The sequence below is a fragment of the Hibiscus syriacus genome, unplaced genomic scaffold, assembly GCF_006381635.1.
Source record: "Hibiscus syriacus cultivar Baekdansim isolate YM2019G1 unplaced genomic scaffold, ASM638163v2 tig00110299_pilon, whole genome shotgun sequence".
NCBI classification, from domain to species: domain Eukaryota; kingdom Viridiplantae; phylum Streptophyta; class Magnoliopsida; order Malvales; family Malvaceae; genus Hibiscus; species Hibiscus syriacus.
The window spans coordinates 1,530,655-1,674,833 of record NW_024062668.1 but is presented as its reverse complement, the minus strand read 5'-3'; the positions used below and the strand labels follow the sequence as shown (position 1 = coordinate 1,674,833).

Below are 144,179 nucleotides of genomic sequence, written 5' to 3'. Positions count from 1 at the left end.
ATGAAATGTCCTGGTTCCCCACATCGGAAACAAGATCCAGATTTAACTCTATACGTCCTACCGTGATATCTTCCATAAGTCTGACAATGTCTCTGCTGTGCTCTTCCATCACCAGACCCTGCTGATTGGGTCTTTCTAGTTCTTGTCTGATTTGATTCTCTAACAGAGGATACCACCGATCCAGTCCTTGCCTGAGACTGAAAACCAGAATCTCTACCTCTCTTGGGTGGTGCAGAACTCGATGAAGCCCCTGTTCTTTTAGAGGATTAGATTTTTTGATCCCCAAACCTTTCATTCTAAGCTCTCTCTAGAGCTTTAGCACGATTTACTATTTCTTGAAATGAAGAAAAGTTCAACACTATTAATATTTCTTTCAACCTCGGGCGTAAACCCTCTACAAACCACTCACACGTATCCTTCTCTGTTGGGACCAACTCAGCCGCAAAATGACTTAACTTATTAAACTCGTACTCATACACTATGCGATTCATCTGTTCAAATTCAAGAATTCTTGCTTCATTTTCTGAATAAACTGGTCTCCTATATACTTGTGCTTAAATTCTTCTAAGAATAAAGACCAGGTCACTTGATCACTTGTCAGTCTCAGAGTAACATTCGTCCACCAAATTCTAGCTTGCCCACGAAGCAAGGAGACCACTCCATCTAATTTCTCCACATTAGAACAATGAAGTCCTTCTAACATAACCTTTACATCATTAAGCCAAAGGTCTGCGGTAACCGGACCTTCTTCGGCTTCACCCCTAAACTCTGGAGCTCCAAAACCCTTAAACTCCTTTGCAACATTCATTCTTGGAGTTGAAGTAGCAGGAGGTTAGAAACGCGTCAATACTGTATCTAATGTTCTAAAGAACACATCTTGATCAGCTATAGGTACTCCAGAAGGTGCCTGTTCTTCACCTTGCCGGGCCAAGGCAGGTGAATTACTACTTTCAGCGGGTCGATCATCTCTCGCTTGACTTCGAGAATTATCATATCCAGACATCTATAAAACCATACCCATATTATTCTATCAGCAAAACAACACACTTACTATTATATCAGATCAGAAGTTTTCACTATTTTGTTGGCATGTATACTTTATAAGACACTCTAGACTTTGGTTTAAGCCGAGAATCGACTAAACCGTAGGTCTAATACCATTAAATGTAACACCCTCAACCTGTATCCGACTCGGATACAAGTCTCAGGTGTCATATTAACTTTTCAAACTTTAACTTTTAACGAAAACCGAGGAAATTTAAAACTTTATTAAAATAACATTGTTACTGTACACGAGTTAACCAAAACAAGACAAAACTGATCAGAGCATTTGTAACTAACACTGTTCTTACATACCAACACACTATACACCATCAAAATACATACTTTAACAGTTACTTCTGATATGATCTTCTAGCAGTGCTGCTGTTCTTGCCGCTCCTATTTATGTTCTTCCCGATTCTTGGTACCAACGTGTAAATCACTTACACGCTAAGTCACAGACTTAGTGAGGCAATAAACATATAATGTAACTTTAACTAGTAATCATACATAAATAATTACTACCGTCATTTCACACAACTCACATTCTTTTACATATAACAAGTACATACCTACATATATGTCATTATCATTCATATCTCTTATCTCATATTCCTATGATCTTTTATATCCATATCATATATCTTATAGATTGGTTATTATATCATTATGTCAATCAATTATACTCATTCCTATATACCTTAACATGTACTCACGTATACCATATAACATATATATATCATGCCATGTAAAACATATATCCTATCGTAAATCAAATACACACAAGCAACTATATCATCATCTTCATTCTTATCACTATTATTGATTCCTTTTATCATATAATCTTATAATTATTATTTGTACCATCATATATCACACATAACATTTCATAAGGAAACAAACATATCATCATATCCAGTTTATTAATATTGTCTCTTTATTAGCCCATGGTACACATGCGAGAACTGTAGATACGTGAGTCTATTGAGGTTGTGCACCACTATGCTGTCACCACAGCTCGTATAAATGTCCCGAAAGACCTATCCAGAGGTCATAAAGATCCTCGGTAACTATCCAGAGGTCATAAAGATCCTCGGTAACTGTCTATAGGTCCCGAAGAACCTAGGTAAACTGTCCATATGTTCCTTAGAACATAGGTAAACCCTCGACTCTTGGCATGCTAACTATACCTCTAGCTCTCAATACACATAACATGGGCATTTTCACTTATACACTTTCATTGCTCGTATGATCACATATTACTTTTCTTCTGTCACATATCACATGTGTATATAGTCACATAGTTTACTTTTATGTAATTCATGTCACTTTTCATATAAACATATGATTCACTTTCACGTATCACGTATACTTTCTCTTTCATATAACTAATGTCTTGTGATCATGTAAACACATATCACACAAAATAATGTCAAATCTATCACACCACTGATATAATATTCTCATATATTCATGTAGTTCAGTATCACATATCATATGAATCATATAAATCATGTCACATAGACTCATGCATACATAGAATTCATAAATCAAATAACATTTTACGAGTTACTTATTACCATAGTAACTCTGTCACTGGCTCATCGCAAGCCAATGCTTATTCTATAACATAAGTACAATGAAATTGCACTCACCTTAGCCTTGCTTGATTTGATTTGATTCTAATTCTTCAATTGTTTCGGAACAAGCTTTCATTCTATATCTATATAATAATAACACATTGATACATATCAATATACTAATTGATATATTCTAAGCTATCACTTCATAGGCCAGAAGAAAGCCATTTTCATCTTTTAATGAAGGCATGCATCGATGCACTACACCATGTATTGATGCATCCTGTAGATGCTCGTTTTTGTCCAGGGCTAGATCGGAGCAGACCCGAAGCAATGGCAGGCCTAAAGAAGAACTTAACCTGTTGAAGGCCCACCTCAAGCCCAATGACCCAATAGTATCATCCTCCAAGCCTCCAGTCCACATGAAATCCTAAAAAACTAAAAAAGTGGTTATTGGGAGTTAACCAAAGCAAAGTGGAGGTGAGGGTCGGTTTTTATGGATTAACCACTGAAAACTTCAAAAAAAAAAAAGAGGAAAGGGAGAACACAGACAGAAAAGAGAGGACACGAAGAAGAGGAGGATATCAGAACCAAAAAAAAAAGATTGAGAAAAGAGAGCAGAGGCAAAAATACATTCCCCATCAAATCCTTTTATAGAAAATAGCAAAGTGCAAGGAGAAATTCAATTCATACAAGGTTTTTTCTTCATTGTTACTTACATTAGTTTTTTTTTCTTTTTTTTTTCCTCTTCATTTGTTTCATTAATTTTCACTCTAAGTGCAAATCCAAGATATGAAATTAGAAATAGGTGCAATCGGGAATAACTTTGTCATTTGAAGTAAATTAATTATAGGCTTTAGAGTTCTTTTGCCGAGGTATCAACGTCTTTAGAGTTGGGTAAAGTTGTGGTGAGTTACTTGAATCTTTGCACATCATTTATTTAGGTTAGCTCTCATCTATTAGGTTTTAAATATGTATAAAAAAACAGAAATAGAAGAGTTAGTTCGTTACCTTGCTAGGTCGGGTTCTCGTTGGAGTAATGAAGTCTTGGTCGTGCGTAAGACGAGTGGGAGTTGAATATAGCGTCGTCGGGGGGGGGCTTGAGCAATAGAGGGCCACGATGGCTGGTCCGGTGGTTTTGGGTTAGGCTACAGTGGCTGTTTTCTTGAGAGATGAGTAGCCGAGCAAGGAAGAAGAGTGAGAGGGGGTGAGTGGAGAGAAGTGAGAGGCGACAAGTTTGTTTAATTGGGATTAGGTTTAGGCTTATTTTAGTTAATTAGATTCTATGTTAAAATTTTTGGGATAATTAATTTTTGGCCATCAAATTTGTTTAGTAAAATCAGAATTCCAATCCCTCAGAAGTTTCATGTTTTCACGTTTAAATCATGGAGCTGTGCCTTTTTTTATGTTATTTGAACATTAGTTCGTAAGTATTATATATGTTTATATTAAATATGTTTTAATTATTATGTGATGCATGTTTTTATTTGAACAATAGTTCGTAAGTATTATATACATATTTATATTGAATATGCTTTAGCTATTATATTGTACGATGTCTCTATGTATCCTATATTACATGTGTTTAACTTATACATTATATTATTAATAGGTGTATGTAATTTTTGTATGAATATGTTACTTTTGCATGATAGCTCTTTGTGTGTTCCTTAATTTATATGTGATCATATGACATTTTTTACATGAATTGCATGGTAACCTCATTTGCATAACTCGACATATTACATACGATTTTAAATTAAAAGTGTATCCCGAAAGTGAAACAAAAAAATTGATTCGTCACCTAAAATTTGGGAACGAGAGAAAAGGAAATGTTCGTTTATTTAAATTTATCGAGAAAAGGTTGTTATAGTTTTAAGATCTGGTCTCGATATTTATAAATAATCGAACATTCTTTATCTTTCTAAAACGACATGGTAATTTTAATTTAATTTATTTGATTTCTTTTGAATGTTTTTAAATTTACATCTTTGTTTTATGGGATCAAAAATCAAATTAAATTTGAATTTGTAAAGTTCATTGCAAAGACATTAATTAATCGACTAGGTACCGTTTTAGGGCGTTGTGGGGGTGCTAATCCTTCCCTGCACGTAACCGACTCCCGAACTCGGATTTTGGTAACGCAGACCTTAATTGTTTTTTAATTAAAATTAATTTTTATTTAAAATAAAAAATATTTTTGGGTGCCCAATCACACCCTAATCAAAGATTGGTGGCGACTCTTTGAACCGTATTTTTCGATCGTAAAGGAAATCCAAATTTTTTTCGAAACGAGAGGTCTTTTAAATCACATTTGTTTTTAAATTAAAAAGAGATAATTAAGAACTAATGTGGCTTTTAAAATCTCACCTTTAAGAAAAAAAAATCGTTTCGACACATCCCTTGACAGGTGCATCGATGCACTATCCATGCATCGGTGCATAAATCCTATTCGATGTTTGTATTTTAAGCAGGTGCATCGATGCACTCCTTATGCATCGATGCACTAATTGCATTCGATGTTCATTTATTTGAGAGTGCATCGATGCACATTGAAGATGCATCGATGCACACAACCCATAAATGGTACTTTGAGCACGAACATCCATTCTTTATTCTCTCAACTCTTTATATTTCATAACCTTTTCTATTCTTAACTCTTATACACCTATTTAAACTAATCTATACTCATTTATTTCATCTTAAACCCCAAAATCCTATCCTCCTTATGAGATTCAAGAATTATACCAACTTTGCAACATGATTTAATTCCACTTCTAACACTTCATATGTCTTAACTAGATTGATGACAAGTCAAATTCAACTTACAATTCTAATTATCAACTCTATATCAAAATTTCATTCAAGAACTCCAAATCTTTAATCTTCCCTAACTCTTTTCTCTTTTGATTTTAAGATAACTTAAGCTTTCCTTAAGCTTAGTTATCATCTAACGATCAAAACCCAAACTTTAAATTAACAAATAATCAACAAATCAGAAAGCTTACCTTTGCTTGGCTCTCTTTCACGTATGAAAAAGAAGAAGAAGAAGAAGAAGAAAGAAGAAAGCTCTGGAGAAATCTCTTCTTTCCCACGTGTATATATCCTTACCATATCCTATTTTTAATTCATTTCTTGGTCAAATGACCCTTTTGCCCTTAATACCTTTTATAATTACTAGCATCTTTAAGGTAATATTTCCAAATAAATCATTAAACTTTTCAACTATTCCATTTTAAATGACCAAATCCTAAAATATTACAATTTGTTCACTAACCCGGTATTGAGGATGTTACACTAATGCCTCTGCAATATTCATAGATTTGATGTATTTGTGATTGTATGTATTGATGATATTTTGAGATTATTCTAAGACTAAAGAGGAACACGACACTTATCTTCGCATTATACTTCAGACAATGTGAAATGAAAAGTTATATGCCAAGTTGTCAATATGTGAATTCTGGTTGCTATGAATTGTTATCTTGGCCATGTGATTACAACAGAAAGTATCAGAGTAGATTTCAAGAAAGTACAAATTATAATAGAATGAAAATTCTGAAGAATGTTATGAAGTTCAAAATTTCTTGGGATTCATTGGCTTTTATCGGCGATTCGTGAAGAATTTTTTGATAATTGCTTCTCCGCTTACGAGGATGTTTAGAAAAGATGTGCCATTTGTTTGGACAAAAAAGTACCAAGAAAGTTTCGATATACTTACAAAGATTCTGACAGAAACACTGGTTTTAATGGAATCAGAATCAAGTAAAGATTATGTAATTTCAGTGATGCATCTTATAATGGATTGGGATGCATATTAATATAAGAAGAAGAAAAAAATGTATGACGAAAATATCTAGTCCATAATTTGGAGTTAGAAACTGTAGTATTTGCTTTAAAAGAATGGCGCCACTACTTATGATAAGCGATATTATATTTATACAAGTTTTAAAAGTTTGAAGTATCTGCTAACTCAGAAGGAATTGAATATAAGGAAAAGGAGATGAAATGAGTTTTTAAAAGATTTTGATGTGATTATTTATTATCATCTTAGAAAGGTTAATATGGTAGTTGACGCACTTATTTGAAAGATCTTCTCTGTTTTGAAAGCTTTAGATGATTGATTTTCAATGAAGAATGATGGTGCACTTGTTACAAAGTTAAAGTTGAGACTTGTTTTGACATGTTAGATTAAATATCTTCAAAGCAAAGATAAAAAATATTAAAAAAGGATCGAATAACATGGAGGTTATAAAGTATTTCTCAAAGTTTCATCTTAGAAAAGATTATGAGATTCAAGCATAAAGTAAAGTTAAATCTTAGATTCATTGGTCGTATGAAATTATAAAGAGAGTGAATCGGTAGCTTACCAGTTAGCATTGTCTCCAGAGATAGACAAAATTCATAATGTATTTCACGTATCGATGCTTTGAAAGTATCGATCAGATTCTTCACATGTGATTACACCAAAGGAAATTGAGATCCAACCAGATTTTTCATATGAATAAGAACCAGTAAAGATATTAGTGTATGGAGTTAAAAAAATTGAGGAATAAGGTAATTTCACTGATAAAAGTTCTTTGATGAATTTATAAAATGGAAGAAACGATTTGGGAATAAGAAGATGATATGAAAAAGCAGTTTCCTCATCTGTTTGCTTCAGATATGTAAATACATATGGAAAATTCAAGGACACATTTTCTTTAAGGGGAAGAGAATTTTAATATCCCAAATTTTGACTAGTGACCAAAATGTAAGTATTGAAAGTTTAGTGGCCAAAGTATAAATTTTGAAAAGTTTAGGGGACTAAAAAGGTAATTTTAAAAATTATATATTTTGGCTTGTAAATGAATAGTTTGTCTTGAAATAATAACTTTTGTGGTAATAAGAATTTTGATTCGGCATTTGTATTAAAAGTTATTAAGCAGTAAAATTTGGTAACAAATTGGATATTTGGATCAAACCAGAATTTTACGGAAATTGAAAGGATGTTAGATGTTATTTATATATTTTATAAAAATGAATTTTAGCATGGAACAATTGAATTAAAGTTAATTTTCACTATTTAGCTGAAATAGACAAAAATTAAGTGACTAAATTTCAATTTTTGAAAATTTCATGGCTAAAATAGAAAGTCAACTTCAAGTTGGGTTATCTTTGACTATGAGATATTTTAAAGGAAGATATTTCAATGGAAATTGGTAATTACCATGATTCATTAATGGAAAAGTTGGAATTTCTCATTAATTGAATTTTAAATTCAATTATATTAGTTTTGTGCAAAGTGTTTTAAGCCATAATTATTGAGCAAAAAAAAAAAAAGGAAAATCAACTTTTCTTCTTCAATTCTGGAGTGAACCTCCATGGCTAAAGGGGTAAGATTTTGAAATTGATTTTTAAGCTTATTGGATTAATTTTTGGGTTAAGTTATTAGCTAGAGAATTAATCCTCTTGAAATTCACTGTCATTTGGTATAAAATTTACATGGAAATCATGCTTAGAGTTGATATTCATGAATTGGGTGGTTGAAGAACATGTGTGATTTTGAAGATTTGATGAAGGATTTTTATGTTACTAAGGTTGTAGATTAATTTCCAAACATGAGTGATGATTAAAATCATCTAAAAGTGCATGTATAAGTTATAGCCATAGCCAGGGTTATGTAGATTGGTTTAATTTTGATTGAATTTGATGTTATGAAGATTAGAATAACATGAATTAAATCACAAGAGCTTGAATTCATGCTTGAAATTGGATGAAAAGTTTACCCTAGCTACTTTATGCTTTTTAGTAATGATAAAGAATGGGAAAAATGTTGAAAGTTTCCTATGATCTAGGATTAATATTATATGTGTTTTATAAGCTTTGGAGATCAATTTAGATCCATTTGGAACCTTGAAATGGAAAAAGGGTTAGTTTGGCAGTTTTGAGAATTGTGGGACATTAACGCTTAAATGTGCAATTTGAGGTACTCAATGTTAGTTTATAGTGATTACATGGTGGAATTTTAAGTTAAAGAGTTGATTGTAACTAAGTTGCAAATTTTGTAAATTTTAATGGTGGAATTTGAAAAGTCTAAGGAAATAGAGGATGAAATTACATGTTTTTGGATGTTAAGGTGTTGAATTGAGTATGTTATGAAAGTGTTGAAAATTTTGGTAATTAATGTGAAATGATAATAATGGTGAAAGACTATTATGAATTAAATGGAAAAGTTGATATGAATTCTAAAATAGATTTCATAATTAGTGGTTTAATTGTGAAATTAACAAAACAGGAAGGGTGGATGATGAAAATAAATATTTATGGAATCGAATGAGTATTATAAGAAAGTTGAAATTGTTATGGATTTATGATTTAGTTTTATATAGATTAAGTATCGATTTTATTTTTATAAACTTTGTAGACACTGTTTTTCGCCTGGGCGGGGTAAGACCGATACCGACTCGGGGTTTTTTCTTTTGAAAAGAATTTTGAAATGTGAAGAGTTGACACCAATCATTTAAGGTGCGATTGGGACACCATAAAAACTGGGAGATTTTAATAAAACATTTTATTTTTATCAAAATACCAAGTTTTAAGGTCTGCGAAAATCCAGAAATAAGGTTTGGGAGTCGGTTACACGTGGGGAAGGATTAGCACCCCCTCAAGAACCAATAAATTGGTACCTAGTTGATTACCCTATATTTAGAATCAGAAATATTGAGTTCGAACTTTATTTCAATTAAAAATCATTAGGGATGCAAAGTTGAAAAGGATATTCGTTTATTAAGGCCGATAACATTCACCCCGAGCATAAATGCGGGAGATCAACTATTGTGTCTAATAAACAGACATTGCCTTAATTTAGAAATCATGATGCGGTTTGAAAAGGATGTCGACCTATTTCAGGAATCATCAGTAGTCACCCCCTGAGCATACTTGCGAGAGATATACTATTAATAAAAAATAAAATGCACTCAAATAAATTTTTATTCAACCTAATTTAGCTAAGGGTAAATTAAGGCTTTTTCTAGCTTAAAGTGTCTAATTATGAAAATTAAAGAACCTAAAGGCATAAACCTAGAATTTTAGGTTCTAATATTAACCCTATTTGATTTTTAGACTAATTATTGAATCGAATAACCGAGATGGTCCCTTGAGCATTTAGGCAAGGGCTGACTCGTATTATTCCCTAAATTAAAAGACTAGTTTGAAATCTAACCTAAAATGAAGGCTCTAATATTAATTTAAATTAATTTTAATCAATATCGCAATTCGAATAATGAAATTGGAACCTCAAGCAAAAGCGAGGATCAAATTAAGAATTCTCTTAATTTAATGACTAAATTTGAATTGAATAATTAAAAGCCTATGGACTAAATCTAAAAAAAGTGATCCATCAAGGACTAAAAGGATACAAATATTAAAGACAAATAAAATGTATAAAAGTACTAAAATTAAAGTACAAAAAATAAAGGTTAAAAATAAAATAAAATAAAAATAAATTAAAAGACTAAATTGCATAAACATTAAATTACCAAGCTAAAAAAATACATTAGACATATAATACGAGGCTAAATTAAATTGATTGAAAATTTAATGGCTAAATCTAAACAAAATAAAAAATAGATTAGTGACAAAATGCAAAAACACGCGGAAACTATGAGGACTAAAAGATAATTTTACCAAAATATGTATAACATGCAAAGAAAAGGAAAAATAATAGTTTTGGTCCTTACACGTGACCAAAATGTAAAAACACGCTAAAGTTAGAGGGACTAAACACTGAATATGCCAAAATTTATAAAGCATACATGGAAATGGGTAAATTATAGAAATGACTCTTCCAGGTGACCATTTTGTAAAAACACGCTAAAAGTGGGGGGACCTCAGCGTGATTTCCCCCCAAATATTTTCTATAAATAACACATTTTTCCTTTTTTTCATTTGAAAAAAATGGAGAGCTCTCCCCTCTCTCACCGGTCGATCTATTGTCGGCCACCCGAACCCACTCTGGCCGCCGTACACGGTGATCGAAAAACTCAAAATAACGTAAAAAGCCCAAAAAACGTAAATCTTCTAGCCTAGGTCCTTTTTAGGGGCTAAAACCCCCGAAAAACTCTTTTAAAACCTTTGAAAATCCCCTTAAACCTTTCAATTTCCCTAGATTCCGGCAGCCTCCAACGAAGTCTCCCCGACTCAGGTAAACATCGAATATATTGTCCATTTTAATTTTTTAGTTTTTTACTCCGAAAAAGCCTAGGTTAGTTCTATTATTTCGAAACTAAAATAGATGTTTATTTTTTATTTTTTATTGTGTTACTCGAAAAACAAAAGGTATTTTTACTCTTGCTGTTTTTTTTAGAAACTAAAAATGTTTTTTGTTGTTGTTTATTTCAAAAATAAAATATTTTCCTTTATTCTTTTTGATATCTGAAACTAAAAGGAAAGCCTTTTGTTGTTGTTGCTATTCAAACGCAAGAAAAAAAGGTTTTCTGTTTCTAATACATGGCACTGGAAAAGTAGGAAATAAAATAAAAAAAATACCCAGAACTGCTCTGCCTTGTATTGCATAAAACCCAAAAAAAGGATCCTATTATATGGTTTATTTTGGGGTTTTATAGCCATTAAAGAGAAAATCAAATCATCATCATTTTTGTTATCCTCTTTCCTGTTTTCTGTAGCTTGCGTGGAGTGTGGAGTCTAGTGGTGTGCTGGAGCGTCTTTGTTGGAATTGGGGCAGAGATGGGCGGCCTTTGGTTGGGGGGACTAGGCGGTTATCCTAGGGGTTAGGATTAGACTTGGGTCGAGTCTGGCTTGGTTTGAGTCAGGTCTGGTTTGGGGCTGCCTGGGTTTTGGTTTTTATTTTGTAAAGGGTTTGGGTTTCATTTTTGGGGGTTTAGTTTGGGATTAAGGCCCGGTTGGTTTTAGATTTAGGCCTTGTGTCATGTTTGTAAATGGGTAATAAAAATGGAGATTACAGCTGCCCCTCTTTGCTCATTATTGTGAAACGAGAATGAAGCAAAGATAATAACGCACCATTTTAGCTCAATATATGTTCTTTAAGCTACGGGTTCTTCTCATCATGATATATCTACTAGAAACGTTGGTCCCTCGAGTGAGGCATTGCCGATTAGAAATGTCTTGAATGGAGCAAAGGTTGAACAAGTTCTTCATTACGAACTTCTTATCTATTGGAAACGTTGATTGGTTTATCTTCTCTTTGAGGAGTTTTAAACTGAAATCATCTTCTTCTTCATGTAGCCTTGAAATGAAATATTCGCTAAATTTTTGAATTCTTGTCAAATATTCAACATTTGTGAGGAAAATAAATGAATGAAAAGAGATTTGTTTGAAGAGGAACTATCTTAGGTGAGATAAAATTTGTTTCGAGGGAAAACTGTCTCAAGTAAGACAAAGTTTGTTTTAAGAAAAACAATCTCAAGTGAGATAAACTTCTTGTTTCAAGTGAAACAATTTCAAATTTTATATTTCAAGGGAAACTTTCTCAAGCGAGATGAAATTTGTTTTAAGAAAAACAATCTCGAGTGAAATAAAATTTCTTGTTTCGAGTAAAAACTTTCTCAAGCGAGACAAAGTTTGTTTTAAGAAAAACAATCTCAAGTGAGATAAAATTTATGTTTCGAGTGAAAACTGTCTCAAGCGAGATGAAGTTTGTTTTAAGAAAAACAATTTCAAGTGAGATAAACCTCTTGTTTCAAGTGAAAACTGTCTCAAGCGAGAGGAAGTTTGTTTTAAGAAAAACAATCTCAAGTGAGATAAAATTTATGTTTCGAGTGAAAACTGTCTCAAGAAAGATGAAGTTTGTTTTAAGCAAAACAATCACAAGTGAGATAAAATTTATGTTTTGAGTGAAAACTATCTCAAGCGAGATGGAATTTGTTTTAAGAAAAATAATATCAAGTGAGATAAACTTTTGTTTCAAGTAAAAACTGTCTCAAGCGAGAATAAGTTTGTTTTAAGAAAAACTATCTCGAGTGAGATAAAACTTATGTTTCGAGTGAAAACTGCCTCAAGCGAGATGAAGTTTGTTTTAAGAAAATTAATCTCAAGTGAGATAAAATTTTTGTTTCGAGTGGAAACTGTCTCATGCGAGACAGAGTTTGTTTTAAGAAAAACAATCTTAAGTGAGATAAAATTTCTATTTTGAGTGAAAATTGTCTCAAGCGAGACGAAGTTTTTTTTAAGAAAAACAATCTCAAGTGAGACAAAATTTCTTTTTCGAGTGAAAACTGTCTCAAGGGAGACGAAGTTTGATTTAAGAAAAAGAATCCCAAGTGAGATAAAATTTATGTTTCGAGTGAAAACTGTCTTAAGTGAGACAAAGTTTGTTTTAAGAAAAACTATCTAGAGTGAGATAAAATTTCTGATATTTTCTTGAAAATGTTAAATCTGAAGATGATTGCTCCTTCTCGCTAAAGAATTCTAGTTGTCTTTAATTGCATTATTTCCTGAATGAAATGTAAAAAATATGTATATAAATACAACTATCTTGAATGTCCTAATGAGATGAGAAAATGTCCTTGAGAAAGACATGATTTCAAGAGAAATTTTAATGGTACCCTCGTGAGAGGGGAAAAACAAAGTTTTTATGGCATAAGATGATGGACATTTGATGCAATGATGCAAAATAATGTATTTTATGCCGATGCATGTTTTCTTGACTAATGACAGTGAAGAGGTGGTCAAACAATCTTGGTTCTATTCTTGATCTGCTCGCCTTCATTCTCCTCCCACACCAAGGTGTAACATTGCATTTCTTTGCAAAAATATGCTTTTCTTGCTCCCCAATTTCTGATTTTGAATTTTTGAATCTGAGTGACCTTTTTCAATTTCCAAGATACACTCTCTAGAGAGATTGTCTTGTTTGATTTTGTTTTCAAAAATATGAAAAATCTGTTGAAGAGAAGAAACCATGCCTTATTTTAGGCTCACTTTTGAAGCAAGTCATGAGTTCACTAAATATCAAAAGAATCAATATCTCTTTTAATCTTTCCAAAGTTATAGCTCTTTGACAAGTTTCACAATTGATGGGTTGGTTTCAGGTTAGCTTCTTAAAGTTTCTAAGGTTTCAGTAATCAAATATGTTCTTTTTTTTCGGTCCTTGTGAACCTTATGATATGCCCCTCTTTTTTGGCTTGGCATTTTAATCAGATGCAGACAAAATGACGCAACTAGCATAATCAATTACTAGACTTCTAGAACACTTCTATTTCGGTTCTCTAAAATCTTTCATTTGTTCAAGCTTCATAGACTTCCTTTAGCAGAGGTACTGTAGGGACATCAGTCTAAATATAAAATTCCTGAGTGCTTGTGTGAAGTCAACTATAACAGGTGTTTCTCAACTCCCTTAGTCTATTTTCATCGGAACTCATTATCAGATCAAGCATATGCAATAGAGCCTTTATTTATTGGACTTTATTTAGTTTGTCTTTATTCAGGCATAGTTGAAGGGTTCATCTCATCACAAAGTCTTCGACTTGACAATCGAGTGGAGCAAACATCGAAGTGCCATGTATCTGATCAATGTCATGGTTTGAATGCCATCTATTCACAAAGCCAATGATTTTGAGTTGTCTCTATAATCAATTGCTTTAGTTGAATAGCTCAACTTTATTGTATAATCTATAACAATAATAATTTATTAACCTTTTGAGTATTCAGATTTAGGATTTCTTAAGCTCATCGAGAAGAACCTGTTATAGTCTAGGTATATTTGATGGTCAGGAAATCCCACATTTAGAATTCTGTTCCCAAACAACTGACCTAAACTAAATTCATCTACTCCTCCATTCTATTTGTGAAGATTAGTATCATTATTGAATGCTTCAACAAATGTGTAGTCTAGGCAGTTTTGCAATGTCATACACAAGAGATGCCCCATATTATCCGCTCCTACTCATACCTGAATACCAAGCTTCTTGATCATTTTCTCATGAGAGGAGAAGGCTATTTTGGTCCCTGTAATAGAAGGGTATGGTGTTCGAATGCATCATCTGGGGTAAGGTCAAGGGTTCTTATTTTATCAGTTTTTGATCTTGTCACTTTGTCAAAGATCTATAACTCTGATTTTTTGAAAGATCTTTTAATCCAATTGATACTTAAATAATTTCAAGATTGAAATTTACTCATTATCATAACCTTAGAAGGTAGTATTTTATTTAAGATGTTCGATTGTCAAGTAACTTACAAACCTTTTAATGAAAGGAGAAAGAAAAGAAATTCAAACAAGACAATATGCGAGTATATCAAAAGTTCCTTGTGGCTACAATGATTTTTCTTGGTTTGCATCAGAATGCCCCATCATTCATCGAATATATATGCCCCTGAATTAATTAAATTCTGATCCTTGTGCTTCAATGCTCCATAATTCTCAATAGTATGCCCAAAGCTTCCCATGTGGTAGCTACAAACTGCATTAGCATCATACCCTTTAAGAAATAGGGTTTTTTCAGTTTAGATTGAATTGGAGTCACGAGATTCTTCTCAACTAGTAATGGGAGCAGTTCTTCATATGTCATTGGAATTTCACCAATACGAGTATTCTCTCGGGTCATTCTATAAGGTTTGGTCACATGAGTAGTTGAATAAGACCTCATTGTATTGACCTCAGCTCTTTTCTCGACGTCAGTACTATCGGAGCCTCTTATCCTGCCATTCTTAATAGTTGTTTCAATCATTTTTCCACTCATGACGATGTTAGAGAAATTATTAGTGGTAGCCCCTATAATGTGATCAATATAGGGAGATTTAATGTATGGATGAACAAAGTAGCGAACTCCCTTTCAGTCACTGGTGGATGCGCTTGAGAAGCAACGTCACTCTATCCTTGCAAATATTGTCGAAAGTTCTCATTTCACTTCATCTCCATGTTCTGCAACATTGTTCGATCAGGGGACATATCAGTCATGGGCTTGTATTGACCCAAAAAAGATTGATCTAATTCTTTCCAAGAACGGATTTAAGTACATTTTAGCTAGTTATACCATTTGGAAGCAGGTCCAGATAAACTGTCTTGAAAACAGTGGATCAACAACTTCTCGTTCTCCACATGGCCAGCTCTCCGACGACAATACATTGTGATGTGGGATGAAGGACATGTGGTCCCATTGTACTTATCAAAATCTAGAACTTTGAACTTTGGTGGGAGAACCAGATCAGGGTTCAAACTTAGCTCTTTGGTGTCATACCCATATAATAACTTAACCCTCTCCCTAGATATTATCACCTCTTTTATATCTTTTAGTCTTTGGGTAAACTTTTCTTTTTCAAATAATGTATTCAGGTCAGGGACCTCATTATCAATACATAGTTCACCTGGCTTCAACCCAGAAGATGAAAGATGGTCGGTAGGGGAACGAAGCTCCAGCCTGATGATTGAGTTTCTTGATGCGCAGAGGTGTGCTCAGGAATGCGAACAAGTGTAAAACCTGGAGGATATGCAGGGTCTTCCACAAGAGTGTTTCCAGCGGTCAAATATCTCCTAAACATTTCTTACACATTGTTCAATAGATCAAGCTGAGAGTTTGCGATATTAGCCTTAATTTGTGACAACTTGCTCCTCACTTCTTCTTGTATCTCTTTCTACTCTCTCTCATTGTTGGCTCTCCTATCATCTGTTTCATTAGGCATTTCTTGTGTCTTACGGATGCTGAGCGTTCTTGCTACTAGTATGAACCATGATCATTGCGATCAGAAAACTTATCTTTATTTTAATGAATGAATATTTTAATGCATAATTTGGAAATGTATTAAGCAATACAAAGTCATGCAGAATGAATGTATGCAAAAGATATTGATCCCAAAAATAAAACATAACAAAGCACACAATAAGACATGAGGAAATCAAGTTAGTGAAATAATGATCAAATAAAAGTAATGTATGTTAAAAAATATGAAATGATTAAATTCAATAGGTATATAAACCATGAATATAATGAATAAAGCTTACAAATAAAATTGGAATATTAACCACATGCATTCTAATTATCTTAGGCTATCCACATGGCTTTAGCGGGTAGGTATACTAAATTCTCTACATGAAGTTGGGTTCTAGAAAAGGGTTCTCAAGCCATCTTTACAACCTTCTAAGGTTAACTCCGATTCTAGCCCATTACAGACTTGCAAATTGGATTCAGCCCAAAGGATCACACCGCTAAAAGCGTGTCTCAGAACTGATATCCAGACAGGGAACTTAGGTTGCTTTCCAGAGATACTTTATCAGACCCACAAAAGTAATCCCAATGCTCCTTATAAGGTGTGACGTTTCTCCGTACTTAGGTAAACCGAGATTAAGCTCGAGTTTAAATCTATGATATGAAATAATCCTAAATAATTTCTTAGAAGTATAAGCATTGACCAGAGAGAAAATCTCCTTTTTTTTCTTTTGAAATAACAAAATGAATCATAAATTAATATAAGATCAAACTCTTAATTTTTGGAACCTAAATATAGGGTAACAAACTCGTGGCTCGACTCTCAAGTTGTTTTAAAAAAACAAAAGTCCCTAGTGGAGTCGCCAAGCTGTCGACACCATTTATCAACCTGGCGGGGTAATACTGAACCGACTTGGAGGTTTTTCTTTTGAAAAGAATTTTGAAATATGAGGATTTTCCACCAATCATTTAATGTGCGACTAGGACACCATAAAAACCAGGTGATTTTAATAAAACATTTTGTTTTTATCAAAATACCAAGTTTTATGGTTTGCAAAAATCCAGAAATCAGTTTCAGGAGTCGATTACACGTGAGGAAGGATTAGCACCCCCACAAGAGCCCAAAACTTGGTACCTAGTTGATTACCCTTTATTTAGAATCAAAAATATTAAGTTCAAACTTTATTTAAATTAAAAATCATTACAGATGCAAATTTGAAAAGGGTATTCGTTTATGAAGGCCGATAACATTCGCCCCTAACATAAATGAGGGAGATCAGCTATTGCGCCTAATAACCAGACATTGCCTTAATTTTAGAGATCATGATGCAGTTTTAAAAAGGATGTTGACCTATTTTAGGAATCACAAGTAGTCACCCCATGAGCATACTTATAGGAGATATACTATTAATTCCCCAATAAATGAACATTGCCTTAGATTTAAAAAAATAAAAAACAATCAAACAATTTTTATTCATCCTAATTTAACTAAGGGTAAATTAAGGTTTTTTCTAGCTTAAAGTGTCGAATTATGAAAATTAAAGAACCTAAAGGCATAAACCTAAAAGTTTAGGTTTTAATATTAACCATATTTGATTTTTAAACCAATTGTTGAATCAAATAACCGAGATGATCCCTTGAGCATTTGGTGAGGGTCGACTCATATTATTCCCTAAATTAAAAGACTAGTTTGAAATCTAACCTAAAATGAAGGCTCTAATATTAATTTAAATTAATTTTAATCAATATTTCAATTCGAATAATTAAGTTGGAACCTCAAGCGAAAGCAAGGACCAAATTAAAAATTCTCTTAATTTAATGACTAAATATGAATCGAATAATTAAAAGACTATGGACTAAATCTAAAAAAAGTGATCCATCAAGGACTAAAAGGATACAAATATTAAAGACGAATAAAATGTATAAAAGTACTAAAATTAAAGTAAAAAAATGAAGGGTAAAATAAAATAAAATAAAATAAAATAAAAATAAATTAAAGGACTAAATTGCATAAACATTAAATTATCAAGCTAAAAAATCATTAGACATATAATAGGGGCTAAATTGAATAGATTGAAAATTTAATGGCTAAATTGAAACAAAATAAAAAAAACATATTAGGGACTAAAATACAAAAAATATGTGAAAACTATGGGGACTAAAAGATAATTTTACAAAAATATGTATAACATGCAAAGAAAAGGAAAATTAACAGTTTTGGTCCCAATACGTGACCAAAATGTAAAACACACTAAAGTTAGAGGGACTAAACAATGAATATACTAAAATTTAAAAAGCATATATGGAAATGGGTAAATTACATAAATGGCCCCTCCAGGTGACCATTTTGTAAAAGCACGCTAAAAGTGGGGGACCTCAGCGTGATTTCCCCTAAATTGTTTCTATAAATAACAAAGTTTTCTTTTTTTAATTTCATTTGAAACCAAAATAGAAAACAATGGAGAGCTCTCCACTCATTTACCGGTCGACCCACTGTTGGCCACCCAAACTCTCTCCGACCGTCGTTTCGACCATTGCACATTGTGGTCGAAAAACCCAAAATGACCAAAAAAGCCTAAAAATGTAGATCTTCTAGCCTAGGTCCTTTTTAGGGGCTAAAAACCCTGAAAAACACTTTTAAAACCTTCAAAAATCCTCCTAAACCTTTCGGTTTCCCCGAATTTCAGCGACCTCCGACGAAGCCTCCCCGACTTGGGTAAACATCAGATCTACTGTCCTTTTTATTTTTTTTTAGTTTTTTACTCTGAAAAAGACTAGGTTATTGCTATTATTTTGAAACTAAAAAGATGGTTTTTGGTGTTGTTTATTGTGTTACTCGAAAAAGAAAAGGTTTTTTACACTTGCTGCTTACTTTTTTAAAAACTAAAAACTTTTTTTTTGGTTTTTTATTTCGAAACTAAAATATTTTCCTTTATTCTTTTTGATATCTGAAACTAAAAGGAAAGCCTTTTGTTGGTGTTGGTATTTGAAAACAAGAAAAAAAGGTTTTTTGTTTCTAATATACCGTATTGGAAAATACAGAAAAAAAGAAAAAGAAATACCTAGAACTGTTCTTCCTTGTATTGCTTAAAAAAAGGATCCTATTATATGGTTTATTTCGGGGTTTTATACCCTTTACAGAGAAAATCAAATAATCACCATTTTTGTTGTCTTCTTTGCTGTTTTCTGCAGCTTGCGTGGAGTGTGGAGTCTGATGGTGTACTGGAGCGACTTTGCTGGCATTGGGGCAGAGAAGGGTGGCTTTTGTTTGGGGATTGGGTGGCTATCTTAGGGGTTAGGGTTAGACTCGAGTCGGGTCTGGCTTGGACCAGGTTGGGTTCGGTTTGGGGCTGCCTGGGTTTTGGTTTTTATTTTGCAAAGGGTTTGTGTTTTATTTTTGGGGGTTTGGTTTGGGCTTGAGGCCCGGGTTTAGATTTAGGCATTGGGGCCTGTTTTTAAATGGGTAATAAAAATGACGATTACAGACTTTTATATTAATAATTATAGATTATGTTAGTACGATACTACTAGATTGTGTTAGTACGATACTAACTTATAGTTTGAATATTTTATGTTGCTATATGACTTCGTCAGGCCACGATAAATCTAGTGAGCCAAGTAACTGGAAAGGGAAGTAAAAAGTGTGGGATTGAGAAGATTATCATAGAGAATGTTTGATAATGAGGCAAAGATGAGTGCATATTTATTTCGTGATTATGCTATTGTGCAAACACTGGCTTGCGATGAGCCAGTGACCGAGTTGCTATGATAAGAAGCAAATCCTAATGTGTTGTGACTTTGTGATTTATGCATGTAAGTGCATTTGGGGAACTAATAAAATTAGTGAATAAGCTGAAAATGAAAATTGGTGAAATCTGCCTAGAATTTATTTTCTGAACAGTAAGTTTAGAAAATCAGCAGAAATTATACATAAATGATTAGGGGACGAATCTTATACCCTTGGATTTATGTATCAGTCTAGTTTTGTTTAAAACAAACGTACATTGATTCTGATAATTATAAAAAAAGAATCGAAAATATTGAGTTCGAACTTTATTTAAATTAAAAATCATTACGGATGCAAAGTTGAAAAGGGTATTCGTTTATTAAGGCCGAGAACATTAGCCCCTAGCATAAATGTGGGAGATCAACTATTTTGCCTAATAACCAGACATTGCCTTAATTTTAGAAATCATGATGCAATTTTGAAAAGGATGTCGACCTATTTCAAGTATCACCAGTAGTCACCCCTTGAGCATACTTGCGGGAGATATACAAATAATTCCCCAATAAATGAATATTGTCTTAGATTTAAAAAATAAAATGCAATCAAACAATTTTTTATTCATCATAATTTAGCTATGGGTAAATTAAGGCTTTTTCTAGCTTAAAGTGTTGAATTATGAAAATTAAAGAACCTAAAGGCATAAACCTATAAGTTTAGGTTTTAATATTAACCATATTTGTTTTTTAAACCAATTGTTGAATCAAAATAATCGAGATGATCCCTTGAGCATTTGGTGAGGGTCGACTCATATTATTCCCTAAATTAAAAGACTAGTTTGAAATCTAACCTAAAATGAAGGCTCTAATATTAATTTAAATTAATTTTAATCAATATTACAATTCGAATAATTAAGTTGGAACCTCAAGCAAAAGCGAGGACAAAATTAAAAATTCTCTTAATTTAATGACTAAATATGAATCGAATAATTAAAAGACTATGTACTAAATCTAAAAAAAGTGATCCATCAAGGACTAAAATGATACAAATATTAAAGACGAATAAAATGTATAAAAGTACTAAAATTAAAATAAAAAAATGAAGGGTAAAAATAAAATAAAATAAAATAAAATAAAAATAAATTAAAGGACTAAATTGCATAAACATTAAATTATCAAGCTAAAAAAGTCATTAGACATATAATAAGGGGCTAAATTGAATAGATTGAAAATTTAATGGCTAAATAAAAACAAAATAAAAAAACATATTAGGGACTAAAATACAAAAACCATGTGAAAACTACGGGGGCTAAAAGACAATTTTACTAAAATATGTATAACATGAAAAGAAAAGGAAAATTAACAGTTTTGGTCCCAATACGTGACCGAAATGTGAAACACACTAAAGTTAGACGGACTAAACAATGAATATACCAAAATTTAAAAAGCATACATGGAAATGGGTAAATTACAGAAATGGCCCCTCCATGTGACCATTTTGTAAAAGCACGCTAAATGTGGGGGACCTCAACGTGATTTCCCCTAAATTATTTCTATAAATAATAAATTTTTCTTTTTTTAATTTCATTTGAAACTAAAATCAGAAAAAAATGGAGAGCTCTCCCATCATTTACCGCCGACCCACTGCCGGCCACCCGAACCCTCTCCGACCGTCGTTTCGACCATTGCACATGGCGGTCGAAAAACCCAAAATGACCAAAAAATCCTAAAAAATGTAGATCTTCTAACCTAGGTCTTTTTTAGGGGCTAAAAACCCTGAAAAACACTTTTAAAACCTTCAAAAATCCTCCTAAACCTCTCGGCTTCCTCGGATTTCAGCGACCTCCGACGAAGCCTCCTCGACTTGGGTAAACATAAGATCTACTGTCCTTTTTAGTTTTTTTTAGTTTTTTACTCTGAAAAAGCCTAGGTTATTGCTATTATTTTGAAACTAAAAAAGATGGTTTTTGTTGTTGTTTATTGTGTTACTCGAAAAAGAAAAGGTTTTTTACTCTTGCTGCTTACCTTTTTTAGAAACTAAAAATGTTTTTTTTGTTTTTTATTTCGAAACTAAAATATTTTCCTTTATTCTTTTTGATATCCGAAACTAAAAGGAAAACCTTTTGTTGTTGTTACTATTTGAAAACAAGAAAAAAAGGTTTTATGTTTCTAATATACCATATTGGAAAAAACAGAAAAAAATAAAAAGAAATACCCAGAACTGTTCTTCCTTGTATTGCTTAAAACCGTAAAAAAGATCTTATTACATGGTTTATTTCGGGGTTTTATACCCTTTACAGAGAAAATCAAATAATCACCATTTTTGTTGTCTTCTTTGCTGTTTTCTACAGCTTGCGTGGAGTGTGGAGTCTGATGGTGTACTGGAGCGACTTTGTTGGCATTGGGGCAGAGAAGGGTGGCCTTTGGTTGGGGATTGGGTGGCTATCCTAGGGGTTAGGGTTAGACTCGAGTCGGGTCTAGTTTGGGGCTGCCTGGGTTTTGGTTTTTATTTTGCAAAGGGTTTGGGTTTAATTTTTGGGGTTTAGTTTGGGCTTGAGCCCCAGTTGGGTTTAGATTTAGGCATTGGGGTCTGTTTGTAAATGGGTAATAAAAATGACGATTACAGACTTTTATATTAATAATTATAGATTATGTTAGTACGATACTACTAGATTATGTTAGTACGATACTAACTTATATTTTTAATATTTTATGTTGTTATATGACTTCGTCAGGCCACGATAAATCTAGTGAGCCAAGTAACTCGAAAGGGAAGTAAAAAGTGCGGGATTAAGAAGATTATCATAGAGAATGTTTGATAATGAGGCAAAGATGAGTGCATATTTATTTCGTAATTATGCAATTGTGCAAACACTGGCTTGCGATGAGCCAGTGACGGAGTTGCTATGATAAGAAGCAACTCCTAATGTGTTGTGAATTTGTGATTTATGCATGTAAGTGCATTTGGGGAACTAATAAAATTAGTGAATAAGCTGAAAATGCAAATTGGTGAAATCTGCCTAGAATTTATTTTCTGAACAATAAGTTTAGAAAATCAGCAGAAATTATACAAAAATGATTAGGGGACGAATCTTATACCCTTGGATTTATGTATCAATCTAGTTTTGTTTAAAACAAACGTACACTGATTCTGATAATTATAAAAAAATCAAAAATATTGAGTTCGAACTTTATTTAAATTAAAAATCATTACGGATGCAAAGTTGAAAAGGGTATTTGTTTATTAAGGCCGAGAACATTAGCCCCTAGCATAAATGCGAGAGATCAACTATTGTGCCTAATAACCAGACATTGCCTTAATTTTAGAAATCATGATGCAATTTTGAAAAAGATGTCGACCTATTTCAAGTATCATCAGTAGTCACCCCCTGAGCATACTTGCGGGAGATATACAAATAATTCTCCAATAAATGAACATTGCCTTAGATTTAAAAAATAAAATGCAATCAAACAATTTTTTATTCATCCTAAATTAGCTAAGGGTAAATTATGGCTTTTTCTAACTTAAAGTGTTTAATTATGAAAATTAAAGAACCTAAAGAGGTAAACCTAGAAGTTTAGGTTCTAATATTAACCCTATTTGATTTTTAAACCAATTATTAAATCAAATAACCGAGATGGTCCCTTGAGCATTTAGGCACCCGACTCATATTATTCCCTAAATTAAAAGACTAGTTTGAAATCTAACCTAAAATTAAGGCTCTAATATTAATTTAAATTAATTTTAATCAATATTGCAATCTGAATAATTAAATTGGAACCTCGAGCAAAAGCGAGGATCAAATTAAGTATTCTCTTAATTTAATGACTAAATATGAATCGAATAATTAAAAGACTATGGACTAAATCTAAAAAAGTGATCCATCAAGGACTAAAAGGATTCAAATATTAAAGACAAATAAAATGTATAAAAGTACTAAAATTAGAGTACAAAAAATGAAGGGTAAAAATAAAATAAAATAAAATAAAAATTTATTAAAGGACTAAATTGTATAAACGTTAAATTATCAAGCTAAAAAAATACATTAGACATATAATAGGGGCTAAATCGAATATATTGAAAATTTAATGGCTAAATCTATACAAAATAAAAATCATATTAGGGACTAAAATGAAAAAATACGCGAAAACTCTGGGGACTAAAAGATAATTTTACCAAAATATGTTTAACATGCAAGAAAAGGAAAATTAACAGTTTTGGTCCTAATACGTGACTAAAATGTAAAAACACGGTAAAGTTAGAGGGATTAAACAGTGAATATACCAAAATTTATAAAACAAACATAGAAATGGGTAAATTACAAAAACGACCCATCTAGGTGACCATTTTTTAAAAACATGCTAAAAGTGGGGGACCTCAGCGTGATTTCCCCCAAGCTGTTTATATAAATAACACATTTTTCTTTTTCTTTTTCATTTTATACAAAAATCAGAAAAAATGGAGAGCTCTCCCCTTTTTCACCGGTCGACGCACTGCCGATCATCCGAACCCACTCAGACCATCGTTCCGACCACTGTACATGGCGATCGAAAAACCCTTAATGACCCAAAAAGCCCTAAAAACATAAATCTAATAAACTAGGTCCTTTTTAGGGGATAAAAATACCAAATAACACTTTTAAAACCTTCAAAAATCCCCCTAAACATTTCGGTTTCCCCGGATTTCGGTGACCTACGACGAAGCCTCCCTGACTAAGTTAAACATCAAATCTTCTGTCTTTTTTAGTTTTCTTAGTTTTTACTCTGAAAAAGCATAGGTTGTTGCTATTATTTCAAAACTAAAAAAGACACTTTTTGTTGTTTATTGTGTTATTCGAAAAAGAAAAGGTTTTTTACTCTTGTTGCTTGCTTTTTTTAGAAACTAAAACTGTTTTTTGTTGTTTATTTTGAAACAAAAAGATTTTCCTTTATTCTTTTAGATATCTGAAACTAAAAGGAAAGCAATTTGTTGTTGTTGTTATTCAAAAGCAAGAAAAAATGTTTTTTGTTTCTAATATATGGTACTAGAAAAAATAGGAAAGAAAAGAAAAAGAAATACCCATAACTGTTCTTCCTTGTATTACTTAAAATCGAAAAAAGGATCATGTTACATGGTTTATTTCGGGGTTTTATTGCCATTAAAGAGAAAATCAAATCATCACCATTTTTGGTGTCTTCTTTGCTTTTTTTCTGCAGCTTGCGTGGAGTGTGAAGTCTGGTGGTGTGCTGGAGCAGCTTTGTTGGCATTGGGGCAGAGAAGGGTGGCCTTTGGTTGGGGGGACCGGGAGGCTAACCTAAGGTTAGGGTTAGACCTGGGTAGAGTCTGGCTTGGTCCAGGTTGGGTCTGGTTTGGGGCTGCCTGGGTTTTGGTTTTTATTTGTAAAGGGTTTGGGTGTTATTTTTGGGGGTTTGGTTTGGGCTTGAGGCCTAGTTGGGTTTAGATTTAGGAATTGGGGCTTGTTTGTAAATGGGTAATAAAAATGACGATTACAGACTTTTATATTAATAAGTCTAGATTATGTTAGTACGAGTTTAATTTATAGTTTGAATATTTTATGTTGTTATATAACTTCGTCTGACCACGATAGATCTAGTGGTCCAAGTAACTCGAAAGGGAAGGAAAAAGTACGGGATTGCGAAGATTATCATAGAGAATGTTCAATAATGAGGCAAAGGTGAGTGGATATTTATTTTATAATTACGCTATTGTGCAGAAATTGGCTTGCGATGAGCCATTAACGGAGTTGTTATGGTAAGAAGTCACTCCTAATGTGTTGTGACTTTGTGATTCATACATGTTAGTGCATTTAGGGAACTAATAAAATTAGTGAATAAGCTGAAAATGCAAATTGGTGAAATCTGCCTAGAATTTATGTTCTGAACAGTAAGTTTAGAAAATCAGTAGAAATTATACATAAATGATTAGGGGATGAATCTTATACTGTTAAATTTATATATCATTCTAGTTTTGTTTAAAATAAAAGTATATTGGTTCTGATAAGTATAAAAAAGAATCGAAAATATTGAGTTCGAACTTTATTTAAATTAAAAATCATTACGGATGCAAAGTTGAAAAGTGTATTCGTTTATTAAGGCCGATAACATTCGCCCCTAGCATAAATGCGAGAGATCAGCTATTGTGCCTAATAATCGAACATTGCCTTAATTTTAGAAATCATGATGCAGTTTTGAAAGGATGTCGACCTATTTCAGAAATCACTAGTAGTCACCCCTGAGCATACTTGCGGGAGATATTTTATTAATTACCCAATAAATGAACATTGCCTTAGATTAAAAAATAAAATGCAATCAAACAAATTTTTATTTATCCTAATTTAGCTAAGGATAAATTTAGGCTTTTTCTAGCTTAAAATGTCGAATTATGAAAATTAAAGAACCTAAAGGCATAAACTTAGAAGTGTAGGTTCGAATATTAACCCTATTTGATTTTCAGCCCAATTATTGAATCAAATAACTGAGATGGTCCCTTGAGCATTTAGGCGAGGGCCGACTCGTATTATTCCCTAAATTGAAAGACTAGTTTGAAATCTAACCTAAAATGAAGGCTTTAAATAATTAATTTAATTTTAATCAATATTGCAATTAGAATAATTAAATTGGAACATCCAGTAAAAGCGAGGACCAAATTAAGAATTCTCTTAATTTAATGACAAATATGAATCGAATAATTAAAAGACTATGGACTAAATCTAAAAAAGTGATCCATCAAGGACTAAAAGGATACAAATATTAAAGACAAATAAAATGTATAAAATTAGTAAAATTAAAGCACAAAAAATGAAGGGTAAAAAAAATAAAAAAATAAATTAAAGGACTAAATTGCATAATATTAAATTATCAAGCTAAAAAATACATTAGACATATAATAGGGGGCTAAATTGAGCAGGTTAAAAATTTAATGGCTAAATCTAATTAGGGACTAAAATGTAAAAACATGTGGAAACTATGGGGACTAAGCGATAATTTTACCAAAATATGTATAACATGCAAAGAATAGGAAAAATAACAGTTTTGGTCCCAATACGTGATCGAAATGTAAAAACATGCTAAAGTTAGAGGGACTAAACAATGAATATACCAAAATTTATAAAGCATACATAGAAATGGGTAAATTATAGAAATGACCCCTCTAGGTGACCATTTCTTAAAAACACGCTAAAAGTGGGTGGCTATCCTAGGGGTTAGTGTTAGACCCTGGTCGGGTCTGGCTTGGTCCGGGTCGGGTCTTGTTTGGTGCTGCATGGGTTTTAGTTTTTATTTTTTAAAGGGTTTGGGTTTTATTTTTGGGGGTTTGGTTTGTGCTTGAGGCTCGGTTGGGTTTAGATTTAGGCCTTGGAGCCTGTTTGTAAATGGGTAATAAAAATGACGATTACAGAATTTTATATTAATAAGTCTAGATTATGTTAGTATGATACTAACGTATAGTTTGAATATTTTATGTTGTTATATGACTTCGCCAGTCCACGATAAATCTAATGATCCAAGTAGCTCGAAAGGGAAGGAAAAAGTGCGGGATTGAGAAGATTATCATAGAGAAGGTTTGATAATGAGGCAAAGGTGAGTGCATATTTATTTTGTAATTATGTTATTATGCAAACACTGGCTTGCGATGAGCCAGAGATGGAGTTGCTATGGTAAGAAGTGACTCCTAATGTGTTGTGATTTTTTGATTCTTGCATGTATGTGCATTTGAGGAACTAATAAAATTAGTGAATAAGCTTAAAATGCAAATTTGTGAAATCTGCCTAGAATTTATGTTCTAAATAGTAAGTTTAGAAAATTACCAGAAATTATACAGAAATGATTTGGGGATGAATCTTATACTGTTGGATTCATATATCAGTCTATTTGTGTGTAAAATAAACGTATACGGATTCTGAGAATTATACAAAATATATGAAATTTTAATCGATGATAGGTCAGAAAATAGGGTAACAGATTCTGCTCAAAACAACTTTTGCATGTCAACTTTGAAAATTCACTAAAATTGTACAAGTTGAAATAGAAGAAGTACCTTATATGGTTATATTTTTATTCGAGTCTAATTTCTAGTGGTATGAACGAAATAATTGTTATGTGTGTATATTAGTACATATTATTATTTCTTTGAATGTAGTGCAAAATGTCAGAATATGAAATTGCGATAAATTCATGAAGAAGCGAATCAAAAGCAAAGAATAAAGCTTAAAGCTTAGTGAAACTTATGTTTTGGTTTGTATATAAAGTATTAATGTGAGTGCATATTATTTATTTAATTATTCTGATTGAGAAAGACTTGTGATAAGTCAACCTCATATATTTTATTTTAAAATGTATGATTTAATTCTGAATATTTCCATAATGCTTTACAAATATTTTATGAATGATTTGTTTGTGTGTGAATTACCCAAGATTTATAAATATGATATTTTCTGAAAGTTATTTGAAAGAATTTTTTAGAGTGATTTTTGGGCATGAATTGCCTAAAGTATTTTATATAATCGATAATTGTTGGGTATGAACCGCCCAAGATAAATTTTACTAATGATGATTTGAGAATGGTTATGAATTGGAATGTTGATCTATAAATGAATATGATATGATCTGAAAGCCCATTGTTTGTTGCATTGAGAGTTATAGGTACAATTGGCATGACATGAGGTGGAGTGATTATGATTTTATGATTCTGATATGGTATATTCGTGTACATTATGACTGGCACCATTGGTGCAAATGATATGACTGCACTTAGAGTGCATATTCTAATTTTGATGATAGCATTGAAGTGCTTATTGCACACACTCGTCTGACTCACGTAGCTTGCATTCTCTTACATATACATTGGGCTAAAATATGAAAGATAAAAGCTTTGAAAGGTATTTAAATGAAAATGAAATCTGGAAGTGAAAGTTCTGAAATGTGTCTGAATGTAAAAGTTTCTGAAATGTGTCTGAGGAACAAGAATTTGAACTATTGATTATGATTAATGTTGATTACTATGATTCTCATAAAAATTTGAGATTATGCTTTTCAGGTTTTTGACGAGGAAAAGCGGTTTAAATAAGTCGGTTTGAAATTTCAACGATTTCATTGAATTTAATATTAATGTTTTGAATTATTATTATGATATTTTAATTTGGCTCACCTTAAGTAGTTATATTGCCTCACTAAGTTTTGCTTAACGTGTGGTGGTTTTCACGCATAGGTTTAGATAAAAGAAAGAACGTGAAGTGAGGATCCCTCTGATGCATGTCTGTGGTAATCAACCTACCTACAATATCAGTAAGACATTTCAAGTATTAATTTGATTTTTAGTGGCATGTATAAGTTATATGTTTGGTAGCTTTGATCGATTTCTATTTAAAATGGTCTGTAATATAAAGTAAGCATGCTTTATTTTATTTAACATAATTATATATGATAATATGATCGAATATTACTATTTCATAAAATGTTTTAAAGAGGAAAAACCCAATGATTTTAAAGTTAGCAACATTTAGACAGTTTCGTAAGTGTTGCGAAACAACACTACACTGCCTAATTATTTTTTAGAATCGATTTTGATTTGAATGACAGGTTATCATTTTACAACATTACTCGACTATCAAGATGGATATAATTTATTAAACTGAGCTTTTAAAATGGATCAAAATTTTAAGGGTTTCAGTTCAAAGAAAGTATGAATATTTGATGTGACATCTATAACTTGTATTTCGAGACGTATACAGGTTATTGGTGTTACAAAACTAGCAATTTAAGATCACATAAGGACCATACAAGTAATGACTAAAATCTAACCAAGAAAATCGAACAAAGATATATACAAACAAATCTGATTGCACTGGAAAACGAACCATAAAAGGGGATCAAGCTATTGAAAGACCATCGAAAAACCCATATCAAACTTGAGCAATGTGAAAAGCTATCCAAAAACACAAAATGAGTATCCACATCCAATTCGAGGGTCCAAAGCAGGAAAGATCAACAAGATATTAGATAAACACCATCATGATCAGTCGTGGCGATGTCAAATAAACCCTTAGAAAAAGATAAATGAAAAAACTATCGAATAACTGTGAAACATTACAAAAAGCATAAGAAAACGTGCCATAAAGGCAGAGAAAAATGTGTCATAAAAGAAAAGGAAAACGTGCCAAACCAGAAGGATTATTGAAAATAAAAAACAAAAGAAAATAGAGATACAATATAAAGAAAAAAAGAAAACAATAAAGAATACAGACAGTTACCAACCAATATTAAAATTGGTGCCGCCGCCGATTAACAGAAACCAAAAAGAAAAGAGATAAGTGGCACACATCTCTCAATTGTAATTAATTTCCCTATTTTCAATCCAAGTGCATCAAATTTAGTTATATATAAAGCATCCAGCTTAGTTAATATCAATGGTCGTGCCATACTATAGCCTACTTAAGTTAATTTCTCTTTAATACATTTTCAGAATAAAAAACTTACAATAGTTATCAGTATTTATATTAAAAATACATAAAAATATGCCTGTTTATAATAAGAAATAATCATTTAAAAAATAATTAAACCATTTATACGATGGATACACAAAGTTCTTGTTATAACTAAAGAGAATGATTCAACTAGACAAATTCAAAATCAGATTGATTTGTGCTAAAAATGGTAAGGTAATAAACAAAAAAGGTCACACTGTACGGATGCGAAAAAAATTAATGAACGGTGGAAAATGATAATGAAATTAGTGATTTTTATATAAAAAACAGTCTTAGATGCAATCTAAACTAATTGAAGCAACATCTTCCTTTAGGAGGGGATAAAGAGTTGTATGTTAAATAAATTACCTAGGATACGTTCTATTAAGAGATGACTTGGTTGATACTAATATTGATCCTATTATGTTTTTGGCCTAAATTGATGTTTATCGTTGAAGGTGGAGATCCTTATATTTTTTTCGAATGACAGGTCACTTATGTCACTATTTCTTTTCTAGGGGGTTCCCGTGAAAGGTATTCTTATTAATAATAAATTTCCGGATCCAAATATAAACTCTACCACCAACAACAACGTCGTGGTGAATGTGTTTAACAACCTTGACAAGTCATTCCTTATAACATGGTAACTTATGATTTGCGAGCAAATGATAGTTTTCCATTTGATAACTGTAATGAATGATTGAGGTAGCTATTTTCGGGAACGGGAATTACTGCAGGGACGGTATCCAGCATAGGAAGAATTCATGGCAAGATAGTGTGTTGGGAACTAACTTTCCAATCCCCCAGGGACGAATTACACTTATCACTTCTAGGTGAAGGATTAGATTGGAAGTTACATGTACTAACCTGTCACTTTTATGCATAAGGCCGTCGGTGGTTTTGGTGGCCTTTACATTACTAGTCGTACAATGATTCCCATCCCATATGACCCACTAGCTGATGACTATACCTTAATGATTGGATATTGGTTTAACAAAGGACACACCAATCTCAAGAAAATACTTGACATCAACCGCAACCTCGGTAGAGCTGACGATGACCACATTAATCGGAAAATGGCCAAAGGTGATGGAAAAGGTGAACCTCTCTTCACCATGGAAGCTGACAAAACCTATAGATATAGGATTTGTAATGCTGGATTAAAGACATCTTTCAACTTCAGGTTCTAAGGCCACAACATGAAGCTAGTTGAGATGGAAGGTTCTCATACAGTTCAGAATGACTATGAGTTGCTTGATGTGCATGTGGAACAGTGCTACACTATTCTTGTCACGACCGACAAGGAACCAAGGGATTACTATGTTGTTGCCTTGTTTCGTTTTACGAAACGAGAGTCTACAACAATGGGCATCATCCGGTACTTAAATGGTAAGGGAGGGCCCTCATATGAGATTCCTAAGCCACCAGTTGGATGGGCTTGGTCACTCAATCAATTCTGTACGTTCCAGTGGAACCTTACTGCAAGTGCTGCAAGGCCTAACCCTCAGGGATCTTACAAATATGGTGGCATTAACATTACCCGTACCATCACGCTGGCTAACACCGCTGAGAAGGTAGATGGAAAGCTTCGATATGCAATTAATGGAGTCTCCTTTGTGGAGCCAACCACTCCGTTGAAACTTGCGGAACACTATAGAGTTGCAGATAAGGTTTTCAAGTATAATATATTCCAGATGAGCCACCAGTTGAGATGTCCAAAGTAGCTCTAGAACCTATTGTCCTCAACATGACATACAAAAGCTTTGTGGAAATTATATTTGATAATTGTGAAACAACCATTCAATATTGGCACGTTGATGGCTATGCATTCTTCGCTGTGGCGTAAGTACCGTTGGACTGGAAACACCAATTATTCTAAGACTATGCCTTTTAACATGATCATTTGGTATGAATAATGACTTGCAATGATTGTGTGCAGCGTAGAGATAGGGAAATGGAGTCCAGAAAAGTGGATGAACTACAATCTTCTAGATGCGGTGAGAAGGCACACCATTCAGGTATTCGCCCATTCACGGGCTGATGTTCTTATATCTCTGGACAAATGTGGCATGTATAACATAAGATCCAAGACATGGGACAAGCAATACGTTGGAAAACAACTTTACATTAGTCTTCATTCCCCTAACCGTTCCGTGAGGGACGAGTACAACTTACCTGAGGACGTTATGACTTGCGGCGTCGTGGAAGGCATGTCAAGGCCTCCACCATTTAGTAGTTAAATTAATTTAATTCATGTGTGTTAAATTTCGGTTCAAATACATATAGGAGAGTGAGAAAGTATTCAAAGTTTTGTTCCCAACAACGTTTGTAATTCTTAATGCTGTTGTTTATATGAATTTTATGCTCAATAATTTTTGTTTAAATGAATTGAAATAAAATTTTAAATTGATGAAAATATCAAGCTTCATCGTATTATTAAATTTGCATAAAAAATACTACGATAGAATATGTATTCATTTTAAATTATAGTTATTATTTTAATTTGATTATCAATTTATTTAATATAATAATTATAAATTAATTAAAGTTGACACGGTAAACAAATACAGTGTCAACCAATTGATCATTTTAAATCAAATAACATCTAAAAGATTAATTTTTACTATCATTTGACATATTTTTCCCCCATAATAAAAAATATTAGATTTTTAAAGTGCTTTTGATTGTCTTTCAACTTTCAACTATTCACATTGTTTTTTTTTTCGGTTAATATTTTCTTCAACTATTATTGAGTAACGTAGGTAAATAATATTTAATTTCAAAAGAAAAATCAAGTATAAATGTACGAACCGAGTGACCTCAGTGATAAATGATTTATTGTTATTTCTTGAGGTCTCATGTTCAAGTACCAGGAATACCATAAATGTGAGCCTTCAATGTCAAATAGCTGAGAGTATTAAGAAGTATCATACCAGTTGAAGCTCATCGATTGAATTGACTTTATCAAATATCATGTTGATCGCATGGAAATGTATATGCTAAGGCAAGCAATTATGTGCAAGTATAAACAGTCGAATCAAGTAATAAAGGGTAAGTGAGTTATCGTCTTCTCAGGGATTGGTCGGCTCTTTTAAGTTTCACCACAACCAGAACTAGTTGTCACAAGTTAATTCCTGAAGTCTTGTCAAACTAGAAAACTATTACTAACAAAATAAAGTAAGAAAAAATTATAAAGTATGGATGTAGACAAGTTTGGTCGAGGCAAAATAAATATGCAAACTATCAAATTAAAATAAACAAGGCAAAGACAAACGTTGTTTCAAATATATTCAAAAGAACCTCACATATTCAGACTTTTCACATAGCACTCCTGCTAATCTTTTGTTATGACAAGCAATTATTCTAAGTCTAGAATGATTTGTTATGATATTCTTAAGCTTCCCAGCAGGATTATTGAGTATTCTTAGACGGTTGTTATGGCAATACTAGTCAACGTTAACTACAACCCTTGGGTTGTCAGACTGTTGTTGTAGCAATACCTCTCAGTGTGAAATATAATCATTGTCTATCCTACTCTAGCATCTATCCCTTTTAGTCGATTGAAACCCTCTCCTTATCTCTAAGGTAGACAGGTTAGAACATCACCATCCTGGATCCATTCCATTGTTCACGTATCTATCTTAGTTCTCTCGAATCTAAGAATCAATATCTAGACAAACAACAATCTCTCAAAGCTCTTACATTGTCAAGACATGTTTCACCTAGACCCCAGGCAATTTCTCGAAGCTCTTACAATGTCAAGGCAAAATATTTAAACAATGAACAAAACATACATGAGCAAAATCTTAATTCATCATTCATAAAATAGAAAATAATTGTTTCAGAAAAACAAAGATAACACCAAGTAAAGCAGTTCATGGTGTTGTCAAAAAGTCAACCAAAGTATCATCGTTTTAATACAACCCCAAGCAAAGTAAAGAAATTAAGAACAAAGGAAGAACGAATCCCAAAACTGGGGGCTCTGTCATGACGTCTCTGATCAACTCTGAGCCTGTCCTGGCGGGTAGACTCTCTCGAGGCCTAACCGCCGCTCTGCTATAGCCAGGCTATTGAGGACACCAAGGACGGTCGGGTTGGAAAACAGTGGGGAAGCAATGCAGTTGCTCACTCACGCTTCAGTTAAAGCTCTTCTTACTTCATTGTCTTCTCTTTTTGGCGGCTGTGATTGGGTATTTATAAAGGGAGATTTCCTAGGGTTTTGCGTAAGTAAAGATTCCCTAAATACCTGTTATTTCTTGTCCGAACTAAAAAAGGAAAGGCGGCTAACTGTTGTCAGAATATTAAGGGCTTGCTTGCACGTGAGGGTAGTTGTACAGCTGGCATGTGACATAGGCAATTTGTCATATCCGCTTTAGACTTGTAAGATAAACCTTGCCTTGGCGAGATAAATCTGCTCCTCACTGTCTTTTTCTTCTCTATTCTATTGGCCCTTGTAAAATACTCCATTGTGACTTAAATGTTCTTCGTTACTTAATTTCCTGTAAATATACAATCCACACAAGCCCTTTCTCCTCATCCACCACATACAAATATAACCTAAATGCAACTAAATGAAATTAATATGTTGTGAATGCTTTGTTTAGACGAGCAATAACTTAAGTAAAAAGACTAGAAATAGAGTATATTTATGGAGTTATCACACCTCCAAACGTAAGCTATTACTTTTCCTCAAGCAATGTACAATAGCTAGAAAAAAATTAAGATTGTCATGGCAAAGCTGTATTTTCTTAAATCATGTGGTTTGAAATTTCAGCCCTCAGCAAAAGTTTGGCCTCAACATGTTTGACTGCCATATCAGTCAAGTGCCTTCCCTAGTCAGGATTCCTTTCTAGCGTGTGTGCGTGATTCTAATCAGTCTATGCATTAATGTAATTAGAAAACTTCAAGTAAGTGTTTCAGTTTTGTCCGTCAAATTATTTGTCAGGCGCAATTTCCACTCATATTTGTTTATCAACTTTTATTTGGGAGTCAGCTCATCACACCTACCCTCCCACACTCTAGGTGAAAGGGATCATACCTTTCACGCCCAAGCTAGTCAGGTAGAGTCATCATTTGACTACTTTCATTCACTCAAATGCCTTGGCAACCCTTAATTTTTATGGAGTTTTATGGTTATGCCATTACATAGAGGAGTGTTCCTTTTATTCTTCAGGTTTTAAACACTAAGGAGTTTGACCTTAACCTTAAAATTCTTTGATGTCTTGGCAAGCAGAGAGTTCTTTCCTAAAACTTTACTAATCACCTTAAGCAGAGAGAGCCTACAATCGTATTTATAATTTTTTAAAGAATCAAGTCTAAGGTTGGTTCTCTTCTTTCGACAGTCTTAAAGATAATTCTGGCTTAGGCAATTAGATTTTGTTTTCATCATCGGGCATCCCTAATCCATTCCAAGCAATAGAATTAACATACTTATATCATGTCAGCCAAAATTTTTAACCAATTATCATCAATTGCTTTTTAACAAAGTGTGATTCAATACCTCCCCGAAACTTGAGGGATGCATTATCCTTAATGCATGAAAAATTAAACTACATGTAACTAAATGTAAATGCAAATGCAGAGAGAAAAATAAAAATAAAAATGTGATCTTACTATGGTGAGGTAACTTGACTGGACGCATGCGTTCTGCATTGTTTTGGAGGAGGGGGACTCTCTGATCGCATGTTTTCTGCTACAATCAGCGATGGATATGGTTGAAGAACACGACCCACCGTTTGTTTAATGCGTCGCCTAGTGCTCAAGGCTCATGATGGTGTTTGTTGTTCTTCAGCTTGAGTGGGTTGTGCATGAATTACTGGTGTCTAGCTTTGATCTGGTTCATGAACTGGCGTTACGTGATGGACGGGGGATTGTTCTGGTGCTTGCTCAGGTACAGGTTGAGTAGGGACTAAAGTGAAATCTTCATCGACAAAGAATTCGGGTTGAATCTCCTGAGTGCTTTCGAAAGTAAAGAATGAGGAGTTGAGGAATTCATCTGTGTCATCGTGGCCTTCTTCCGGTATGGGCGAAACATGAGTGGCCAATGGAGGAACGTCTGCTGGGAATTCTGGTGGAGCATTTTATATCGAGACATTGAATGTACTACCGCCAGCAGTGTGTTTTAGGATAACATCGGTGAAGGGTAGTAAGTCTTCATTGGTGATTGGGAGTAGCTCCTTGAAAAAGGCGTTGAGTTGAGCATCCCTTACCTTGACATAGCCAAAGAATATCTCCATGTGATTTTCTAGACGCTCGATCTTCTCACAGGTTTCTCGTGTATATGTGATCACTGTTGCCATTCTGGCCGCGACAACATATTTGGCTCCTCTTTCCAGACCCTCATACGGGGAATTGTTATTGAATCTCATGAGCTCTGCACTTTCTTCTTAGTTATTACCTCGTTTGACTTGATGAAGTCCTCAAATGGTTCTTCGAGGACTTTCTTCTTCCTGCACAGAGCAGTTATCAGGTTAGGAAATAAAATATTACCTTGGTTTCTTTTTGCGTAGTCATGGATTTGCTCGAAGACAATTTCTCCAACATTGATCACTCGCCCATAAATTACGAATATAACAACATCAATCTTTTCACTAGAACGGTCGTGTTGTGGGAGGTCGACATTAGCTTAACCTTTAAGAAGTGATTACATAACTTCACCATCGGTTTAAGGGCTCGACGATCTACCCACTTTCTTGTCAGCGCGTTTCCCTTGAATTTGGCCCATTCGAAACAGAGGTCTTCAAGTACTCCACTATAAGTTTCTTGTTCCGCCTCAGCCACGAACTTATTGTGTTAATCCTCCATTTTTCCCAACTTAAAATATCGGTTCAGTGCTGATGGGGAAAATCGATTGATTTTCCCTCTCATATAGACGGTATGTTGGGATGGGTCTTCGAGATGGGCGTAAAATTCCCAAACCATTCTCGGCGTTACACCTTTAGGATGCCGAGAAAATTTCTCTTAGTCCATCACTTCTGGTTCGAATTGTTCTTCGTTTTCTGATGGAAAAACGAAACCATCCTCCAAGTATACTTACCATTTTTGGAGGTTCTTGAACCGTGCCTCGGCTTCAGCCGTCTGGAAATGCTCAAATCCTGCTGCTGGGAGTGGATTTTTCTTTGATCTTGCCATGATGCTTGCTGTTACAGGGTTTTTTGTGGCTGTGAGGAAGGAGAAATATTGGAGGATAATTGTTTTAAAGAAAGAAACTGTGGGAATGATGGGGAAGATGAAGTGTAAGTTGGTTTTTCTGGAAAGATAATGAGTGGTTTAATCTGGGCAAATTGGTCAAAACACGAGGGAAAAAGATATGACATTAATACCTCAATATTTGATTTGACATAAAGTAGGGAAAAATATAAGTTTCCCTCTTTACAATTGTCGCCAAAACCTTCTTGTTTGAGGGTTTCTCTTCCTCTCATATGTAAGTTCTCACCCCATGCTGCCACGTGTACCTTACATGCCAACAATAAACAAAAAGAACAAAAATAAAGTGAAACAAATAACTAGTGCATAAAAAAACTTAATTTATTTATATACAGAATTCAGATTTTTGTTGCCGAGGCAACAAAAATTACTCAAGTAGGTAAAGCAAACTCTTGGGCATCGTTTGATGTTGATGTCGGTTTATCGCATATGACTGGTGCTCATTTGTATTCCTTTAGTCTCTAACCATTCACCTTAAAAATGGATCCGTCATCTCGGTTATTGATTTCTATTGCTCTATTACTATGGACTTGGTGTACGATGAACGGTCCTGACCATCTTGATTTTAGCTTGCCTGAAAATAATTTGAGTCATTAATTATAGAGCAACACTTGTTGTCCAGAATAAAATTGGCTTGGCAAAATTTTTCTATCATGCCATCGTTTTGTTTTTTCTTTGTACAGGCGGGGCGTGAGCTCTGAATTCATCCATTTCATTCAGTTCAAAGAGTCTTCTTTCTCCAGCAAGCTAAACATCCATGTTCAATTTCTTGATGGCCAAATAAGCTTTATGTTCAAGTTCCACAGGTAGGTGGTACTCCTTATCGTAGACAAGTTTGAATGGGGATATTCCAGCGGTGTCTTAAATGTTGTGCTATAGGCCCATAGTGCTTCATCTAGATTTGGCGACCAGTCTTTTCGGCTTGGGTTGACCGCTTTCTCAAGGATCTATTTGATTTCCCGATTAGAAACTTTGGCCTACCCATTGGTCTTGGGGTGATATGCAATGGCTATCCCATGTCGTACTCCATATCTTTTCAGCGCCTTGGCAATTAATTTGATGTCAAAGTGTGTGGCTTCATCACTGATGATAGCTTGTGGTGTTCCAAAACGTGTGAATATGTTCTTGTGTAATAATTTCAGCACGGTCTTTGAATCATTTTTAGGTGTTGCGATGGCTTCCACCTATTTGGACACATAGTTTACTGCCAAGAGAATGTATAGATCACCAAAAGATGTGGGAAAGGGTGCCATGGAATCTATCACCCATACATCGAAAAGTTCAACCTCCAGAATATTTTTCCATGGCATCTCATGTCTCTTTGATATGTTTCCTATTCGCTGGCACTTATCACACGACTTGTAGAATTCGTTCGTATTTTTGAGCAAGGTTGGTCAATAGAAACCAGATTGAAGAACATTTGCTGTTGTTATCATTCCACCGAAATGTCCTCCATACGATGATGAGTGGCAATGAAGTTGAATTTCTTTGTTTTCTTCTTCTGGGACACATCTTCTGATTATTTGGTAACCATATTGCTTGAAAAGGAACGATTCATCCCAGTAATAGTGTCGCACATCATGTTTGAACTTTTTTCGGCCTTAGATATATAAATCTGGAGGTACAATACCGTTAACAAAAAAGTTGACTATGTCAGCATACCACGACACAACTATGACAAATAAAATTTTCTCATCAGGGAAATTCTCCTGGATGTCTTTCATGTCATGAAAACTAATTTTGTTTTCTAGTCTAGACAAGTGATCTGCTACTTGGTTTTTCATACCCTTTCTATTCTTTACCTCTAAATAGAAATCATGTAGTAATAATATCCATCTGATTAGCCTAGGCTTTGCAGATTTCTTATTGATCAAATATTTAATGGCAGAGTGATCCGTATGCACAATTACTTTAGTTCCTATGAGATATGACCTAAACTTATCGAATACAAATACTACTGCAAGAAGTTCTTTTTCAGTTGTGGTGTAGTTTAATTGTGCATCATTAAGAGTACGACTAGCAAAGTAGATAACATGAAAGATTTTACTTTTTCGTTGCACTTTCATTGCCCCAACTGCATAATCACTAGCATCGCACATGAGCTCGAAATGTTCATTTCAGTCTGGTAAAACCACGATTGGTGCTGATGAAAGTTTTTTTCTTTAAATCTGTAAAAGCATTTAAACAATCATTATTAAATACAAATGGTTGATTTTGTTTAAGCAAAAGAAACAACGGTTTTGAGATTTGAGAAAAATCTTTTATGAACCGCCTGTAGAAGCTTGCATGCCCAAGGAAACTGTGTATGCCTTTCATATTGGTGGGTGGAGGTAGGTTTTCAATTACTTCCAACTTGATTTTATTGACTTCAATACATTGACAAAAAAATTTGTGTTCCAACATTATTCCCTCGGTTACCATAAAATGGCATTTTTCCTAATTCAGTACTAGGTTGGCTTCTTCACATCATTTCAACACTTTAGATAAGTTGTCGAGGCATCTGTTAAAATCTTCGCCTGAGATGGAGAAATCATCCATAAATATTTTCATGCAATCTTCTACCATATTTGGAAAAATGGCCATCATACATCTCTGAAAGGTTGCTGGAGCGTTACATAGCCTAAACGACATTCGTCTAAATTCATAGGTACCATATAAACATGTGAAAGTAGTCTTCTCTTGATCCTCTAGTGCTATGGCTATTTGATTGTATCCCGAATATCCATAAAGGAAGCAGTAAAATGCTTTTCCTGCTAACTATCAAGCAATTGGTCAATAAAAGGAAGGGGGAAGTGGTATTTCTTTGTGGCTTTATTGAGCTTCTTATTGTCCATACATATTGACATTCCTGTGACTATTCTACTAGTTAAAAGCTCATCATTTTCGTTTTTAACCACAGTCACACCACCTTTCTTTGGCACGCACTGCACCAGACTGACCCATGAGCTATCGGATATTGGATAAATTACTCCCACATCCAACCATTTTATGATTTCCTTCATGACTACCTTCTTCATGATCGGGATGAGTCTTCTTTGTGGTTTCACTGAATTGCTATGATTGTCTTCTACGTTGATCTTGTGCATGCATATGGTAGGGTTGATTCCCTTCAAATCTGCCATGGTCCACCCGAAAGCTTTTTTGTGTTGTGACAAAACATTTAACAAACTGTTCTCTTGTTCGGAGGTTAGACTGACAAAATTTATCACGGGTAAAGTCTCATTACTACATAGATAGGCGCATTTCAAATGCGATGGCAAAGTTTTAAGTTCCAATGTGGGTGCATGTTGTAATAATGATGATTTTGGGGGGCTAACTTCATTAAAATCTAAGGGTTCGAATTTAATATCTAGTCTAGCATGAAGGAAACTATATTGTTCCTATGATTCTCCTTCATAATCTGCTTTGGTTTCATTGGCAAGGAATTCATTTAGTGTTTTATTCAAACAACTGTTGCCAAGGCAATGATTATCAAAATCCTCTTCTGAAAGTTTTTCGCATGGGCCATGATTTTCGTGTTCAATCGTCATAGACATCAAGTTGTGGTACAAAATGTTGTATTCATCGATTTGTTAAAATTCATCTTGGTCGGGATTTGCCGTCTCTTCTTCCTCTATTGATTCCATACCTCTAATGCATTAGCATTCTTATGAATCATCCACATATCTCATGGAGTTGAAGACATTGATTGTGACGCTTTGCTCTCCTACTCGCATCGTGAACTCTCCCTTCTCGCAATATATTAAGATTCGTTCAGTGGCCAAAAAGGGTCATCCAAGGATGATGGGTGCATTTTCATCGGCTTCGCAGTCTAATATTAGGAAATCAATTGGAAATACGAATTTGTCCACCTTTATAATGATGTCTTATATTTAGCCCTTAGGATGCACATAAGACCGATCATCTAATTGTAGGATAACTGTAGTTGGGTAGGCATTATACCTTTCTAGTTTTTAAAATATGGACTTTGGTATCAAATTTACGCTAGACCCTAGGTTAACAAGAGCTCGTCTACAAAGTTGTTACCAAATTGAGCATGGTATCACAAAACTGCCAGTGTCTTTTTTCTTTGGTGGGAGTTTTCTTACTATAGAGCATATTTATGTTGCCGCGACAACATTTTCTACCTTCTTCTTTTTTGTGACAATGTCTTTTAGAAACTTAGCATAGGAAGGCATCTGCTCGATGGCTTCAAGTAAAGGTACATTGATATACAATTGATCCAGAACATCAACAAATTTATTGAACTAGATATCGTCATTGTGTTTCTTCAATCATTGAGGAAAGGGTGGTGGAGGTCTCACGTCATTTGTTGTCGGTGATGAGGAAACTCTGGCTTGGCTATAAATTTCCCATCATCTGTTTGACTGTCTTCTGAACCTTCATCATTTTCATTCTTTTCGGACAATCCTTCTTGTTCAACAATTTCAGTTCAATCCTCTGGTTGTGTAATGCCTTGGTTAGAATCTTCCAGCTATTTCCCCCCAAACATGTCATTTTGGTTAATTTGTGCCCCACTCCTTAGTGTAAGTGCACTGCATTTCTCATTTTCATGATGTTTAGTGATTTCATTATCACTAGGGAGACTTACTTACGGGCGAGAATGTAATGCATGGTGATTTGACCCACTTGGTTCTCCAATGCTCTTAGGGATGAACTATGGCTTTACAAAAGAGAAACTTGACTTTGCAACAAACTTCCTTGGTTTTTTATTGTTGATGAGTGCTCGTGCATCAGAGTCTTTGTTGAAGCCATGAAATCTTTTGTCGAGTCCATGAATTCTTATGGTGAAGCTTCCAAGAAGTTAAAATTAGAGTTGGTACTAGAGGAAGAAGGTGTACCTTTAGTGTTTTGCCAGGGCATCTGATGGTGCTGATTCTGAAAATGTTGATGTTCCTAGTTACTCTGCTGTGGCTTATTATAATTTGTTGCCTGATTGTTTTTGTTGGTCCCTTGATTACCCCATAAAAAGTTCTGATGTTGTCACCATCCAAGATTGTATGTATTCGAGTAGGGGTATTGTTGCTTCAGTTGTAGTTACCCATAAAATTGATAGACTCTTGGTTTGTTGGATATTCACTCTCATGATGGTTGTAGTGAAAAAATATGCATGAATTACTGGTTGCTTTGACTTCTCTCACATCTTTAGAACGCTGCAAATATTTCAATATATTAGTTATGGCAGAAAGTTGAGCAGCTACTGAATCCTTACCCTCAATTTCAAATGCTCCAGATACTTTTCTACTGGTTCCCAGTCTTGTAGTCGAGAATTGATAGTCATTATGTTATCCTGTCGAGAATATCGAAGGCTTCCTCAGGTGATTTGTCAAGTAAAGTACCATTTACTGAGGCATCTAACCTCTTTCGAGTAGGTGCATTAACTCCATTGCAAAACATCACGACTTGAGTCCAGTCATGAAATCCATGGTTCACACATTTGTGAAGTAGACTTTTATACCTATCCCAACACTCGTACATTGACTCATCATCGCCTTGGCGAAAACTTGCAATGTCATTGCGTAGCTGTGTATTCATATTGGGTGGATTGTATCAAAGTAGGAAACTCTTGCATAAATCCGCCCAAGATTCTATTGAGCCTAAAGGAACTACACTGAGCCAAGCTCTCGCACTATCACGTAGAGAATAAGGGAAACGTTTAAGCTTAAGAACATCCTCATGCACTCCTTGTTATCAGAATGAATCGCATACTTCAAGAAAGGCACATATATGCTGTCTAGTATCCTCATTAGATGAGCCACCAAATTGACCGGTGGAGTTTAGCATGTTAACATCATCAATTTAAGCTCAAATGGGTTGCTTGTATTTTAGGTTCCACGATGCCTGGATTAAGATCGTCAAGAATTCAAGTGATCTCGTATTGTTCATGGTCTTACAACTTCTCTCTAAAAATTATTTGTTGCTACATCAGGTTCTGCCTGATCTCCCATATTGTTATTGCCTTGAAATTGTAGTTGGTTTATATACTCTCTAGCTCGTTGGTTACGTCGTCTTTGTCTGAACGACTGTTCAATTTCAAGGTCGAATGGCTCTAGTGGTTTACCAGCAGATCTCAGGGTCATGCAATGATAAAACCTTTAAAAGAAAATAATAATTAAACGAGTTAAACTTGCTAAGTAAAAGGTGACAAAAATTTGTTATGGCAAAAAAAAAATTTCGTCAGTTGCTAATCCCCTACAACGGTGCCAAAAACTTGATCACTTGTAAATGTATATGTTGTAACACCCATCTCCGTATATCTTTTCGTATACGAGATATGAATGTCACATCACTTTTAAAACATTTTGTCTTTTGAAAACCCTTAAAAATTAGTTTTAAAAATTTAAATTAAAACATTTTAGTACAATCATAAAACAATCATCGAATTATACTACCAAAATTCCACTTTATATACATTCAAGAGCATTTTTCTTTAATTTCGATTACATGCCAGTAAATGTTCAAAATAAACATGATTGTCCTACTGTTACTGATGATTGTCAACCTTAACTGATGATATTTGTTGCTACTGATGCACTCCTTATTTGATTTGTTTCTTCTTTACCTATGCGTGGAAGCAATACATTAAGTATTTACTTAGTGAGAAATAAAATTGTATATATACATAATTACATCATATTATTTAGTTCATACTAAATATATTCTTTAAGGATCTTATAATCCTCCTCAGTTAAACCGTATTCCATTCACAATTATCTTAATTTTTTTTAGTATGCCTAGCATACCTATCTTTCTTCATATTTCTTTTTCACTTTTATCTCTTCATTATTCTATATTTTCATTGAGAGAATCCATTCATACTTAAATGCACCATTATGCATTAATTATGGCATCCCTTCATGCGCTTTTGTACGCTATTATACATTTCATTATGACATCCTTTCATGCCTTTTATACAATATATATTTCATTATGGCTCCTTTCATGCCTTTTATACACTATTATATAGTGTTATACATCTAGTCTTTTACTCAAAGGCATATAACCTTTCATCTAACTGGCATTATTGGCACATTTCTGTCAAAAGCACAACTAGCTATTAATCTTTTACTCAAAGGTATTTAACTTTTCATCTAACTGGCATAATTAACACCTTTCTGTCAAAAGCACGGCTAGCTATTAATCTTTTACTGAAAGGTATTTAACTTTCTCTAACTAGCATAATTGACATATTTCTGTCAAATGCACAACTAGGTCATTAATATTTTATTTTGGAATTAATTTATACTCTAACACTTATATATAATATCAATTAACTCTTTTTAATTTATTATAACCCTTATACATTTGCACCCTTAGTGCTAACATGGTAATTTACCAACTTCCTATTCATGTTCAATTATTAAAATGCCACATAGTGCCTATACGATAGTTCTTCAACTCATGATGAATTCTGAGTTGCATACATCGTACCTTTACGATTATTCATCTAATGATGAATTTCGTGGATTTGCACACATAGTGCCTGTACGGGTATTCATCAACTCATGATGAATTCCGTGGATTTACACATAGTGCTGTACGGTTATTCATCAACTCATGATGAATTCCATGGTTTTGCATAGTGTCGTACGGTATTCATCAACTCATGATGAATTCGTGGATTTTCACATATGTTTGTACGATTATTCATCAACTCATGACGAATTCCGTGGATTTGCATACATAGTGCCTGTACGGGTATTCATCAACTCATGATGAATTTCGTGGTTTGCACATAGTGCCTGTATGGGTATTCATCAACTCATGATGAATTATGTGGATTTACACACATAGTGCTTGTACTTATTCATCAACTCATGATGAATTCCGTGGATTTGCACAGATAGTGCCTGTACGGATATTCAATAAGGTGGTGTTGTTTCACTATCCACTTCAAACCACTTATGTCTGCGTCGCGCAGACCACGTGCAGATTAGGCTTCGCAAACTGTTTGTTTTTAGAAGACAGAAGCTCTTCAAACGTCTGCGCTAGGTCTTCTTGGTGCAGACTTGGTTTTATGTCTTCAAAGGTCTTCAAACCTCTTCAAGCAATTATAAAATATAGTTATTTATTAAAATAATTTTAAATAATTTAATAAGGTTTTTATTTAAAATAATTTTTTAAAATAATTTATTTTAAATAATTTATTTAAAATAATTATTTTAAAATAATTATTAAAAAATTATTTTAAAATATTTTTTAAATAATTTATTATAATATTTATTTTAAAATATGGATTGATTTATTTAAATATTTTTAGTATATTGATTTATTTTAAAATGGATTGATTTATTTTAAATAATTTAGTATGTATTGATTTATTTTAAATAATTTATTTGTATGGATTGATTTATTTTAAATATGGATTGATTTATTATTGTAGTTGTATGGATTGATTTATTTAAATAATTTATTAGTATGGATTGATTTATTTTAAAATATTGATTGATTATTTTAAATAATATTATTATGTTCATTTTTTTAATAATTTATTTGTTGATTTATTTTAAAATATGGATTGATTTTATTGTAGTTGTATGGATTGATTTATTTTAAATAATTTATTAGTGAATTGATTTATTTTAAAATGGATTGATTTATTTAAATAATTTATTAGTATGGATTGATTATTTTAAATAATTATTAGTATGGATTGATTTATTTTAAATAATTTTTATTGGATTGATTTTTTTAAAATATGGATTGATTTATTTTGTAGTTGTATGGATTATTTATTTCATTTTTAATTATTTATTTTTAAACTTTTAGTAGTTATTTTATTTGTTCATTTTAGCAGTCTGCAGACGTTAAAAACAAACAGTCTTCTTCTTGCAGACTGCAGACTTTGGTCCACCTCTTCTGCTGCAGATGTGGTCCGCAGACTGCAGACCTTTACCTCTGCAAAAAAAACACCACCTAACTCATGATGATTTCCGTGGATTTACATAGTGTCGAAACGGTTATTCATCCACATAGGATGAATTCCGTGAAATGCACACTTAGTGCCGAAATGGTTATTCATCCACATAGGATGAATTCCGTGAAATGCACATTTAATGCCTATTTGGTAATCACCACATACATGTTTAAACGGTTATATATATATGATTAGTACATCATAATTACATAATTAAATGTACTCACATGGCTTGCTCGCTATTATATTCAAAACACAATTCTGACTACTTAGCAACTTTATCTTTGTTCCTAACAATTATACTTAAACATTACTCAATAGAACATATCATTAACTTCTATACCAATATAAGCATTTTTTATATTTCTGGTTATAGTATCGATACTACACCATGTACCGATACTTAAATACAATGGTACGATACTCCCTTCCGGTATCAATACCAATTTTAGGTTCGATGTTGCCTGGTATCGTACCCTTACCATGGTATCGATACTACCATACTATGGTACCGATACCCCCTTCAGTATCCATACCGATTTTAGATTCGACATTGCTTGGTATCGATACATTTACCATGGTATCGATACTACCTCATCGGTATCGTTACTGATTGAATCAAATTGATACTACTTAACTAATTTATCCCATTTTAGCCTATAGTATCGGTACTGTTCTATCAGTACCGATACCTTGCCCAGAATTTCCAGTTTCAACCTGATTTTCACCCAATGAGGTTAAATTCGTTATATTAACACCCTACAATACTATGAAACTCTTATTTAACTATCCATACTAACTTTCCTTCATTTGTTTATTAAAACATCTAACATATTCCAAAATATTAAATTCTAAGAATCACACCAGTTTTCCTAATGTGTTTTTAATCTAATCCAATGCATCTAATCTCTCATTTACCTCTATGACAAGTCAAATCTACCATAAAACATATAAACTCTCCTATTTCAATATCACTCAAAAACCCATTTGTTCAATCTCTATTATCTCATTTAACATAGTTTTAAGCTCATTTAATCATTCCTTAAGCTTCTAGCTTACTCAAAGCTTCAATAACCAACCAAAAACGAAAGAATAAACTAGCCATTTGAAATCTCACCTTTGAGCTATGGGGAGAGCTTTTTCCACGGCAAGAAGAAGAAGATAGAGATATAACTTTGTATCTCATTTTCCCCTTTTCCTTATTTAATACCTTTAAAATAATTATTAAATATTTCCCCTTTAAAGGACTAAAATGCCCTCTCTATTCATCTACGGTTGTAATCTAGTCTAAAACACTATTCCAATCATTTACCCATCTTTATCATAATCACTTAAATCCTCACATTTTAAATTTTTAATAAATCACTTACATGATATTTGGGATATTACATATGCTAAGGCAACCAATTTGTGCAAGTATACACAGTCGAATCAAGTAATAAAGGTAAGTGAGTTATCGTCTCAGGGATTCGTTGACTCTTTTAAGTTTCACCACAACCAGAACTAGTTGTCACAGGCTAATTCCCGAAGTCTTGTCAAACTATAAATTATTAGTAACAAATAAAGTAAGAAAAAATATAAAGTATGGGTGTAGACAAGTTTGCTCGAGGCAAAATAAATATGCAACTATCAAATTAAAATAAACAAGGCAAAGACAAACGTTGCTTCAAATATATTCAAACAACCCACATATTCAGACTATTCACAGAGCACTCATGCTAATCTATTGTTATGACAAGCAATTATTCTAAGTCTAGAATGATTTGTTATGATATTCTTAAGCTTCCCGAAAGGATTACTGAGTATTGTTTGACAGTTGTTATGGCAATACTACTCAGTGTTAACTACAACCTTGGTTTGCACTGTTGTTGTAGCAGTACCTCTCAGCATGACTATTGTTGTCTATCCTCTCTAGGTCTATCCCTTTTAGTCGATTGAAACCTCTCTTATCTCTAAGGTAGACATGTTAGAATATCACCATCCCAATCCATTCCATTGTTCAAGTAGATATATCTTAGTTCTCTCGAATCTAAGAATCATATCTAGACAAACAAATATATCGAAGCTTATTGTCAAGACGTTTAACCTAGACCCAGGCAATCTCTCAAAGCTCTTACAGTGTCAAGGTAAAATGCTTAAACAATGAAAAAAACAGACATGAGCAAAATCATAATTCATCATTCATAAAACAGAAAATAATTGTTTCGGAAAAACAAAGACTAACACCAAGTAAATCAGTTCACGGTGTTATAAAAAAGTCAACTAAAGTATCATTGTTTTAATACAATCCCAAGCAAAGTAAAGAAATTAAGAACAAAGGAAGAACGACTCCCAAAACCGGGGGCTGTCGGACGTCTCTGATCAACATTGTGTTGCTGGCGGCCAACCTCTCTCGAGCGTGACGCTGCTCGGCTATAGCCTGGCTATGGAGGACCAAGCACAGTCGGATTAGAAAACGGTGGGGAAGCACTGCAGTTGCTCACTCACGCTTCAGTTAAAGCTCTTCTTACTTCTTGCCTTCTCTTTTTGGTGGTTGTGGCTGGGTGTTTTGAGGGAGATCTTTCAGGGTTTCATGCAAGTGAAGATTCCCTAAATACCCGTTATTTTTGTCTAGACTAAAGGAAAGGTGGCTGGCTGTTGTCAGAATCTTAAGGGCTTGCTTGCACTTGAGGGTTTGTAAGCTTGTGACATAGGCAATTCGTCATATTCGCTTTAGACTTGCAAGATAAACCTTTCCTTGGCGAGATAAATCAGCTCCTCAATGTTTATCTTCTCTATTCCACTGGCCCTGCGAAATACTCCGTCGCGACGGAAAGTCTTTCTTAGTTAATTTCCTTCACATACATAAGCCACAAGCCCTTTCTCCTGGCAGTATCAGTCAGACCAAAAATTTTGCCTAAGCAAAACTTATCCACCACAGAAAATAACCTAAATGAAACTAAATGCGTAATATGCTGGAATGCTTTGTTTAGACGAGCAATAACTTAAGTAAAAAGACTTGAAAATAGTCTTTTTATGGAGTTATCACATGTCTTCTAATTATTTGAAGGCCTAACTTTAATTTGCCTCTTGAAAACTTATGGTGCTAGTTTGAAATTCTCCTAATGTAGCCTGAGCGAATGCATCTTTGATGTGTCACCCATAGTGTCATGCATCTTCGGTCATCTATTATTAGCATTCATCTCATTTCATGAAATAGTTTTTCGCTGTACTATTTACAATTTTTTCTCAGATTCATATCTGAAATTTCCAATTATATTATTAACTAAACCTTCATGGATCCAAAATTATTGTAATAGAAATTACGCGTTTAGTACCTAAACTATCAATTTTGATATGTTTTAATGCCTAACTTTAATTTTTCAAAATCAAACTTAACGTTTAGTTTTATTTCGTTTTAGCACCTCACCACTAAACTTAATGACTCATTGTTTTTTATGGGTAAATTACATTCATTTAACTATCTTCTCACTCCTTTTAGTCACTAAAGTTTAAATTTATTTAATTTAAGTACTTAACTTTCAAATTACTCCTAATTTAGTCACTTTAACTTTCAAACTTTTTTTATTTAAGTTATATTAATAAATTAATAATAAAAAATGTTATGTCACAAACTTTATTAATAAAATTTTAGAGTGATTAAATAAGAGCAATTTGAAAGTTGAGTAATTAAATTGAAAATTTTTAAACATTAGTACCAAAATAGGAGTGAGAAGATAGTTGAGTGCTAAATGATGTAATTGACCCATAAAAAATGTAGTGCCATTAAGTTTTTAACAGTAAGGTACTAAAATGAAATAAAAACTAAACGTTAGATATTATTTTAAAAAATTGAGAGTTTAGGTACTAAATTAGACCAAAACTGATAGTTAAGTACCAAACTCGTAATTTATCCTTAAATAATACCTTAAGTGTAACCCCTCAGTCCGATGCGAATAATCGAATCCAATTTGAGTTGTGACATTAAGGTCACCGGAGCGACCCACTTTCAAAGTTCATTAAAAATAAAACTTTTACAAATAAAATTTTAAAATAAAACAATTTCAACATTTAAAATAGAATCTCCAAATATACAATATAAAAACCAATTTCGAACTACTATAAAAATAAACTGTAACCTACATGCCCCTAATTAATCTTATATCGTACTCCACCAGTAACGCCGATAGAACTCCGATTGCATATGATGATAAAATCAAATGAACATTTCATGAACCTGAAATGATATGTAACAAGTGAATTTTGGAAAAGTTCAGTAATATAGAACTACTATATTATGCTAATGGACAAGCAAACATACAATAAAACTTGAAATTCCTTAGTGAAACAGGTATTTACAAATTCCAAATAAGAGTTCAAACTTCTTTAATTGATCCTCGAAGTAATGGTTGGAAAGTTTACAAATCAAAAGAGTCGGACAAATTCTGGAGATTGAGTTTAGGAGTCTAGTGTATTCCATCATTGTAGGGAAAAATGTCAGACTTTTAAAAAGACGATAAGTTTAATTTAAAAGAAATCATCTGATTACCCTTCATCCGAACGTCAAAAGTTTTGGATTCCCCTGAACCACACCACCTATACATCCAGACGGCTTGACATAATGAAGAGCGAACTAGTTCAAAACTTCTTGGCTTACAAACGAAGCCCACGCGTGTGGCGTGTGCGACGGCCCACGGTGGTAGGTTGACCACCAAAATTTGCAGAATTCAATTTAAAGGTCGTGAGTCACTTACAAGTGTGTTTGCGACAGAGAATGGTGGAAATACCAAAACATTATAGCAAATGGAGGTTGGTTGGTGACGAAAAGAAGGTGGATTTTGGAAAGGAAAACTAAAAAGGAAAGGTGGATATAAAAAATTGTGGGTGGGGATTTTATTTCACATAAAATGATAAAATTACATTAAGTTCTCAAACTTCCTTACCATGAATTAGTCCAAATTAAAAAAACATTACTGATTTAGTCCCCAAATTAAGAAAACAATTTAACCTAATTTGGGTTGTTATATTAAAATTAAAACTATTAATTTTGGGACTTTGTGAATCAAAAAATAGTGTTTTAGATTGACTAAGCTTGAACCAGGTTGAATAGGGATTAAATTATAATAATTACCTATATTTAGGTCTGAAAATTTATTTGAACAAGGTATAGAATTAGACCACTCAAGAAGAAAATAATCCAAATTTTAAAATTGAGCATCTCAAATCCCAGGGTGGACGTAATTTTAAATAAGGGTAAACACATCAATATCACTTAAATTTAGGCGGAGTTAATTTCTATTATTGAACTTTTTGTTTCTCTAATTAACATTGAACTTTGATTTTGACTTTAATTATGTCACTAAGCAGTTAAATTTTAATATCATGATATGGTGGATATTTCCATCATCTTGACGTTGACATGTTTTAGTACGGCTTTTGATACCCAAAACAATGTTGTTTTAGGCATAGAACTTTAAGTGTATTAATTTGTCACTAAACTTTAAAGAAAGTTTGATTTGGGCACTAAACTTTTTCAATCATTATTGGCATCCAATCATCACCCACTAATAGTCTTTTGCAACAAGATCATTATCAAAACGTTCACATTTAACTTCTTTTCTTCTCTTATGATTGGTTTTTCACAAAATTCACTCAAAATCATGAAAACGTATTTGAAGGTTCGACGATCTAACACTTTGATCTCCTCCGATGTCCTTTCGATGATACTATTTTGATATGTTGATCGTTTTCTCGAAATACTTTTCACCATTTAAATTATTAAACAAACACTTCAAACCTCTCAAATATAAGAAAGCCCCAAACTCCTAAAAATGATGAATTTGTTATTGTTTAATTTTTCAATTTCGTCGATACCAATCCATAAAAGAAAGGGAAGTAAAAAATCAATCCATAAAATAAAGAGAAGTGAAATCATATTATGGTATCGATTGTCGTAAAAGACAATGATGACAGACAGTAATTGGTCGCTAGAGGGGGGCAAAACGTATAGTGCCAAAAGGTAATGTGTTTAAAGTTTGTGGTAAAATCAATACACCTCTAAAGTTTAATCCTAAAATGATATCGTTTAGGCATCAATAGTTGCACCAAAATGATATTTTATCAATGTCATCACAATTTAAATTTTATGACGTAAATGAAATCAAAATAATTTAATATTAATAAAAAAATTGAAACTTTAATAATATAAGTGATATTTAATGTCTCTTTAATACATTTTCCTAATAAAAACAAACGGTAGTTATCTATTTATTAAAAATCATAAAATTCAGTTTGGTTATATAAAAGAACTATTTTTCTAAAATCAATTATATGGTCCATATAATGGACAGACAAATTCTTGTTATAAATGGAAGAGAATGATTAAACAAAAAAAAATAAATTGGTTTGTGCTAAAAACGGTAGGGTAATAAACGAAAAATAAGGTCAAAATGTACGGGTACGGAAAGAAGCAATGAATGGTGAAGAACCGTAGTAAGATTGGTGAATTTTGTATAAAAGGGCAGTCCTAGATGTAATCTAAAACTAACTCAAGTATATCCTTTACGACGGAATAAAGAGTTGTAAGTTAATAAATAGGATACATTTTAGTAAGAGATGCTGGTTATTTTAAAATCGATGATATTATGTCTTTGGGCTGGATCGATGATTATGTCTAATGTGGAGGTCCATATATTTTTCGAATGACATGTTGCCTATGGTACTGTTTCTCCATTAGTAGTTCCCGTCAAAGGTATTTTAATAACGAATTTCCTGGACCAATATAAACTCTACCACCAACAACGTCGTGGTCATGTGTTTAATAATCCTGACGAGTCATTCTCATAACATGGTAAGTAACTTACGATTCATGAACAGAGGATAGTTTTCCATTTGATTATTGTAATGAATGATTGAGGTAGTTATTTTTGGGAATGGGATGTGTTGCAGGGATGGTATCCAGATAGGAAGAACTCTTGGCAAGATGGTGTTTTGGGAACTAATTGTCCGATCCCCCTGGGACGAATTATACTTATCATTTCCAGGTGAAGGATCAGATTGGCAGCTACATTACTATCATGTCACTTCTATGCATAAGGCCGTTGGTGGTTTTGGAGGCCTTCGTATTAATAGTCGTCCAATGATTCCCGTCCTATACGACCCACCAGCTGACTATACCTTAATGATTGGAGATTGGTTTAGCAAAGGACACACCAATCTCAAGAAAATGCTCGATAGCGGCCGCAACCTCGGCAGAGCTGACGGTGTCCACATTAATGGGAAAGTGGCCAAAGGTGATGGTAAAGACGAACCTCTCTTCATGGAATCTGGAAAAACCTACATATATAGGATTTGCAATGTTGGATTAAAGACTTCTCTCAACTTCAGGTTCCAAAGTCACATCATGAAACTAGTTGCGATGGAAGGTTCTCACACAATTCAAAATGACTATGAGTCGCTTGATGTACATGTGGGATAGTGCTATACTGTGCTCGTCATGGCCGATAAGGAACCAAAGGATTACTATGTTGTTGCCTCTTCTCGTTTACGAAACGAGAGTCTACAACAATGGGCATCATCCGGTACCTGAATGGTAAGGGAGGGCCCTCACTGGACATTCCAAAGCACCAGTTGGATGGGCTTGGTCACTCAATCAATTCCGTATCTTCAGATGGAACCTTACTGCAAGTGCTGCAAGGCCTAACCCTCAGGGATCCTATAAATATGGTGGCATTAACATTACCCGTACCATCAAGCTGGCTAACACCGCTGAGAAAGTAGATGGAAAGCTTCCATATACAATTAATGGAGTCTCCTTTATGGAGTCAACCACTCCATTGAAACTTGCGGAATACTACGGAGTTGCAGACAAGGTATTCAAGTATAATAATATTCCAGATGAGCCACCAGCTGAGATCTCCAAAGTAGCTCTAGAACCTAGTCTTCAACATGACACAAAAGCTTTGGAAATTACATTCGAAAACCGTGAAACGACCATTCAATTGGCACGTCGATGGCTATGCATTCTTCGCTGTGGTGTAAGTGTGGAACCACTAATTAATCTAACTAAGACTGTACCTTATAACATAATAATGATTTGTTTTATAATCATTGTATGCAGCGTAGAGATAGGGAATGGAGTCCAGAAAAGAGAATGAACTACAATCTTTAGACGCGGTGAGCAGACACCATTAAGGTTCCCACATTCATGGGCTGTTGTGTCCTTGTATCTCTCGACAATTGTGGCATGTGGAACCTAAGATCCGAGACATGGGACAGAAATTACCTTGGACAACAGCTTTACATTAATCTTCTTTCCCCTAACCGTTCTGTGAGGGAAGAGTACAACTTGCCCGACGACGTAATGACTTGCGGTGTTGTGGAAGGCATGCCAAGGCCTCCGCCATTTAGCAGTTAAATTAAGCTGCTCTATGTGTTGCCCAATTTCAGTTCAAATACACATACGGGAAGAGTATATGAGAAAGTTTGAGTTCCATACAGCGTTTGTAATTCCTAATGTTGTCGTTTATATTAATTTTATGGTCAAATAATTTATGTATAGCACATAATCTTATGAGATGAAACAAATTTTTAAACCAATACAAATATATTTTATTCTGGCTCCATCCAACGATGAGTGATGTAGGTCAAATAACAAGAAATCAGAGTAAATCAGAGCGATTAGCAGTAAACTTGTAGAATTTGTGATGTTTTCAGTTAAATAAACATTGAAGGACATAACAAGTTTAATGAGAAATTTGAGATTTACCGGTCATCAAAGTACACATGTGACGGTGGTCGAAACAACGTTCGGGGTAGCCATAATCTAAGTTGGTTCAGGTGAAAGGAGAGAATATAAAAAGAAAAAAAAGAAAAAGAAAAAAGAAAAAACGGAGGGAATATATTTTTTAACTTTTTACAAGGACTTAAAATGATGTCTTTTTTATGATTTTAATAAGATCTAAAATGATATTATTTTAGTATTTTATCGAACCAGCTGTCATATTATCATATTATATGCGATTTAAAGTTGCAATGACTAAGATCGAGACAATATCAAAGTTCAATTATTAAATTTAGAATTTCTGAAGTTTTGTGACCTAAACATGAATGGGAGTAGAGTTGAGTGATCACATTTTACCCTTTTAATATTAATTTTATAAGGGCTAAATTTCTGTTAGAAAAGTATTTGATAAATTAGTAAAATTGAAGTATAGAATATAATTATTTTGTTTGATAAAAATAAAATATTTTGAAAACCATGCCTTTCAATTTTAATAATATTAATATAATACATTATATCATTTTTAGAAAATTTAGGATAAACGGTTAATATAATAATTTATCATTAAAAAAAAGATAATCTAATTCAAATAAACTTTTAAGAAAATTATTATTATTTTTTTGATTAATTTGGGGTAAGTACAATATAGTATCTGTTCATAGATAATTTTGAGTCTCAAGAATAACAACATTTCCTTTATCACAGAGACCTTTCGGAACAAATTAAGACAATAATTATTTAAAAAATTTAATTATTTAAAATATACGCATAATCCAAGTTAAATTAAGGGAATGCAATGATTTGTTAATGAACGCATAACTTGACACATTGGTATTAACCTAACCTTATATTTCACTGTTTTTTGGTGTTTCTTTATTTCACTATTTTTCTTATAACAATACACGTTATTGTATATAATGATTGTAACACCCTAATTCGATACGACTCGAGGTCGACTCATTAGAATGTCGCATAGGATCACCGATGTGACTAATCTAAAAATTTTCTTTAAAACTTTTGTAAAACATCATACCAAGACCAGTAATTAAAACGTAAAATCAAATACAAATAGTTTAGTTCATATCAGGGAGTTCTCAAAAATAAATATATCAAAATAGTACAATCGAGTATTTGAAAATAAAGTTATGACACAAGTACAAGAAGATCTATGAATAATATATCTCCTCTAAAGAATAAGACTCAAGACATACTTTGTTGCTCGAACTATTTGGAATTTCTGCTGCACAACAAGCTCCTCGAACGCTCCTCCAAAGAACCTGCGCATGGAAACAAATTCCGAATGCAAAGCTCACTAACCTAGTACTATACTAACAACTAAACCATACTAAAAGTATTCATTAAATGCTCATGCTAACGAGTGTGTCGTAACCGATTTTTCCGGGCACGAATTTCCTTGGCAGAAAAATATGAATAAATAAATGATATTTTAGGAAATGTTTTGGAGTCGCCACGGCCTTTGGGTTAGGTAGGTCGAATAGCTAAAAACTACCTTTTAAAAGAGTTTTTAAGAAAACATCATTTAAAAGATAAACTAGTTTGCGCATTACCAGAAATTCATTTTTTAGTGATAAAAAGGGTTCGTGGCCGGTTACGCTTGGGGAAAGATTAACACCCCCACAACGCCCAAAATTGGTGCCCGTCAATTATAAATTGTCTCTAGTATTGGAAGTTTAAGAATTCGAATATGAATTTAATTTATGATCCTAATATTTCAAATTCAATCGAATTTATTTAAAGAAAATTCTAAGAAAATAGAAATAATCCAATATTTTCAATCGAAGAGAAACAAATCTCTAAAATATTTTAGGACGAATATTTCTTTTTCTGACTAAAATAATAAGAATATAATAATTCCTCCCAAGAAATAATTTGATATAACCAAAACAAAAGTAAGTATATTTTTTAGGTTGTTATAAACATGATATTTATTTATTTTAAAATACCACAATATGACATTTAGTTATTTTAAGACAACCCTTTCTTAATATTTAAAAATAAATAAATATTATTATTTAATAAATTTGTGAAATTAATCAAATAATGAATCTTTCATATATATTATATTATATATATATATATATTATATATATATATATATATATATATATATATATATATATATATATATATATATATTATTAATGTGACTAAAATTAAATAAAGATAATGAAGAATAATTAAAAATATTGAAACTTAAAGGGCAATAATAAAAATAAAATAAAATTTCAATTAAACAATGACCAAATAAAGAAAATTAAACTAAGATTAAATTAAAATATCTAAATTAATAGCCATAATTTGAATTATTATTAAATATAAGTACTATTAGTGTAATTTAGCCATAATAATTAATTCGGCATAAAAATAAAAATTATTAAAATTATAGTGGCTAAATAGGTTATTTTACCTTAAAATATATATTATTAATTAGTGACTAAAATAAAATTATAGTAAAATACGAAGAAAAAAAATTAAAATGTATGGAAACTTGATTTGAATGACCAGAAAGATGAAAAAATATAGGGGTTGCGGACGTAATTTTTCCCAAGTGGGAAATTACACAGATGGTTCCTCCCCAAAACGACGTCGTTTAGGGGGGATTTAAATACCCTTAAAACGGCCTTTAGGCCATTTTCCTCATTTCCTTATTTTTCGCTCTCTCACTAAGAGAGAGAAAAGATTCTCTCTCGCCTCTCTCTATAATTCCCTCACCGGACGGAATTCGGCCACCGCTGGCCGCCGTGCACTGGCACCGATGACCACTGCCGGCCACCATCCACGGTGGTCGAATTTTATAGAAATACCCCAAAATGAAGCCCCTGTTTTTCTAAAGCCAAATTCGAAAGTTTTTTTAGCCTAAAACCCTACCAAATTTCATAGATCTAGACTTTTTACCTTCGATATTTGGGTTCGACGGCGCATGGTAAGTCTTTCTTCATTCTTTTTCTTTGATTTTGTTGTTGTTGGTGTGTTGCTTGCTCTCTCATTTCTTTCGTATTTTGTTTGGTTGTTGTGTGTTGTTGTGTTGTTGTTCGTGTTTTTTGTTTGTTTGCAGGTGTGATGGTTTTTATGCAGGTGTGATGGTTTTTATAGGCCACCACGATACCTTTCTTGGACTGGGTAATAAGGGTGGCCCTCGGTGAGTCACCAAAGCTACGGTGGTGACTCACTATAGGGTATTGACGTGTGCGGTCGTCCTAGTGTCTTCTGGTGGTTTCTGGCGAGGGGACGGGGTTCTGGCAGTAGCTAGAGCGTGAACGTGGAGGCGACGGCGCGATGATAACCCTAGGGTAATGATGAAACCCTAGGATTTCTGCTGGACCATCTGAATCGTTGGATCTCTCCAGATCTAACGGCTGATAGCTGTGGCGGTTGGAAGTTGAGATGAACCCCTAGGAGGGTTTTGCTGGGTCATCTGGGCCTAGATTGGGTTGGGCTTCTCGGGCCAGATCGGATCTCGTTAGGCTTCACGGGTCGGATCTGGATTGGATCGGGTCTGAACTGGGTCTGGTTTGTAAATGGGCATCTGGTCTTGTAACTAGGGGGTCCTTGTATTAGGCATGTAATAATTTGTAATTATTATTATTATAATAATAATAAATAATAATAATAATAATAATAATATTATTAAATTAATAATATAATAAAAATAATAATAATAACAAATGGATAAAAACTAGTGTACAACTGCCCTTTTGCTCTTGTGTTAACAAGAATTGGGCAATGACGAAAAGATAATAAGTTTTGTCCATTTGACTTCTTGATTTAGACGAAAATGTTGAATAAGTTCTTCTCATTATGAACTTCTTCTTCCTTCTCAGATGAGTTATTCTCATTATGAACTCATTTTGTTTAAAATGTTGAGGTTGCTCTATCTCCTTCTATAATAGAGTTGAGCAAAAGGTTAAATAAGTTCTTCAGATTATGAACTTTTTTTCCTCTTCAGATGAGTTCTTCTTATTACGAACTCCTTCTGGAAATGTTGATGCTGCTCTATCTCCTTCTGCGATAAAGTCGAGCAAAAGGTTGATAAGTCTTCAGATTATGAACTTCTTCCTCTTCAGATGAGTTCTTATTATGAACCTTTTGGAAATATTGATGTTGCTCAATCTTCTTGATAGAGTCGAGCAAAAGGTTGAACAAGTTCTTCAGATTATGAACTTCTTCTTCCTCTTCAGATGAGTTCTTCTTATTACGAACTCCTTCTGGAAATGTTGATGCTACTCTATCTCCTTCTGCGATAGAGTCGAACAAAAGGTTGAACAAGTTCTTCAGATTATGAACTTCTCCTTCCTCTTCAGGTGAGTTCTTTATTACGAATCTTTTTGGAAATGTTGATGCTGCTCTATCCTCTGCGATAGAGTCAAGCAAAAGGTTGAATAAGTTCTTCAAATTATGAACTTCTTCTTCCTCTTCAGATGAGTTCTTCTTATTACGAACTTCTTCTGGAAATGTTGATCCCTCGAGTGAGGTTTCGAATCTTTGCTGAAATCTTTGCTAATTTTTGGAATTCATGTAAAATATTCAACTTTGATAAAATGAATGGAAATGCCCCTATTTTTATAAATGCCTAAATATGATGCATGAATGTTGAGTCCATCTTTATTTGACTTCAAAGTGTTAAACTTGGTCTTCCTTCCCTTAGTCAAAATGTTATTTCAAGATGTCATTCTCTTTTTTCGATGAGCAAACTTTATATCTTCTTTGCTTCATTTTCATTAAAGTCTTAGAAGAAATGTTTCATTCATTGAACTCTTACTGTAGTCAGAATTATGACCTTGATGCCCCAAGGAATCTATCATCTTTGAAGAATGTAGATGTAAATATGTCAAACTCAATAGAGATTATTTAGGAGAGCAGCATATGTTCTGATTTGACTCTTGAAACACATCACAAGGAGGATTTATCCTAATTCTTTTCATGTATCCACATCAAATTGGATTAAACAAAGCCATTCAGACCATATCATGTCAAGATGTTTAACAACAACCTATCGTTAAACCTTAGTTGGCTCCACTAGTTTCTTGTTGTAAAATTTCAGCTCCCCTTTTGTGGAAAGAAATCTTCACATTTCTTGAAGTTTTGAACCTTGGGGTTGAAGAATACAATCTTCATCTTGGTTCAACAAATGGTAACACCATATGATCACAACATTAGTTCAGCACCTTAATCACTAGTTCATAAAACATTTGACAACACATTCATCCTTTCTTGTGGCTTCTGCCCAGATTTTCAATTAGTGAAGTCTTTGCATGGTGTTCGGAGCTTTTTATAGCGTTACAAGGACACCTAAGAACAGAACTTAATGGGAATACAAGTGGGACGCTTTGACTTGCCAGCATCGAATCACCATAATAATGCAACTGTATGATGAACAAAATGATCACGTATAGTCAGCTCCACTGTCACTATTTCATCATTTTCATTCTTCATATCTTTCTATCTTATTGGAAATATTTGCTCAAATCAATGATCTTGTATGATATGGGCAAAAGATTAAGTATTTGGGTAAAAGATTAAATGTCTAACGGTGTATTTGGCAGTTAGATGAAAGATAAGTACCTTTGGGTAAAAGACTAAATGTCTAACGGTGTATTTGGCAAAAAGATGCCAATAATGCAAACTGGATGAAGGACTAGTTGCTTACTCATGCTAATTGATATGAAAGGATGCCATAAATGGAAATGTATAACCACACGTAATTAGTATGGAAGAATACCATAAATGAATATATATATATATATATATAAATATATAACAATGCATAATTGGCATGAAAGGATGCCACAAAAGAAAATACATAACGATATATAAATGGTGTATAAGGTGTCACTCATGATAATTATAAAGGATAAAGGACTAATAGGCACTTTGGTGCATACATGTGTATTACTTTCTCATTTAACGTACATAGGGAAAATAAAGAAAAATTGGGAAGAATATACGGAAGGATAGGTTGGCTGAACCTACTAAGAATAAATTCGATGAGTGTATAAAAGAAACTTGGTTGAACTGAGAAGGATTTATTTGATCCTTATGGAATATGCGATTTAATTCATCATTTAACAGTCATGAGATACCTATACATAAATTTCTGTTCCTTTATAATATTATGCCTCACTAAGTAAATACTTAACGTGTGTTGATTGCACGCGTAGGTAAAAGCAAAGACTAGTTGGATTCGGGTGCAGTAGCACTATCATAAATCTAAAGTTGACTCTCATCTGTAACAGTTGGACAATCATTTTTATTTTGAAAATTTCTATAGAAAGTATGTAAACTGGAAATTTTTTATTGTATATTTCAACAACTGTTTTATGATGGTACTAAAATGTTTTAGTTTAAATTTTGAAGCAAAATTTTACGGGTTCTTAAATGAAAAACTGTTTCAAAGGTGATGTGACATATCTCGTGTACGGAGAAGTATACGGGAGATGGGTGTTACAACTACAATCTTCTAGACGCGGTGAGCAGACACACCATTCATGTATTCTCAGATTCATGGACTGCTGTCCTTATATCTCTCGACAATTGGGGCATGTGGAACATAAGATCCGAGACATGAGACAGACATTATCTTGGACAACAGCTTTAAATTAGTCTTCTTTCCCCTAACCGTTCCGTGAGGGACGAGTACAACTTGCCCGACGATGTAATGACTTGCGGTGTTGTGGAAAGCATGCCAAGGCCTCCGCCATTTAGCAGTTAAATTAAGCTGCTCTATGTGTTGCCCAATTTCAGTTCAAATACATATAGAGGGATTGAGTATATGAGAAAGTTTGAGTCCATACAGCGTTGTAATTCCTAATGTTCTCGTTTATATTAATTTTATGGTCAAATAATTTATGTATAACACAATCTTATGAGATGAAATAAATTTTTAAACCAATACTAATAAATTTTTGTTCTGGCTCCATCCAACGATGAGTGATGTAGGTCAAATAACAAGAAATCAGAGTAAATCAGAGCGACTAGCAGTAGACTTGTAGAATTTGTGATGTTTTCAGTTAAATAAACATTGAAGGACATAATAAGTTTAATGAGAAATTTGAGATTAACCGGTCATCAAAGTACACAAGTGACGGTGGTCGAAACAACGTTCGGGGTAGCCATAATCTAAGTTGGTTCAGGTGAAAGAAGAGAATATAAAAAAAATTAAGAAAAAAGAAAAAAGAAGGAAAAACGAAGGGAATATTTTTTTTTAACTTTTTACAAAGATTTAAAATGATGTCGTTTTGATGATTTTAATAAGATCTAAAATGATATTATTTTAGTATTTTATCGAACCAGCTGTCATATTAGCATATTATATGCGATTTAAAGTTTCAATGACTAATATCGAGAAATATCAAAGTTCAATATTAAATTTAGAATTTCTGATGTTTGTGGCCAAACATGAATGGAGTAGAGTTGAGTGATCACTTTTACTCTTTAAATATTAATTTTTATAAGGGCTAAATTTCTGTTAGAAAATTATTTGATAAATTAGTAAAATTGAATTATAGAATATAATTATTTTGTTTGATAAAAATAAAATACTTTGAAAACCATATGTCTTTCAATTTTCATAATATTAATATTAATATAATATATTATATCATTTTTAGATAAATTAGGATAAACGCTTAATATAATAATTTGTCTTTTTAAAAAAAAGATAATCTAATTCAAGTAAAACGTTTAAGAAAATAATAATTATTATTTTTATTAATCTGGGTAAGTACAATATAATATTGTTCATGATAATTTTGGGTCTCAAGGAATAACAACAATTCATTTACCAATGAGACATCTTGGAATGAATTAAGAAAATAATTATTTAAAAAATTTAATTATTTAAGATAATACGCATAATCCAAGTTAAATTAAGATAATGCAATAATGTGTTACGCGACGCATAACTTGACACGTTAGTTTTAACCTAACGTTATATTTCACTTTTTTTTTGGTGTTTCTTTATTTCACTATTTTTCTTATAACAATACACGCTATTGTATATGATTGTAACATCTAATTCGATACGATTCGAGGTCGACTCATTAGAATGTCACACATGATCACCGATGTGACTAATCTAAAAATTTTCTTTAAAATTTTTGTAAAACATCATACCAAGACCAGTAATTAAAACGTAAAATTAAATACAAATAGTTTAGTTCATATCAGGGAGTTCTCAAAAATAAATATATCAAAATAGTACAATTGAGTATTTGAAAATAAGGTTATGACACAAGTACAAGAAGATCTATGAATAATATATCTACTCTAAAGAATAAGACTCAAGACATACTATGTTGCTCGAACTATCTTGAACGTCTACTGCGTAACAAGTTCCTCGAACGCTCCTTCAATGAACCTGTGAACGCAAACAATTTTTGAATGCAGAGCGCACTAACCTAGTACTACATAACAACTAAATCATACTAAAAGTATTCATTAAATGCTCATGCTAACGAGTGTGTAAAATGAAGAGGTGAGTATATGTAACACCCATCTCCCGTATACCTTTCCATACAAGAGATACGGATGTCACATCACTTTTTAAAACATTTTGTCATTTGAAAACCCGTAAAATTTTGTTTCAATTTTAACAACCCCAAAGTATGATATTCATAAAAGCAAAATACTAAAACTATCACTTTAAATACATCACAAAATATTTACTTTAGTTCCATTACATGCCAACTAAGTTTTCAAAATGAATAAGATTGTCCAAATGTTAATGTTAGTGACGAGTCAACCTTTAAATGATGAAAGTTGTTATTGCTCCACTCCTTACTCGGCAAAACCTTGATTGTTCCCTATGCGTGAAATCAACAAACATTAAGTATTTACTTAGTGAGACATAATAATGTAAAGATATCACAGTTTATACATAATTATTTTATGACTTTTGAATGACGAATTAAATTTCATAATCCATAAGGACCATATAAGCCTTTCTCAGTTAAACCATAATTCTTTCATACAATTATCGAAATTATTCTTAGTAGGCCCAGCATACCTATCCTTCTGTATATTTTTCCCCATTATTCTTTATTGCTCTGTATACATTAAATGAGAAAATATTATCCATGTATTGCACCAAAGTGCCAATTGATCATGATTCTTTTATAATCATCATGGGCAGCACCTTTTGGGGTGTCCTTTCATTCTCATTATGTATCGTTTATACTATAATGCATTATAAATCTTTTAGTCTTTTACCCAAAGGCATTTAGCCTTTCATCTAACTTGCATGATTGTCACTTTTCTGCCAAATGCACAGCTAGGCCATTAATATTTCACTCAAAGGTATTTAACATTTCATCTAACTGACGTAATTAACACATTTATGCCAAATGCACAGGTAGGCCATTAATCTTTTACTCAAAGGTATTTAACATTTCATTTAATTGGGATAATTGACACCTTTCTTCCAAATGCACATCTAGGCCATTAATCTTTTACTCAAAGGTATTTAACCTTTCATCTAACTGGCATAATTGACACATTTCTACCAAATGCACAACTAGACCATTAATCTTTTACTCAAAGTTATTTAACCTTTCATCTAACTGACATAATTCACACCTTTCTGCTTAATGCACAGCTAGGCCAATAATCTTTTACTCAAAGGTATTTAACATTTTATCTAACTAGCATAATTGACATCTTTCTGCCAAATGCACAGCTAGGCCATTAATCTTTTACTTTAGAACTATTTTTACTCTAATAATTATTCATAATATCACTTAACTCTTTCAATTCATTATAAATTCTATAATTTGTACACGTAGTACCAATACAATAATTTAGATTCTTATTATAATTTACTTGGGTTGCACATACACTACCAATACAGAAATTCATAAACTTATTTTGAATTTATTATTTTTGCACACATATTTCCGTTTGGTAATCACCATACATATAGTAATCAACATACATTTATAACTATCATAACACATAAGTACATAATGAATGCACTCCCTGGTAATCCCAACTAATAAGATGTAGAGATGTCTGGTTAATCATCAACTTTATCCTTCCCCATTTTCTTCTTAGATTCAGGAGCTTGGTTATTATCTACACAAGCATCCATTAAGTACACATAACATACCTATGTTAGTATACTCCTTAACATTATACTTCAATAATTTTCAAAAGTACCATTATTTCAATTTCTATAACAATTTCAACCTATCTTTTAGTTCCAAGCTCAATTGTATCGGTACTACTACCCTGGTATTGATACTTCTATACTAAGGTATCGATACCCCTTTCAGTATCGATACCATTTCTATATTTTGTGTTACATGGTATCAATACCTTTCTTTCAGTATCGATACTACTATACTATGGTACCGATACTCCCTTTCAGTATCGATACCATTTTGAAATTCTGAATCCATGGTTTCGATATTTTTCTTTGTAAGTATCAGTACCCCATCAGTATCAATACCACTTGCATCGGTACCGATATTGTTTGTCACATTTCTACCTATTTAGATCGATAGTATTGGTACTATTATATCAGTACAGATACCCTTACCCATATTTACCATTTTTCAGCCCGATTTTTACTAAATTTTCCCTCTAATCTCTTACTCTTACCTCCAACAATACTATTAAACTTTTCTTTACTTAACCCTACTATACTCCTTCATTTAACCTATTATAACATTTAGAATCTTCATAGGACTCTTCAACTCAAAAATCATATCATTTTTCTAATCATGTTTTTAATCATATCTCATGATTCTAATCTCTTATTCAATCCTTTGACAAGTCAATTATACTAATAAACCTCAATAAAAACTCATACATCAACATATCATTCAAAAACCCATTTCCTTAAATCCCATATAAAACATCCCCCACTTAGTTTTAATCTTCTTTAATCATTCCTTAAGCTTACATATCACTTAATGTCACAAGCGCAACCCAAAATTTAAAGGAAGAACTAACTAATTGAAGTTTACCTTATACTATGGAGGAGAGCACTACCCACGTGAAAAAGAAGAAGAATAGAAAATGGTTTACTTTCTTCTTTTCCCCTTTTAAAATCCCTAATAGGGAATATATAAAAATTCATTTTTCCTCTTAAAAGACCAAAGTGCCCTCTTAATTCATCTACTGTTACAAATTAGTTTAAACACTATTCCAAATCATTTCCTCATCGTTTACCACTTATTCAAATAAATCTTAAATTTTTAAATCTTTTCAATAGAGTCCTTGACTTGATATTTAGGTAGTACAATTCTCCCCTTTAAGAGAAATTCATCCTCGAATTTAAAGAATTTATGCTTTTACCACCACAATTCAATTAGAGGAATTGTTTGGTTATAGGGTTTTTGGATTTCTCAAGTCCAGATCTGCATAAGACTTTTGTCAATCAGAAGCGATCTTAACAAATTATCTTGTGTAACTTTCATTTTATAATCAATTTCTTTCATTAACTTAGGGCCAACTAGATTTTGATCTAATAAAAACATCGGCTTCATCTTTAATTCAGCTTACAGTTCCCTTTTCATTCAATACTAATTGCACATCCATAGCTCAAAATTGCCAAAGGTTTCTGGCCAAGTACCTCTGCAACAACCTTGGCATTTCCTGGAAGATAATCAATGATCACATCATAATCCTTTACCCTACTCAAGCTGTATAAACAGTGGCGTCTCTATTACAACTCTCTTTAGCATTTCAAAACTCTCTTGACCTCTTTTCTGTTGTACAAAAGACATGCCTTTCTTTAACAATCTGGTTAGCAGTAAAGCTAACATTGAAATTTTTTTCACTAACCTTCGATAGTAACTAGTAAGTCCTCAAAGAAATCCAAACTTCAGGATCATTCTCTGGGAGTTTCCAATTACTACAATATGTGTTTTCCTTAGGATCTATTCTTATACCGTATACTAAAACAACCTGGCCAAAGAAAACCATCTCTGTTAACCAGAATTTCACATTGGTATAGTTTGGCATACATCTCAAAGAGTCTTATTTAGCTGCTAAAATCTATGCATAACATCATAGGTTTATCTTCCTTTTCGCTAATCACACAAATACTTCCCAAGATGAAATACTTGGGCCGATAAAACTTTGATTAATTAACTCTTATAATTGAGCCCCTAATTCTCTTGACTCACTTAAATCATTTGATACTAAATCATAGAAATATGTTTAATACTTTAATAACCATCAACCTTGAATTCAACCTCTCGATCTGGAGATACTCAATAAATTTACCTAAAAAGACATCTATAAATTCCCAATTTTATGAAATTATCAAACAATTATACTTTAATTATTTGAGTACCTATCACATTAGCTATAAAAGATATATATATCTTTCTGACATCATTTTCTTCTCAATCATTATCGATGTTACCTTGAACAATGATTTTTCTTTCTTTCCAAAAACTATAATTTCCATACCCTCTGCATCTTTATGAACTAATCGTATGTTGAGACAAACAATCTATCCCCAATATAATCTTAACTCATCAATTGGTAATTCCATCAGATTCACCATAAACATAGCCCCTGGAATCTTTATTAAATACTTATTACCTGTCTACTCACACTTGTACCATGAACCACTAGGGTTTACCGTTATCATTTCACTAAAGATTGGTTATAAAGGGATTCTCTAGCTCTAACAAACTTTGTACTAAAGTATGAGTATGTAGAACCAGGGTCAATTAATACATTTACAAGCTCATCAAAAGATGAAAAAGTACATGTTATGATCTCCGGTTCATCCCGATCCTAATTGGTCTTAATGTTATATATTCTAATGACTCCTCGAGTCTCTTGTAGCTGCATGGATTCAGCTTGTCCCCTTGTCTTCCCCTTTATCTACTTCTATTAGAGGCTGCCTCAGATCTTTATGTTTGCATCAAATGGTCTCCATATTTCTTTGGACAGTTTCGGGCAAAGTGACCAGTCTCGCCACATTGGAAGCAAGCTCCACTGATAAGTCTGCATATTCCCCGGTGCACTCTACCACATGTCTGACATACATTACTTTCTCCCACTACTCTACCCGAGTTAGCAGCAACCGAATGGGATTGTTTTGTTTTCTATGAAGCTGTAGCAGAACCCTCTCTGTCCGTATATTTAAAACTTGAGCCCTTGTCTCTCTTAACATAATGGGGATTTGAAGGCGTCCAACCCTTTTCTCTATCTGTAAACTCTGTTCCACTGCTAATGTCTCCACTCGATCTCTATAGATAGCTCTTTCGAGATCAACATTCTCGGTGCTGGAGGAGCAGGGGGAGGCAGAAGAGGTTGAAAATAGGTCAATATAGCATTGAGAGCTTGCATAAAAGCTCCAAACTCTCGTACCGACATCCCTTAATGTGCAGGCACACTAGCATTTTCAGATGGAACCGACTACTCACTATTAGCCTCGTAATTTTTTCTACCCGACCCTTCTCTCATCTCTTGTTCCCCCGCTCTACGCGAGTTCGAGGATTCTGACATCTATTAGAGCATGCATAGTAATAACATTCCAGGTAGTAAGGAGTGTCATCAATTACACTCTAATGACACCACATCAGTAACCTTGACAATATTAATGGCATGTAATCCCTTTTTCTCATTTCAATTGAACTCAGTTTTGGCTAAAAATCGGCTAAACCTATAGCTCTGATACCAATAAATATAACACCCTTCTCCCGTATACATTTCCGTACACGAGATATGGATGTCACATCACTTTTTAAAACATTTTTCCATTTGAAAACCCATAAAATTTTGTTTTAATTTTAACAACCCCAAAGTATGATACTCATAGAAGCAAAATACTAAAATTATCACTTTAAATACATCACAAAATATTTACTTTAGTTCCATTACATGCCAACTAAGTTTTCAAAATGAATAAGATTGTCCAAATGTTACTGACGAATCAACCTTTAATTGATGAAAGTTGTTAATGCTGCACTCCTTACTCGACAAAACCTTAAATGTTCCCTATGCGTGAAATCAACACACGTTAAGTATTTACTTAGTGAGACATAATACTGTAAAGATATCACAGTTTATACATAAGTATTTTATGACTATTGAATGAAAAATTAAATTTCATAATCCATAAGGACCATATAAGCCTTTCTCAGTTAAACCATAATTCTTTCATACAATTATCAAAATTATTCTTAGTAGGCCCAGTATACTTATTCTTCTGTATATTTTCCCCATTATTCTTTATTTCCATGTATACATTAAATGAGAAAATATTATACATGTATTGCACCAAAGTGCCAATTGATCATGTATCTTTTATAATCATCATGGACGACACCTTAAATACTGCTAATACATTGTTTTGTATTTTCATTTGGGGCATTCTTTCATACTCATTATGCACCGTTTATATCAGAATGCATTATATATCCTTTAGTCTTTTACCCAAAGGCATTTAGCCTTTCATCTAACTTGCATGATTGACACTTTTCTCCCAATTGCACAACTAGGCCATTAATCTTTTACTCAAAGGTATTTATCTTTCATCTAACTAAAATAATTGACACCTTTCTGCCAAAACACATCTATTCCATTAATCTTTTATTGAAAGGTATTTAACCTTTCATCTAACTGACATAATTGACACATTTCTGAAAAATACACAGCTAGGCTATTAATCTTTTACTCAAAGGTATTTAACCTTTCATCTAACTGGCATAATTGACACCTTTTTGCCAAATGCACAACTAGGCCATTAATCTTTTACTCAAAGGTATTTAACCTTTCATCTAACTGACATAATTGACAGCTTTCTGGCAAATGCACAACTAGGCCATTAATCTTTTACTCAAAGGTATTTAACCTTTCATCTAACTGGGATAATTGACACATTTCTGCAAAATACACAGCTAGGCCATTAATCTTTTACTTTAGAACTGTTTTTACTCTAATAATTATTCATAATATCACTTAACTCTTTCAATGCATTGTAAATTCTATAATTTGTACACGTAGTACCAATACAATAATTCACATTCTTATTATAATTTACTTGGGTTGCACACACACTACCAGTATAGAAATTCATAAACTTATTATGAATTTATTATTTTTGTACAATGATAACTCCATAAAAAGACCCAATTTCTAGTCTTTTTACTCAAGTTATTGCTCTTCTAAACAAAGTATGCACAACATTTTAGTTGCATTTAGGTTATATTTGTTTGTGGTGCATAAGTTTTTCTTTGGCAAAATTTATTTGGTTTGACTGATGCTGCTGAGGAGAAAGGGTCTGTGTGGATTATGTATGTACAAGAAATTTACTGAGGAAGAATATTTCAGTCGCAACAACGTAATTTATAAGGGCCAATGTAATAGAGAAGTTAAAGAACGTGAGGAACATATTTATCTCCCCAAAGAAAGGTTTATCTGGAAATTTTGAAGAGGATATGACGAAATCGCCTATGTCACATGTCAGGCGTACGACTTCCTTCACGTGCAAGAAAGCCCTCAAGATTCTGACAACTGTCAACCGTTTTTCCTTTTTTAGCCTGATCAAGACAATAACGGGTATCTAGGGAATCTTCACTTATGTGAAATACTAGGAGATTTACCTCTATAAATACCCAGTCATAACCGCCAAAGAAGGGGGTAAGGAAGTTAGAAGAGCCTCACTGAAAGTGTGAGCGAGCAACTGCAGTGTTTCCCCACCGTTTACCAACCGACCTCCTTGGTGTTTTTCATAGCCAGACTGTAGCAGAGCGGTGGTTAGGTCTCGAGAGAGGCTGACCGCCAAGGAAGGCACGGTGTTGATCAGAATTGTCACGACAGAGCCCCCGGTTTTGGGAGTCGTTATTCCTTTGTTCTTAATTTCTTTAAGTATTCGGGTTGTATTTAAACGATGATACTTGGATGATTTTTTTATAACACCATGAACTGTCTTACTTGGTGTTAATCTTTGTTTTGGCTAAACAATTATTTTCTGCTTTATGAATGAAAAATTATGATTATGCTCATGATTGTTTTGTTCATTGTTTGAATATTTTACCTTGACACTATAAGAGCTTCGAGAGATTGCCTGGGGTTTTAGTGAAACATGTATTGGCAATGTAAGAGCGTTGAGAGATTGCCTTTTGTCTAGATATTGATTCTTAGATTCGATAGAATTAAGATATATATATACGTGAACAATGGAATGGATCTGGGATGGTGATGTTCTAACTTGTCTACCTTAGAGATAAGGAGCGGGTTTCAATCGACTAAAAGGATGGACGCTTAAGTACGATAGACAACGACTATAGTTTAGGCTGAGAGGTATTGCTACAACAACAATCTGACAAACCAAGGGTTGTAGTTAACGTTGAGTAGTATTTCCATAGCAACCATCTAAGAATACTTAGTAATCCTATCGGGCAGTTTAAGCACATAATAACAATTTATTCTGGACATAGAATAATTGCTTGTCAATACAAAAGATTAGCATGAGTTCTCTGTGATATGTTTGAATATGTGAGGTTGTTTTGAATATATTTGAATCAACGTTTGTCTTTGCTTTATTTATTTTACTTCGATAGTTCTGCATATTTATTTTGTCTCGACCAAACTTTTCTACAATCATACTTTATAATATTTTCTTGCTTTATTATTAATAGTTCGACAAGATAGTAGGAATTAGCTTGTTACAACCAGTTCTGCTTGTGGTGAAACTTAAAAACTTTCGACCAATCCCTGAGGAGATGATACTTCACTTACCCTATATTACTTGATTTGATTGTGTACACTTGCACAGAATTGCTTGCCTTAGAATATACATTTACAAGCGATCAAGTTTTTGGCGCCGTTATCGGGGATTGGCAATTGACGAAATTTTTATTTTTTCCCATAACATTTTTCTTGTCACCTTATATTTACTTAGTCTAACGTATTTTATTATTTTCTTTTATAGGTTTTTATTATTGCATAACCCTGAGATCTGCTGGTAAACCATTAGAACCATTCAACCCTAAAATTGAACAGTCATTCGACAGAGGCGACGTAACCAACGAACCAGAGAGTATATAAACCAACTACAATTATAAGGCAACAACATGGGAGATCAAGAGGATCCTGTTACAGCAATTAATCTTCAAGTTGCAAGACCACGAGCAATATGAGACCATTTGAATCTAATTCTTGATGATCTCAATCCAGGCATCGTGACACTTGAAATACAAGCAACTCATTTTGAGCTTAAACAGGTGATGTTTAATATGCTAAATTCTATCGGTTAATTTGGTGATTCACCTAATGAAGATTCTAGACAACATATTTGTGCCTTTCTTCAAGTATATGATTCATTCCAATAACAAGGAGTGCATGAAGATGTGCTTAAATTAAAACTTTTCCCTTATTCCCTACACGATGAAGCAAGAGCTTGGCTTAGTGGAGTCCCTTCAGGCTCAATGGAATCTTGAGCAGATTTATGCAAGAGTTTCCTACTTCGATATAATCCACCCAATATGAATACACAACTTCGCAATCATATTGAAATTTTTTGCCAAGCAGATGATGAATCAATGTATGAATGTTGGGATAGGTATAAAAGTTTACTTCGCAAGTGTATCAACCATGGATTTCATGACTGGACTCATGTAGTGATGTTTTACAACGGAGTTAATGCACCTACTCGAATGGTGTTGGATGCCTCACTAAAAGGCACCTTACTTGACAAATCACCCGAGGAAGCCTTTGATATCCTCGACATGATAGCAAATAATGACTATCAATTCCAAAATACAAGATTGGGAACCGACAGAAAAGCATCTAGAGCATATGAATTAGAGGGTAAGGATTTAGTCACTGCTCAGCTTTCTGCCATAACTAATATGTTGAAAGATTTACAGCGACCTAATGAGGTAAGAGAAGTCATGGCAACCCATAATGCATGCATATTTTGTCATGGCAACCATCATGAGAGTGAATGTCCAGAAAACCAGGAGTCTACCAATTTTGTGGGCAAATATAACTGAAGCAACAATAGCCTCTATTCAAATACGTATAATCCTGGCTGGAGACAACATCCGAATTTTTCATGGGGTAATCAAGGGAACAATAACAATCAAGCAACAAATTACAATAGGCTACAACAGAGTAACTTAGACCATCAACATTTCCAGAATCAACATCATCAGTTTCCCTGGCAAAACAGTAAAGGTATAGCTTCTTCCTCTAATACTAATTCTAATACTAACTCCTTGGAGGTTTCATTGCAGGAATTTATGGTCTCGATAAAAGATTTCATGGCTTCTACAAAGACTCTGATGCACGAGCATTTTCAACAATAAAAAACCAAGGAAATTTGTTGCAAAGCCAAGCTGCACTTTTACAAAGCCATAGTTCATCTCTAAGAGCATTAGAGAACCAAGTGGGTCAAATTGCCACGACATTGCATTCCCGCCCATAAGGAAATCTCCCTAATGATACTGAAATCATTAAGCATCACGGAAATGAGCAATGCAATGTACTTACACTAACGAGTGGAACACATGTTAACTGTTGGATGCCTCACTAAAAGGCACCTTACTTGACAAATCACCCGAGGAAGCCTTGATATCCTCGACATGATAGCAATAATGACTATCAATTCCAAAATACAAGATTGGGAACCGACAGAAAAGTATCTAGAGCATATGAATTAGAGGGTAAGGATTTAGTCACTGCTCAGCTTTCTGGCATAACTAATATGTTGAAATATTTACAGCGACCTAATGAGGTAAGAGAAGTCATGGCAACCCATAATGCATGCATATTTTGTCATGGCAACCATCATGAGAGTGAATGTCCGAAACCAGAGTCTACCATTTTGTGGCAAATACAACTGAAGCAACAATAACCTCTATTCAATACGTATCCCTGGCTGGAGACAACATCCGAATTTTTCATGGGGTAATCAAGGGAACAATAACAATCAAGCAGCAAATTACAATAGGCTACAACAGAGTAACTTAGACCATCAACATTTCCAGAATCAACATCATCAGTTTCCCTGGCAAAACAGTAAAGGTAATAGCTTCTTCCTCTAATACTAATTCTAATACTAACTCCTTGGAGGTTTCATTGCAGGAATTTATGGTCTCGATAAAAGATTTCATGGCTTCTACAAAGACTCTGATGCACGAGCATTTTTCAACAATAAAAAACCAAGGAAATTTGTTGCAAAGCCAAGCTGCACTTTTACAAAGCCATAGTTCATCTCTAAGAGCATTAGAGAACCAAGTGGGTCAAATTGCCACGACATTGCATTCCCGCCCATAAGGAAATCTCCCTAATGATACTGAAATCATTAAGCATCACGGAAATGAGCAATGCAATGTACTTACACTAACGAGTGGAACACATGTTAACTAAAACGATAAGTTTGGGGGAGAACAGCTGAACAATTCTTGTCAAGGCACTACACAACAAGAGGGTCGACCTAAAAATGAGGAACAAGATGAATCATCAGAAGAGAAAGAAAAGGATGAAGGCTCAGAAAAACATCATCTAGATAATGAGAAATTCATGGCCAAGGGCAAAAATTCCTCATCATCAATAGCAGATAATGTGAGACCTCCACCACCGTTCCCTCAAAGATTAAAGAAACATAATGATGATATTCAATTTAAGAAATTTGTTGATGTTCTGGACCAGTTGTAAAAGACATCGTTAAAAATAAGAGAAATGTAGAAAATGTTGCCACGGCAACAGAAATCTGCTCTACAATAAGCAAACTCCCACCAAAACAAAAAGACCTTGGCAGTTTTATAATACCATGTTCAATTGGTAATAACATTGTAGGACGAGCTCTCGTTGATTTAGGATCAAGTGTAAATTTGATACCAAAGTCCATATTTTTAAAACTAGAAAGGTATCATGCTTGTCCAACCGCAGTTATCCTACAGTTGGTTGATCGGTCTTATGTGCAACCTGAGGCCATAATAGAAGATGTCATAGTGAAGGTTGACAAATTCGTATTTCTAATTGATTTCCTTATCTTGGACTGCGAAGCCGATGAAAATGCACATATCATCCTAGGATGACCCTTTTTAGCCACTGTAAGAATCCTAATAGATTGCGAGAAGGGAGAGTTCACAATGCGAGTAGGAGAGCAAAGCGTCACAATCAATGTATTTAACTCCATGAAATATGTGGACAACTCAGAAGAATGCCAATGCATTAGAGAAGTGGACTCAATAGAAGAGGAAGAAAAGATAATTCTTGGACACGATGAATTTTTAAAGCTAGATGAATACAATGCTTTGTATCACGACTCAATAACCATGACGCATAAACAAGAAAATCATGCCCCAGGATTATTTTCAAAAGATGATTCTGAGATTATGGCCCTGACGACAGCAGCATGAATAAAGAACAAAACGGGTTCCATGCTAATGACACCAAGGCAGAGTATGAAACAAATTTAGAGGAACAATCTAGTCTCCTTTATGCTAGAACAAGTATTTTGAACCCTTAGATTCTAATGAGTTAACTCCCCAGAATCCTCTTTACAACATGCACCTAAATTGGAAGTTAAAACCTTGCCATCACATTTAAAATATGCCTACCTAGGTAGTAATGAAACTTTACCAGTGATAATTTATGCCAATAACCTTCGAATAGGAGAATAGTTTGTTAAATGTTTTGTCGCAACAAAAAGGCTCTCGGATGGACAATGGCAAACTTGAAGGTAATCAACCCTACTATATGCATGTTATTGCTTTCTTGATGGATATTCAATTTAGAAGACTCAACCTGATCATGAAAAAGGTAGTCATTAAGGAAATCATAAAATGGTTGAATACGAGAGTGCTTTATCCTATATATGATAGTTCATGGGTCAGTTCGATGCAGTGCGTGCCAAAGAAGGGTGGTGTGACAGTGGTTAAAAGCGAACATGATGAGCTCCTAACTACTAGAACAGTCACGGGCTGGCACATATGTATGGATTACAGGAAGCTCAATAAAGACACAAAGAAAGACCATTTTCCTCTCCCTTTTATTGACCAAATGCTCGATAGGATAGCGGGAAAAGCATTTTATTCCTTTCTTGACGGATATTCAAGATATAATCAAATAGCCATAGTACTAGAGGACCAAGAGAAAACTACCTTCATATGTCCATATGGTACCTATACATTTAGGCGAATGTCGTTTGGGCTGTGTAACGCCCCAGCTACCTTTCAAAGATACATGATGGCCATTTTTTTAGATATAGTGGAAGAGTGCATGGAAATATTTATGGATAAGTTCTCCGTCTCAGGTGACGATTTCAACCGATGTCTCGGCAATTTATCGAAAGTACTAAAACAATGTAAAGAAGCCAACCTAATACTAAATTGGGAGAAATACCATTTTATGGTAACCGAGGGAATAGTGTTGGGTCACAAATTTTTTGGTCAAGGCATTGAAGTCGATAAAGCCAAGGTTGAAGTAATCGTAAACCTACCTCCACCCACCAATGTGAGAGTTGTACGCAGTTTACTTGGACATGCAGGCTTCTACAGGCGGTTCATAAAAGATTTTTCTCAAATCTCAAAACCCTTGTGTCTTTTACTTCAATAAAATCAACCATTTGTGTTTACTAATGATTGTTTGAATGCTTTTACAGATTTAAAAAAAAACTTTCAGCAGCATCAATCGTTGTGCCATCTGACTGGAATGAACCTTTCGAGCTCATGTTCGATGTTAGCGATTACGCAGTCGGGGCAGTGCTAGGGCAACAGAAAAGTAAAATCTTTCATGTTATCTACTATGCTAGTCGTACTCTTAATGATGCACAAGTAAACTGTACCACCACTGAAAAAGAACTTTTAGCAGTAGTATTTGCATTCGATAAGTTTAGGCCATATCTCATAGGCACTAAAGTAATTGTGCATACAGATCATTCTTCCATTAAATATTTGATCAATAAAAAAGATGCAAAACCTAGGCTAATCAGATGGATATTATTATTACAAGAGTTCGATTTAGAGATCAAGGATAGAAAAGGTACAGAAAATCAAGTAGCAGATCATTTGTCTAGACTAGATAACAAGATTGATTGCCATGACATAACATAAATTCAAGAGGATTTCCCTGATGAGAAAATTTTATTTGTCACGGTTGTGCCGTGGTATGCTGACATAGTTAACTTTCTTGTTAGTGGTATTGTACCTCCTGATTTATCTAGTCAAGGCATGAAAAAGTTTCAACATGATATGCAACATTACTACTGGGATGAACCATTCTTATTCAAGCAATGTGGAGACCAAATAATCTGAATATGCATCCCAGAAGAAGAGCACAAAGAAATCCTACTCCAATGCCACTCGTCACCATGTAGAGGACATTTTGGCGGCATATGAGCAGTGTGGCGAAAGTTCTTCAATCCGGATTCTATTGGCCAACCTTTTTCAAAGATGTGCACGAAATCTACAAGTCATGTGATAGATGCCAACGAATAGGGAACATATCAAAAAGACATGAGATACCATGGCAAAACATTCTGGAGGTTGAACTTTCGACGTATGGGGAATATATTTAATGGGACCATTTCCTACATCTTTTGGAGATTTGTACATCCTCTTGGCAGTAGATTATGTATCCAAATGGGTTGAAGCCATTGCAACACCTAAAAATGTTTTGGAACACCACGAGCTATCATTAGTGATGAAGGCACACATTTTGATAACAAATTAATTTCCAAGGCATTAAAACGATATGGAGTGCGACATTGGATAGCTATGGCATATCACCCTTAGACTAATGGCAAGCCAAAGTCTATAATGTGGAAATCAAACAGATCCTTGAGAAAGTGGTCAACCCAAGTCGAAAGGACTGGTCGCTAAAGTTAGATGAAGCACTATGGGCTTATCGCATAACATTTAAGACACCGCTAGGAATATCCCATTTCAAACTCTTCTAGGGTAGATAATTCCATTTGCCTATGGAACTTGAACATAAAGCGTACTGGGTCATCAAGAAATTAAACATGGATGCTCAGCTTGCTGGAGAAAGAAGACTCTTGGAACTAATCGAAATCGATGAATTTAGAGCACACGCCTATGAAAATGCCCATCTATACAAAGGGAAAACAAAACGATGGCATGACAGAACAATATTTCCTAGGCAATTTTATTCTAGACAATAAGTAATGCTCTATAATTCGTGACTCAAATTATTCCCAGACAAGCTAAAACATGATGGTCGGGACCGTTTATCGTACATCAAGTTCATAACAATGGAGCAATAGAAATCAAGAACCGAGATGATGGATCCATTTTCAAGGTGAACGAGCAGATACTAAAGGAATACAAAAGAGCACCAATCATGCGCAACAAACCTGCATCAACAGCACATGATGCCAAAAGTTTGCCTTACTTACCTGAATAAAATTCATTGCCTAGGAAACGAAAAGTCTGAATTTTGTACATAAATAAATTAAGTTATTTTATGAACCAATTATCTGTTTTACTTTATTTTAGTTTTCTTTATTTATTGTAGGCAAGCAAAGTACACGTAGCAACATGGGGAGAGAGTTCACGCATGAAAGGAAGAGAAACCCTAGGGAAAAGAAAATTTAGGCGGTAATTTTAAAGGGAAATTATCTTTTCCCCCAATTTACGTCCAATCAGATATCAAGCAATCAATGCAAAATCTTTCCCCTCTTGTTTTGACCGAATTACACTAAAGAAACCACCCATTAACTTTCCAGAAAAACCAAGCTCAACTCCATCTTCATCATCGTGCATCACTCTCTCTCTACTTCAAAAGTTTTCCTTCAAAAATTTCCCCATCCTCCGCTAAACTCAATGTAGCAAAACAAGTATCATGGCCAGATCAAAGAAAAACCCATCCCCAACATCGATATTTGAGCCTTTCCAGACAGCCCAAGTCGAGGCATGATTCAAGAACCTCAAAAAATGACTAGTGTATTTGGAAGACGGTTTCGTTTTCCCATCAGAGAACGAAGAGTCATTCGGACCGTAGGTCATGGATGTGATTCGAAAGCACATCTGGGAGAAGTTTGCTCGCCACCCTAAAGTCGTAGCACCGACAATGGTAAGAGAGTTTTATGCTCATCTAGAAGACCCATCCCAACACACTTAAAGAAACAAACTATCAAGCAATTCACAATAATTAAATTTGCAAGTAAAATAAGAAAATGTGCATTAATGAAGTCATAGATAAAAAAAACTTAGACATGCACCAATTCAAGACTCACCTTGAAGCCAACTTTATTATTAAGACAAGAATTCCAATCAACCTTCATTTCTCTCAAATGAACCCGATCATGAGGTCTGAAAAGATCAGAAGAAATCACCTTAAATTAATACAAAACATTAAACATCAAAGGGGAACATATCAGATAATGCTATGTGTAACACCTCATACCCGGTCTGGAAGTCAGACCCGGATACGTGAGCGTACACTAGGTTCCAATCATGTTGGACAAAACAGGATCCTAAAACATGTGATCTAAGTGGAAGCTTACAAATTAAAATACAAAAAATTGTTCACAAATGGCAACAATCATCATCGATATGAAATCAAACTAAAGAAATCAACCAATACGAAGAAACGTTACCATAGAACTCTTTAGATCAACTATCAGCTACTCAATGAATTACTTCTTTTGAATGGTAAAAAAAATTACTTTGTTATCTTTTTTTTATTAATATATGTATAGTCTATTTCCATTCTGTTTTTCCTTCACTTCTGATTATTTTCAATAGGAATCTCGGTATCCATCAAAAGAATCAAATCCATGAAATGAAAGAATTAGAAAATTGTAAGAATTTTCTTTCAATTATTTCATATTGATTGAATTCAACACAAATAAAATAGATCAAGTGAAGAAATAAACTTGAGATACTATGTACAGTACATATATTTAATTGATATCGACATGTATTAAGATACATATTGTGGATTCATCTATATTAAGTATATTAAGCTTGTATCTTTATACATTCCAATAATAGATATAGATAGTATGATAGAAAAAATATGAATCTTTCTACCATACTATCGAGTTTTATAGGATACTGTTGATTATAGTCCATTCATTTTATTTAAGACGTGAAATTGGAATCCTTTTTTTTTCTTAAATCCTTGATAACAAGTCAAGTTTCATTAAAATTAATCACTTAGACTGACATTTTTTCATTTATTATAAGTAAAAAAAGCGGTAGGAACTAGAATGAACATCGTTGTAGCAATAAATGCGAGAATATTTGCTTTCATAATTTCATTTTTATTCCTTCGCAATAAATCGGGATATAATCCCATAGAGATGATAAATTTGTCTCTTTTAAATTCAATGCAATGACTTACATTTCAATGACATCGAATCGGATCAATATCATGAATAACAATATCTAAGCTATCAAAGCGATTCACTGTCGAGAATTGAATACTATAACATAGGAAGATCTTTTATCCACACCGAATAAAAAAACGGAGTCCTGGTCTAATCAAAAGAATTCCTTTCCTTTATTTATAAATTCTTTTCCACTCTTTCTTTTCGATAATCTACTATCTTCCTTGTACAATCATCTGATGATGTATCATCTGACTGCCTTTCCACTTTCATCGTTTACAAATAGTTTACAAATAAACCCCAACAAAAAATAGAAAGAAAAAAAATATCATTGGGAATGAAATTCTATCATTTGTATCCCCCCTAATAGAAAACGGAGGGATCAATTGATGTATTTTTTAATTATATCTGTTGGGACGGACGGGGCTCGAACCCGCAGCTTCCGTCTTGACAGGGCGGTGGTCTGACCAATTGAACTACAATCCCAGAGAAATAAAGAAAAGTGTACAACATAGATAGCCCTATGATTTCATTCAAGCCATTTTTTATATTTTTTATTTGAATCACCTTGTTGTAACAAACAAAGGCTCGAGTAATATATTGATATCCATACGGGTATGCACTTAAGTGAGAGCGACACAGATTACTAGTAACTAGTAATCCTTTCGTTATTACCAAATAAATCGATCAATAATCAATTTAAAAATGAAAAAATAGTCTTTTTTGTTTACTTTACTCTTTATTTTCATTAAACCTTCTATTTAATGATATTGATATGAATCTAGAGTGTTATCAAGGTCAGAATTTATGGGAACAACTTAATAAAAAACAAATAGCAGTAGGGATGCATATAACAGAAAATTGGACTTTTTTATTCTTCCCTAATTTTTTTGTTTGGCTTTACCGGAAAAGAAAATACAAAAAATGGTCATTTTCTGTTATGGCAGATCAGCAAATTATTGGGTCGAGCTAGATTTGAACCAGCATAAATATATTGCCAACGAATTTATAAGCTGTCCCCATTAACTGCTATGGCATCGACCCAGGAAGAATAAATTCTAGGTTTATTGATAATCCATGATCACCTTCCTTTCGTAGTACCTTAACCCCAGGGGAAGTCAAATCTCCACTGCCTCCTTGAAAGAGAGATGTCCTAAACCGCTAGACGATGGGGGCATATTTGCTTGACCGCGACCATACTATGCTCATAGTATGAGCTGTTTTTTGAAATTGTCAATATAATGGAATGACTAGATCCAAAAGCTTTTTCCATCTTTTATGTTTTTCATTTTTGATTCATGATTTATACTCAGTAAATCATTCATCTTTTAATTTACTGGATTAGTGTGAGATAGAAATAGGCCTGTCTCGTCATAATAATGAGTGAATCAATGAATGAAAGTGGAAAAATGAGGGTTAACTAACTTTTTTATGTTTATGTCTTTATGTCACACCAACCACTTCCCGAAAGGATCTTAATAGAATTTTAGGAAGAGGGAGCAAGAAGTTATCGAAAATAATGTTTTTTCCCTAAAATGTGGGTTCGACGGACAAAGCAAATCTTTTCATCACATTTGTCAATAAAATAGATTAGATCTATGTCGAATTGCTAAGGTACATGTATTAATCAAATCAAATAAATGAATTTCATTATTTTCTGATAAGCCAATTATGATTGGCCTTGAAACAATTCATTGCATTGATATTTATCAAATCCAACATCGATAAACCCCTTTTACACTCTACACTTTATGTAAATTAGAATTATCATTCCTGAGAGCTACTAGCCACTATAAGTCTCCTGTATATACTTATATGAATAGTATATATAGAAATAGTATATATAAATAGATCTTATTTATCTACTGATACATTCAGTAATTGAATTGAACGACCCTTTTAATCAATGGTAGAGTAACGTCATGGTAAGGCGTAAGTCATCGGTTCAAATCCGATAAGGGGATTTTGACTATTTTTTTTTCATAAAATTCCAATGAAATAGTAGTATTCATATTGAAACGAATATATAGGGATGTTGTTTCTAATGGTAAAAAAAACCAACTGTATATGTATAATAATTTAATTAGAAATTGTATAATTAAACTCTAATAAGTTATTATTCTAATGGGTTAGAGTAGAGTAATTCTAAAAGAAAGTTGAACATTTGTTTATTATAATGAATAATAATAAGTCGTCTCTTGAAATGAATAATAAGTCGTCTCTTAAAGCGACAAAACAAATATATCTTTATATTTTGATTTTGAATTAGATTATTCAAATCAAATCCATGTAAAGATTAGAAATCAACAAAAGAAAAAGTAAGTGGATCTAGCCCATTGAATCGTGACATTATCTTTTATTCTTATATTAAAATTCGATAGAGATGAAATTGGAATAGTGGATTTCTTTTTATTTCATATTTATTTGTTTATTTGGACTCCACAAGAATATGTTGATATTTTCGATTCAATCTTCCTGTTCCTAGGAAAAAATAATATTTTATTCTTTTATAGATAAAGAGAAACGTTAATTTCAAGTTACAACCTAAGAGTCTTTTTCAACATCTTATCTTTCCTTGATTCCAGAGCACAAAAAGATCCATTTCTATCTATATAGAATCTATACAATTTATTAGATAGAAACCTAAATCAAATCATGTCTTCACATATCAAATGTTTTCATATCGATACATATGACACTTTTGTTCTGAAAATGTGATAGAGAGTGAGTGCGAAAAAGAGACTTTCATTTTGATTCTCTTATTATTAAATTTAATATTGTATTAGATTGAAAAATATGAACTTGTCTCTTTTTCTGATATACAAATGTAATTAAAAAAAGATTCGAAGTGGATTTTTCGACCCGTCAAATGAAATGAAAAAATAGACTCTGGATTTTTTTTATTTTCTATTCATCTCAAGGAAATATGAGAAAGAAAACAATAAATAAAAGAAAAAAATGAAGGAAATATATATCAGCCTATAGTAATTTATCCCTTGGTAAATTTACTAAAGATGAAAATGATTTATTTGATATTATGGATGACTGGTTACGTAGGGACCGTTTCGTTTTTGTAGGTTGGTTTGACCTATTGCTCTTTCCTTGTGCCTATTTCACTTTAGGGGTTGGTTTACAGGTATAAACTTTGTAACTTTGTGGTATACTCATGGATTGGCTAGTATCATTCAGGGGTAAAAAAAATCATTTCATATAATCACAATAATTCATCAACCAAAACATCAAATTGAAGTTACTACTAATCATGTATGGTCATCAAATAACAGCATGCAAATTTTCACATTATTCAGACATCATTTAAATGCTCAATTGAACAACATTCTAAAGGAATAAAACATAATAATTCAAATCTTACATACCAATCAATAACACACAATTCACTGTGTTATTATGAGATTAGATATAATTAAGAGTGGTCACCCAAGTCCCAACAAAATTAGAGTTAAGAGTTACCATAATTAAATTATTCAATATGTAGATCAATTCAAACTCAATCAAACATGATGGGGTCAAAATAAGACTTAAGGACATTTCAGAGCTTTAATGAGTGCAAATTTCCCACTTTTCATCGAGTTATATAGAGAAGGGATTGATCCTTTTTCACGAGGGATTGGTCCTTTTTTTAAGGGATCGATCATTTCTCACGAGAGATCGATCCTTTCTCATGACAGAAAATTTTGGATTGATCTTCCAAGACAAGGGATAAATTCTTTCCCCTAAGCGGCCGATCATTTTTCAGGAAAAGTGAAGAATTCTCAAGAATGTGCATATTTGACTTCCCAAACAACAACAAGAAAGTCATTATAAGCTAGGATCATGCTTGGATATTATTCAACCACTTCATAGACATTAACACAAAGGTGTAGTATGCTTCATAACAAAAATAAACCCATTATACAAAGATTTGTTACTAAAAGTCAAATATAGCATAAATGTTCATCTAAGGCACAAGTTACCTACTCATATTTTGCATTTAGGGTTTTTTCATACGACCTAGGAATCTAGCAAGTTTAGTTTACTTAGTTACACTTGTCTACACTTTTCAAACACTTGTTTGAGGATCAAATAAATAGTTGAGTACTCACATGCTTCAATCAACTAAGTTCATGCATATAAATCTTCAACCAACAAGTTCTCAAAAACGAACCAATTATTATAACTTAAAAGCAATATCTAAGTCCCTAAAATGTCTCCCACATTACCACATTTAGTTTTGAGCCACATACACATCGGTTAAGCTTTTTCCTTCTTGATCACTTCCGATGCCAAGCCCCTCCCATCCGACTCGAATTTAGTCCTTTGACAAGTGTTAACAATGAGTGTGAGCTATAAAACCCATTGAACGACAAACATTCAAAGGCAATGCACATTTTCAAGAATAAGCATCGCCAAATACATCATATCATACTTTCATGATTATTTAACACAATCTAAATGCACATAATTTCCTGAATATACAAAAGTTCTTAGTCAGATGTTTCAATATCAATCACATACACTCAATCACAATTACCTTATTTGGAAAGACACACACAATACACACATTTTTTCAATTTAAGATCAATAGCATTTGTTTAAAATACAACTCACTCATTGGATAAAAAGACTCCATACAACTCCCATTTTACTTGTGAACTCACGTAGGTCTAAAACCATGAAATTGTAGAGAATAGCTCAACCCCTAATCTTACCCCGTATCTTCTCGGAGAAAACCTCAACGCATCAATCGAACCCCGTATAATCCTGAATCACACACACTTATACAAAACACATAAAATACTCTTTTCTAGGAATGCCTTTCATATCCAAAGGTTTCATTAAGAACAATTTCATTAAGGATAGCTTATACACAAATACACTTTCAAATACATTTTGAAACACACTTACGGATGGTTTTCTTGATCAACCCATACTTGGACTGTGAGATAATTCACACACACACACTCACACATATATATATAGGTTTTTAGAAATACTTGCAAAATCACCAAGCATCACTTGTAACTCAACACAATTCATATCACACTTTGATAATTCCAACTCACATTGATTCACATACTTGCATCACAATTCATAACATAATTTTCATCATAGATCAATACACATAATCAAGCTAAGTTCAAGTAAAGAAATCAAATTACACAATTCTTAACCATGAACATGTCCATTTCCAAGAATGAGAGTCACTCACCTTCCTGTTCGAAAACTAAAATCTCTTCAAAACGCTCAATAAAAGCCCAACAAAACACAAAGTACAAATTATCCTTAATATTTAGCACAATAAAGACCTTGAAAAGAAAAATAACACATCACAATCAACAATAAAACATAACAAAATTCTTTGTTTCTAAAATAGAGTGAAAACGTCGAATTCACTGAAATCCTTACTGAAACGACTCCTCGAAACCTCTGATCTGATTTGCATCACTTCTCCTCAATAAAATTCGATGAACAACAACTAAAATCAACATCTAATCCAACTAAAACTGCACAATTAAACTTCTACAATCCTCAATTCTCAAATTCCTAAAATAACGTAGAAATCAACTTGTTTTCAAGAAGTCTGTATCCAAATCATAAGCAATTGAAAAACTAATATGATTATAATAATCCCAAATACACTTCAATTTCATCAAGAAAACCTTATAAAAACTTCAAGAAAATTAGTACAATAATTAAGAATGAGAAATTCACTCTTGAAGCATAAAAGAAAACCAAGGAAAATAAATTACCTTGCTGAAAATGATTGAAAAGAGAAGAATGAGATCACGAATGACAATCCATCATGATCAAGAATAAAATCAATGAAGAGAAGAAAAGAGAAACAATTAAGAATTAAAATCAAGCTTAAGGAAAAGAGAATTAACAATCAAAGATAAGAAAAGACAGAGAAAAGAGGAAGCATAATGCCCAGCCAATAAGAGAGAAAATTAGAGAAGTTACAAAATTGTGAAAGAAGAGAAAATGAAGAACACGAGAATAGAAAATCAAGTAAAGAAAATGAATTTGATTAAGGAATGAATCTAGATAGTAATTTAGCAAAAAGGAGAAATTAAAACGCGTTTAGTTTAGGAGGGAAACTCTAAACACATGCCTTGGTAAAATAAGCATCTTTGACTTTGAACTTGTCATAATTTATAAAACAGTCACTAAAATCAAAATTTTCAATTAATTCAATTTGGTCACCTAATCAAACATAATTTAGTTCCCGCAAATATAATTATATACTAAAATCATTTAAAATCTTTCAAAAATATTATCAAATAAAAACATAAAATTTAATATTATTTTGTTTTATCAGAAATCGACCCGAAAACCAACCCGTAACTACCAGACCTGATTTTAGGACGTTACAACTCTCTCATTCTAAAAAGAATTTTATTCTCGAAATTACCTCAACTAAACAACTGTGGAAAATGAGCTCTTATCGACTCCTCCATCTCCCAAGTCGCTTCCTTAGTATTATGGTTACACCATAACACTTTCACCAACGGAACAGACTTGTTTCAAAGAATCTTTGCATCACTAGCCAAAATCTTAACTATTTCTTCCTCATAAGAAAGATCCTCCCGAACCTCAACATCATCCACCGAAACATAAGCAGGGCTTGATCTATACCTACGTAACATCAACACATGGAACACATTGTGAATACGCTCGAGCTCATGAGACAACCTCAAATGATACATTGTTAGACTGACACAATCTAGCACTTCAAATAGTCCTACAACCTTCGGACTAAGCTTACCCTTATGTCCAAAATGTAACACCTTATTCCAAGGTGAAACCTTAAGAAACACAAAATCACCCACATTGTACTCAACCTCTTGTCGTTTCAAATTATCATAAGACTTTTGCTGATCAAAAACTACCTTCAACTGATCCATAATCAACTTAACCTTATCCTCAGTCTCTTGAATCAACTCCAGACCAATAGCACGTTTCTCACTCAACTCAGTCCAACACAAAGGGTACGACATTTACGCCCATACAACGCCTCAAACGGAGCTGATGAGTGTTCTAAATTGATAATATTTTCTTGTTAAACCATCGATCTTATGGATTTATTGTTACTGATATGGTCGTGTTATGCTTATTTTCGTGCAGGATCTAACTATCCAGAATTAGTGGTAAAAAGGACGCATTCTGCATTTTTTATTATTTAGTCATGGCGAAAGACATTGGCACGACTCTAGGCATGATACGGTCTGACGTGACAATTTCTAGAAGGTCCAATCAGTAGCAATTTCCTAGAAGATCTAGTCAGCGCCTTCTGGAAGGTGAACGGATAGAGATATCTTAGAAGATTTATTTTTAAATTTTAAAGTTTGAATTTAGAAAATATTTAGAATTATCTTTAGTATTATTTTATTTTAATTCCCATGTTTATCTCTAGGGTTTTAGAGGCTATAAATGCCCTCTTGGGGTAAGCCTAAACTCACAACTCTGATTTCACTCTTCTTCTTACTTCTAGTTTTATAGAGTTTTTTCTTTTCTTTTCTTTTCAAGTTTTCATTTTTATTTTATTTTATTTTAAGCTTCATTTCTAAACATGCTAAGTATGAATTTTTTCATGCTTAGATAATTTTCTCTTAAGCCGAGAGCTTAAGCGATGACTGAATTCCAACGTAAGAATTGAAAAGCACTTGAATAACTTCGGGATATCTCTCTCAATATTTGCGCTTATTTTCAAAATCAAAATAGTTTTCAAAATCAAAGATTGACTTTGGTCAAGATATTAATGTGATTAAAAGTGTGGGAGGAAGGACCGGCTTATTGAAAGCACATTCGAATTCTTGGGAACACACTTGGTGAGATTGCCTTGCCAAGAGGGAATTGAGATCGGGTAGTTATTAAAACAACAATCCGAGTTGGTCTTCACAAACTTACATGGTTATTGATTTACGAAAATTGATGTTGATCAAATCAATTTATGAAGCCAGAATCAAAGATTGCCTTGGGTATTTGGTATACAAAGAAGAGTCACGAGGATTGCCCTTGTAAATAAAGAAACCAACGTGAATCCCGAAGGGAAAATCTAATTCAATGATCCGAAGGAAATTGAGTCAAAGCGAGGCTTGAGGTTGTTTTTACCATATTCATTTTCAGTTTTACATTCTTTATTTTCTTTATTTTTACTTTAAATCATTTTTTATTGTTTAATCTTTTTTTTATCGAAACCCCCTTTTATCTACTATTTATCGCTTGGTTTAAGCAATTCAAACAGAAACTTGGGAATTTTCTAAGTCCCTGAGGATCAACCCTTACTTCTCTTTACTACATATTTCTTATATTCTATTGGGAAGAAGAAATTTATTTTGACATCAAAACAACAATTGTCAAATTGGCGCCGTTGCCGGGGACTTCACCAAAATTACTAATTTTTGTTTGCTTTTGATTTATGATAAAGATAAACTCGGGTGAATTAGAGGTATACTACCCGGAAATTGAAGCCAGAGCTCAGAGGCTTCACGCACAGATGCTTTGAGAGTGAAGAAGAAAATAATCAGATCCAGAGTTGAGTTTGGAATCAAATTAAGGTGAATCTGTTAATACCTCACCAAATCTGATGGTCGATCCCACTATTAGAGATTTAGCCCCATCTCCTAATGAACAAGAGACTTTTTGCATTGATTTTCCCCTAGGAGACACTCCATACTAGTTAAAATTTGGCCTTATTCATCTCCTCCCTACCTTATGTGGATTACCAAACGAGAATCCACATAAATATCTTACAAAATTTCACATGGTCTACTCCAGCATGAGACCACAGGGAGTAACTGATGACCAAATCAAACTTAGAGCTTTTCTTTTTTTCTTAGCTGAATCGGCTAAGGAAAGGTTATTTTATTTACCCCCAAATTCTATTATTACATGGACTCAAATGATTAGTCTTTTTCTTGACAAGTTTTTCACTGCGACGAAAGCAAGCGAGTTACATAGAAGAATACTTGGAATCAAACAACTTGATGGAGAGTCACTCTATGACTACTAGGAGAGATTTAAAAAGTTATGTGCTAGTAGCTCAGAATATGGGTTAACCAAACAAACACCTCTTCAATATTTTTATGAAGGATTAATTCCCCTGGAAATGAAGATGATCGATGATGCCAATAGAGGAGATTTAGTGAACATGACTCCTACTGAGGCTAAAGAAAGAATTTCCATGATGGCTGCAAATTCCCAACAGTTCTACCCAATTAATAAACCTCCTCGAAGGGTTCATGAGATAAGTTCATCTTCTTTAGAAAGTAAGATAGATAAATTAACTGAAGTAGTTAACTCTCTTGTTATAGGAAAGATATGACCCAACTAATTATGTGGAATATGTGTATTACCTGATCATCCAACAAACAACTATCCACTGATTTAATATGAAACAACGACTTAAGTCAATGCAGTAGGAAACTTTCCAAGACCTCCCCAAAGGGCTTATAATGCCTACATCAATACTTACAACCAAGGATGGAGAGATCATCGAAATTTCAGTTACGCTCAAAACTCAAGGATTAACTCTTTCCCAAGAAAAGTTCTAGATTTGTACTGAAGTCCACTTCCAAGAGATGGATAAGAAGATAAGCCAACTAGCTCAGATCGTAGGATGTTTGCATTCACAAGGTAAACTTCTGTCTCAAACCTAGGTAAATCCAAGGGAGAATGTCAGCGTCATCACTCTTCGGAGTGGTACAATGGTCGTGCCACCTGTTCCAAAAGATGAGGCAATCCAAAAAGGAAAGAAGACTGTTGACTCAGAATCCTAGAACAAGAGTGACAAAGTACATATGGATCCAACTCCATCTCCCTATGACGTGCCACCATCTTTTCTATCAAGATTATTAAAAAGGGATAAACAAGCTGAGGAAAAGGAAATATTAGACGTATTTCAAAAAGTGGAAATCAATATACCTCTCATCGACATTATTCGAAAGGTTCCAAGATATGCCCAAATTTTGAAGGACTTTTGTACAACAAAGATGAAGCTTTCTGGGGTCGACAAGGTAAATTTGGTAGAACATGTTTCAGTTGTTTTTCAACGAAAGTTGCCACCAAAACTGAAAGACTGAGATATGTTTGAATACGCTGTAAAATTGGTAAAGTTGAGATAAAATGAGCCATGTGCGATCTTGATGCCTCTATTAATGTAATCCCTCTCTCTGTTTATAATATGATTACTAATGAGCCTTTAAAGGATACAAAAATAATAATTCAGCTTGCCGACAGATCTTTGATCCACCTAGAAGGACTCTCGGAGAATGTGGTGATGGAGGTAAACGACTTAATATTTACCGCTGACTTTTATATAACTGACATGGAGAATGATCGCACCAGCACATCTTCCGAAATTTAATAACAATTTTGCGCACACAAGGAGGCTATAAGATGAATCGTCGCTGACATAAAAGGATTAAGTCCATCCATATGTATGCACAAAATTAAAACTGAACAAGGCACAAAACCGACCCGCGAAGGCCAACACCAGCTAAATCTACAAATGATGGAAGTGGTAAAAAATGATATACAAAAACTCCTGGATGCAGATATTATATATCCAATTTCGGATAGTAAATGGGTAAGTCTGATACATGTAGTTCCTAAAAAATAGGTGTTATTGTGATCAAAAATTCTGAAGGAGAATTAATACCGACACGAGTTTAGAATAGATTGAGGGTTTGCATCGATTACAAGAAGTTGAATTCGTTAACCCGAAAAGACCATTTTCCTTTTCCATTTATAGATAAAATAATAGGAAGATTAGCTGGTAAGACTCATTATTGTTGTCTTGATGGCTTTTCAGGTTTTTTCCAAATTCTAGTAGCACCAAAAGATCAAGAAAAGATGACATTCACATGCCCCTTGGGCACATTTTATTACTGACGGATGCCTTTCAGACTTTGTAATGCACGTGCCACATTCCAAAGGTGTATGATTAGTACTTTTTCTTATTATATTGAGAAATGTATTGAAGTCTTCATGGATGAGTTCACTATTTACAGGAATTCATTTAATGAATATCTATTAAACTTAACAAATGTGCTTCGTCGGTACCTAGATTTAACCTTGTTTTGAATTATGAAAAATGTCATTTTATGGTTGATAAGGGGTAAATTTTAGGTCATATTGTTTCTTCAAAAGGAATTATGATAGACAAAGCGAAAACTGATATAATACGTTCATTTCCATACCCCACTACTATGGGGGAATCCGTTCTTTTCTTGGTCATGCAGGATTTTACCGCAGATTCATCAAAGACTTTTCCAAGGTGGCACAACAATTATGCGAATTGTTGCAAAAAGATAAAAAAAACTTTGATTTCAATAAAAAATTGTAGAGAATCATTTGACTTTTTAAAAGAGAATTTGATTTCTCCACCCATAATCCAACCGCCAAATTGAGACTTCCCCTTCGAAGTCATGTGTGACGCTTTAGATGGAAGTGTTGGAGCCGTGCTCTGATAAAACATCGGAAAAGAACCTCACGTTATCACCTATGCATCAAGAACCTTAGATTCTGCTCAACAGAATTATTCAACAAAAGAAAAAGAATTATTCGCTATCATTTTTGCATTAGATAAATTTAGATAGTATCTTCTTGGAATTAAAGTTGTTGTTTTCTCTTATCATGCAACCTTGAAGTATTTCCCTAGAAAAAAAGAGGCAAAACCCAATCTTACTCCTCCAAGAATTTGATTTGAAAATCAATGATAAGAAAGGGTGTGAGAAATTGGTGGCCGATCACTTAAGCCGACTTCCAATAACAACAGTTGATCCTCCAATTCGTGAGGAATTCCTGGAGGAAAGCTTGAAATGGCGCAGAGGTTAATGCATTAGTTTGTAGATATAGTTAATTACTTAGCTACAGGTAAACTACTATATGATTTGACGAGATCCGAAATAAATTGTATTAAAAGGGAATCTCATTTTTTCATTTGGGATAATATGTATCTTTGGAAGCATTGTTTAGAATAGGTAATTTGGCGATGTGTTGCTGAAAATGAGGTAAACTCCATTTTAAACTTTTGTCATTCTTATTCGTGTGGTGGCCATTTTGGACAAAAGCGGACTGCTCACAAAATTTTTGAATGATGGTTCTTTTGGCCGCATATTTTCTGTGATGCTTACTTATTTTACAAATCCAGTGATAAATGCCAACGTGCAGGTAATTTTACCCAAAGAAACAAAATGCCCCTTAATCCTATTCATATATATGAAATTTTTATGTTTGGGGACTCTATTATATGAGTCTTTTTGTTTATTCTTTTGGAAATTATTATATAATTCTTGTCGTTGACTATGTTTTAAAGTGGGTAGAAGCTAAAGCCACTCGAAACAATGATGTCAAAACTACTGTTCAGTTTTTAAAAAATTACATTTTTTCCAGGTTTGGCACACCAAGAGCAATAATAAGCGAGACACTTCATCAACCGGGTAATTGATGCTTTTATGAAAAACATGGAGTAACTTACAGAATTACCACGACTTATCATTAGAAAATGAACAAACAAGAAGAAATATCAAACCGAGAATTGAAGACAATTCTTGAAAAGATAGTCAAGCAGAATCGCAAGGATTGGAGCTTAAAATTAATTGATGCCTTATGGGCTTATCGAACTGCATACAAAGGGCCTATCAGCATGTCACCAAATCACCTTGTATTCGGTAAGCCATGTCATTTGTTAGACGAGCTGGAAGACAAGGCATATTGGGATGTAAAACAATGTAATATGGAGTTGGAAGCAGTTGGCAAAGAACAAAAGTTACATATATAGGAACTTGAGAAAATTCGAAGAGATGCTTACGATAATGCCAGGATATATAAGGACAAAACAAAAAAATTCACGATCGAAAAATTATTTTAAAATCCTTTTCTGTCAAAAAAAAAGTTCTTCATTTTAGTTCAAAGTTGTAGCTTTTTGCAAGTAGACTTCGATCAAAGTGGAGTGGACTTTATACGGTAACTGAAATTTTTCCTCATGGTGCAGTCGAACTTGAAGATGATTCGGGCACTCGATTTAAAGTCAATGGGAACATATTAAAATCGTATTATGTGAATAGTCAGGCTTGCATAATTCAAGAGCTCAATTTGGAAGAACCTGTAGTCTGAACCAGGTCGTCGAGCTAACGACGTTAAACAAAAGCACTTCGTGAGAGGCAACCCATTATTTTTAATTTCGTTGCATTTTTATTCTTATTTTATTTTAATTCGGCTAAGCAAATTGCATTTAATTTTTATTATTATTTTTTAGGAACCAAATATTTTCAATCAAGCTTAGACGAAGAAAATATTTGAAATTTTCATTCAAACTTCGCAAAATTCGGACCCCATGAGTAGTAAAAATAGCGCAAGGCATTAGAAAAATATGTTCCAAAGTCGTGTGTACCGTTTCATTAAAGACGATGCACATTAGCATCTTCCTTGAAGGTCAGCGCATTTTAGTCGAACCCAAATCATCTTTTTCCCCCTTTTATGTAACATATCTGCCGCCACCCTTTTCACCATATCTCTTCCCTTTCTTTTTCTTTGACCGGGGGCCTACCACTATCCTTATCACACTCCCTTTTTAAATTTTAAATTTTTCCCTTATTATTTTATCCAACCTAAACAATTACACCCTAATTAAAACACCATTTTATTTTAAAATTCAATGCCCACGTACCCTTCAGTTTAAACCAAACTCATTCATCTTCCCCACATAACTCTTCATCCCTGATAAACCTTTCTCTAGGTAAACCCCAAATCAAAGAGCCCTACCTCCACCACGTCGATCGCTCCCTTTCTGAACCAACCACCGATATGCTTTTACCCGACTGCTACTCTCAACAATGGTTCGCACAAGGAACCAACAAAACACCGCGTCACCAACTGTCCTCGATGGACGTTGCTACCTCAATGCTCTGACATTTTTTTCCATCCCAAGAGATTCAGACTCCCTACCACCACCACCTACTCCTCGCCCGACGCGAGGCCACGTGCCCAACTCTCTGCCCGCGTCGTATCACTCGGCGTTTGCACCCACTGCCATGCCAACCGTGGTCTCATCCAATTCTCGGCCATGCCAACCTTCGTATTCAATGCATTAGGAGGCATTGGACAATACTCCAGAGGTAAATTCTGATCTTATTTCTATTCAACCATTACTAACGTAACACCCAGTTTAAGGTTTTATAGAGGATTTAGATGCTTGTTTTTCTCCCCCATAACTATCTCATGTAACCTCTAGTTCACGGCATAAACCCTGGTAGCCCACTTCACCAACCTATTCCTCAAATCCGAGTGATTTCCCTTCTCTTGAAAGTTCACCCCCTCCCCATGAGAATTCCGATGGAACCAACGGGGCCTATTATATGCTATCCCTGCCGAAGAGACTTTGGAAGGTTACTTACAGTTCACTAACGAGGAGTTGGTACGTTTTAAATTGGTAAGACATAGTCTGTTTCGTGTAGGTAAATATATTTCGACTCGAACCTTAGAAACTTTGCACTTACGTGAATTTGCCCATGCTCACTTTGCTACTATTGGTTGGACGTTATATCCGATGGTTAATTGTGGAACGTTTTATGAACTTGTCTTTGAATTTTATGCCACTTTTGCTTTTTCTCAGAATCGTCTTATTATCTTGAAATCATTTTTCAATGTCCATTTTTTAATTTAATCTTATTATGGGGTTTGTGACAGATGTCACAAATCATGCGTATCTGACTGCTCTGCTTGAGATTTTGTAGAATTTCGATGCCGATATGGCTTACTAGACACTCACTGGATTGGCTGGTCATACGTTCAATGATCGCTCGACTCGAGCTTATCTTATACACAACCTAGCCTTACACTACATACATCGCTTCCTCGCCTACAATTACTCTGGCCACAATGATTCGTCTTCTTCCATGAGCCGGCTTGAGTTTTTATTTTTATGGTGTATGTCAACAGGCCAGTGGTGAACTTAGGTTTTTGGTTTGCTCAGCTTTTGAGATCATTATTCGGTCCATTCACCCGCTTAGACTCGATGAGCGATGTTTAAACTCGATGGGCTTACTTACTGGAACCTATAGCACACCATACTTTGTTCCACCTGGTGTCCTTACTCCTCGCAAGGAGTAAGTTTTTGTTCATTGTTATGCGCCACAACTGCCACCTGAAGCACCTCACCCGAACATGCAAACAAAAATGGATTAAGTCCACAATCGTCTCCACACCATTGAGACGAACATTACTGAAATTCTTTTATATCTTCGTCTTAGAGCCTCCGGCCGTGGCTGAAAATAAACCCAGGGAGTTATCTATTCATTCTCTTGTACTTTCATTTCACGTTTTGGGACAAAACACTTTAAGTGAGGGGGAGTAGAGTCTAGGTTGAATTTTCCCTTGTTTATCTCTATGTTTTGATGCTAGTATGTGTTGATGGATTTACGAAAAGTTCCATTGAATTTCTTTGTCATGTTGAATGTTTTTGGTATGCATGCTTGATTAGGAACACATAATTGTTTAGGTTAAGATATTCTTGATAGCGGATAGCATGAATTGTGATCAAGGTAGATTTATTATGATATTCGATGATTTTGTTGGTTGAAATGTGCTTAGCTCAATGCATGAAAACAATTTGGTGAGATTTGAGCCTTTACGAGCATATCATTTTGCTCTTATTCTGTTGGATTGAGTGTGTCAAATTTGACATTGATATTCTAGAACCATCATTTTAAATACTTTCGAGATTACTCACGAATATGATGCATAAAAATGGTTTGTGCACCTTAGGATTAACCATTTCATTTTCCACACTAAATTGCCTACCTATGCATTTTCCCCTAGTTAACCACTCTTTAGCCTATTTACATTCTTTGTTTTCACCATATTCATAAAACCGAGCCTTTTTATTTTATCCTTCTTTTCTACTCTTTTCAGGATGAGTGAACAATTTATCCGGTGTACGCTCCATGAACAGGAAAAAAAATGTTGTATGGTGTGATGTGCAAAAGAGAGAAAAAATGGTTCTTCTTTTATTTTTCGGAAAAAAGATAAAAACAACAGTTCGAAAAGAAAAAAGAAAGGAAAACAAAAAGAGACGTAGAAAAAATAGGAAAATAAAGCAACAACACAAGTGCGGAAAAATCAAATTCAATTCGAAAGGGAATGTGTTGTTTGATGGTATTGTGTCTTTTTTCTTGTTGGAATTAGTCGATTGATAGAGTATTATTTATTATATTTAGTTCCTTGTCCTGAATTTTTTTTATCCATATATTTAGCCTTATTCCCACCTTTACCTAAGCCCTGTTACAACCAATAAAAGTCCCTTTGATTTATGCGTCTTGTTCTTATTAGTAGTGGAGATTTGATTTACTTACAGACCTATGGTTATATCGTGTCAGTTCTGACATTGATCGTTTTTATAACCCAAACACTTTGATTGATTTAAGTGAATCCCTATAAGGTGTTAAATTATGTGCCACTGAGATTGATGAATGAATGGATGTTACAATTATATTTAACTTGTTCCAATTGGTGATATTCAATTGATTGGTGTCTTGATTTGGATGATTATTGTAGTCTCTACGTTGCTTCCTCAAATGTGAGACTTGACAAAGAAAGGTAAATGGAATTTTTTACTAATTTGATTATATCATACTTGAGGACAAGCCTAAGATAAGTGAGGGGAAATTTGATGAGTGTTCTAAATCAATAATATTTACTTGTTAAATCTTTGATCTTATCGATTTATTGCTATTGATTTGGTTTTTTATGCTTATTTTCGTGCAAGATCTAACTTTCCATAATTAGTGGTAAAAATGGAGCATTCTGCATTTTTTTATTATTTGGTCATGGCTGGAGACATGGGTACGACCCTAGGCATGAAACGATCTGACGTGGAAATTTCTAGAAGGTCCAGTCAGCATCAGTTTTCTAGAAGATCTAGTTAGCGCCTTCTATAAGGTGGACGGGCAGAGATATATTAGGAGATTTATTTTAATTTTAAAATTTGAATTTAGTAAACATTTGGAATTATCTTTAGGATTATTTTTATTTTTATTTCTATGTTTATAAGCTATTAATTCCCTCTTGGGGTAAGCCTAAACTCACAACTCAGATTTCACTATTCCTCTTACTTCTAGTTTTATAAAGTTCTTTCTTTTCTTTTCTTTTCTTTTCAAGTTTTCATTTTTATTTTATTTTAAGCTTTATTTTTAAACATGCTAAATATGGCTTTTGACATGCTTAGCTAGAGCTTAAGAGATGACTTAATTCCAACGTGAAAATTGAAAAGAACTTGAATAACTTCATAATATCTTTCTCAATCTATGCGCTTATTTTCAAAATCAAAATAATTATCAAAATCAAAGATTGACTTTGGTCAAGATGTTGTTGCGATTAAATTTGTGAGATGAAAGATAGGCTTATTGAAAACACATTCGACTTCTTGGGAACACACTTGGCGAGATTGACTTGTCAAGAGGGAATTGAGATCAGAAGTAGTAGTTATTGAAACAACAATCCGAGTTGATCTTCATGAACTTAAACGATTATTGATCTACAACAATTGATGTTTATCAGATCAATTTCTGAAGCCGAAATCGAAGATTGCCTTGGGTATTCGATATACAAAAAAGAGTCACGAGGATTGCCCATGTAGACAAAGTAACTACCGTGAATCCCAAAGGGAAAATTTAATTCGATGATCCGAAGAAAATTGAGTCCAAGCGAGGCTTGAGGCTGTTTTTACCATATTCATTTTCAGCTTTACATTCTTTATTTTTACTTTAAATCGCTTTTTATTATTTAATCATTTTTACCTTCAACTTTACATTCTTTATTTTCTTTATTTTTACTTTAAATTGATTTTTTATTATTTGATCATTTTTACCAAAACCCCCTTTTATCTACTACATATCGCCTGGTTTAAGCAAATCAAACAGAAATTTGAAAATTTTCTAAGTCCATGAGGATTGGCCCTTCTCTTTACTATATATTTCTTATATTCTATTAGGAAAAAGGAATTTATTTTGACATCAAAACGAAAGTTGTAAGGAGCCATCTAAATACTAGCCTGATAACTATGATTATAAGAAAACTCCTTAAACAACTAATAATGCTCCTAAGAACCAACAAAATTTATCATACACACCCACTCTTGTTTTACCAAGATATGAATCACATGCTCTGATTGACCATCAGTTTACGAATGATAAGATGTTCTCAAACTAAGTTTCGAACCCAAAACTTTATGTAAACTTTGCCAAAACCTCGATGTAAATCGTGGATCACGATCTGAGATGATCGATAAAGAAACACCATGCAACCTTACTATCTCAGCTATAAACAACTTTACTAACCTTTGTAATGAAAACATCATATGAATTGGTAGAAAATATGCATTTTTAGAAAAACGATCAACCACTACCTAAATCGAATAATTCTTCAACGGCATCAATGGCAAACCCCTCACAAAGTCCATCATAATACGTTCTCACTTCCACTCGGCAATATTAATCTACTGTAACAAACTTGAAGGACACTGATGTTCGGCTTTAACATGTTGACAAACCAAACATCGCCTGACAAACTCAACAACAACACACTTCAAACCAAGCTACTAATACCACTCTCGCAAAACCCTATACATCTTCGTACTACCCGGATGCATAGAAAATAGCCCACTATGTACCTCTGAGAGAATCTCACACCTCAGACTATCATCACTTGACACAGACAACCTACCACGAAAACACAAAACACCCTTGGAATTCAATGAGAAATCACCAAACAAGTAGTGACGCCAAATTATAAGCGCAAACACTACCGTGGTCAACTCTAAATCATATGTGGGATAATTACACTTATGTGGCTCCAGCTACCTCGACGCATAAGCTACCACCCTACCATTTTACATCAACACACACCCAAGACCGATAATAGACACATCAATGTACACCATAAAATCCTTTACCGACACCAGTTAAACCAACACTGAAACCTCTGTTAGAGTTGACTTTAATAACTCAAAACTACCATGCCTTTCCTTTGTCTACTTAAGCTTAACATTCTTTTACAACAACATAGTCAACGGAGCAACTATACGTGAAAAAACCTCAACAAATCATCGATATAACTAGATAATCCAAGGAAGCTACAAACTTCGGTAACACTCTTAGGCTGCTTCCACTCAACTATCGCCTTAATCTTATTTGGGTCAACCCGAATACCCTCAACGAAAATAACTTGACCAAGGAACGCCACCTCACTTAGCCAAAACTCACACTTAGAAAACTTTATGTACAACTTCTTCTCCATCAACACTTGCAAAACAATTTGGAGATGCGAGTCATGGTCCTCCTCCAAAGTCGAGTACACAAATATATCATAGATGAACACCACTAAAAAATGATCGAGATACAGATGAAACACATGATTCATCAAATCCATAAAAATGACAGGTGCGCGTTCGTCAAACCGGACAATATCATGAGAGACTCGTAATGACTATAGCGTGTATGAAACATTATCTTCATCACGTCTGACTCATTAACCTTTAACTCTTAATACCCTGAACGCATGTCAATCTTTGAAAACACATTGGTACCCTTGAACTGGTCAAACAAGTAATCGATCCTCGATAAAAGATATTGATTCTTGATCGTCAACTTGTTTAACTGACGATAATCGATGTACATATGCATCGTACTGTTCTTCTTCTTCATGAACAAAACTAGAGCACTCCACCAAGAAACACTCGAGCGGATGAAACCTCAATCCAATAACTCCTATAACTACACCTTCGACTCTTTAGGTTCCATACGATAGGGCACAATGGACACAGGGGTTGAATCGGTATAAGCCTCTATACAAAACTCAACCTCACGATCCAGTGGTAAACCTGAAAGCTATTTTGAAAAAACATCCAGAAAGTCCTTAACCGTCTGAATATTCTGCAAATGTAACTCCCGACCATTCAGATTAAGAATGTAAGCCAAGTACGCCTCATAACCCTGACCTAACATCTTACTCGCATCCAATGCTGACATAATATGGTAAAGGAACTTCAGTCTCTCACCCACCACTACCAACTCAATATCGTCTACCGCCTTCAGAATCGCCCAAGACAGCTTAAAATCCAAATGCATTCGATGCTCACAAAGTCAATCCGTACCCAGAATAACATCAAAACCATTAAATGGTAACTTAATCAATCCACTGAAAAACCTCATTTTGAATAACCAAATGACACATATGGTATACTCGATCAACAAATGCACTCTCTCTCAAAGCCCCAGTTACAACTAAACACACATCCTTAATACTAATAGAAACACACTCGCCAAACTATTAAGGATATAAGAATGAGTAGAACCATAATCTATCAAGGCATGTAAGGGAAATAACTCTAACAGAAAGGTACATGTGATCACGTTTGTCAGAACATGATCTTGAGGCTCACAAATCGCATACACTCTATCAGGTCCACCAGTCTCAGTCACACCGTACAACCTCAGCCTCTACCACGAGCCTGACCCATCAAACTGCCACTACCAACTCGACCACCTTCTTTGGCAGAAACACGTGCACCATCTCTAGACTCAATCCTCCTCGGACAATCTCGCAACTGATGACTCTTGTCACCACATTGGAAACAACCTCTAGAAGTGCACCAACACTCGACCGAATGCCTCCTACCACAAGATGAACAAATTTAAGACTATTGCCAACCACCAAACGAAGTAGTCGCCCTACTAGACTGATCCTGGCGAGAGTTAGGCTGATCCGGTCCCTTACCTCTCTTCGTCGAATGACCCTAAAAACTAGTATCCATGGATCTCTTTTAAAAAAAACTCCCTTAGTGGACCACCCAAGTACTCTCGACATCTCTCACCTGATCCTCTAGAATATCGAACACCTTTGAAGATCTGGTACACAAGTAAGCTCGAACTTCTCTCCTCAGATCATCCTTAAACCTTTTGCACCTCTCAAGCTTCGTTGGCACAATCTCCCGAGTATACTCGCTCAGACGAAGAAACTCTGCCTCGTACTCAAACACCGACATACGTCCCTGACCCAAATCAAGAAACGGCTTCTTTTTTGCGTTAGTGTACTGTGTACCCAGAAGCTTGTGCCTAAAAACCTCTAGAAAATATGATCAAGTCAGTCTATCCTCAGTAACATCGTTTCGGATCGTAACCCACAAACAATGTGCATCACCCTAAAGGACGTAATGCAACCCAACCTTGTCGTCAGTACAACCCATCTGCTCAAAATCTGCACAATGTTCTCAAGCCAATTCTCCACGACAGTCGGCTCGGTCTAGCGAACTCCACTAAACGCTTTGGCTCATATGGCCCTCAGAAGCTCTAATGGCACACCTCTAGCCGCTTGTATCGATACAAGAGCGGGTGCCACAACAAAAATGGCTCAACGTATGGCACCGAGTATTACCTCAGTCAAGACATCCATATGAGGATTCCATTGTGGAGCTACTGGCAGGGTACATTAGCACCACTTCCTACCTCAGTCGCGTTACCCCCAATGGTAGGACAACTAGCCTCTGGAACTCCCTAAATAGCACGATGTGGCACCATCGCACTTGACTAGACATTACACAAATCAACAAAACAGAGTGAGAAGCGAACCAGTGATCAAGGCAAGACCTGCAAAAATATTTCAAAATAATGCGACAATGTGGTTCACATTTCCTACCCCGACATACATTCACATATACATTATCAATCACTGTAAAATTTTTCATAACTTGGCTCTAATACCAACAAATGTAACACCCCATACTCAGTCTGGAAGTCAGACACATATATCTGTGCTTATGTTAGGTTCCAATCATGTTAGACAAAACATGATCCTAAAACATGCGATCTAAGCATAAGCTTACAAATTAAAATCCAAAGGATCGTTAACATGTGGCAACAATCAGCATCAATAACATGAAATTAGACACTAAAGAAATCAAAGAAAACATCACATTTATCGTTTAAGGGTAAAATAGTTATTTTATATCATCATAATAATTCATCAACCAAAACATCAAATTTATGTTACTACTAATCATGTATGATCATTAAATAAAAGCATGCAAAATTTCACATCATTTGGACATCATTTACATGCTTAATTGATCACATATTCTAAAGGACTAAAAGGTAATAATTCAAATCTTACATACAATTCAATAACACTTAATTGACTGTGTCATTATGAAATTAGATATAATTAAGAGTGATCACACAATTCCCAACAAAGTTAGAGTTAAGAGTTACCATAATTAAATTATTCAATTTCTGGATCAATTCGAACTCAATCAAACATGATGGGGTCAAAACAAGACTTAAGGACACTTTAGACCTTTAATGTGTGCAAATTTCCCACTTTTCATCGAGCTATACAGAGAATGGATCTATCCTTTCAAAAGAGATCGATCCTTTCCCTAAGGGATCAATCTTTTTTCTGGAAAAGTGCAGAATTCTCAAGAACTTGCATATTTGACTTGCCAAACAACAACAAGAAAGTCATTATAAGATAGGATCGTGCTTGGACACTATTCAACCACTTCATACATATCAACACAAAGTTGTAGCATGTTTCATAACACAAATCAACACATTATACAACGATGTCATTAAAAGTCAAATATTGCATAAATGTTCATCTAATGCACAAGTCACCTACTCATATTTTGCATTTAGGATCTTTTCATGCTACCTATGAGTCTAACAAGTTTAGTTTAATTAGTTATACTTTTCAAACACTTGTTTGAGGATCAAATCAATAGTTGAGTATTCACATACTTCAATCAACCAAGTTCAAGCATATCAATCTTCAATCAACAAGTAATATCATCAACAAGTTATTAAATACGAACCAATTATTACAACTCAAAAGAAATTATCCAAAAATAATATAAAAGCAATATATAAGTCCCTAAAACATCTCCCACATTGCCACATACACATCGCTTAAGATTTTTCCTTTGAAAAGTCTTAACAACAAGTGTGAGCTATAAAGCCCAATGACATTCAAGGACAATGCACATTTTCAAGAATAAGCATAGCCCTCGAACTCATACCTCACATGTTCTTTCCTCATCGCCAAATACATAATGTCATACTAGCATGATTACTTAACACATTCTAAATGCACATAATTTCCAGAATATACAAATGCTACTTAATCACATGTTTCAATATCAAGAACATACACTCAAGCACAATTATCTTCTTTGGCAAGACACACAATACACACATTTTTCCTATTTAAGATCAATAGCATTTGTTTACAGCACAACTCACTCATTGGATAAACAGACTCCATACAACTCCCATTTTACTTATGAACTCACGTAGGTCCAAAACCACGAAATTGCAGAGAAAAGCTCAACGCCCAACTTTACCATGTGTCTTCTCAGAGCAAACCTCAACGCATCAATCGAACCCTGTATAATCTTGAATCACACACACTTATACAAAAAACATAGAGTATTCTTTCCTAGGCAAGCCTTTCATATCCAAAGGTTCCATTAAGAACAATTGCCAAATAATCCATATTTAGCAAGAGTGATTATCAAGTGATGCATAACTTATACACAAACACACTTTCAAATAAATTTTGAAACACACTTAAGGATGGTTGTCATGATCAACCCAAACGTGGATAGAGAGATAATTCACCCGGACCAATCACAATTCATATATAATATATATATATATATATATATATATATTTGGAAGCGCTTTCAAAATCACCATACATCACTTGTAACTCAACACAATTCATATAGCACATTCATAATTCCAACTCACATTTATTCACATACTTGCATCACAATTCATAACATAATTGTGAAAAAAGAGAAAATGAAGAGCACTGGAATAGAAAATCAAGTGAAGAAAATGAATTTGATTAAGGAATGAATCTAGATAGGAATTTAGTAAAAAGGAGGAATTAAAACACGGTTAGTTTAGGAGGGAAAATTCTAAACACATGCCTTGGTAAAATAAGCTTCATAGACTTTGGATTTGTGATAATTTACAAAATAGTCACTAAAATCAAAATTTTCAATTAATTCAATTTGGTCACCAAATCAAGCCTAATTTAATTCCCACAAATAGAATTCGATACCGAAATCATTTAAACCCTTTCAAAAATATTTATCAAATAAAAACATAAATTTTAATATTATTTTGTTTTATCAGAAATCCGGAAATCGACACGAAAACTAACCCGTAACTACCAGACCCGATTTTGGGACGTTACACTATGAGCCCGAACAAAACATATCAGAAACAACAGACAAAACAACGCTCATGGGCTGTAAATTTCAAAATAAACTAATTATAAAAAAATGAATGATAGATTTGCTTGAATCCATATTCAAGTAAATGAAAAAGAATAAGAGCAGTCTTTTTGAAAGAAAGTAAAAGCTAGCAATTGAATAGTATACAAGCATTTATGAAAGCAAACTTAAAGAGTTCTAAGATAATAGCCCAGTAAAGGCTAGATCACATGCACAACGAAATTAATGGCACAACTTGTGTTAAAAGAAATTACACAACCCTGAAGCAAAGTTATAGGTTCGATAAGTTTAACTATGCATTTTAGCAAGTTACATAGAAACATGAATTTGTAGTTAATAGAAAAAAACTGTGATAGATTCATCATTGAGGCATAGACTTTTTAACTAGCTGTGACTCATATTGTCACAAACCAAAGTTCACCAACAGCTTTCTTCAGAGGGGAAAAAATTGTCGGTCTATGGCATTACCTACCTGACCAAGCATGGCTGCCTCAGCTTCAATACCTCCAACACCCCAGTCAGCTACCCCTAGCCCATCTATCATAGTTGTATGTGAATCTATACCAACAACACTATCAGGGTAGAGCAGGCCATCAATGTTGAACTCAACCCGCCCAACATATTCAAGGTTAACCTGAAAAGTTTACACTGTCATTTCGCTTGGGCACCGTATTCACCAAATTAAAGTTCCATGGAAAATTCAACATAACGAAAAATATAAGTTTATTCGTTCATCACTTAGTAAATCTTTTTGTTAAACATGAGATCAATAAGGATATTTCCAATACATTCTCTGGAATTTTCTTTAAATATCTTAGATTTCAATCTATTTTGTTAAGACCCAAAATTTCTCATTAACTTAGCTGATATTTTGCTTAGCTTTTATTCATAATACCGAAAAAGATGACAATATCTGCTCCAAGTTTTCAAAAAAATAAATCTATTTTATAATATTTATTAATTTGCGGATATCTTTAGGACTTGCATCCTACCAAAGAGTATGAATTTGGAAATATCTATTTTAACAATATTTATTAATTTCCTATATCATGCATTCGATACACAAATCAATTAAAAAAGAGTGTTCAACTGAGATTACTGATCAGTCGAATTTTGAAAAGAATACATAAAACTAAATTAGCTGTGCCATTATAAACAAAAATGGAAATGGTACTCAATTGCAAAACACATCATATAAAATTTGAAAAAGTGTGGACATACCTTATTTTCCTCAGAAAACCATGGATCAGAAAACCAGGTTTATGAAACTTATGTTTGAATTCATGTTCATCCCAACAGAATAGCAAAACCAGTCAATGTTTCACGGTATAGAACATGTCCATTCGCAGATAAATATAGAAGTCTGTAGATTAACCACACAAACAACCAGATCTCCATTTTACAACCATGTGTACTTCCCACTGTAAGCAAGTGTCAATGATTGATTTAGTGATATCAAATTGACTGAATGATGAAATAAAATAACAATAAAAAAACGAAATTACATCAACAAAATTCAAATCACAAGAAAAGGAGAATTTATTGCAAATCGAGCTGTACAAGAAAGTTTCAGATTTTTTTTAATTCAAGTGGGATAGTGAATATAGTGGATGCAAGAAACAAAACGAATAATAAAGTCTATTGCTTAAAGCATAAAATCAAACAGTCGCTAAACAAGATAATCAACAGCAAACGGAACCTATAAGCAAAATTAATGAAAAGAGAGAGACGAACCGCTAACTCCCAACAGAGAAGAAATCGACGATGCTAAAGGCGACGATGGCTGGACTTCTCGAAACAGTGAGGAGATCTTGATGGGCGTAGTGGTGAAGGCCACGATGGCGTGGAACGACGATAACCTACTCAACTTTGTGGATAAAGGGTAAACGAAAAAGAAGTTTGAGGAAAACACAAAAACAAAAAAGAAGATGAAAAAGGGGTTTGAGATTTAAAAGACTCATTACGGCGTTCGTAATTACAAACGATTGCTGAACTAAAACATTGTGGCGTTTAATCAAAAGTGCCAGTACATATGTACCCTATTCGGCATTTTTTTAAAAATCACCAAAGGAGACTATATAGCGGCATTTTCCCAGAAACGCAGCTAGTGTTATCATTTTGTGGAATTTATAATTTAAGCGTCACGATATTTATAAAATTAGTGGCTTTTACTCGTAAAACGTCGCTATAAATATATTTTACTGTAGTACAACCAGCAGTATAGATACTCTTTGGATGAGTATCAATACTTCTCTTCTCAAATTTTTTTATTATAAGCTAGCTAATGAACAGTATATGTACTGTTCTTCCAGTACCGATATCTAAACCTATAAATACCCTGTTTATGCGTGAAAATGACTCCCTAAATCTACTCCAAGTGCCCTAATGAGGTTCTAAAAAATTCTAAAAGTTTTATGTATGAAATGAGTCATAATAGGTCTTTAAACATGCTCAAAACATCAAAAGCTTGAATCTACCATGGATGCTTATTCATGCTTCATAACTCAATGCTCATTATCTAGATGCATTCTAATGACTCACAAATGATATGATGGTGTTGTTAATGTGTTATCTTAGTTTCCTAACTACTTGAAATGTTCTCAATTCAACTAAGGGTCCATTTCTCTTTTCCTTTAGCTTTGGAATGTTCTCTTACCTCTTTTACTAATTAAAGACAAGAAAATGAATTACTATCTCATTTTGAAAGCTCATGGAGGGATTAAGAACACTCTCTAGCTCTCAAATCTCTCAAAAACGAATTAAAATTCTTTGGTCTCCAAACCTCAAATAAACCCATGTTTGGTTTTCATGTCCAAAACGTGATTATAATGGCTTGAATGAAAGCTTAGGAGATGGAGATTTCATTCCTTACCATGGAATTCTTGAACCAGGCTTGTAAAACTAAAACCTTCAATCTTTCTTTTACTCTTGGAGAGGAAGAAAATGACAATGAAGGAAGGAAGAAGACAAAGAAGAGAGGTGAAAAATAGAGGAAAATCATACATGAAATCTTCAACAATTAAAGAATTTCAAATTTTGAAATTATAAATGGAAAAATTACTCTTTTACTCCTTCATCCTTCATCCAAAGACTAAAAATATCAATTTTAATGTCAAAGGGGCCCTAACCTAAACCTAACTTAAACGCTAAATGGATCAAGTTCTCTTACAAAGTAAATGGCTCACCTAAATCATCTCGGGTTAACCAAAAACTTTTAACCCGTGATTTGAGGTGTTACAATGATATTAGAATTATAATATATTGGTAGACGTAGATCCTATCATCTTAAACATGGTAGCCTTTATTATAGAAATATATATTTATTTGTCCCATATGTTATGTATTTAAACACCATAAAATAATTATAAGAAAATTTAATTAATAAGGTATAGCATCCATTGTAATTTAATAAATATTTTTAGACATGATTGATTTGTAAAGTATGATTATTTTTCCATATAATAATTTTTTCATCACGTGCAATCAAAAGTGTCGACGTTGTGACGAGAAAATCTCGACATGGTTAGGAAGGTTACTATGTTCTGTTGAACGAAATCTTAAATTTGTAAGAATAATATATCATCATGTCAATAGTTAATTATATTGTCAGCACCATAACGTTTAATGTTGATCAAAAGGTAAAATTGATACAATTAAAATTCAAGAGCAACATTGTTGATTTGAGTTTACTTCAACGATAACATAACCCCTTAAATAAAAAAAATGACTTCTAACTTATTTTGTAACTAATGTAACCTTTAAACTGAGAATAAGGGCGATGTAATCTGTTGACCAACAATGTAATGCCCTAAATCTCGAGTTAAGAGCTTTGGGCTAACCCAATAATGAATTTAAGTAAATCCATTAGTCTTAAGGAAACCTTAGTCCAATATTGGTTTAATTTGGGCTTGACCTTGGCCCAACATATGATAAAAAGAGTGTTTTTAATTTTTTTCAAGGGAGTGGAAGGACCAAAAGAGCAGTTAGACTAATGTTTGAAATAAAAGCTTAATCCCTTAATTGTTTGATAATCTCAAGTTCTGTTCTCTCTTTTTTTTTCTTTATCTTCATTGTCTTCTTCTTCTCCCAAAAACTCTCATTTCTTTCCTTAGCAAACTAAGTAAAGGTTGATGCTTTATAGTTTTGCAAGTTTATTTTCGGAATTATAAGGTAAGTGTTGTAACCCTCTCATTCTAAGCTTCAATTTGAACCTCCAGACACAAGTGTTGAGCCATTGTAACCATAAATGGGTTTAATGGGGGTTTAAGATTTCAAGAATTTCAAACCCATTTGATTTAGGTTTTAAGAAACCTTTTAACTCCTTCCACAACTCTTGAATGGGTTAATAACTCATTTAGTTGACCTTAATTAGTGCAAGAGGTGGGAAAAAGCTCTAGTATCGATACTCACAGGGTGATATCGATATCGAGAAAACTTGACAGATTCCATTAGACAATTTTGGTATCGATACTCATGGGAGTACTTATACCAAGGGTAGAGTATCGATACTCTCCATAGGGTATCGATATTGAAGGGAATTTTCAAAACATCGAAGTAAATTTTGGTACTGGCACCCGAGCAATATCGATATACTAACCCCATAGTATCGATATTGATTGAGTGGTACCGATACTACCCCTCATTTTTAGCCTATTCTTAACCCCATAATATCGATACTCAAGGTGAGTACCGATACCCTTGTACAATTTTGGACAAGAAGCCCAAGTGATTTAGAAGTAATAAATGAGGGACCCAAGAACACTATGATATACTCGAATAAGACTTCAAGTGGGAACTCTTATTTATGATCAATTACAGCTAGAAACAATGATAACTAGGATAACATAAAACTAGCCTTGGTTGAAGCTCAGGAAAAAGGAAAGAGCACCCAAGTTACTCTAGCGAACGATGATAGCTTTGAAGTATAGATTGTTCAGATATCCTTATGTAGTGCACAAGGCACTTAAGACTAACTATGGCACAAGACACTTAAGACTAACTATGGCACAAGGCCTCAACATTCGTATGGGGTGGGTTTAATTAGGTGTTGTATCCAATGTAGTGATATCATATCTTTCCCCCATATAGACTAAAGGGGTATGTGAGCTCCGAGCTACAGAAATCCCTCAGCCTAACATGATGTCTACCCTAGAATAGCGTGAGTATGCATGCATACTCACTTTATTTATTTCACACGTTAGAATGAGCATTTGTGAAGACCTTTAGTATCACATTGTTGTTAGTGTGGCACTAGGCTAGTGAGCTCAGCATTGGAAATTGTGTTTCCATTTGCAAGTCTTTAGGTTGAGCACTCATTACAACAAATTTATCAATGTATTCTATATGACGTTACAAATAACGTCACAAAATATACTATAAATGTGAAATTTTTTCGTTTTCGTCACATTTAGTGATTCATGATATATTTTTATGACACTTTTAAAAATTGTCATTGATTTTTGTCACTATATGTTTGGAGCCAAAATTTGCCTCCAAATTTTTTTTGGTGGGAAACATTTTAATGACATTTAGATAAAATGATGACATTATAAAATTGTCTCCAATAAGATATAACTATTAGTGACGATTTATAATTATGATGATATTATTTGAATTAGTGACATTGCAGATTTGTCACTTATAGGTTGTATTTTGTGACAATTTAATTCTCATATATTTTAAGATATAAAATATAACGTTTTATTTGTGCTACAAATAGGTTTAACATAACGAAAGCAATTATTTGTCACAATCTCTTGTCTTTCATATAACAATTTTAAAAGACATCATGAGATCGTGTCACTTAATATTTGGCACCATGAATTAACAAAAGAAAATTGTGGAATTTTTTTTAGTGACATCTTAGATATGTCACTAATTTAAAATCTTATTAGTGATCAATTTCAAATGTTTTTTTAATTTTTTTAATTTATGTATTATATATATAAGATATTTTTGTTAATACATATATGTGTATGTATTTATATGTTCAATATCTCTTTTACTGTTAAAAAATAATCTTTAGTTGATCATGTTAAAGATGAGTGCTAATAAGATAATTAATGTTGTGCCCCAAAAACGAGATTAAAATAATTTTTTGAGATTAAAATAATTAAATATGTTGTTCCCGAATATCTAGTGGGATGAGGCACTAGATCCCTTAAGCAAGGTCAATGGTTTGAATCCTAACGACCGATCTGAATCAGTCGATCAATAGATCAGATACTAGTGATTATATCAAAATCAAATGAAATGAAATAAAAAAAGAGATAAAAATATATTAATCCTTAAAATTAACACTATAAAAAAGAAAAATAATGTGTGAGTGAAAATAAAATAGTAATAATAACAATAATTAAATAAGATAAAAAAATAAAAACACATTAATGTAAGGACCAATATTTAAAAGAAAAAATTAATTGGGTTGCAATAGAAAATAAATTTGACTGAAAATGATAGAATTAAGACAAAAATAATAAAGCTGAGGGACCAAAATTAATTAATATAATCCTAAAAGTTGCATAACAACGCGGTTGATGATTAGGGCTGTAAATGAGACGAGACAGATCGCGAGTTATTCGAGATTGACTCGATCAAAGCTCGATAAATACTCGGATCGAATGGACTCGACTCGAGCTCGAGCTCGACTCGAGTTCTTAACGAGCCGAAACGAGCTACTCGATATTCGACTCGAAAAGCTCGTGAGCAGCTCGAAAATATAATATATTAAGATTTTATTTTTTTAGAAATAAATTATTAATAATATTAATATTTATGTATTGATTTTTTTATAAAAAAAATACAGTAAGATTTCTTGTATTTAAGGTTCATGTTCGAGTTTGAGTTTGAAGCTTCAATCGAGTTAAGTTTAATAATTTTTTTTTTCATTTCGAGCCTTTTCGAGCTGCTCACGAGCTTCAGTTTAGGATTTCGAGTTCGAGTCGAGCTTGAAAATTTTAAGCTCGCGAGTTTTCGAGTCGATTCGAACTTCATTTCAAAGTTTTCGAGTCGAGTCGAGCTCAGCTGTAACACCCCAATTTAGGGGCTAAAATTAAGAAATTATAAAGTGGTGGATTTAATTGGTATTTGGAAGAAATTTGGGGATTAAATTGTCAGATTTCAAAGATGGCAGACCGTTTTAAGAAATGCATGAAGTTTAGTGGCTAAAGTCATGATTTAACCAATTTTTATATATGTTGAATTATAAGTTCCCCCGTGCGCAGGTTCAGCGGAAAATTTTCCAGTTTTCCTCTCCCGTTCTCCCTACTTCGAACTCCGATCTACTCGTCGTCCGACCTCCGATCGATGAGCCGAAACCACCATCGTGTTCGTTGTCAACCGAGGAACAAAACCCCTCAAACCTTTCATCGTGAATCATCTCCGTTCGTCGTTAATTTCAGTCGGAAGTATCGTCGGTAATAACTCGGTTTTAGTTGGTTTTTCATCGATTCACAACGATCGGGTCATCCGTTTACGACACCTCCCGCACCATCGTGTTCCTTGTGCCGTTCCGAGTCCACCGGTGTCCTCCCTTTTCTCCGGCGGCGGCGGCGCGTGTGGAGGTGAAGCGGTTAAAGTTTCCGATTTGTTGAAATCGAGCTCTCCGCCGTTCAAAATTGTGAACCGAGCTTTGTAAGTATCTCGAAATCGCTCAAAATAATTTTTAGAAATTTTTCCGGGATTTTATCACTGTTCACGCGCCCCCACGCGCCGCAACTGCGCGTGGGGAAGACAAAAGTGACCGGTTTGACCGGTTTTAGTGGATAGTTGACCGGTCATAACCCGACCCGTTTACCCGACCGTTTACCCGACCAGTTGACCCGACCCGACCCGTTGACCCGTTGACCGTTGACCGTTGACCGTTGACCCACGTTGACCATTGTTGACCAAAACTTTGACCGGCTTTGATCGAGCATTAAACGACCTTTGACTTCGACCGAGTATACCTATCCTGACATTTTTCGACGTTCCAAATCCGATTCCGCTGTCCGTTTTTCGAAATTCAAACCCGAAGACCTTTAAATTGCCGGTCAAACCCGTTGACTTTGATTTTGACCGAATATTCCAAATTTCCGAAAAGTCATATTTTATGCTTTCGACGTCCTGAATCCGAATCCGAAGTCCGTTTTGCCAAATTCGAACCCGGTAAGCCGTCTTTCACTGATTTATCACCCAATTCGATCCGTTTATCGTAATTAAGCTTCGTTTCTGATATAATTTATGTTGATATGTATCTGAGGAATTATTGGAAGTTGAATTGAAGATCAAAGGCGTTCGAATGGAATTTTTATGGTCGATCGGTATTGCACGGAAATCGAGGTAATACTTTACTACCTCTTTATGCTTTATGAAACATGTTGATATTGGTAAATGCATGGATAAGATAATGTTGGTCACTTTTGTGGAGTTGAATAATTTATACACTCGATATGAATGTGGTAGAAATTCAGTAACTGAATATGGATCGAATGACTAATATAAGAGATTGAAAGATTGTTAGAATTAAATTACAAGTTGTGATTAGTGATAAAGAAATTGGCCATGGATTTGTAAATTATATTTTATATCATCAAAGGTTAAATGTTAAAGGTACTTGGATGAGAAATTATGAGAATACTCCGGTAGGGTAAAATTCTGAAAATACCCTTATATTGTAAGATGACAAGAATTGTCCTTGGAAGTTGGTTAATAACTCTGAAAAGATATATTGATTCGGTAAAATTTCATATGTGCATAAGAAATGCTAGTTTTGCTTAGGAAATACGGATAACCGGTTTTTAAACCCGAGGGTTTGTGCAAGATACTAGAAGTCGGTTAAAGAATCATTTTAAGATCAAAGAATGTTCGGGAAAGCAATTAATATAGGATCTCCAAATTATTATTTTTTGTTAAGAGTTAATACCGAAATTATCTGGTTAAGAAATTACGAAAATGCCCTTGAGAGGTAAAATAGTCCAAGTTGACTCTGAATGAGAGAGTAACCTGAGAATTTGTTTTTAAATCGATAAATTACTGATTTGGTTGTTGAGATCCTACCTTTGTATGGAAAATTTTCTGAAAATTCGTTAGTAACATTTGAAAAGACATTTAACCTGGAAATTACCGAATTGAGTAAATACCTGAAGAATGATTTATCGAATGTGCTATTTGGTCAGAATTGTTTGAAAGGACTGAAGTAAGTGATAAGATTAAAAAATAATAAGATCAGACGTAAGGAAATGATGGAAATACATTGGATATGTAAAATGACCAAAATACCCCTGGAATGGAAATGACTCAAGAATGTCACCAAGCTCATGAATGAATGGATATACTCAAAGCTTTGTAATGAATATAAAAACGTTGAGAACCAAAATGCCCTTATGACCTAGAATAAGTAAATGTCTTGGATTAATTAAGAAATCCAAATAAACATGGATGTTGTGCTACCAGTAAAAGTTATGGAACACAACTTAAGTGATCAACCAACGCTAGTGCTATATCATTACCTGAATGATATAATTACCACTTGAATGTTTGTTCGTCTTCTCAAATTTGGATCGATGATAATTCTGGAAGTACTTGGTTCAGCTCAACTTTAGAGTGCATACAGTACTAATAAGTGGGTATTCGTGAGATAAATCAACCACGAATACCAGAATGACTTTATTATATGACTAAATTGAATTGAAAGGAGTGCAACATGTATTTGAGATTCAGAAATGTCTGAACTATTCTGGAAAACTCTAAAGTAATCGGGATAAACTTGCTTACTAAATGAACTAAGTAACCTCAATGACGAGGATTAAATAGGTGATTGGATGAGTTTGGAAACATTGTATGAATTGTCCTTATGGGTTATGAACATGAATCAAGTACGTCCATATTTTCTGATATCGTTGAAACATGGAAATGTAATAAAGACCCTTGGAAGATCTATTCAACGATAATTATGGGGATGATCTATTGATATGCATTTTGGTATTAAAGAGTGAATGCATTGGAAGGATAATGAATTGATTTGTTGACATGCATCAGTCTGTGAGTTGTGTAACTTGAGTTGTTTGATAATACTATTGATAGTCATAGATCGTAAATGACTTGAATCTTCGATTACATATTTGATCTAAAATCAATTCGGTCATGTTTAAAACGCAAGTAACGCAGAAGGAAAAGATTCTGAATACCTCATTGGTACAATTGGGCTGAAATCCTATGAATTCAAAGTATATTCCTGAATACCCCTGATTGTTTGGGTAATGGAATTACTCGCAGTAAATCTGAATTTAGAATTATTATGTAAAAAGGTTCCTGAACGTTTTCCTGATGCACATGGAAACTTAGTGGAATTCTAAAGTATCAATCATAAATGTCTGATTATATCGGTTAGAAATCGATTCTCTTCAATGAGATCTTATTCCTGGAATCTGATCAAATTGCACAAGTTCATGTTATCTATATTGATAACTACAAAATGCGTCTGAAAAATATATGGATTCTCTAGTGTGTTCCTTATATTTTGAAAATAATTGTTTTATTGTTTTAACACGTGGTACACTGAAATCTATGGTTTCTGTTTTATGGATGCACCGAGTTAACGGTGATGGCTTATGGATTTGTATCATTGTATAAACTGTATCTTGGAGATACAGATTTGTAAAGTACAGCTCTGATCAAGCTGGAAAATTTTTATGGACCTAATGTGACACTTAGGTAGGCTCTGCGGCCCTGAGATCATTCTCGGGTAGGCCCTGCGGCCCTAAGATGTGTTCTTAGGTAGGCCCCACGGCCCCGAAATCTATCTTGGGTAGGCTCTCAGGCCCTAAGATGTTCCCTTAGGTTAATTCTTTGTAAGATGGTTTTAAAATACGAGTTTAAAAAGCTCCACTACAATATGGTTTATGGGATTTTACTGAACTATCATTTGATTAGTGTACCTATTATGATTTTATCGTATTGATGAAACACACTAGACATCCTATTTGACCTCATGAAAACGTGATTGTATGAAAGGTTTCTTATGAACTGAGATTCATGGCTTCTACTCGATGAACTTCTAAGGGAACCCCAAATTATTCTACAAGCTGGTATACATATGATTCAATAAGGAAATTATATGGCTTTCTATTTATCTACATGTCATGTAGCATCATCTGGTAGTTCTGTATTACTGAGCTTTCCAAAGCTCATTCTATTACTCACCTTTTCAGGTTAAAACAATTGTACCAGTGCATCTATCGATTTCAGTAAGGGAGTTCTTCCGGCGTGGTTTCAGAGTATGATACTTGTGATTAGGGGGCATGTAATTGTATTTTGATTTATATACGAGTTTGGAAATCTGTTTTATTTTTAAATAGTGATAAATGATTTTATAAGTTTACATGTTCTGATAAAAAGTTTTAAAATTTCCGCTATTTTTACGGTGGGTCGCTCCGGTGACCCTAATGTGACTTCCCGAATCGGATCGGGCTACCCGCATCGGTCTGGGGGGTTACATTTAGTGGTATCAGAGCTATGGTTTGAGTCAAGATTTTTCAAGATAGACCGGTCGGTCGAATGTCAAAATATGTCTGATCAATACATGCCCCTAGACTGCAATCGTATCTCTCTGAGCTGGAACTCCAGGGCTGAGCCCCTATCTGTATTGAACAAACTGAAGTTTCTATCTGTTAAGGCTATACTTGTACAAAAAGGAATTCCAGTAACATCTGTCTTAACGCAGTAAAGTACCTTAGCTATGTGAGAGTTATTCATCTGAGAAATTCTGACTCGACTCCAGAAATAAAATTGAGATATGTTGCTGCTCTACGAGCCTATTCACGTAACCAAGGCTGAATTGATTTCACAAGGATAAAGTTGTTTTAATTATTTACTTGGACTGAGGGAGAATTCTGAAGAGATTGATTACTCGAGAAAAATTTTCGTTCAGATTCTTTTATTGAAATGAGGAAAAGTTCTGATAAGAATGTATACTCAACTGATTAAGGATTAGTGAAGGATCTGTGTTTCTATAAAAGCTACATGAAAGATATGAAAGAACTGATGGAAGTTTCATTTCTGCAATTATGTGACATTAATGAATTTCGAGGACGAAATTCTTTTAAGGAGGGGAGAATTGTAACACCCCAATTTAGGGGCTAAAATTAAGAAATTATAAAGTGGTGGATTTAATTGGTATTTGGAAGAAATTTGGGGATTAAATTGTCAGATTTCAAAGATGGCAGACCGTTTTAAGAAATGCATGAAGTTTAGTGGCTAAAGTCATGATTTAACCAATTTTTATATATGTTGAATTATAAGTTCCCCCGTGCGCAGGTTCAGCGGAAAATTTTCCAGTTTTCCTCTCCCGTTCTCCCTACTTCGAACTCCGATCTACTCGTCGTCCGACCTCCGATCGATGAGCCGAAACCACCATCGTGTTCGTTGTCAACCGAGGAACAAAACCCCTCAAACCTTTCATCGTGAATCATCTCCGTTCGTCGTTAATTTCAGTCGGAAGTATCGTCGGTAATAACTCGGTTTTAGTTGGTTTTTCATCGATTCACAACGATCGGGTCATCCGTTTACGACACCTCCCGCACCATCGTGTTCCTTGTGCCGTTCCGAGTCCACCGGTGTCCTCCCTTTTCTCCGGCGGCGGCGGCGCGTGTGGAGGTGAAGCGGTTAAAGTTTCCGATTTGTTGAAATCGAGCTCTCCGCCGTTCAAAATTGTGAACAGAGCTTTGTAAGTATCTCGAAATCGCTCAAAATAATTTTTAGAAATTTTTCCGGGATTTTATCACTGTTCACGCGCCCCCACGCGCCGCAACTGCGCGTGGGGAAGACAAAAGTGACCGGTTTGACCGGTTTTAGTGGATAGTTGACCGGTCATAACCCGACCCGTTTACCCGACCCGTTTACCCGACCAGTTGACCCGACCCGACCCGTTGACCCGTTGACCGTTGACCCGTTGACCGTTGACCCACGTTGACCATTGTTGACCAAAACTTTGACCGGCTTTGATCGAGCATTAAACGACCTTTGACTTCGACCGAGTATACCTATCCTGACATTTTTCGACGTTCCAAATCCGATTCCGCTGTCCGTTTTTCGAAATTCAAACCCGAAGACCTTTAAATTGCCGGTCAAACCCGTTGACTTTGATTTTGACCGAATATTCCAAATTTCCGAAAAGTCATATTTTATGCTTTCGACGTCCTGAATCCGAATCCGAAGTCCGTTTTGCCAAATTCGAACCCGGTAAGCCGTCTTTCACTGATTTATCACCCAATTCGATCCGTTTATCGTAATTAAGCTTCGTTTCTGATATAATTTATGTTGATATGTATCTGAGGAATTATTGGAAGTTGAATTGAAGATCAAAGGCGTTCGAATGGAATTTTTATGGTCGATCGGTATTGCACGGAAATCGAGGTAATACTTTACTACCTCTTTATGCTTTATGAAACATGTTGATATTGGTAAATGCATGGATAAGATAATGTTGGTCACTTTTGTGGAGTTGAATAATTTATACACTCGATATGAATGTGGTAGAAATTCAGTAACTGAATATGGATCGAATGACTAATATAAGAGATTGAAAGATTGTTAGAATTAAATTACAAGTTGTGATTAGTGATAAAGAAATTGGCCATGGATTTGTAAATTATTTTATATCATCAAAGGTTAAATGTTAAAGGTACTTGGATGAGAAATTATGAGAATACTCCGGTAGGGTAAAATTCTGAAAATACCCTTATATTGTAAGATGACAAGAATTGTCCTTGGAAGTTGGTTAATAACTCTGAAAAGATATATTGATTCGGTAAAATTTCATATGTGCATAAGAAATGCTAGTTTTGCTTAGGAAATACGGATAACCGGTTTTTAAACCCGAGGGTTTGTGCAAGATACTAGAAGTCGATTAAAGAATCATTTTAAGATCAAAGAATGTTCGGGAAAGCAATTAATATAGGATCTCCAAATTATATTATTTTTTTTGTTAAGAGTTAATACCGAAATTATCTGGTTAAGAAATTACGAAAATGCCCTTGAGAGGTAAATAGTCCAAGTTGACTCTGAATGAGAGAGTAACATGAGAATTTGTTTTTAAATCGATAAATTACTGATTTGGTTGTTGAGATCCTACCTTTGTATGGAAAATTTTCTGAAAATTCGTTAGTAACATTTGAAAAGACATTTAACCTGGAAATTACCGAATTGAGTAAATACCTGAAGAATGATTTATCGAATGTGCTATTTGGTCAGAATTGTTTGAAAGGACTGAAGTAAGTGATAAGATTAAATTAAATAATAAGATCAGACGTAAGGAAATGATGGAAATACATTGGATATGTAAAATGACCAAATACCCCTGGAATGGAAATGACTCAAGAATGTCACCAAGCTCATGAATGAATGGATATACTCAAAGCTTTGTAATGAATATAAAAACGTTGAGAACCAAAATGCCCTTATGACCTAGAATAAGTAAATGTCTTGGATTAATTAAGAAATCCAAATAAACATGGATGTTGTGCTACCAGTAAAGTTATGGAACACAACTTAAGTGATCAACCAACGCTAGTGCTATATCATTACCTGAATGATATAATTACCACTTGAATGTTTGTTCGTCTTCTCAAATTTGGATCGATGATAATTCTGGAAGTACTTGGTTCAGCTCAACTTTAGAGTGCATACAGTACTAATAAGTGGGTATTCGTGAGATAAATCAACCACGAATACCAGAATGACTTTATTATATGACTAAATTGAATTGAAAGGAAGTGCAACATGTATTTGAGATTCAGAAATGTCTGAACTATTCTGGAAAACTCTAAAGTAATCGGGATAAACTTGCTTACTAAATGAACTAAGTAACCTCAATGACCGAGGATTAAATAGGTGATTGGATGAGTTTGGAAACATTGTATGAATTGTCCTTATGGGTTATGAACATGAATCAAGTACGTCCATATTTTCTGATATCGTTGAAACATGGAAATGTAATAAAGACCCTTGGAAGATCTATTCAACGATAATTATGGGGATGATCTATTGATATGCATTTTGGTATTAAAGAGTGAATGCATTGGAAGGATAATGAATTGATTTGTTGACATGCATCAGTCTGTGAGTTGTGTAACTTGAGTTGTTTGATAATACTATTGATAGTCATAGATCGTAAATGACTTGAATCTTCGATTACATATTTTGATCTAAAATCAATTCGGTCATGTTTAAAAACGCAAGTAACGCAGAAGGAAAAGATTCTGAATACCTCATTTGGTACAATTGGGCTGAAATCCTATGAATTCAAAGTATATTCCTGAATACCCCTGATTGTTTGGGTAATGGAATTACTCGCAGTAAATCTGAATTTAGAATTATTATGTAAAAAGGTTCCTGAACGTTTTCCTGATGCACATGGAAACTTAGTGGAATTCTAAAGTATCAATCATAAATGTCTGATTATATCGGTTAGAAATCGATTCTCTTCAATGAGATCTTATTCCTGGAATCTGATCAAATTGCACAAGTTCGTGTTATCTATATTGATAACTACAAAATGCGTCTGAAAAATATATGGATTCTCTAGTGTGTTCCTTATATTTTGAAAATAATTGTTTTATTGTTTTAACACGTGGTACACTGAAATCTATGGTTTCTGTTTTATGGATGCACCGAGTTAACGGTGATGGCTTATGGATTTGTATCATTGTATAAACTGTATCTTGGAGATACAGATTTGTAAAGTACAGCTCTGATCAAGCTGGAAAATTTTTATGGACCTAATGTGACACTTAGGTAGGCTCTGCGGCCCTGAGATCATTCTCGGGTAGGCCCTGCGACCCTAAGATGTGTTCTTAGGTAGGCCCCACGGCCCCGAAATCTATCTTGGGTAGGCTCTCAGGCCCTAAGATGTTCCCTTAGGTTAATTCTTTGTAAGATGGTTTTAAAATACGAGTTTAAAAAGCTCCACTACAATATGGTTTATGGGATTTTACTGAACTATCATTTGATTAGTGTACCTATTATGATTTTATCGTATTGATGAAACACACTAGACATCCTATTTGACCTCATGAAAACGTGATTGTATGAAAGGTTTCTTATGAACTGAGATTCATGGCTTCTACTCGATGAACTTCTAAGGGAACCCCAAATTATTCTACAAGCTGGTATACATATGATTCAATAAGGAAATTATATGGCTTTCTATTTATCTACATGTCATGTAGCATCATCTGGTAGTTCTGTATTACTGAGCTTTCCAAAGCTCATTCTATTACTCACCTTTTCAGGTTAAAACAATTGTACCAGTGCATCTATCGATTTCAGTAAGGGAGTTCTTCCGGCGTGGTTTCAGAGTATGATACTTGTGATTAGGGGGCATGTAATTGTATTTTGATTTATATACGAGTTTGGAAATCTGTTTTATTTTTAAATAGTGATAAATGATTTTATAAGTTTACATGTTCTGATAAAAAGTTTTAAAATTTCCGCTATTTTTACGGTGGGTCGCTCCGGTGACCCTAATGTGACTTCCCGAATCGGATCGGGCTACCCGCATCGGTCTGGGGGGTTACATCAGCAATACTCAAACTCGACTCGGCTCGTTTACACCCCTATCGATGATGATCGGATGAATCTTTAGCATAGATTTACGGGGAAAAGGAAGGAGTTAATTAATCGAATTAAAAACTTTAAAAAACTCTTACTTAATTTAAAAGTTAGTTTAATTAATTATGTTTTATTATTTTTTGATTAATTAGATTTCAACTCATTGAATTCGGTTATCAAGCCGAATTAACCGACATCGTTTGGGAATACTCCAGGGTACTTTTGTAATTTGGTAAACAAAATGTCTAATTAAATCCAGGGCCCACGATTATTCGTAGGGCTCCGGTTTCGAAATACTGAAAGGAATTTTGCAGAGAAAAACAATTAACTTCAATGGTGTGCGAGAAGTGTAAGTTCTCTAATTCTGCAATTGCAGCTAGTTTCCTTAGCAATTTGGTGTAATATATGGAAATTGTAAGGAGAAAACCTGATTTGTTCGATCAATTTAATTTGTAGGCCAGAAGAAGCTATCAAGGGTGATCGTGCCCGATAAGTGGAAGGAAGGCGCCAGCAACACCAACGAAAGCGGTGGCCGGAAAATAAACGAGAATAAACTCCTATCCAAAAAGAACAGGTATGTTCCTTGTTTTTTCATCTCCTATTTACTAATTCGCAAAACATGAGCAAATTTTAAATTCCGTAAAAGCTGGGCAGAATTCTTAGCTGTAGTAGTTGATCAGTATATTTGTTTAAGGAATGGCTTGATTGTTGCTGTAAATTATTATTGATTCTTCCAATCCTAGGGTTGTGTTCTTGACAGTGGGGAAATAATGTTATATTCATGCTGCTTTTCTGGTTTCTCTTTTCTAATGAAAGTATTGGTCAAGAACATAACATAGGGTTTAGGATTTTAGCTGACCTTAAAGAATCCATCAAATATATGACAAAACTTGGGAAAATGTAACAATGCTTAGCCATATCCGACACTCACCCCCAAGTTTGATTAACATAGGTTAAGTGTCCCTCTTTTTTTTCATGCATATGCATTTTTTCAGATTTCATGATTTTGATTTGGAATCCATTGCCTGCAGATGGACTCCTTATGTAAACACTAAGTGTATCATTTGCAAGCAGCAAGTGCATCAAGATGCCAAGTACTGTCACACTTGTGCTTATTCGAAAGGTATGTTAGATTGATAACTTGATGCCTCTACAACCTGGCCATTTGATTGATTTATGTTTTTTTGTTTGTTATGTTGTGCATGTGGCCACTGATGAGTGTTTTATGCTGTGCAGGCGTATGTGCAATGTGCGGTAAGCAAGTGCTCGACACCAAGCTTTACAAGCAGAGCAACGTATAAATCGAAGGGAATATAAACTACTATTCAAGCAAATTTCATTACTACTATTTGTCATCGTTAACTCACCAACTTGATCAAAGAGGTTGTAAAAGATCATCAAAATGTTAACGTTTACTCTGTATATTTTCTACTTTTCTCCCGGATCATCTCGCTAATCTTTCAGCTAGGTTCTCTATGATTACTATTTCATGGCATGATTGTACAATTTGGTAAATTATGCTTTCATTGAAAGGTTATTTCAAGTCATGATGTGAAAAGTATGATTTGATCTTGTTGCTCGGTGCTGTACGCACGTCATCATTTATTTATTTCTTTTTTGGGTCTTCATTTGAATCATAATGAGAATCCTTGTGATTGTGTGTCTCTTGTTTAATCTTTGTTTCTTTGTTTTCTTTTAGGGTTTCTCATTGTTTTTGTTTGAATTGCCAGGTGGTAATGAGGGTTTTTGTTTACTTTGTGCTCTTCGTCATCACATTGAACTTCCATTGAATTCATCAAGAGTTGTATCGCCTCACAAAAGATTCTACAAATTGAACAGTATCCTTTATTTTTCTATTACTAGTTTCATTAGTTTATAATTAATTGGTTGTTACATAAAATGTGATAAGCATTGAATGATTCTGATTTAGAATTGAATTTTTAGTAAATTTTGGTCACTTTATTTCTTTAGTTATTGTATTTTTAAGAGATTGACATATTTGTTATCAATGTGCTTGGAAAGGTGTATTTCAAGTATGGAGAGTGACTATAAAAATACAGAAATGAAGTGTGTTCATAATTGTGATTCTTGACTCTCATGGACCTAGGCGTTGTATCATTTTTCAGAGATATCAACTGGAAGATGCTCATGAGTTCCTGCAATGCATGTTACATAGGCTTGAAAGCTATTGATTAAAGCCCAAGAATGATTTGTCCTCTGTTGATGATTGCCTCGTTAAGAAGGTTTATTGTGGTCGCATGGTTAGTAGAGTATAAATGTTGCAACTTTATCATGGGTCATTATTGTCATTTGTAAAAGATGTATATTATTATTGTAATTTATGTGAACCTCTCCTCTAATGTAATTTATAAAAAGTTGTGGTCTCTATTATAATTTATAAAAGTTTTTATCCTTAATTTTAATTTATAAAATGTTTTGTCCTTAATTTTAATTTATGTAAAGTTTTGTCTTTTTACTAAAATGTTTTTCCTTTAGTATAATTTATAAAAGTTGTCCTTAAATGTGATTTATAAAAAAGTTGTGTTGTATATTGTAATTACTAAAAAAATTAGACATTTATTGTAATTTTACGCTTTTTATTTATTATAAAAAATTATGACAATATTTTTTTGTCACTAATACAATAAAATTATTATATTATTAGTGACAATATTAATAAATAGTGATAAAACTTTATATTATTTGATGACAATTAATTGTAACTGAATATAATTTCTAAGGTGACGTAATACATTAACGTCACTATATATTTAATAATACGTGACGAAAATATATACATCGTCATATTTGACAATTAGTAACACATCTATCATGATGTTCGTCGTGACGTCAAATTTTACATTAAAAAATATAAACAGTGACATAAATGTGAGTTTTAGTGACGATATTTCAGAGGTCATAAATAAACAAATTTGTTGTAGTGACTTGATGAGCTGATAGCATATCAGATGTTCTAGAAAAGTCGAGCAATGAAGTACGTCTTGAGTTTTTCTTAGAGAGCATGTAATTCATAGACCCTTTTGTACTTCAGTAGTAACTTGACTTTATCACTCGATTGTATTATTTTGATATACTTATTTTAGGAACTCGCTCGTACTGTAAATGTTTATTTATTATGTTTTTAAATTACTAAATTGAATGATATATTTTATGATCGTTTTAAGAAGAAAAATTTTAGATTAGTCGCTTAGGTGATCCCGTCTGACGTTCTAATCGGTCGACTGTGTGTCGTATCAGATTAGGATGTTACAAACAAAATTCGTTATAATATTAATATGACAATTTACATTGCAGATAAAAATATTTCATGATGATCTCCTTTTAAATTGAAATCTCATTAAATTTTCAATTGTAAATAATTTTCCTATTTTCATTCATTATTTTTTTCATATTAAATATTTTTCATCCAAGTGCTCTAACTTGGTTAATATCAATGGACTTGTCATAGTATAGTCTAGTGGAAAATTTTACAACGTTCGACGAACGTTATTTGAGTACCAATAACGACAAGCACCAATAAATGAAATTGTAAAATGCTAAAATATAAGATACTCAACATATAATTATATTTTAGTTAAAAATGTAATCTTAATTTTAAATAAATCACAATTTTAATTTAAGGGTAAACTATATCAATGACCACCCAACTATAGCCCCTTTTTCATTTTGACCACAATTTTTGAATTCTTGTCAATCAGGTCATCCAACTATTTAAATGCATTCAATCAAGCCACTAGCCGTTAACAGTTAAAGGAAATGATGATTTGGCAGTTAGTAAAATTGGTACAATTACACATTTGGTCATTGTTACTTATATATTCTATCAATTTGGTCCTAATTTTAATAAATTAAAATAAATTTAATCTTTAAATCAAATCATGCCACATGTCGACACTTTTAATTTATTAAATTTATTTTTCACCAATCAGAGGATGACACGTGTCACTGTCATGAAGAAAGAAAATTAAAGCTTACTATTTTGTATGTTAATCTAAACATTAATTCTTACTATTTTGTATAAGACTTTATATTTTAACTTAAATTCACATACTAACATTAAAATGTTTTTTATTTTTATTTTAAATTATTAAATTTTTTAATTCTTTTTCTTAACCTAAAAATATTTTTTTATTTGAACTTAAATATTTATATTTTATTCTTGTAATATTTTAAAATTGAGATAAAAGTGGAATATATTTTTAAAATAAAATAAAATAAAATATATATTTTATGTTAAATAATGATTAATTTTTATATAAGTTAAAATAAAAATAAGATATATTTTTAAAAGTTAAGATAAAAATAAAATATATTTTAAATTAATATAAGATTAAAATATTTTTTTAGTTAAAATAAAAATAAAATATATTTCTAAGTTAAGAAAAGAATAAAATAAATTTAATAATTTAAAATGAAAATAAAAAATATTTTTAATATTATTATGTGAATTTAAGTTAAAATATAAAATCCCATATAAAATAGTACGGATTAATGTTTAGACTAACATGCAAAATATTTACTATATGTAGTTTATATCAAACATAATAGTTAGTTTAGTTCAAGTGGCTGGATGACTGCTTTGCCAACCTCAAGACTCGGGTTAGACTCCACACTCTCCCATCTCAAAGTTTTAATTTTCTTTCTTCTGAAGGGTGACACTCGTCATCCTTGGTGAAAAATAAATTTAATAAATTAAATCTTCTGATCAAGTGTCGACGTGGCTTGATTTGATTCAAAAATTTAAATTTTATTAAAATTAGGACCAAATTGATAGAGTGACTATGAGTCGCTTGATGTGCATGTGGGACAGTGCTACATTGTGCTCGTCACGGCCGACAAGGAACCAAGGGATTACTATGTTGTTGCCTCTTCCCGTTTTACCAAATGAGAGTCTACAACAATGGGCATCATCCGCTGCCTGGATAGTAAGGGAGGACCCTCATCTGACATTCCTAAGCCACCTGTTGGTTGGGCTTAGTCTCTCAATCAATTTTGTACGTTCCGATGGAACCTTACTACAAGTGCTGCTAGGCCTGACCCTCAGGGATCCTACATGTGCTGAGAAGGTAGATGGAAAGCTTCAATATACAATCAATGGAGTCTCATTTGTGGAGCCAACAGCTCTGAAACTTGCAGAATACTATGGAGTTGCAAACAAGGTTTTCAAGTATAATAATATTCCAGATGGGCCACCAGTTGAGATCTCAAAAGTATCTTTAGAGCATATTGTCCTCAACATGACACACAAATCCTTTGTGGAAATTATATTCGAGAATCGTGAAACGACCATTCAATCTTGGCACATTGATGGCTATGCATTCTTCGTTGTGGCGTAAGTGTTGGAACCACTAATTTATCTAAGATTTTACCTTTTAACATAATCATTTGATATGAATAATGATTTGCTTTTATAATCATTGTATGCAGTGTAGAGATAGGGAATGAAGTCCAGAAAAGAAGAGGAACTATAATCTTCTAGACGCGGTGAGCAGACACACCATTCAGGTATTCCCACATTTATGGGCTGCTGTCTTTATCTCTCTCGACAACTTTGGAATGTGGAACATCAGGTCCGAGATATGGGACAGACATTACCTCGGACAACAGCTTTACATTAGCCTTCTTTCCCCTAACCGTTCCGTGAGAGACGGGTATAACTTGCCCGACGACATAATGACTTGCGGCATAGTTGAAGGCATGCCAAGGCCTCCACCATTTAGCAGTTAAATAAAAATTATTTTTTATTCATACTTATTGGAAAAAATCGAACGGAGGATTCTGATCCAATCCTGAAAGGTCAGGTATTTATTATTTTAAAATTCAAATTCAAGTTGAAGTTGATTTTTTTTTTTGAAAGAGTTTAAGGTCGAATTTAAGATGTATATGCACCTACTCATCCCAATATAATAATCATAATACCTCTGTCATGACGAGCTTTCGATCGCCCGATGAATAATTCGGGAATGATTTTTTAAATAAGAAATGTTCAGAAAAGGTTGAGTCGTCATCTTCCTTTGAGATTAAGTAGGTCAAATATAAAAAAAAGGTTTTTAGAATAATTTAAATAAAAAATTTAAAAAACACAGTTGGTCTATGTTAAGAAATTTTGGGTTCGGAAGTCGGTTACGCTCGGGGAAGGATTAGCACCCCGTAACGCCCGGAATCGGTACCATCAATTATAATTTGTCCCTTTTGTTAGAAATTTAAGAATTCATAACTTTTATTCTAAAAAGTATTTCAAGGGGATTTTAAGAAAAATTAATATTCGTTATTCATTTCCGATTAAAGAAGAAAGTAACTCCCTAGTTATGTTAAGATAATTATTTCTTATGTTTTAACCAGAAAGTTAGAACATCATTTGATTTTTAAGGAAATTTGAAAATCCCAAGAAATGTTTATTAATATTTTAATTAATGAAGAAAATTACTCCCTAGTTATGTTAAGGGAATCATTCTTTATATCTTGGTTAAAATGATGTCATTTATAAGAAACAAAAATAAAAAAGAATAAACCTAAGAATTAAAGATTAAATAATTAACCAGATTATTAAAGAATAGTGGATTGATATTTATTTGAAAATGAATGAGTTAATTTACTTTAAGGTGACCACTTGAAAAATATTCATTTATTTACTAATATTGAAATTGAATGTCCAGTTATTTTAGGAGCACTCTTTTTCAATATTAAAAAAATAAACAAACATTTTTATTAATCAATTATGAATTTAATGAATTTCTATTTTTTCAAGAATCTAAACCTAAAAGTTTATTTCTAATCTAACTATTCTAATTATCTAATTAAAAGAACCTAAAATCTAAGGCTTTAATTAAATCTAATAGGTGACTAAAACTAATGGACCTAAAATCTAGGAGTTGTAATCTATAATTAATACAAGTAATTAAAATGAAAGGGCTAAAAATTCAAGTACACATGAAATAAATAAACACATTAGCAAGCAAATTGAAGAGAGTTGGAACTAAATTAAATTGAATTAACAATTAGAAGCACTCGAATTACAAATATACAACGGCTAAAATAAAAGAAAGGAAACGGAACATGCCAAAATCAAAACACGTCTATAGTGGGGTTTTATGAAGCAATTTTCCTCGAAATTATTTCTAGTATAAAAGCCACTTTTTTTTTGTCATTACCTCATTTTGTCCAAACATTTTTCCCTCCCCCTTGATTTTTCTCTCAAACCGAATTTTCTCTTTTATCCCCCATATTCAACCTTGTTCTTCCCACATTCAACTTCAAGACCCATTTTGATCCTCCATAAACACCAATCTCTTCTAATTTCTTGTTTCTTTAAGATCAAAAACCCAAAATCATACCGAAACTCATCCAAGTTCTTCCAACTTTCTTTCATGAATCCAAATAAACACCAAAAACTCCTTACAAACTTGTTTATAAGGATCAAAACTCCTAAATTTCATATATTTCCCAAATCAAACCTAAGAACACTCCCAAAATAAACCTAAAGTGTTATTAATTCTAACCTAATCTAAACCCAATTCTAATAGGAATCACCCACCTTCAACCAACTAGCTACTCGACCGCCGTCGTCCTGCTTCCCCGACCACTTCCGTCAACCGGCCATCGTCCAGCCGTTTCTGACCACCGTGATCCAACTTTTTCCGTCCACCGTATGCGGTGGAGAATCCGAAAATATTAAAAAAAAATCACAAAACGGGGCTCACCTTCACTCTGACGAAGCTCCGACGAGGGTAAACTCTTCATTTCCTCTTTTTATCTTATTGTATATAGAACCTTTGTTGAGAATAGCATGTTGTGGAGATTACTTCTTTGTGATTAATTATTTATACTAACTAGAACTGCTCCAAGTTAGTTATTTCCCGCTCAAAAATTGGTTATGGAAAACTATTATGGCTTGCATGCTTGAACCTGATATTTTTGATGATTTTTCCTATCAACGACAAACGACGAGTGGCGAGTGGCGAGTGTACGTCACATCCTTTTCAATTTCATTCTTTATTTGTTTATCTCATATTCACAACGTTAATTTTGCACTTTCAGAATCATTTCAAGCACTGCAGAGTTTCTTACTAGAATCACGATCGGGTAACAACGTATATGATTCGAAACACATAATCGAGTTCATATCATTTGATATCAGAGTGAGCCGATTTAGTAAGCGTATCATTTTCTCTCTCACGGGTTAGTAAAAAAATTGAAAAAAGAAAATAAAAAGTAAAAAATCAAAAAAAAGAAATAAAAAGTTTAAAGAGGGAGGGAGCAATTATTTTCATCTTTGAAAAAAATAATTAAGAAGGTTTTATATTTTTAATCGTTTCTTTCATTATCTTTACTATTTCATTGCCTATTCTCATCTTCGTTATTTCTTGTAGCCAATTTTTTCTTTACTCACATCATTTTTCCTACCAAGCCACAATTGTTTCAGCCAAAGTCCACAAGACCACTTGAAACCTTGAGCGAGTTCTCAAAGAACTTGAAAAGAAAAGGAAGAGTTGAAAAAGGCACGAAAGCACATTAAGGGTAAAAGCTATCCCGAGTGAAACACGAGTGAAGTGACTTTTCCTTTGAGTGTATTGGTGAGAATTTATTGGTGAGAATTTAAATCTTGTTATTTACTAACTATATATGTCTCAACAATCGAGAGACAATTCTCATGTTTCAGGAAAAGGTGACAGCAAAAGTTATGGTGTTGCACCTAAATTACAAACGCAAACAATGATTCATGAGTTGTCAATATTATGGAGGGAAGAAATAAGAACCATTTCAAGAGAAAGAAATGTTGAAAAAACCTCTCGGGTTTCATCTCTAGCTCGAGTCAAAGACCTAGAAAAGATGACATAATTTCTCAATCGAAGGAGTACATGTCAAAAGAGAATATTACTCCAACTAAATACAACTTACATCCAAATTTAGATTCTATCGTTGCTTGGGAAAAGGGCACACACCTAGTCAATATTCAAATTGGAGAGCTACAAAGCCTTAAGGTATTTATAAAGTCATCGTCAATTGTAAACCAAAAGAAGAAATCAATGTGGAGGTGATTGAACAAGTTAACCCAAGACAAGATGAGAGCAAAGTTGCAACCGTTGTAGATTCGATAGATGAGATCTCGTTGGATACAAGTAAGTCTGAACTTCCTTTAATTTGTACCACCAATGTTGGAATTGTTCCTAGTGAAAGCAAAGGTGGAAATGTGTTTACATCCGAGGAAGAATCCAACTTCAAAGAGGAAAGCAACATAGAGTCTTCCACCGAAGGATATTCCTCAACAGGTCAATCAATGACCATTTGCAACATCAATGATGAGCATGTTTGACGCCAGACAAAATAACGATTATCCTGTAGGCTAGTTCCAACAGATGATTCAATAGAAAATTCGCCCAAAAACCAGAGAAAAAAAGTCTCTAGTTAATAAAATATTATAAAATCAAAACTGTCCAAAATCAGTCCACAAGCCGGACTGTTATAGCCAAAAATCTTGTTTATCGAAATTTTACCAAAAATAGCAAAATCCCGAAAATTACTCTAAATTGAAATTCAAAATAAAATAAGCAATCTGCAAAAATTCCGGCCGAAATCGGATTTAAAATGACTTCCTAATTGACAATCGAAATATTACCATAAATAGTAAAAAAATATCTAAATCTAGTGATTTGGAGGGGAAAACGACAGAATTTGAGGTCGAAAAAAAGGCTACATGGAGCGTAGCTGGACAACGCACGTGTCGAAAAGAGCTTTCTGGATTGGGGTCTTATGCGCGATTCTGACACCCGTAGCCAAAGTTATGGCCAAAAGACTGAAGCACACTTAAAACGGCCCCAATGAGGAACATATCACAATCAATTCCTGCCTTTGCGCTGATCTGCCAACTCATGGTATCTCAGCGCCATCAAGGTGCAATATGACAGCTCAGCATCATCTGTCTCGGATACCTCTGCATCAATGTTTATTGTGTACCCAAAGGCAAAGACGAAGATGTTTTAAGAGCTATTCTTGAAATTAGTTACTACACCAATGAACAAATAAAAAAAGGGGGCATTTTTATGGAAGAAAAAGAGTGGAAAAATGAAAAGAATGAAAATGAGAGAGTGGATGAAAGAAATGTTGGAGTTGAAAATAAGCGTAGAAAAGAAAAGGACAGTGGAGAACAATTTTACCTAACAACTCTTCTTCTCCTATTCTTTCTTTTGTTTTGCAGGACAATCTAAGAGACGTATCTTTTCAATGAGATGTTTCAAGAATCATGACTTTTGGAGAACTAAAGGATGTGTCATTTGAATCACCAATAGACATGACTTTTGGATACTCACAAGACGAGTCGATGTTATAAGAGTTAAGCTATTTGAAGTTCTAAAGAATATGTCACTTGAAGTTCCAATAGTTGTGTTCATTGACATTCCAAGAGCAATGTAAAGCTTGAAGAAAATCCAGCAACCAATGCCCATTAAATACCCACCATGGTTTGGTATTTCCATTCATTCTATTAATTACTTTTCATTTGATAATTTTGGTTTATTTTGTAGCAAAATAATTCATGTGTGGAGTTATCTTGCCTACCTACGAGGACAAGTTCCATTTTCATTTGGAGGAAGATTATCCCAACAAAAACAAGGCCACTCTACAAGTATATATTCGGCTCAAAATCAATCGACTCAAGAGTATGAAGCAAGCATCGTTCACCTACTCAAGAGCCATCATATGGAAGGGCCCAAATATTAAAGGAGATGGTGTAACCTACCTACTTAAAGGAGTTCAAAGGTCAATACTCTCCACCCACCCTCATGATGATTCAAAGGAACACAAATGAGTGCAAAGAACATATACCTATTCGGATGAACAACATGGAAATGAAGTGCACAAGCAAGCAACACTTAATTCCAAAGAATGGTGTTTGTGCAAAACAAGAATGAAGAAGTTTACAGCTAAAAGGAAGTCGAGATTGTTTCTTTTTGTAGAAAATGTTGATTTGGGGACAAATCACATTAAATAGGGATGGAATAATGTGATTCCAATCAGCCCTAACTTTCATCTTGATCTGATTAAATCATTGAAGTTCACCAAGGCTGATTTAGATCATTTAGTAAGCTACTTCATTCATGCATATAGTTCATTGAATAAAGTTAGTTCATTAATTAAACTAGTTCATTCATCAAACTAGTTCATTTATTAAACTAACTCTTAATTGTTTCATGCATGTTTTCAATTAATGATTGAATAAGCTCACCTTTGCGTTTAGGTGCATGAGAGAAGTTGAATGGTTTCAACATAAGCAAGAATATCAGTCAGAATGTCTTCTAATTCTGGATGTGATACACACGTTTTTGGGTCCATAAATCAATTGGAAATTATTCCTCTATCTCTTAGCTTTCCAACGCCTTTTGAATCACCTCAATCAATATCGAGAGCTTGAGATATGATTGATTTACTGAAGACAGTGCAGACTGGAATTTTCATTACGGGAATTTTATACAAAGATGATTTGGATGAGTTTGAGCTAAGGAAGAGTCCTTTCATCTTCTACCAAGAGACAAGCAATTGATGGCCATCTTAATTCAGCAATTCAAGGAATTCAAGGTTGATGTTATCACCCATTGAAGGCCATTCACGTTCAAGCAAGGGACATGCAATAACCAGCATTCAAAACTTAGCATTCAAGGCCTTTATCATCTTTTGAAGGCTGACCATATTCTACAAGGGAACAAGCAATGAATGCTGATTTTATTTCATTTTACCACCAAATTAATTGATAAAATCAACAAGGAATTTGAAGAGACAAGCTGATTTGGACATGTAAGATGTTCACATTCATCCTATGACGTCATTTATCCTTTTTCTTTCATTTGCAAGCAAAGCAAGGCAGCACAAGAGTCACCCCTCCTTTTTAGACGAATTTAAGGCTAGAATTATCTCAAATTAAAGTTTAATTCGTCCATTTTCAATCTACATGGTCAGCCATCAAAAGATAGGAAGACTGACAAGTCATTTAATTGAATTCAATTGCATTTAGGTGATTGTTTTATTTTAATTGTAAAAACTCTTCAAATGGTGTTAATAAAATAGGCACCTCCATGGCATTTGTACTTAGAACTTTTTGCATAATAAACTCTTTGAAAGGTTGTTATCATTTTAGTTCTTGGATTAGAACTCAATCGGTTTATTGTCAGTCTTGAAGCCTTCCTCCATTTCATTTTATTATACCATTGGTTCCCACCTATAGCTAGTGGGTCACGTTCCATCCTCTTCCACCTCGATTCCATCATATTATATTGTTGGTTCTTAGCTATATATAGCTAACGGGTCACAATCCATTTCCTTGAGATTCTTCATACTACACACCAACTCCCTACTATCTTCACCAACCTTTTCATCCTTTATTTTCCTTAACCACAAGCATCACTCTTCCTACGTTGTTAATCCATTTCAACATATCTTTCATCTTTCCACTTCCATATTTTAATTATCCATTTCTATTTTACAATGTTGTTTGCGAATTTCAGATTACATTCAAAATACTGTGGAGTTCTTACTAGAATCACGATCGGGCACACTCGTATATGACTCGGAACACATAACCGGGATCATATCAATTGGGAACAGTGTTACCTGCTGCATCAATGATACTTTCTGGAAGAGGAGTCATTGCGCCAGTTAATAGTCGCTCTAGAAAATGGCTTCTGATCGTCGGCAACACTTGTTGTTTCTAGAGCAAGTAGTTCATCTCATCAAGAACTACATTAAACTTCTTGCTTTTGAAGATCTTGGTACTACTTCCAGAAAACTCCATAAGCTCAAACACCACAGAAGACGCCAAGAAATGAGCAACAAAAGCAAAGAACCCTCAGAACTATCTAGCGAACAATACCATAACAGAAAGTACAGCTAACTGAAAATAAAGTATATTTTCTACATATACAATATGCATTACATGATGTTCTTCTTATAATGCACTTATGTACCCTCAACTAGGTTACCGGAAGAACCACCCTTCCGTTATACAAGTTAGGTAGGTTAACAACTACCTAACAACCTTAGCACATAGTCTCACAACACTCGTAAGTTCCCTAACATAAAATTATGCGCCGGTCCTTCATGGAAATAGTTGGCAAATACCAGTGGCTTATAACGTGGTGATAGAAAGAATCATGAGCCAAAACATGAACCTTGGCAAGCCTCGAGAGCCGGAAATCGGACATCGGACATCGGTGGTCGATTTAGCTCGATGGCTAGCGGCCTCAATGTTTCATCTGGATTTAAGAAGAACAGTGTGCGAGATCCATAAAGTGTTCTGCCTTCAACGTCTCTTACTTTCTCAGCGTTTGGCAAGAACCAGTTGTGACAGTCTAGGATAAATAGCTTCGTTTTCTCTATTACCTGCATTAATTGAAACTCAAACGAGTTATTTGTTTTTCTCTGAGATCATTTTAGTTTGTAATAAAAAAAAAAACAGTGGAAGATCTCTTGGCCTAAGCTTCGAAAGCTGCTTTACCTCTTCAACTGTCGTATAACTATCCCCCCATCATTTCTTTGGTAATGGTTGATTCCGAGGGACCGTAAATTTCTGGGTCAAGTTTTCGTTTCAATGACCATTCCTGTGATATTATTTCATACAAAACACAGTGACAAATCACAATTTCTAGGAATCAAACTAACTAATCGAAAAGATTGTATCTATAACCGCACATTTAAGAAAACGCTCACATGGAAAATAATGAATAGATCCAATAAGCAAATAAAATAATTGAATCTCAAATTGTAAAGTTTTCATAAGTTTATTTTTTAAAGAAACATGGTAAAAATCAATACATTTTATATATGAATTCCACACAGGTTTAATTTGACCACCTTTGTAATTCCTTTAAATGCCTTGTAAATTATATGAATGGTGTTATCAAATGGACTTCAAATTTCAATTATTAAATTAAGAATTTTTGTGAAAGAAAAAACGTACTGGGGTTAAGCCTAGTACTAACAAGCTCCAAGAGCAGAAAATATTAGTGAGAAAAATGTATTCTATCCGTATGAGTTTGTATAATACTATTCATTTTGACATATTGAACTGTAAGTGTTGCTTTATTTAGAGGTATTATATGTTTAAATAGTTACGTTTATAAAATTTGTTTATAGTAATCCTTCTACTATTAAAAAATAACTTATATTTACATTATTCAAAACTCTTAAAACCCTAATTTAAACGTATTTGACTTCATGATAAATTCACATCATAATTACTAAAGTCACTTGATAGTTCAAATCATAAAGATTTTTTATATAATAATTTATTAAAAAATTCACATCATAACAAATTTGAATATGTTATGATATCATATTCATAATTTAGAACATTATATTAGGAGAAAAAACAAATCACATACACCATAATCATCATTACGTAACATCTGTAAAATTTATATACTCAACATACACCAAGCCTATCTATTTTGTATATCAATAATAATTATACTCAATTTTGTATAAAATTAATAATATAATGAAGAAAAAAATGTATTTTTATTCGGTTCAAAATTTTATTTCATATAATATATATATATATATATATGTTATACTTTAATTATTTGATCATAAAGTTCATATAGATGACATCATTAAGAATTACAAACACTGTTTGAAACTCAAACTTCCTCGTACTCTCCCACTCCGTCTAATGTGCATTTAAACGGAAATTAGGCACACATAAATGAGGTTAATTTAACTGCTAAACGGTGGAGGCCTTGGCATACCTTCCACTACACCACAAGTCATTACGTCGTCGGGCAAGTTGTACTCGTCTCTCACAGAACGATTAGGGGAAAGAAGACTAATATAAAGTTGTTGTCCAAGGTAATGCCTATCCCATATCTCGGACCTGATGTTCCACATCCCGCAGTTGTCAAGAGATATAAGGATAGCAGCCCATGAATGTGGGAATACCTGAATGGTGTGCCTGCTCACCGCGTCTAGAAGATTGTAGTTCATCCTCTTTTCTGGACTCCATTTCCCTATCTCTACGCTGCAAACAATCATTGTACAAACAAGTCATTATTCATATCAAATGATTATATTAAAAGGTACAGTCTTAGTTAGATTTCCAACACTTACGCCACAGCGAAGAATGCATAGCCATCGATGTGCCAAGATTGAAGGGCTGTTTCACGATTCTCGAATATAATTTCCACAAAGCTTTTGTGTGTCATGTTGAGGACAATAGATTCTAGAGCTACTTTGGAGATTTCAGCTGGTGGCTCATCTGGAAATTATTATACTTGAAAACCTTGTCTGCAACTCCGTAGTATTCCACAAGTTTCAAAGGAGTGGTTGGCTCCACAAAGGAAACTCCATTAATTGCATATCGAAGCTTTCCATCTACCTTCTCAGCGGTGTTAGCCAGCGTGATGGTACGGGTAATGTTAATGCCACCATATTTGTAGGATCCCTGAGGGTTAGGCCTTGCAGCACTAGCAGTAAGGTTCCAACGGAAGGTACGGAATTGATTGAGAGACCAAGCCCAACCAATAGGTGGCTTAGGAATGTCAGATGAGGGTCCTCCTTTACCATTCAGGTAGCGGATGATGCCCATTGCTGTAGACTCTCGTTTGGTAAAACGAGAAGAGACAACAACATAGTAATCCCGTGGTTCTTTGTCGGCCGTGACGAGCACAGTGTAGCACTGTCCAACATGCACATCAAGCGACTCATAGTCATTCTGAACTGTGTGAGAACCTTCCATCTCAACTAGTTTCATGGTGTGGCCTTGGAACCTGAAGTTGAGAGAAGTCTTTAATCCAGCATTGCAAATCCTATATCTGTAGGTTTTGCCAGCTTCCATGGTGAAGAGAGGTTCGTCTTTACCATCACCTTTTGCCACTTTCCCATTAATGTGGACACCGTCAGCTCTGCCGAGGTTGCGGCCGCTGTCGAGTATTTTCTTCAGTTCGGTGTGTCCTTTGTTAAACCAATCTCCAATCATTAAGGTATAGTCATCAGCTGGAGGGTCGTATGGGACAGGAATCATTGCACGACTATTAATGCGAAGGCCTCCAAAACCACCAACGGCCTTATGCATAGAAGTGACAGGATAGTACATGTAGCTGCCAATCTGATCCTTCACCTGGAAATGATAAGTGTAATTCGTCCCGGGGGGGATTGGACAATTAGTTCCCAACACACCATCTTGCCATGAATTCTTCCTCTGCTGGATACCGTGCCTGCAACAAATCCCATTTCCAAAAATAACTACCTCAATCATTTATTAGAATAATCAAATAGAAAACTATCCTTTGTTCATGAGTCATAGTTACTTACCATGTTATGAGGAATGGCTCATCAAGATTATTAAATACATTGACCACGACATTGTTGTTTGTGGTAGAGTTTATATTCGGGCCGGGAAATTCATTATTAATAAGAATACCTTTTACCGGAACTCCTAAAGGAGAAACAATGCCATACGTAACATGCCATTCGAAAAAAATATAAGGATCTCCACATTCGACCATAAACATCGACCCAACACAAACACATAATAACATCGATATAAACTTTATCCGATCCATTTCTTACTATGCAAATTATTAGTGTACAACTCTTTATCTCCTACTAATGGAAGATATTGCTTGAGTTGTTTTTAGATTGCACCTATGACTACCCTTTTATACAATAAATTACCTCTTTCACTATCATTTTCCACCATTCATTGTTTCTCTCCGTATCCGTTCATTACGCTCTTTTTTTGTTTGTTTATGCTCATACCATTTTTAGCATAAATAGTGATTTTGGTTATGTATCATTTCCACCATTTTTTTTGTTTTTCAATATAAAAACGATAACAATGTGAACTTTTATTAGAAAAATGTATTAAGGAGGCATTGACTTCCTTTATTGAATAAACATTGTTAACAAGCCTATATTAAAACATTTTGTTGAAATAAATTTAATCTTTGAATCAAATCATACCACATGTCGACACTTGATTGGAGGATTTAATCCATTTAATTCGTGTTACAACAATTTATAACTAAATGCATAATGTTAAAGCTAAATGTGCCAAAAAAAAGGTACCTTTAGAACTAAAAGCCCAAAAATTTTCAGAACTGTAATATGGAAAGCGCCTAGACATTGAAGCTAAAAGAACAAAGAAAGAATACATCTATGACTAAAAGAATTCAGAAAATCCTTGAATTATTGTATCAAAAAGCGTAAAACATTGAAACTAAAGAGTAAAAGGAAGGGGAAATATGGCTTTAATTAGATTTCTTTTCCCTTTCAGGGGGAGTTGATTAGAGTTTTTTTATCCGTACGGAGAATAAAACTAAATTTTAAGAGAAAATAATAAATACTTGAAATCGAATCGAAAAAATGAGTATGATTTTTGAAAATCTGATCCGATAGTTCTGATAATACTAAATTAATTGTATAAAAGTCTCATTTCTCTATTTTTTAATGATTCATTTTCGAAAATATTCAGTGCTGCATCTTATATATATGTTGGACCCTATTGAGATTACATTATCATGGATATTATCAGTAGCAACCTTTGCTCCCTTAAGCATTTTCGTAGATATATGTGTGGGCAAAGGGATTTATTGTAAAGAAAATATAAAGTGTGCAAGCAAGGGGGATTTTCTTTTCAAGATTTGAAAGAAAAAATTATAATTGCCATGAAATAATCCTTTACATTATTGTTATTTTTCTGTTGTTGGATTTAGATTCTCATGAAATAATCCTGTACATTATTGTTATTCTTTCTCCCGGTTAGAAATAAGTTGTAATTAGTTGTTAGTTTGTTAATCTGTTTTTGAGTTGATATTAGGTTGTTATATTTGGGCTATAAAATACCCAAGTTTGATTTTGTAATTCAAGGAAGTCATAGTTACAAAAAAATATTTTTAGTTCTTTCTTTTCACTTTCTTATTTCTTGAACCTAAATCTAAACACCCACAACCGCAGTTCTCCAACTCAGGCCACCGGCCTTTCATCACTCTCAGTATCCATGGCTGATTTCTCACATGGTATCATTCACCGAATGGTTCTAGCGCCATAGTAACTGTTTCGCTATTGTTAATGACCATATCTCGGAGCTTTTGATGGTCTTGCTATTAGGGATGACAACTCAACCCGAACCGATCGGGTCGGATTTTTTTAAAAAAAATTCGGGTTCGGGTCGGGTCAGGTCGAGTTTAGGGTGGAAAAAATCCGACAAGACCCGACCCAAAAAATATATATAATTTTACCCTATATATTTAGAGATAATTACAATAATACCCCTCTATATATAATTTTTTTTCAATTAAGTCACTGTTTTTATTGAATAAAAATATATTTTTTATTATTTCGGGTCGGGTCGGGTCGGGTTTCTAAGTCATATATTCGGGTCGGGTTGGGTCGGGTGAAACCTTAATTTCTTCGGGTCGGGTCACGGGTGGAGGACCATTTCTTCTCGGGTCGGGTCGGGTGACCCAAAAACCCGACCCGACCCGACCCATTGCCATCCCTACTTGCTATCGGTCGTCGTTCCGACTCAGTTGTGTGTTTTTTTTTTGATACCATAAGCCCTCATTTGTTAACAAATTTTGTTGCAACTGAAACTTCATTCGAGGTGTGGAGAATGGTGAATAAATTCTTTAGCAGTCGCTCCACAACAACCGTGATGAATCTTTATTACAAGTTACTATCTATTCGAAAAAGGTGAATTGAGTATGAGATCTTATGTTTCACAAGTGAAGGAATTTTTTATGCTTTTACATCGTGTGGGAGTCTTGTTTCAGATATCGAGCACATAGCCTCTATTCTAAAGGGGTTGCCCAAGGAATATAAACATTTTGTTATTGTTATAACAACGAGCCAAGAAACTTTCTCTGTGTAAGGTGTTGTTTCAGTTCTACTAGATGCTGAGGCACATCAAGAGATGTACAATTCAAATCAGATTTTTGGAATGCCAATGAGTGCTAATTTGGATCAGTCATCTTTCCATAACTCGAAAAGTTATGAAATCAAGGGTGGTGACCAATTTCAATGTCCTTATCATCAAAACGATAGCCAACCTCAAGGTGGCAGGGGGCGTGGAAACAGTCGGGTACAATGTCAGTTGTGCGGCAAAATGAGGCATATGGTGGATCGGTGTTACCACCGTTTTGATAAGAGTTTTTTGAATGGATTGTTTACATTTAAAGTTTGTCAGGAGTTCAATTTCTTGCTGCCATTGGAAACAAATTTTGTTCGTGCTACTTTCTTGTGGATGTGTTGCACATTGTTGCATTGCTGGTTATTTAGGATTGTGCATCGTCATGATTTATTGCTTATATCTCAAAGTTTCATGGGACTTGAAACCTTCACAACCAAGTGATGTCAAGGAACCTTGTATAAGAGGATGAAGAAGAAAGAAATGAAACTGAATAAGAATAATGAAATGAAGCATCACACTTTCGATTCAAGTTTAACGAAAGGAGGCATAGCACTTTCGATTCTTGTATAAAGTAGAACGGAAGGAAGCATCGCACTTTCGATTCAATAAGAAGGAAAGGAGGCATAGCAGTTTGATTCTCCTCTATAGTAGAACGGAAGAAATCATCACACTTTCGATTCAAGTAGAACGAAAGGAGGCATAGCACTTTCGATTCAAGTTGAACGAAATGAGGCATAGTACTTTTGATTCTCATTGACAGAATAGAGAATAAATAAAGTATATTTTCTTTTCGGGTACCAGCTCACATTTCATTTAGTACTTCAACTTCAACCAGTTTGGAGGCTAGTTTTGATCGTGAACTAGCCAAGTGGAGAATGTCATAAATGAATTGTAATTTAATCGTGAACGAGTCAAGTTTTGAAGATCAAGAAGGTTGAGAAAATAGGGAGAATGTTAGAAATAAGTTGTAATTAGTTGTTAGTTTGGAGGCTAGTTTTGATCGTGAACTAGCCAAGTGGAGAATGTCATAAATGAATTGTAATTTACTCATGAACGAGTCAAGTTCTGAAGATCAAGAAGGTTGAGAAAGTAGGGAGAATGTTAGAAATAAGTTGTAATTAGTTGTTAGTTTGTTGATTTGTTTTTTAGATGATATTGGGTTGTTATATTTGGGCTATAAAATACCCAAGTTTGATTTTGTAATTCGAGGAAGTCATAGTTACAATAAAAAAATATTTTTAGTTCTTTCTTTTCACTTTCTTATTTCTTGAACCTAAATCTAAACACCCACAACCGTCGTTCACCAACTCAGGCCATCGACGTTTCATCACTCTTAGTCTCCATGGTTGCTTTCTCACACTCCCAATCAACATATCTTATTAATCGGTTGACTGTGTGTCGTATCAGATTAGGGTGTTACAAAAAAAATTCGTTATAATATTAATATGACAATTTACATTGCAGATAAAATATTTCATGATGATCTCCTTTTAAATTAAAGTCTTTAATTTTTCAATTGCAAATGATTTCCCTATTTTCATTCATTATTTTCTTTAAATTAAATATTTTCCATCCAAGTTCTCTAACTTGGTTAATATCAACGGACTTGTCATAGTATAGTCTAGTGGAAAATTCTACAGCGCTCGACGAGCGCCAATAACGGCAAGAACCAATAAATGAAATTGTAAAACGCTAAAAATATAAGATACTCAACGTATGTTTATATTTTAGTTAAAAGTGTAATCTTAATTTTAAATAAATTAAATTATAATTTTAGGGTAAATTATATCAGCGACCACCCAACTATAGCTCCTTTTCATTTTGACCACCATTTTCGAATTTTTTTCAATCAGATCACCCAACTATTTAAATGCATTCAATAAAGTCACTAGCTATCAACAGTTAACGGAAATGAGGATGTGACAGTTAGTAAAATTGATATAATTACACATTTGATCATTGTTACTTATATATTCGATCAATTTGATCCTAATTTTAATAAATTAAAATAAATTTAATCTTTGAATCAAATCATGCCACATGTCGATACTTGATTGGAGGATTTAATTTATTAAATTTATTTTTACCAATCAGAGGGTGACACGTGTTTCCCTCATGAAGAAAGAAAATTAAAGCTTACTATTTTGTTGTTAATCTAAACATTAATTCTTACTATTTTATATAAGACTTTATATTTTAACTTAAATTCAAATACTAACGTTAAAATATTTTTTTTTTATTTTAAATTATTTTTTTTATTTTTTTCTTAACCTAAAAATATATTTTATTTTTATTTTTATTTTAACTTAAATATTTATATTTTATTCTTATAATATTTTAAAATTACATAAAATTGGAATATATTTTTAAATTAAATTAAATTAAATTAAAATATATAATTTAAGTTAAATAAGGATAAATTTTTAAATAAGTTAAAAATATATATATATTTTTAATAGTTAAGATAAAATAGAATATATTTTAAAAATAAAAATAAGATTAAAATATATTTTAAGTTATAATAAAAATAAAATATATTTTTAGGTTAAGAAAAGAATAAAATAAATTTAATAATTTTAAAAAATACAAATATTTTAATGTTAATATCTGAATTTAGTTTAAAATATAAAGTCCTATATAAAATAGTACGAATTAATGTTTAGACTAACGTACAAAATATTTACTATATGAAGTTTATTTCAAACATAATAATTAGTTCAGTAGCGGGATGACTGCTTTGCCAACCCCAATACTCGGGTTTGACTCCACACTTCCCCATCTCAAAGCTTTAATTTTATTTATTCGTGAGGTGACACATGTCATCATTTGATTGATGAAAAATAAATTTATTAAATTAAAATAAATTAACTCATCCAATCAATTATCGACACGTGGTTTGATTTGATTCAAAAAATAAATTTATTATAATTTATTAAAATTAAAACTAAATTGATAGAATATATAAGTAACAATGACCAAATGTGTAATTATTTCAATTTTACTAACTGTCATGTTATCATTTCCGTTAACTGTTAACGGCTAGTGGATTGATTGAATGCATTTAAATAATTGGGTGACATGATTGACAAGAATTCAAAAATGATGGTCAAAATGAAGGGGCTATAAAATCGAAGTTGTTAGCAAATAACTTCGATGGGCACGTCGGATTTTGTTTCTTTGTTTGTGGATTATCTTTCAAACTCTATTCATTGGAAAGGTCTATGGCATATTGTGGGTCGTTATGGAGAGGTACAAGGTGTGTTTATTCCAAAGAAAAGGAGTCGAGCAGGCATTAGGATTGGTTTCGTTAAAGTTTGTAATATGGCAGAAGCTGAAAAAGTTAGGGATTGCTTGAATGGTATTAGGGTGTATGGTAGTCGTATTTCAGTGAGTTTAGCCAAGTATATGTTGGAGGTTCCAAGAGTTAAAGGTGTGTAAAACATGAAGTCATGGAAATCAAAATTGGGGAGTTCTTCATTTCTTGGAAAAGCTCAATGCACGGAGGCTAGTCAAGTTGGAGCTTCCAGAAAGGACGTTTTGGGTCATGTTGATGAACTCGAAGTTAGCAAGTTGAGGAGATGTTTGGTGGGAGTAATGGCTGGCGTTTGTAGTGTTGGGAGTATCGTTGATAGATTGCATAACTGGGGCTTAGGGGAAATTAAAGTTCAAAGACTTCGTGGTACTTCCTTTCTTCTTTCCATTGAAGATGAAGAATTGTTTTCCATGCTAGAAGACCTCTAG

At 33.7% G+C, this 144,179-nt stretch overlaps 1 protein-coding gene and 3 pseudogenes across 1 annotated transcript; 3 read left to right on the top strand and 1 right to left on the bottom strand.

Moving 5' to 3' along the window:
• The first annotated feature begins 30,853 nt into the window (after positions 1 to 30,853).
• On the top strand, positions 30,854 to 32,702 carry LOC120116603 (annotated as a pseudogene).
• Positions 32,703 to 37,591: 4,889 nt separating this feature from the next.
• Positions 37,592 to 127,283, top strand: LOC120116602 (annotated as a pseudogene).
• LOC120116535 (cysteine-rich PDZ-binding protein-like) lies at positions 121,807 to 122,958 on the top strand. Its single transcript, XM_039137002.1, has 4 exons — positions 121,807 to 121,871; positions 121,979 to 122,096; positions 122,554 to 122,645; positions 122,759 to 122,958. The coding sequence occupies exons 1-4, from the start codon at positions 121,856 to 121,858 to the stop codon at positions 122,821 to 122,823; spliced, it is 291 nt and encodes a 96-aa protein (XP_038992933.1). The 5' UTR covers positions 121,807 to 121,855; the 3' UTR covers positions 122,824 to 122,958.
• An 8,948-nt stretch (positions 127,284 to 136,231) lies between the features above and the next one.
• LOC120116569 lies at positions 136,232 to 138,105 on the bottom strand (annotated as a pseudogene).
• Between the last annotated feature and the right edge of the window lie 6,074 nt (positions 138,106 to 144,179).

Bases quoted from the DNA above. Each gene is read 5' to 3' on its own strand.
- LOC120116535 (XM_039137002.1), top strand. The intron at 122,097-122,553 runs GTATGTTCCTTG...CATTGCCTGCAG, and splicing joins CTCCTATCCAAAAAGAACAG to ATGGACTCCTTATGTAAACA. The intron at 122,646-122,758 runs GTATGTTAGATT...TATGCTGTGCAG, and splicing joins CACTTGTGCTTATTCGAAAG to GCGTATGTGCAATGTGCGGT.